This window comes from Crinia signifera, chromosome 2 (assembly GCF_055691185.1).
Source record: "Crinia signifera chromosome 2, ASM5569118v1, whole genome shotgun sequence".
In the NCBI taxonomy this organism is placed as follows: Eukaryota; Metazoa; Chordata; class Amphibia; order Anura; family Myobatrachidae; genus Crinia; species Crinia signifera.
The window spans coordinates 258,342,903-258,470,185 of record NC_139218.1 but is presented as its reverse complement, the minus strand read 5'-3'; the positions used below and the strand labels follow the sequence as shown (position 1 = coordinate 258,470,185).

Genomic DNA, 127,283 nt, shown 5'->3' with positions numbered 1-127,283 from the left:
GGTCCTGGCCCAAACTGACAAGTCAGGGATTAATGCTTTGGTGAGGGAACTTTTATAAAAAAATTTCCTCTGGCTGTGGCATTAGCCGGGGCTGGTTTTCAAAATATGGGAGACTTCTACTCTCTCGGGACCCGATGCCATTTAAAAAAATATATATATATATATTTATTTTTTTACACTTGGAAGCCTGCATGGATCTGAATGATACATGCAGGCAGGGGCTGGCTGGCAACTTTTAGCCTGGGGGGCAAGTCCAGAGCAATGGCCCATAAGCAACAGCACAGCGTTAAATGGAGTTTTTTTGTTTAAAAAATATGTATTAATAAAAGTAGATTAGGCCTGGAGTTTATTATACCATAGATACTTGAGTAAACTCAGCTGTCACTTGCAGCACACCATCCACACACAAGCAAGTTTCACTGACTATGATACGGCTGCCTATGCACGGCAGCACGGCCGTATCAGTTTGCTTTGTAGCTAATTTTGGACCTGCAGGAGGTTGATGAATCACGTGACTATCCGTGGCTGGCTTCCACCCCATGCATCATCGGCTCCTGGAAATCCAATCCCCCCCCCCCCAAAAAAAAAAAGTGGTCAGAGAAAATTCAGTAAGAGGGCAGAGCTAAGATCGTGACCCGTGGTCAGTCAAAACATTTTTTTTTACATTTTGCCCCTTCAGAGGCTGAGGGTTGGGAAAAATCCCTACCCCCCCCCCTATATAATAATAATAACAACAGTAGGACACCACAGGCTGCTCATCCTCTATAATAATAATATTAATAGCAGGGCACCACAGGCTGCTCCCCCTGCATAAAGAGAACAGGACACTACAGGCTGCTCCCCATGCATAAAAAAGAATAGGACACCACAGGCTGCTCTCCCTATATAAAAAAGAATAGGACAACACACTCTGTTCCCCCTGTATAAAAAGAATAGGACACAACAGGCTGCTCCCCTTATATAAAAGGAATAGGACATCACAGGCTGCTCCCCCTGTATAAAAATAACAGGGCACCACAGGCTGCTCCTCCTGCATAATAATAATAATAAAACCAGGACACCAATGTCACCTGAGGTGTGGCATCTCTTAAGCATCTGCCTTTCAAGTTTTCAAGTCTCCAGGTCTGAGCGGCACTGCTGCGGCTCCTGCCTCTCTGCCCTGCTTTCCTGTGCCGCAGCCACACACTCATCCTACATCCTCTGTCCTCTGCCCACCGGCTCTTCCTCCACATCAGGTCAGACGCATGGGTAGGCGGCGGCATTATGATGTCACCCACATGGTGTCAGTCAATGCCGGAAGGCCCTCCCCTATTTATCCCGAACATGTCCTCAAGCAGGAGGATGGCGGCCATGTTCCAGTTGCTGCGGCCATGTAATGAAAGCCGTGTCCGGCGCCGCCTACAGGAGGAGGAGGTGAACAATATGCTGGACCACCGGGCAGCCCACAGCAGTACCTGATAGGTCGGCCCGGGGGGCACATGGCACCCTGCCCCCCGGGCCCAGCCCGCCCCTGCGTGCAGGCTTCAGTCAAATACAAACCAAAAACATGTTTTCTTCGACATTCATATTTACTGAATAGTTAGTTACGCCCCTGCTCCCAGGGCCGGCGCTACCCGCTCAGCAGAGGATGCAAAGCAGGTAGGCGCCGGGCAGGAGAGGTGCTGTCCCTGCTCTGCATCCCCTGCTGTCCTCTGTGGCTGCCGGCTGCTGCTGCGCCTGTCACACTGCATGACAGGTAGCAGCGCCGACACCACAGAGCTCCCTCCAGGGACCTAAACATCAGCCTGGTCACTCAGCTGCAGCTCAGCAGCACGGACCGATAAGAGGCGGGGCTACACGAATGGAGGGGGTCGTGGCTACACGGGACAGAAGGGGTGGAGCTACAAGGAGCCAGACTGGTGGTGACAAAGGGAAACAGGATGATGAGGATGAACTGCAGCCTGCCAGGAGAGTAAACTGTGAGTGCAGTGTACTATTGTCAGCAGAAACTGGTGTGGGCATGTGTATGGGCAGCACTACTACTGTGGGTATGTGTATGGGAAGCACTACTACTGTGGGCATGTGTATGGGAAGCAGTGGCGGAACTACCATGGGTGCAGGGGGTGCAGCTGCTATGGGGCCCGGTGGCTGGGGGGGCCCGATGGACAGCAGGCACTACCCTGCACCATGCTTACAATCTTTATTATTTTATTAAGAGTGCCGCGGCAGCCTGTAGGAAGGATGAGCTGCACGCAGGAGAGTAGGAAGAGCCGGAGGGGAAGTTGGAGGCGGACGCACCCACGCTGTCACTGACACTGGCTGCTATGAGGGAGGAGCCTTCGCTTGTCTGACCTTTGGCATGGCAGTGGGCAGCGCCAGCGAGGGAAGACTCCTGCATGTGACGACATGCGCAGACGCGGTGGTGGCTGGCTGTGTCCAGAGCGGTACAGCCCCCCCCCCCCGCCATCAGCCGCTGATATACCTCTGCCCCCCCCGCTGGCTGCCGCCGCCAATACCCTGCCCCCCCGCTGGCTGCCGCCGTCGATACCCTGCCCCCACGCTGGCTGCCACCGATACCTCCGGCCGCCGCTGATACCCTGCCCCGCCCCCCCCCCCCCCGCTGGCTGCCGCCGCTGATACCAAGCCCCCCCCCCCCCCCGCTGGCTGCCGCCGCCGATACCCAGCTCCCCCCCGCTGGCTGCCGCCGATACCTCCGGCTCCTCCTCCGGCAGCCGCTGATACCCATGCCCCCGCCAACAATATCTCTAGCCCCACCAGGGACAGGGGCAGGAATCCTTTAGTAAAGCAGATCGGGTAATGGTCTGAAAGACAAACTTTTAGAGACAGCATAACTGCATGTTGAATTTGCCGCTGTCTGAACTAATCACAGCTCACAGTCACTCCTGATTGGCTGTGAGCTGTGATTTGCTTCAGGAGAGCGGCAAATTAAAAATGCCGCAGTTCTGTCTCTACAAGTTTGTCTTCCAGCCAAGTCCCCAATCTGCTGGACTCAGAGTCCTAGGAGCAGCAGTAGCAGCAGTCTCCTGCATCTCAGGAGCTTTGTATATGGATCCATGGTCTCCTGCCAAGGCTGTCACTGAGACACCAGTCCAATTTTGTCCACCTCCTGATGGTGGCCCTGCAGCAGCACGCCCGGTGCCCCCTCCCACTCCCTCTATTGTCCCATGATTAAATGGACCCCCCTGCTCCAACATGTACTGCCCAGAAGTAAGGCGATAGTCCAGAGGCCTCACGTAATCCTGCACCTGTGAAGCAGAGAGGAGCCGTGACGCCTGAGGAGCAGCATGGGACAGAAGAAGAAAGAAGGAGGGTAAGTTTGTAATTGCTTTGAGTCAGAAGGAGGTTATAGGGTGTGTCACATAACGTGTAATGGCATTGCGGTGTGCCTCATAATGTGTAATGGTATTGTGGTGTGTCACATAATGTGTAATAGGCTTTGCGGTGTGTTGCATAATGTGTAATGGGCATTGCGGTGTGTCGCGTAATTGGCATTGCGGTGTGTCGCGTAATGTGTAACGGGCATTGTGGTGTGTCGCATAATGTGTAATGGGCATTGCGGTGTGTCGCATAATGTGTAATGGGCATTGCGGTGTGTCGCATAATGTGTAATGGGCATTGCGGTGTGTCGCATAATGTGTAATGGGCATTGCGGTGTGTCGCATAATGTGTAATGGGCATTGCGATGTGCCTCATAATGGCCCTTATTTTGATCGGCACGGTACGGCCCGCGTGCGGCCGTACCGCCGATGTTTTTTGTCTGCACATGCGCAGAGGTCATTCTGCGCATGTGCAGCCCCCTTCGCCGCAGACGGATTTCGTCCGCCGCAAAGGGGGCGTATAGGGGCGTGAGGGGCTTCAGCCCCTCATTTCCCTATGTGTACGCCCCGCGTTTCATGGGCGTTCCCATGAAAACGCGGGGCGTATGCATGGTAATGAGGGCATGACGCCCTCATTACCATGACATGGGGGCGGAAAGCTGACGTCGCCGGATGTCAGCTTTCAGCCCTCTTACAAGCTCCCACACGGACGATTGTCCGTGTGGTCTGAGCTTGCGGGAGCTGCCGCGGCGTGCGGGCCTGCCTTCGATGGTCGTCGACCATCGAAGGCAGGGGGCAGCTCCCACCATGGTGGAGGCGTAGCCTCCACCATTTTTGTGCGGATCGCCAGCCGTCCGTGTATGGACGGCCGTGGCGATCCGTCCGGTGGGCGGCCCTTGGTTTGTGCGGTCGGAGCCCCGTGTGCGGCTCTGACCGCACCAACCAGAATAAGGGCCAATGTGTAATGGGCATTGCGATGTGCCACACAATGTGTAATGGGCACTGCGGTGTGTCACACAATGTGTAATGGGCACTGCGGTGTGTCACACAATGTATAATGGGCATTGCGGTGTGTCACACAATGTGTAATGGGCATTTCCCTTTTTTAGAATGTGCGTTCTTTATTTTTAAAATATCTTTTGGAGGGGCACATTTTTACTGTTCCCAATACTGGTGTGCACTGTTAGAGACCAGAGTTGGGGGGGGGCCCATTATACATTTTTGCTATGGGGCCCACAAAGTTCTAGTTACGCCTCTGATGGGAAGCACTACTACTGTGGGCATGTGTATGGGAAGCACTACTACTGTGGGCATGTGTATGGGAAGCACTACTACTGTCGGCAACTGGTGTGGGCATGTGTATGGGCAGCACTACTACTGTGGGCATGTGTATGGGAAGCACTACTACTGTTGGCAACTGGTGTGGGCATGTGTATGGGCAGCACTACTACGGTCGGCAACTGGTGTCTGCACATGTATAGGCAGCACTAATAATGTTGGCTAATTGCTGTCGGCATATGTATAGGCAGTGCCGCTACTACTGTCGGCAACTGGTGTGAGCATATGCATATGCAGCATTACTAATTTTGGCAACTGGTATGGTCATATGGTTACACAATGCTATTAATGTCGGCAACTGGTGTGGGCATATGGTTACACAATGCTACTAATGTTGGCAACTGGTGTGGGCATATGGTTACACAATGCTACTAATGTCGGCAACTGGTGTGGGCATATGTATTGGCAGCGCTACTACTACCGGCAGCTGGTGTGGGCACGTGTATAGGCAGCACTACTTCTGTCATCACCTAGTGTGGGCCTATGGTTATGCAGTGCTACTAATGGCGGCAACTGATGTGGGCATATAATTACGCAGTGTGACTAATGTCGGCAAATGGTGTGGGCAGTGTATTGGCAGCACTACTAATGTCAGCAACTGGTGTGGGCATATGGTTACGCACTAATGGTGTATTGGCAGCACTACTAATGTCAGCAAATGGTATGGGCATTATGAATAAGCAATGCTACTAATGTGGGCATATGCAGGAGTACTCAGGGCATCATGTGTAGCATAATGTCATTTGGGCATTATAGTGCATGGCATATTGTGTAAGGGGAATTATGGTGTGTGGCATAATGTGTAATGGGCATTATGGTGTGCTGCATATTGTGTAAGGGGCATCATGATGTGTGGCATAACGTATAATGTGCATTATTGTATGTGGTATAATGTGTAATGGGCATTGAATTGTGAAGCATAATGTGTTATGGGGATGACGGTGTTAATGGTAATTTTATGTGACCACGCCCCTTCCCCATGAAGCTACGCTCCTAAATTTTTGCGCACTTTCGCTGTTTTTTTGTTGTTGTGGTGGGGTAGTCACCAATTCCCTTTATGACACATGGCACCAAAATGGCTAGTTACGGCACTAGTGCTGTGTAATGTAAATAAGATTGTGCTACTGTGTGGTTTAATTTGGAGTTGGAGTACTATTGTTTGGCCATGCCCCTCCCTTGTGAGATCACACGTCTTTCTTTCGGTGTGCGCTGTCCCTTTGTAAAGTTTGGGTGGGTGCAAATTTATAGTTTGCAGGAGGGCACCGAACACCCTAGCACCGGCCCTGAGGGCTCCCGAATCCCCGTAAAAATGGCAAACTACTAAACAAGGTCACTGTGACTCACCTGTTTTGTAAGGATATACATCCCAATATTAATGACTATTAATAAGTAAAAGCTTTAAGATCATTTCAGACTTCTACCCTTTGAGACTATTGGAAGGATACACAGCCCAGTATAGGTGTTTGACACATCATTTCCAACCATGTCCAAGCAAACACAATATAAAACAGCTGCTGGAGGACATAAAAGATTGTATACAAAATTCAATGCGTTGATAACATTATATCCGCCAAGTGGATTCATCATTGATTCCTTTTTCATCAGTATATACAGTATTTTTTATATATATATTTTTTGTTATTTTTTCCTTTACAGGTGGCAATTTCTGCGTGTTTATTTGTATGTTTATTCTTTGATATACTTTAGTGAATACATTGATTGTATGATTCATATCTTTTATATTAATAAATTAGCATTTCATTGTAATTTTTGAATATTCTTTTGGACTGACTCAGCCATTATTTATCCCTGTCTTTTAATTAAGAAGCGCAGTGACTTAAATTAGTTAATATTATTTTATAACAAAACACAGGCTCCAGGTATTTCTTCCTGCTCTAGGGGGCACTAAACAACAGGATAAACTCTAGTATGTCACATTTGCATCTCTTATTGTATAATAATGGAACCATTATAATGTCAATGGACAGCTACTAACTGCAGTCATACATGGCAATATAGGGGGTTATTCACACTGCTGCAAATTCGTAGTGCAAGCGATTATCAATAGACTGCGCATGCATTTGCATCGTGCGCATGGTTGTTCTGCGATAGAATCCCGCTAATTTCTTTTAGCCATGACTGTAGGAATGTTGATTGGCAGAAAGCCGCGCTTGTGGGTGGTTACCAGCTGTTTTCCGGGAGTGTCAGGGGAATTTGTGTGATGTCAGCTACAGCCCCAAACCGACTGCTTCTGAATAAGTCCTGGGTTACACACAGACTGCACACACTGGAAAAAATCATTAGATGGTGAGTGAGTTGAAAATAGATTTGCAGTTAATGGCCGATTCAGCTACTTTTAGCAAGCCACAGGCTTGCATTGGGCGGGACTTAGCTCAGACTGAACAGCAGCTGTCTAACTGCAGGGTGACCGCAGGGCGCTGCAGCAATCAGTTCTAAGTAACCCCATTGTTTGAAAGAAAGTATCAAAAATAGTGATAATGAAGGGCATATTAGCATCCCTCCCAAATATCCCGATTCATAGACCTGGAAAGGGGTGCTATTTTAATGAGAGCGTTTGGATTGTTACATATGAGGGTGGACTTCCTTTGTCCCTATTTGAATGCTGAGCACTAGATTATAAATAATATATAAAGAACCTTAACTTCCAGAAATGTGCACAGACATCTTCCATCATTTAGGCCTGCTAAATTAGGACAAAACGCCAACTGAAATGCCCAGAAATGCCCACTTTCCGGATAGTGCTGTACCTGTTGAGAGCTGTGAAAATCCTCTAATGCTGCTTTCCCACTGCAGACCAGTTTAAAGTACTGGTAATCTTAAATGGTATTTAAAACGGTATTAGCATTCCCACTGCAGCAGATTACCGTTTTAAATACCATTTAAGTACCATTCCCATTGCAGTGAACCGTGTAAAATGTAGAGTGCCTAACCCCCCCCAGTGTAAAGAGTGCCTAATCCCTCCCCCCCCAAGTGTAAAGAGTGCCTAACCCCCCGTACCTGCCCTGTGCCCCCACCTCCCCTCCCCTTGTACTTACCTGCACGGGGATGCAGGGCAGTGGGGAGGCAGCGCATATGTACACATGCATTACACATGCACAAAGTGAGAACTACTAGTTCTCATCAGGCACTGGGACTGCCTGGAGGCTAAATAACATTTAAGAGGCAGTCCCACTGCCTCTTAAACGTTATTTTAACGTGTAGGACTCTGCTTTAAAAATGGGTTGAAATACCATTTAACTTTAAACGGTATTTCAACTCTGGCACTTTCCCACTGCAGCCTTAAAATGGTAAATTGCGCTGAAAATCGGCAATTTACCGTTTTTTAGCTGCAGTGGGAAAGGGGCATTTTTGTGCAAAGATCAAAGTACAACAAATAACAATAACAGTACCACTCTACTTACACAAAAATTCTTGCAACTATAGGCTGTATAACGCTAGCTAAAATTACTATAGAGAAACTAAAAGCTAAATACCACAACTAAAATTATTAGAGCACAAATGACAAAAAAATAAGACCAATAAAATTACTTTATAACAAAAAATCAGCTCCAGTTATTGCTTCTTGATCTAGGGGGCACAAACAGGATAAACTATAATAGCAGGATGTTATTACCTTGGCAAGATGCAGCACCTTTTTTTTTTATTTAAGAAGGCCATATCCAAAAATCCAAGCCATTGATAGACACCCTTGCTCTGCCTAGTATTAACTAGAAAAAGGCCAGGAAGGTAGTCCAATGGTGGAGAAGGACAAAGGAAGAGCTCCTGAAGATACAAGACTCCATGCAAGTCCTGAATGGGCGGCGGGCCATGCAAAAGAGCTTAAGGGTCATTAATCCCCAGGTGAAGAACCAAGAAGATGCCATAAGTGGGGCAAAAGAGCATAAAGGTGGTTGACCCCCTGGGTAAAGATGCTGTATTACAACCCCCCCCCCCCTCCTTCCTCTCCCCAAAGTTTTTTTTTATTCTTTTGTGTGTGTGTGTGTGTTTGAGGGGAGGAGGCAAATTTTTCATCTTGACTTGATCAACAAAACCTCTAGTTACACCTATGGTGGGAAGCTCCACAATACATAACTCTGGGGGTGTGCCCAGCATTCCTTGGCGTTCTGGACTACCCACCGAGACTATGGCTGCAGTGCCAGCTCCTAGTCACTGTCAGGAGTTGTGTATTGCACAATAATGTCCCAGTGCAGCACATGGCTCCTTATTACTGCCAGCATTTTGCTTTTGCTGTGCAATCCCCTCCCCCATAATGATTATTTTTGGTATACCAACTTTCTGTAATTAGGAGCATGACATTCAGTGGTGAATTCCAGAGGGTGGGAGGAACAGCAGTTTATGATTCTGTATCAAACCTATTGGTGGGCAAACAGTGCTGGTCATTGAAGGGAATATTGAAGACAAGAGCGTGATTGCATTGATATTGCTAACTGCAGAGCAAGTGGGAAGATCTTGCATACCTGGACAGGGTGAGCAGAAAATAAGAAGTATACATGGAGGAAAGCTAGAGTATGCAATATAAAACTATGAGAAGGGTTGTACTCTGTATCCAAGTGGTAGTTTGCAGCAGTTCACTGCCACCATTGGTATTTGAACCAAGCTGAACCCAGGGGTTGATGCAGCCTACATAAGCTCCCAATTGACCCCACAGACACTTACAATATATCACTATATGATGCTTCAGTGAAGGGAAGCAAGGGGAATAGGTGCTAGAGATGAGGGAGAACGAGATAAAAGGGGTCAGGGGAACAGATTGGATGGAAAATGATGCTCCCTCTAAACCCATACCTGCATTGCAAAAGACACCATAGTGCCTAGCCCACTCCAGGACCACTTATATGAAATATGTTTGAATGAGAAAGGAAGAGAGATGGGTGGAAATGTGGATATATTGTAGAAATGTGGACATATTTTGTGGACACAACAGTTGGCAACCTGGTTGAATACATATCTTTAATAATAGTGTTAGAAATGAAACCTAAAAATCTATTTCTTCTTTAGAGATATTTCTCTTTTTATTGTCACTTAAAAGCCTGTTGCACATATCCATTTTATTCCATTAACATTTTTGCAACCTCCTTTCAAATTGCTTTACTTGTGCCCATGTATCTTTGATGCTGCAAAAATTCTTAGTGGTCCAAGTCCATATTGAAATGGCTAATATACACAATTGAACAAAGACCTCAGAAATATACACAATTGAACAAAGACCTCCGAAAAACATAGTACAGTAATTTTCTGAAAATTATGTTTTTTTCCTTAATTTTGACGTTAATTTGTATTTTCCAGTATTTCTAAGTATCAGTTAAAGGTCATCAACAAAGTAACATTTTCTGTCTCTTAAGTGCTTTTTCATTCTGAATGTACATCTACAGGGATGTTTTGAGGTTCAGCTTAAAGGATTACACTGACTACTTGATGTAAAATCATAATAATGAGATTCTAGCTGACAAATCTTGCTTCCTAAACATATAATAAAGATATGAAATCATTATGTACATGCCTTAGATCATGCACTCCATCAGACATGCAAATTCATCTCCAATATGCTCTCTTTATTTCTGTGTTATGCAAACTCTTGTATGATTTGAAAAGTTCTGATTTAATGAATTGTTTGTAATTGTTATTACTTGTTTGGTGAAGTTGTTCAGTGAAGCATAGTTTAGTGTTGCATTCTGCCTGATGTCTACTCAAACACAGTGCAAATTATCTCCTTTGGCCATTAGTGTTCAGGTGTAGCCTGACCTGAACAGACTCACTATATTCTTAGAATTAGTGACCTGCAGCTTTTCTGAACAGTAAAAAATAAAAACAGACATTGAACAACATCATCAAACAGGTAATTTCAACTTTAGATTTCAATTTTGTACTGTATGAACATGGCTAGGAATAACAGATGCACAGGCAAAATGTTTAAAACTATGTGTGCAAATGCTAGAAGCCTAGGAGACAAAATTCCTGATCTAATAGCAATAATGACAAGGGATGACCTAGACATTGTGGCTATCACAGAGACATGGTGGAATGAGAACCATGGCTGGGACGTAGCTATACCAGGATACAATTTATTTAGGAAGGACAGAATGGGAAGAATCGGAGGAGGGGTAGCAATGTATGTAAAGAAAAACATAAATGCTACTTTAATACAAAATATTGAAGAAAAAACTGAGGCCCTTTGGGTGACCATAGAAATGGGGGAGAAGGACATTATTCGTACTGGGGTCATCTATAGGCCACCAGGCCAGGGGCAGGATTTGGACAGGAGCCTATTGCTTGATGTCACTAAAATGGCTTTAAAGGGAGAAGTCATAATCATGGGAGACTTTAATCTACCTGATGTGAATTGGGAGGAGTCTTTTGCAAGATCATCTACAAGTGGCAAATTTCTAAATTCCCTACAGGGAGCCTCTCTCAAGCAATTGGTGAGGGAGCCTACTCGCAAAGACTCAATATTAGATTTAATACTCACAAATGGTGACAGGATATCAGACATATATGTGGGTGAGAACCTGGGATCCAGTGATCATCAAGCAGTATGGTTTAGTATCAAGTCAGGGTCCAACTCCAGTCACACAAAAACTAAGGTGTTGGATTTTAGGAAGGCTGACTTTGCAAAAATGGGGAGATGTTTAAGCGACTCATTAGCGGATTGGACGAACTTGAAAGGAGTGCAGGAGAGGTGGAGAAAATTAAAAAGTGCAATACTAAAGGCAACGGACCTTTGTATCAAAAGGGTTAAGAAAAGTACCAGGAAAAGGAAGCCAGTGTGGTTTACAAAAGAGGTATCAACTAGTGTAAAAGCAAAAAAGATGGCCTTTAGGATATACAAGCAGACTCAAAATAATAATGACAAAGAAGTGTATCTTGCCAGACGCAAAGAGGCTAAGAAAGTGATCAGGCGTGCCAAGGCACAAGCTGAGGAGAAAATGGCTCAGTCGGTAGATAAAGGAAACAAAACTTTTTTTAAGTATATAAATGAAAGGAGAAAATCAAATGGAGGAATAATAAGACTGCGGACAGACACTGAGAATTTGGTGGAGGGAGACAAGGCAATTGCAGATCAGCTAAATAATTACTTTTGCTCTGTATTCACTATAGAAGGAGAAGGGAAGGGACCACAGTTAAGTTGCAAGGACATTTATAAAAATAAGGTAGATGGAGGTACATTTACTAGGGAGAAAGTCCTAACAGAACTTTCAAGACTGAAAGTGGATAAATCAATGGGGCCAGACGGAGTGCATCCAAGGATACTAAAAGAACTAAAAGAGGTGTTGGTAGCGCCATTAACAGATTTATTCAACCAGTCACTAGATACAGGTGCAGTTCCAGAGGACTGGAGAAAAGCAAATGTAGTTCCACTGCACAAAAGCGGAAGCAAAGAAGAAGCAAGTAACTACAGACCAGTGAGCCTTACATCAGTAGTAGGGAAAATAATGGAAACACTATTAAAAGAAAGAATAGTGGAATATCTTAAATTAAACAACTTACAGGATCCAAAACAGCATGGTTTTACTGCAGGGAGATCATGCCAAACAAGTCTCATTGACTTTTTTGACTCCGTGACCAAAATACTAGATGAAGGGGGGGCTGTAGATGTGGCATATCTAGACTTTAGTAAGGCATTTGACACTGTCCCACATCGCAGGCTGCTAAATAAACTTGAAAGTGTGGGATTGGATTATAAAACAATTAAATGGATAAGAACCTGGTTGCAGGATAGGAAACAGACAGTTGTCGTAAATGGAGTGCATTCTATGGAGGGACATGTTACCAGTGGAGTACCCCAGGGATCTGTACTTGGACCAGTGCTCTTTAATATCTTTGTCAGTGACATTGCAAATGGTATTGAAGGGAAAGTATGCCTTTTTGCAGATGATACAAAGATATGCAACAGAGTAGACACACCAGGAGGGGTAAATCAAATGACTGATGATCTAAGTAAACTTCAGAATTGGTCAAGAGAATGGCAACTACAGTTTAATGCTAAAAAATGCAAAATTATGCACTTGGGACTCAAAAACCCAAAGGCTCAATATAGTATCAAGGGTACTATAATGGAAACTACTGAGGAGGAAAGAGATCTAGGAGTCACTATTTCAAGTGACTTAAAGGCAGGGAGGCAATGTAACAAAGCAATGAGGAAGGCTAGTCAGATGCTTGGTTGCATAGGGAGAGGAATCAGTAGCAGAAAAAAAGACGTAATAATGCCACTTTATAGGTCATTGGTACGACCTCATCTGGAATACTGTGTCCAGTTCTGGAGGCCATATCTTCAGAAGGATATAAATACATTGGAGAGTGTACAAAGAAGGGCAACTAAAATGGTTCATGGCCTACATCACAAAACTTACCTGGATAGACTAAAAGATCTTAACATGTATAGTTTGGAGCAGAGAAGGGAAAGGGGGGACATGATAGAAATCTTCAAATATATCAAGGGTTTTAACATAGTACAGGTGGGAAATTTTCTTCAAAGGAAAACAAGTAATAAAACACGAGGACATGCACTGAAACTGGAGGGAGGTAGGTTCAGGGGAAATGTTAGAAAGAATTACTTCACAGAAAGGGTAGTGGATAAGTGGAATAGCCTCCCATCAGAGGTGGTAGAGGCTAAGACAGTAGAACAATTTAAACATGCTTGGGATAGGCATATGAATATCCTTACAAAGAAATAAGGATTAAAAAGGGTTGAGTTTACCTGAAGGGTAAAAAAGGGGCAGACTAGATGGGCCAAATGGTTCTTATCTGCCGTCAAATTCTATGTTTCTATGTTTCTATGTAAACCTAGCGGGATCTGCTTATTGGATCAAAGGGAATGATGCTAAGTGGAACACATATACATTAAAATATAAAGCTGCTCAAATCTAACACTAAAAACTCACACAATCCATTAATGATCTGAATTTAGAAACTACCAACATGTTAGGTAGCACTGAACTATAAAGAGGCAAATGATTGTAGTAATAACAACTAATGGTAGTCTCTGAATACTACCACTCTTGGAATTTAGGATAAATCATTTTATTATAATTTATTTAATATGATAATATAGGATAAAATATGTTCTTAATACAAATATAAGATATATACTGTATCACCTGCTCAAATAAATCCAAACAGAGCAGAAAAAAGATAGAATGTTATGGTCACTACGACTGGTGTATAATTAATCCATATACAAAAGGAAAATACCTTCTTGTTTACATTATTTATTTTAAATTGGCATGGTCCTTTATTAACGACAATAAATAAGTAAATGTTCAATTAGACAGATGCATGTATTAATCTAAGCAGTTTGATTTATACTTAAAATAGTAAACTTTATATAAAACATAACAAACCGTTAGGTACAATAAAGCAACAATGTATTTGTAATATAGATACACTTTCTATTGCAGTGTCACTTTCTATCTGTGTAACTATGGGGTTTATTCCGCTTTCGCATGGGGGACCGATTTTTTAGCTGCCCGTCTGCTTCCCACACTGGGCGCTCGCAGAGGTAAGACACCAGAGAGGTGTTTTACCTCTGTGAGTGCTGGAGAAATTATTCGATGGTCGGTGACCATCGAGTGATTTCTCCACCGCACCCAAGGCTGCGAATGGATGTTTATGCTAAATTTGCTTATTCGCAGCCGTGCGGGGGATCACGGCGTGCGAGGGGGCAGCGTGCAGTGTCTGGGGGACTCGCAAGGCTATGAAATTCGCAGCCTTGCGAGTCAACCAGAATAATGTCCTTTGTGTTTTCCAGCTAACGAAGCTGTAATTCCAAAATGAAACAATCTCCAAAGAAAAGGATGTTTTGTGGGCAAACCAGTAGAGGGCAAAACTGGACAATGGAATTGTCCTTTCTTAACCGACATCCCAGTATATAAAGAGACAGTAATTTATATCCAATAGGCAATCACTGTGTGCCAATAAGGAATACAGTACAACTAAATGTGGCACATGAATTAGGGAGTAGGTAGTAGTTAGCCACCAATCTGCTGCCGGTAGTGTATACAGCCAATGAATTCACTGTAGTTTGCTCAGAGAAGGGCAACTAAATTGATCAAGGGTTTAGAATCGATAGACTACAAGGATTGGTAAACCAGGCTAGAGAACTGTATCTGTTTACCATGCGGTCTATGCACAGGACATAAGGCCATCCCCTAAGGTTAGAGGAAAGGAGATTTCATACCCAACAATGGAAAGGATTCTTCACAGTCAAAGATTTGGAATTCACGGTCAGGAAAGGTTATAATGGCTAATTCAATTAATATACCGTATTTAAGAAAGGGCTAGACAAATTTTTAGCAGAGAAAAATATCAAGGTATACAGCCATTAATTAGATGTTATATCGGGAGGTCTGGTGAGGCAGTTGGCAACCAAAGAGCATAGGGATTCTGACCAAGTATTGTCTTGGGTTCAAATTGAAAAGATATGTTGAACTCAATGGATTTTTGACTTTTTTCAACATTACAATTCTGTTACTATGTTACCCACAAAGGTACCAGGAGAGACCGCCATCTGGGGTGCAGATTACACTCGGAAGAGTAGGAAATGCCTTGATGAGATGACACATAGGATAATGCAGAGACAGATGGAAATGCACTGGCTTAAGATGCTGCAAGGGGGCGACTCGTTTAAAAATTGAATGTGAATTAGCAAGGACACAAATGCAACAGCTGCAAAAGATGCGGCTGTTCTGCATCCATCACATATTGCAGCACAATAGGCAAATACTGCTCAGAGTGAACCAATAAATAACCTTTATTGACACTCTGAGCTGCATATATCTCAGCTATTCCAAGATTTGTCACCTTGATTTCCATCTAAAATGTCTGGGAGGAATAAGTGATATTTATCATCACTTCTGTGGCATATAAATTCTTATGGGGAACCAACAATCTGATGCTGTCAGATAACTCTTTGCAAGCATCATTTACATTTCCTTCCTGACAATTTAATATGTTGCTGTATGCATTTTATGTTCTATCAAATCATCTTCACATATTTCCCAGGAGAGCATATTCTAAAAATAGTATAGGGCACCAATTTGACTTGCTGCTTACTGTAGACACAGCATCTAGCACTGCGGACACATGGAAGCTTTCATACATTCTGTTCAGTAGCTGTAATTATACAATGTCACCTGGTATAGAAAGAATGTGGCAATAATAATAATAATAACAACATCTGCTGCTAGAACATTAATGTACTGTGCTATATGCACATCGCTTACTATACTTCTTATATCTTCTCCAAGACTATGTAGAAGACCTGCAAAGATGAATCCTAAGCAAAGATTTAATAAGTAGCATGCAGCCTATATTAGGTTCTGTGCTGTTATTTTGGGAACTGTCTACATTTGTTCCCTACACTGATTTTGAGGAATGTGACCCAAAGTGTAGAATATATGTCCTGTGAGAATTATTGGGTGGTATATAGTGATGCAAATAAAAATGATGCAAGAAAGCGGTGTTAGATTTATGCTAGGTCAATGATGCATAACCCTTTGTATTAACGTATTAATGTGTCATTGCCCAGTTGTTCTGGGAGCCCAAGTGACATTAAGTCATTACTTTGAGATGTTCTGTGAATATATTATTTTCAGGGATGTCATGTCAGTATTATAATATTCTAGTAGCAGTATATCATGGTTCCCGGATTTAATGTGTCAGTAGAACATTGTTTTAGGATCCAAACATTGGTGTACCATTGTTCCAAGAGCACAAGTGGCAGTGTGCCATTGTACTGGGATCCAAGTCTCAACGTGCCATTGTTTTAGCACCACACCCATCAGTGTGCCATTGTCCTAGAGCCCAAGTGTTAGTGTACAATTCTTTCAGGACAACAAGTGTTATGGTGTCATTAATTTATGGCACCAAGTGTAAATACAGTATGTCATTGTTCCAGGATCACAAGTCCTGGAGCATTGGTACACTGACACCGATATCCTTGGAACAATAGCACACAGAAACTTGGTTCCCTAGAACAATGGCACACTGACGCTTGTGACCCTGAAACAAATGCACGCTGACACAGATGGGTGCTATTGTTCTAGGCTCCAAGTGATGGTGTACCATTGTTCTAGGGCTCGAAGTGTCACCGTGCCTCTGTAGCAGGGCCAAAAGTGTCTGTGTGCCATTCTTCCAAGACCCCAAATGTCTGTGTGCTACTGTTTTGGGATCCAAGTGTCAGTGTGCCATTGTTCCAGGATCTCAGTTGTCAGTGTGCAAATGCCCTGGGACCCCAAAAGAGTTGATCCTCAATATAATGCCAATACAACAGAAAGCATTTAACCATTAGGGAAACCCAAAACAGATTTTAGTACTGATTGGATGCTAGGCAATATTTTGTACTTTCCTGTATTATTATTTATTATTGTTTATTTATATGGCAGCGCCCGACAATACATAAATGGTCAAAAATAAATAAACAAATAAATAATGAATTGCAGTACAAGGCAAGAATATGGTGAATAAATATAGTTGCATAAGGGGACAGGACACTGAAGAGACTATTAGGGTGGCATATATTCTAAGAAAAGCACATGCAGAAAGAGAGGGCCCTGCTCATGAAAGCTTGCGTTCTGTACACCTCCTCTGCCTTGGCAATGGTGATGCAATGCCAGTGATAGAAGACTTTTGTTCCACCAGATTGTTTATATTTTTAGGTGTATTTGGCCAAGTGGTAAAAAAAAAATCTGCTAATTTTAATTTGAATACATTTACTATATAGACTACCTGTAGAATACAACATTATGGTGAAAGAGATGCAGTGATAAAGGGAGGAAGTAATACTGATAAATTAAGCAAATGCAATTGTTGGTTCTGTAAGAAAAACATGAATGTGCGGCTATCTTTCATATTGCACCCATTATTTTTTGTTTGTTCATATTTCAAGCCTCTAAACTTCAAGCCAATAAAAATAAATTTCATGTAAAAGGTAAACATAAAACCCCAAGAATAATGCTGGAGAAATAAAAAAATAAAATAACACATACTATTACAATTGCCTTTTGTTTATTCCATTTTTTTGTAATTAATCCTTTTGTTATCATATATTTGCATGCACTCCTTGTACTGTAGCTTATATAATCTAACCTGTTTCTGCTTTTTTCCTAGGTGATGCTTGGAGACTGTGGGGGTTATTTTGGTTCACTCTTTCTGACAAGGTCCTTCTTAGATGGACAAAACCATGTGCACTGCAGGGGGGCAAATGTAACTTGTGCAGAGAGAATTAGATTTGGGTGGGGTTGTACTTCAAGTGAGATCTATATTGCAGTGTAAAAGTAAAGCAGTCAGTATTTTCCCTGCACAGAAACAAAATAACACCTAAATCGAATTCTCTCTGCACATTTTACATTTGTGCACATGGTTTTGTCCATCTAAGAAGGAATTTGTCAGAAAGAGTGAACCAAAATAACCCTGTGTCACCTAAAAGTGTGTAGATGAGCTTTGAACTAGTTAGAATATCTGAAGTCTAATTCTAATGTGATATCAATGGCTATGTTCACAATTATAAGTGATAGAGTATGGCTTAAAGAAAAGGGGGTCCCCCTTGACAGGGGGCTCCACACTTAAATGTATTGATCAATGTGGTAATCGAACCCCATTGTTTAGAATGAAGAGTTGGCTTATTACGGGGAGTGCAGAACCTCTGTTATTTTATTCAAAATTGTGGTCACATACCACACGCACTCCTGCTCTAGGAATGGTGAGATCACTGCATTAATGCCTTTTACAAAGTGTTCTTTGGGGGTGATTCAGACCAGCTCGCCGCAGGACGAATTGGCTCTCCTGCCCGATGGTGCAGGTTTACACAAGCATGATTATGTGCATGTGCCAACCCCACTGAACGAGCACTTTCATCCAGTTTCACACTCGCCAGGGCATAATGGAGGAATGGGGGCATTTATGGGCTGGAAGCAGTGGCACACCCAGAATTTTATAGGCGTGCACATAAAAACACTTTACGTACCCCTGCACATGCATGTGTGTCGATGTCTGCTTGGTGTGGGCGGCTGGTGTCACATATCGTCAGCACCCGAACCACATTCAGCCATCTCCGGCCAGGATAAAAGTCAGTTCAGATTTTATCTGCGAAGGGGACAAAAACAAAAATCATTCGATGGTGAGTGACCAACAAATGTTTTTTCACCCATTCGGGCAAAAGGGAAAGTGTAAGCGTACAGATCCCCTCGCATGCAAATGTGGGTATTCGCATGGCAGGGCAGCATTTGCCTGCACACTTGCATGCAGCCTAGCAAACAGGCCTGAATCAGGCCCTTTATTCATTAACAATCTTCAAGTTCCCTTGTTTAGTTTGTTACGGTTAAGATTCCCACACACTAATTATTGAACCAATTCATCAATAATCAGGTGTTCGGCCTCATTTATTGAGCAGTATGTAGGTAAAATTACTTCACACCCCCCCATCAAAAAAGTCAACCCCAGTATTATCAAATCCAACCCCCATTTGGATCCCAATGTCCCAGTCACTACCAGGGTCAATAGGACTCCCCTTCCTATGTGCCATTTCTATGCTTTTTATTTATTATTTTAAGAGCTGCCTTGCGATTGCCATTTTGCAAAGCAGCAGGTGGACGTGAGCGGGTCCCCGTGCCTCTCCCCCTCCTACTGTGCCCGGTCACCTCCTGCTCAGATGGCTGCCGGGTTCCTCCTCCCTGCACCCGGAAGATGTGCAGGGAAGAGGAGGCAAATATCGGGCATGCTGTGATGTCTGCCGCTCGCCCGTGTACCCATAGGAATGCGCAGCGTTTTCATGACGCCAATAAAATGCTGTGCAGTCCCATAGACGACCCCTATTTTCACCCCGTCCGCCACTGGCTCTGCCCATAGCGAGCCACCCAGCGAGTGTTTAACTCGGCAAAGCCGTTCATTGCCAGGGTCTGCACATGCGCAAATAAGTGCTTGCGCATTGATAGACCCCCCCAAACATAAGAACGGGGCTAAATTCACCCAGTTTACAAGTAATTTTGAATCAGGGCCAAAGGGTGAGAAGGGGCTAGAGAGAAGGAATCAGAGAGCCTCAGTTTGAGAATGGGAGGAGCAAGAGATAAAGAGAGAGGGGTGAGACCAGTGTCAGGGTGGGAGGGAGAGAGAGAAAGAGAAGGGAGAAAGTGCGAGAGAGTGTGTCAGGGAGAGAAATAGTGACACAGTGCCAGAGAGAGACTGAATGGGGGTGAGATTCAGAGACAGACATTGGGCCTTATTCTGGTTGTTGCGGCCGGACCGTACGCTCCGGGGTTTTTAATGACCTGCGCATGCATACCATCTCCAATGCGCAGGCGCGAACACTCCACAACGCTTACGGACGGGTCTCTCCGTGCGAAAAAACCTGTACGCGAGAGTACGGGCATTGGGGGCGGCATAGGGGCGTGATGAGGGGAGCGGCCGAAATAATGAGGGAAAATGGGCGTAAATATGGGCGTACACGGGGGTGTGCACCAAAAATGAACGGTGATACTACCGCACGATCGGCTAAAGCACCGTTCATTTCGGACACAAAACAGGCGGCCGCCAACCGCCACCTCAGACCACCCCTACAGATACCGCATGCCAGCGTGCGCCTGGGTTTGCTAATTTACGCTGATTACTACTCAAACACATACACCTGAATGTAATAAGCAATGCTGCAGTCTATTAAGTCCAAACCATGATTTCACTACCTGCAAGCCTACACACAGCACTCAAACACATTGGAAGCTTATCTTTCTATACTTCTCGACATTTAAAGGTTTGTTTAATTTAAGGTAAGAATCTATTTAAGACCTGCTTATATATGCTAAGGTAGGTATTTGTTAAACAGTTATACACATTCACTACGTGCTTTCATAGACTTTACACAGTAGCACACTCAATCTACACAAGTCGACATGTGTCAACGTGTTCACTCTAATACAAACATAGGTTTTGTATTTATGATACAATAACATAAACCACATCTAACACCTACTGTATAAAGGATGTTTCAGCAATGTTTTAAGCCCATGCCCACTATTTTGCACACAATCTTTGTATAGTACCCAAAATACAGACCTGTACCACTATCTGATCTGCTATGAATTGGATTTTACTACACTCTGGATGTAAGATGCCACCAATCACATTATTGCACTCACATCTCTCTAACAAAGGATTCCTACATCTGCTTATGACACTGTAAAATCATATATATGTACAAAGTTAAACATGTTTGTCCACAAGCAATTTTATCATGTTTGGCCGATTCACACATCTTTTTTTAGGGAGGACACATATGCATTCCTACACAAATGTCCCTTTTGACCCTTGTTTGTCTACCTCACCCACTCCATGAGGAAAGCATTGTTCTGGACCTGCTTTTACCTACTAATGTAGGAGCTACCTCACCTGCACACAAACTGCTTTCTCACCTATTAAGTTGCTCTGCACATGTGCTGACACAAACTAATTAGCAGGGAAAAGTTGGATAGGAACATGTGAATGGCCATGGAGAGGGTTACACATGGGAAACTTCTACCACACTTCAACAAATGCTCAAAAATACCCTGGTCAGTAAGTACACATAAATGTAGTATTTTTTTCACACAAGAAATTACACATACAACAATTGTGTTTTAATTGGTAAAATAAATTTATTTGCTGTTCAGCATCACAGCTTATTTGACACTTTAACGTCATAAATCAAATAAACAAATAAAATATACACAAAACTAAAAAAACAGCCAGAACAAGAGGTTGCATATCTCCAAACATGTGTTACCCTGCAAATGCAATGGTGAAAGAAATGGGGACACCAGAATACGTACTGCAACAACCAGGGTGAATACTAAGCAAGATACACACCACAAAAAATGTATCCTGCATTTGTAGAGGTCAAAATAAGAACTTTAATGCCCATGGCACGAAAATGGATCGATGGCCAACTCAGGAAGTGGATGTCCAGTGCAATTTAAACATTTGGGGTCCAACCACAGAGGAAGTGAACCAGGTCTCATTATTTGGGCCCTTTTTTCCCCTTTTTAGATGGGGCCTTGGGGACAGGGGCCTTTGGCTCAGATGGCTTGCGGCGTCTTCCCCTAGTGGACACAGGAGGGTCAGCAGAGGTGGAAGGTTGGGGAGCAGCTTGGGGTGGGCCAGCAGATGGGGGATTGTCCCTTAGGGACCTGATGGTGGTCAGCAGCTCCGCAAGAATTTCATTCTGGCGGCTGAGTTGTTGGGCAATGCTTTGCATGCCAGCCGCCAGAGTGTCATTCGTGCGGTTGAAGGCCTCACACTGCTGCCTGTTTGTGGCCTTCCAATCCGCCAGAAATTCCACAACCTGCTGCTGACGGACCGCAGCATCCACCCCTTGCTTCTCGATCCTCTCCAGCATCACCATCAAGCTGGCATCCCATGTGTCCTGTGGCTGGGGGTGTCGTCTTGGTGGAGGCTGGACCACTTGCTCCACCTGTGGCTCTGCAGAGGAAGATGCTGCCAGTTCATCCTGGGTTTCTGCTTCTTCTAGGATAATAATTGAAAACAATGTCACCATCACATACGCACTAAAAAATATCTTTCAAAATACAATGCATTACTGTGACTTACCATCAAAAGCAGCAGCAAAGACCTCCACCGGGAGCTCACTATCCATATTGGATATCCCCCTGACCTCGGCCACATCAATTACATCCAAGGCCTCCTGCTCCAGGGGGTATATTCCAAGGTGTCTGGCATAGGCCCCCTCCCGGTGGACATGCTGTGGTTGTACCGGTCAGTCATCTTCCTCTTCAGTGTCGTTTTGAAGTCTGTCCACCTACAAGTTTAAAAATACAAATATCACCATGAGATATGTGCACCACTGTGCTAGTGACTACGTTACATTTCCTAGTGTGGGTGATCTTATGTTTTTTAGCCATATGTGTCCCACACACACATTAATGTCTCCATTAGGAGGCATTTCAGTGTCTCATCTCATTCATTAGGCCACTAAATGCACATACATAGATCACTATGCAGAAATGACATCATCCATGGCCAAATTATGCATCTCCACCTGTTATGAAACTACACATTCCACCATAGCTTGACAGTGTGGTTATTATGGAGTCAATTAACTATGGGATTGCATACTGGGATGTGTAGTTTCTCACCAGCTACATGTGCACAGTTTGGTCATTCTTGTTTCAGTAGCATCATATGGAACATGTTACAACAACTCTTTCAAAAACACACTTTCTCTTGTCCCATCACATACTTCACATGAGCAGAACTGTGCCCATAACCTCACATCACACCAATGGTGCATGTTTCATATATAAATGTGGGTTATTAGACATGGTTGTGTTCACATGTGACATTGAAGTGTAGCACTATCTACAAACACACCTTTCTATTATTCTCAAAACATACATGTAACATATGTACACACATATGACATTATCAGGGGGACAAACACACCTGCCTTTTCTTCACCGCTAGCCAATCTCTGACCACTGGTGACACCTGGTTCACTTCCTCTGTGATCTTTTCCCAAAGGTTTCTCCTTGCACTGGCACCCGGCTTCCTGGTTGGCAATTCTATCCATTCGCGTGCCCTGGGCACTAAAATTCTCAATTCTGCCTCTACAAATGCAGGGTTTCTCTTTTTGGTGGTGGTATCCTGCTCAGTCCTCACCCTAGATGTTGCAGCTCGTTTTCTGGTGGCCCCAGTTCTCTCACCATGCACCTGCTGGGTCACACCTGTTTGGAGAGATGCAACCTCTTGTTCTGGCTGGTTGCTTGGCCCTTGTGGAGCTGGTGGAGTTTGAACAGGGCCTGTTAGTGAGGGGCCCGCTTGGTCTTGCAGGCTACTTCTCTCTTGGGCCCTCCTTCTCCGCTCCTGTTCCCTCTTCTGCAAAGCTTCAAGCAGGGATTCTGCTGTAGCTCTCTGCAGAGCGTCCTCAGCTGCGGAATCATCTGAGCTAGACATGTTTGCAGCAATTCTGGCCTGCATCTGACTGAATATTTATATGGTAATCTCCCGCCATGAACAAGGGGGCGTATATTTTTCCCCGCAATGTAGTAGCTAATTTACGCCGATATTTCCCGGGGATAATTCCCGCTTAAATTACGCAGGTCTCAACGCACCTGATCATTCACCTGTATATGCACATACACAGGTTGTGGAGCATTGTGTGCTACATGGTGAAATGTGTGCACCTGTCATTCCAATGATGAGTGTTGTCAGCTGGTATCTGTTGGAGTTCGTGTATGCTTTCTGAGTCACATTTCAAAACATCACGTTATAATGCTTTCCTTACATATGTAATGAGTATGAAATTGTCATACACCAACATGTTGCATTGTACCTTTTTTAGCAGCGTATTTATTAGTAGACGGTTGCGTGTATTATTTTCAGCACACTGTATATACAGTACGTCTCTCTATACATTGAAAGCATGCTGTTGGTTATAGTGTGTGTATATCAGAACGGTCCGCGTAAGTTTCTATTCGCATCCAGTTTGTTAATGTAAGAAGGATTAATAAAGTTAATACTAAAATTTTTTAGACCAATCAGCAAGCACCAAAAGTGATATATGTACCTGCAATTAATAACTGCGCCATTGCCAATATGACTTCAACCAGGGCTAGCGCGTTTTCTACCCAGGAGCTGGTGGCCTTGGTTGAGGTCATGGACCGGTGCCTGGGGCCCAGGGGCCCATATGTGTCCAACATGGACAAGCGGCGGGCATATAATGCTGCCCGCCGGCTAATATACGCCCGGACCGGCGTACAGAGAAGCCTGGCACAAGTCGAGCGGCGCTGGTCTGACCTGCGCCGGCGCCAGCCAGTGATGCTGAGTTCCATTCGCTGCCATATTGCCCGATGTAAGTTTTTATTAACTAGTATGTCTGCGTTTTTTTTCAATGATTTCTGTACTTTTTATAAATATGTTCATGAGTATGTGGGTGTATATGGGTGTATATGGGGTGTATATGGGGTGTATAGGGGGGGTATAAGTAGTCGCTCTGTTTTTGGGTGTAGCATATCAATTAGTTAGCATGATAAATGTCTGAAATATAACAGCAATGATAATTTGTAAGGTTATGAGCATGACTAATGTGAATTTTTCTTTCCCCCATTTTTATGAAACCCAACCTTCGATTTCTATGCCATCAACATGAACATTTCAGCACGAGCAAGGGCACGCATGGAAGCCCGGGAGGAGGCAGCCCGGGAGCAGGCAGCCCAGGAGGAGGAAGAGGAGGAGGAAGAGGAGGAGACTATGGGTCCTGCTGGTGACCACCAAATTTCAACATCCCCTTCCACCAGCCACTCCCCTACCCCCTCCCCCAACCCTACCCCCTCCCCACCCCATTTCCAACCCCCCTACACCTCTCCACCACCCACCCCCAAACCTCTCCAATCCCCACTCCAACCCACTACCTGTATCCCAAGTCCTATCCCATCCCCCTTGCTCCTGACCCCCCCAACCACCAGACACCCAACCAGCGGCGAGCAGGATGGCTCAACTAGCCTTAAGTAAATAATGTGTCTAATGTTTACCTACACATTTCTACACATAAACAATCACAACAACCACATATGTGTATCCAACATCAACATTAGTTGCAACATATCACTGCAGGGCGACCATGAGGTGTGGCCTGTCTTTCTCCAGGAACAAGGGTCCCCTTGGTGGTTTTTTGGAGTGTGGCCATGGCTCACCCCTTGAATAATTGACATAACAGTACATCCAATGAGATATCCGACATTAGTGGTGTTGTAGTTATGTGGGTCCAGGTGTTGGGTAACTCCACTTCCCAGCATGATGTGCAACATTAATTTATAGATTGTTTTGTTCATAGTGTGTGAGGCCATGCGGATGCATGCTTTACAAACATAGCTTTAGGCCTATAATTTGTACAGCAATGTCCTAAATTTAAAATAGTAAGGAGTGCTTAAGCCGCAACAATGTCATAACCCTTAAATAGCACAGCCTAATTGTGAGGTTAGAGGTGAGTCCCCCAAAACCAAACTACCAATTGGGATACAGCATACATTCATCCAATAAGGAGTAATTTTTATATTTTTATGTAATATGTACAGTATGTGTGTGTCAACAGAATAGTATTTTGGACCATGTTTACAGCATACCCATCTTCAATGTAGTGGAAAAATGTATGTGGCCTTCACACTTAACTCACAAATTCATATTATGTTACAATGCAATAAACATTTATGTATATGATATATTAATTATAATGTGTTTTTCCCCTTCACTACAGACACTGAACAGCACCAGGAGGAGGTGGCCCATATAGTAGTGGAAATGTTCCTGACCATCCTCTACCTCAATATACTTTTCGGCCAACTGCAGGCCCTTCTTTAATTTTTTTTTCAGATTGTTATTTTCTATTCTTAATAAAAAAAGTTGATGTTCAGTTAGAAGTTGGCTGTGTTTTTAATCATAAATATGTGAGCGGGTTTGTAAGGGCAGGTACATACAGATGTGTCATGTAAGTTACATTGGTAATTTGAGGTGAGGGGTAATGAATGATGTGTGAATGTGTGTGTTTTGGGGTGAAATAACACATAGTGAAAAGGCATGATTTTTTATTGTTGTTAGATGAAAACATCACACAACATCAGGGTAGGTATACATGTTAAAAAAATCAGATCAAACTAATTAGGGACATAATTTAGTACATACACACAAACACCAACATAAATTCATTTACAAGTAAAAGCAATGTGGGGACACATAGATAGTGATTAAAATGCCACATTAGAACATAACAAATATACATGTAATGAGGGTTAAAATGTTGTTTTATTAGGGTCTTTATTAAGGTAGACAATTGAGTTAATAGAAAACAATAATTGAATAACAATTAGAATAATTAATTGTCAGAATTATAGTTGAAAGGCAAGATTTGCAGGTCCATATATGTGAAGGGTATGCCAGCGTGCACGGACGTACGCTCACTCACGAGCGGTGACATAAGCTGAGTTTTCCATTGAAAGCAATAGGGACCCGTCCGTGCAAGCTGGCGTACGCTCAGATAGCCGCAAGAAGTCGGTGGGAAGACGGACGAGAGACGTCCGTAAACGGTGGCGTACGCTCTGTTGTACGCCAGTTGTCGGAGTCTAAGGGGTGAGCCGTCGGTGTACGTTGGCGTACGCTCAATTGTACGCCACTCCCCTTCGACGTTGTTTCTGGCCGTACGTATGCGGCTGATTTGTGGGTTGGCTTAACCTCAACAGCCGCGTACGGAGAGCGTACGCTAATATGGAACGTACGCACGTTTGGCCGCACCGATCAGAATAACCTCCATTGTCAGGGAGAGAGAAAATGTCAGAGAGCAATAAAGAGAAAAGTGTGCATCAGGGAGAGTGTGAGCTGGAAAGACACTATAGGGACAGGAAATACTGGTTGGGGTGGGCCTTCTAGTTTGGCACTAGACACAGCCTGCCCTAGTAGGACCACTGCATGTGCCTCATTCGCAACCAGGAACTGCTGGACCCTTAACTCGACGCTGCACTACATAATAAATAAAAAAGGGAAAATATTCCAAAGGGTGCAGCTGTAACTATAGAGGATGCAGGGGATTGCCTGCTGACTCCTTGCCGCCACCCCCTCGGGCCCCATAGCAGCTGCATCCCCTGCACTCTCTATAGTTACACCACTGTTCGTTGATCGCTCTTTGCATGTGAATGTGAAGATATTTGAAGCAATTTTACCTGAAAATATATCAGAGCTCTGTAAATTAAGATTAAAACACAATATGCCAGCACTGGCTGAATGATTTAATTCAGACGGTAATATAAAAAAATATTTTATTAACTCTAATTAAGGCAAATGTAAAAAGCATAATTTAATGCATAAAAATAAAATTAAAGGATGGGGGACGTGTCACGTATGTGACCTGAAGTAGTATATTGCAGGATTAAAAAGTCAAATATCAAGAAATTATCCATAGTAGGAATTCATTTCATATTACCAATTTGGGAAATTGCTCCGCTGGATAATGGGGTTGTTGGTAAATACCCTCCAGTCGTTGGTATGCAGCTGAAGTGTTGAAAAGCTCTATATTAGCACCAGCAAACAGGATCCTGATGACGACCACTGGTTCTCTGGTAGGTCTCTCTAGGGAACTGGCTTGGTATCCCAACAGCTTTTGAAACTTGTTCCAGACTCAGGTGGTGCTCTATAGCTTTCAGGAATTGTAAACGACCATCAGTGGTTGCAGGGGGTCTCAGATATTGTGTGCTCAGCACGTTTCCATAGATCAGTAAAATTCCGGCTTCGCTCCTGAGGACAGCACTGGACAAGCATGGTGGATGCTTCACTTACTTGTGCCAGGCTTTTCCAGGATTGACAATTGAGAAGTTGAAAGCTGGTATCTTAGATGGTGCTCAAAAATCCATCAGCTCACCCGAGAACCACAGTCCGAAAACTCTATATGAAAAAAGTGGAACTGGAAGTGTGGAAGGCTTTTGTTCTGGTGGTGAAAAACTTTTCTGGGCAACAAGAAGGCGACAAACTGCGTAGAACTTGTTACCACTCTGCTGACTGCTTTCAGAAACCATGGATGCAACATGAGTATAAAAATGCATTACTTATTCTCACATATAGGATCGGTTTCCTGAGAATCTGGGATCAATGAGTGACTAGCAGGGCGAGATATTCCATCAGGAGATGAAAGAGATGGAGACCAGGTATCGGGGGGGGGGCGCTGGAATGCAGTCATGATGGCAGATTACTATTGGACGTTGATAACCCTGCTGCTGAGCATTCTAGGTGTTCCAGGAAAACGTAAAATCAAGACTTGAATTTTGAACAATGATGGCTTAACATGCAATTGACATGTATGTAGTAACTAATTACCAATCTCTGTTATACAAAGTACACTGTTTTGCTTAAAATGTAAATTAATAAGTTGTGTTTTGTTAGAAAAATATATGGTACTTGTTTCCTAGCACGGCCACAATCGCGGCCATCGGGTGTAATTTTTAGTGGCCTGCGACGCGACCGACGCGATGCCCACGATTTTTCCATTGAAATGCATTGAAAACAGTGAAAATCGCGTCGGTCGGGTCGTATGCGGCCAAAAATGCTTAAATGGTCCACACGCGATGGCCGCGATTTCCCCATAGGGAACAATGTTAAATGGCTAACTTTACCCCCGATGACCGCGATTTCCCATAGGAAACAATGTTAAATGGGTCAATTTACCCAAATCATCATAGGGAACAATGGTAAATGGGCCAGAAACCCCCCAAAACACCTCTGAACATTGACATGTCCCCCCTAAAAGTATTTCACGCCACCCCGCGATCAACGTGAACCCGAAGCGTGGCGAGCGGCGGCGGTACGCATCCTCCGACCTTTTCATACCCCCACTATCCACGTCGGCGTGGAGTTGAGAATAGAATAGTGTGGCGAGCACAGCGAGCCACCGAGCCCGAAGCGTGGCGAGCGCAGCGAGGGGACGCGGATACCTTCACAGGTAAACGCGTCCCTTCGCGGGCTTCACAGGTATCCGCGTGCGCTCGCCACGCTTCGGGCTCGGTGGCTCGCCACACTATTCTATTCTCAACTCCACGTCGACGTGGATAGTGGGGGTATGAAAAGGTCGGAGGATGCGTACCACCGCCCCTCGCGGGCTCGCTGTGCTCGCCACGCTTCGGGTTCACGTTGATCGCGGGGTGGCGTAAACTACTTTTGGGGGGACATTTCAATGTTCAGGGGTGTTTTTGGGCCATTTACCATTGTTCCTATGATAATTTGGTTAAATTGAGCCATTTCACATTGTTTCCTATGGGAAATCGTGGTCATCGCGGGTAAATTGAGGCATTTAACATTGGTCTCTATGGGGAAATCACGGCCATCGCGTCTGGCCCATTGCACCCGATTTTTTAGTGCATGCGATGGCCGCGATGCCCCCGATTTTACACCCGATGACCACGATCATGATCTTTGTGGCCGTGCTAGGAAACAAGTACCAAATATATTTTCCTCTGAAAAAACTAATTTAGAGATGAGAAAAACAATGTAGCTTTCTGGATTAACCTGGCGCTTGATCGCTGCCCTGGGTCACTATTAGATTGTATGTGTCACCCAACATACACAAACAGATTATACAAGAAAAAGGGGGTACCAACAGTATCTCTGGGCGCTGATCCTAAGTGAATTCTTGATGGGCGAGTACCCAAAATATAGAAACAAAAAGAAACACACAATAGTGTATTATCAGAGGGTTAATAAAGTATATTCAGACGATTCCCAGCAAAAGGTTATTGAGGGGACTCGTACCCTGGATGTTGGTCTACTGTTCAGGCAGACCGATCTGAGCTTTGGGGGGGAGCGGTTTTGCACCGTCTGATCTCAATTCATCCAATCCCGATATTCATATGGAGAGAGGAAAAAACTGATATGGTGTGATATCGTTTAGACTCTTAGATACAGGTAAGTATCGATAGATGTGTAAAACCGTACCGTGTTTTTAGGTCTACGGTTTTAAGGCAGACCACTTAGGCTTTGGGGGGAGCGGTTCTCACATCAACCGATATTTCAGAAATTCCATATCCAATTTGCATATATAAAAAAATGAGAAAAGCGGATATAGCATAATACCGCTTTATTCACAACATAAAAAAACAACAACAGTGGGGATCCAAAACAACTGACTCTCACCAAATATATTTGTCCACCCAAGCAGACAAAAAAGGCAGATAGTACTTATCAGGCGTCCCTGCAGCCTTCAAGGTGGTAGTCCAGTGTGATGTCCCCTCCTGCTCCACGGCCAACGCGTTTCTAGACCACAATGGTCTCTTTTTCAAGGCATGTGGAGCATAAGTTCCGTGCACATATTTATACCCCATTCCGGGGGAGCCTAATACCAGACATAGAATTACCTAACATCTAATATGTCCCCTCCCGATTCCAGATTCCGGATTTCACCTCCTTTGTTTACATAGCGCGATTCCTTCACAGCTGATCGTCAGTCCCGGCATTCAGACAAGGCGGATGTGACGTTTCCGTCTCCTGCAGCCAGGCTTCTAGCGGAAGTGATGTAACCTCCGCCAGCTTCCGATGACGCGTGTTTGCGTTCCATTTCATTTTTACTTCCTGGAAGCGCGGCGTCTTGCGTTCCACTGCGCTATATTGCATTCTGTCATTCATTATTACAGAGTTTTCGCTCTGATACAAAGTATTATCATGTCCTCCATGGATTTCCGATAAAACAAAGGAGATATACATATATTAGAACTTATAATTCCAACATTATCAGGCCATGAAGTGACTTTGTGCATTCTGTGCAAATAGCATATTTAAAGTGACAGTGTGCTCATGTTGAGGTGATAAAGGAGTTTATAAAGTGCACTGATACAATAAAAACAAACAATTTTAAAAAGGATTAAAAATATCTAGTTAATAAAATTCAAATCCCATCACATAAACCATTTTAATTCAAAGTCTTTATTAAGACCATTAGGGATGAGAGTTTGAAAATTTAAAATTAAAGTCATTTCATTTTTTGCTAAAATCGTGGCTATATCTCCTCCCCTGATATTGCCGTCAATTTTTCTCAGGATATAGAAATTTTTTATGCAGTTTGGATTGGACTGATGCTGTGTTTTAAAGTGCATTGGCAGTGCATGTGTTTCAAGTCCTTTGCGGATGTTGCGGAGATGTTCGCTCATCCTTACTTTGAAGGGTCTACTTGTCCTTCCTATGTAGAACTTTCCGCACGTGCATTCCACAGCATATATTACGTTTACAGAATGGCATGTGACAAATTCTTTGATTACGTGTTTTTTACCATTTATCTGGATCTCAGTAATTTTTTGACCAAAATTGTTTTTCACAGTTTTACAGCCGGTGCAGGACCCACATCGATAAAAACCAGTAGATGTGATTGTAGCTTTCTTAGGGGAAGTTGGGCATAAGCTCTTTACAAATTTAGATTTAAGATTAGGCGCTCTCCTAAAGATGCACATTGGTTTTGAAGGGATCTCAGCGCCTATCACCGGATCTTTCTTCAATAGACCCCAGTGTTTTTGTATAATTTTCTTAATTTCCCGGTGTTGAGAGGAATAGCCGGTGACAAAGGACCATTTAAATTTTTCATCTTGTTCCAATATTTTGTCCCTTGGTTCAAGCAAGGTGGCCCTTTCTATTTCTTGTGCCTGTGCTAAAGAGTTCTCTACTTTCCCGGGATCATACCCACTGTTTATGAAGCGCTCTTTCATCCCTTGGGCCTGTTCCTGAAAGACAGTAAGATCTGTACAATTCCGTTTTAATCTTTTGAATTGACCAATGGGGATTGATTCAAGCCATCTGTCTTGATGACAGCTATTGCGGTTTATATAGGCCTGAGAATCAGTCGGTTTTGTATAATTTTTTGTTTTAAGCACTTTGTTTTCTACATATATAATTACATCGAGAAAACTTACAGAATCCTGACTGACATTGTATGTTAATTTAATCCCCTTGTCATTGTCATTTAAGTAGCTGCAAAATTTGTCAAGGTCTTCCTTGTCTCCCCTCCAGATGAAGAGGATGTCGTCTATATACCGACGCCATGACACCAGGTTTGCCCCATATGGGTGGTGGGACCAGATGGTGTCGGTCTCCCACTCACCCATAAAGATGTTGGCATAGCTTGGGGCAAACCTGGTGCCCATGGCTGTACCTCTTCTCTGGATGTAAAATTCATCTTTGAATACAAAATAATTATTTTGTAATATGAACTCTATACCTTCTATCAAAAAGTTTTTCAGTTTTTGGTGCATGTCACTGTTTGATAGAGCCCTCTTAACAGCCTCCACACCTTGGTTATGGTTTATAATGGTGTATAACGATGTCACATCTGCCGTCACCAAGAACAGATTTTCTTCCCATTCGATGGTTTCAATAAATTTAAGGACCTCTGTTGTGTCTTTTAAATGGGACTGTTTTTTTGTCACTAAGGGCTGTAAGTGAACATCTATGAACATGGAAAGATTTGAGGTAATAGAGTCCACCCCGGAGATAATGGGTCTTCCGGGGGGATGTACCGGATCTTTATGAATTTTTGGGAGTATGTAAATGGTGGGAATTATTGGACTCTCAATATTTAGGAATTTATATTGGTCGTCTGTCAAAGTGCCACATTTATTGTATTTTTCTGTCAGATTTTTCAGAAGTAATATTATTTTCTGGGTAGGGTTCCCTCTCATTTTCTTATACGTTTCCTGGTCCGAGAGTTGTCTATGGATTTCCTCCTCATAGTCCTTCTTATTTAGAAGGACTATCCCACCCCATTTGTCAGAAGGTTTTATAACCAGGTTTTTATCCTCTTTTAAAGATTTTAAACCCCTCCTTTCTTTGTAGGTTAAATTTTGTCCTATTTTTTTAGGGTCTAGCTTCCTGACATCATCCATCCCAAGTGTATTGAATGAGTCTAGGAAGCATCCCTTTAAATGGGATGGGTAAAAGGTTGACTTTGGTTTGAACACCGGAGCATCGGGATTGTAATTCCCATCATTTTCACGGTCGTGAAAGAATTTTTTTAGGGAAAGTTTTCTCAGAAACTTTTGAACATCTATAAACACTTCAAACTGATTGATGGGTACTGATGGGCAGAACTTGAGGCCCTTTTCTAATAGGGACCGTTCTTCCTGAAGAAGCAAATGATCACTTAAATTAAAAATTTTAATCGTCCCTTTATTCTCAGGAATGGGACCAGAATTTTCATCTAAAGTGGTAGAGTTTTTTGTTTTTCTCTTTTTGCTTTTCTGGGTATTTTTCTTTTTAGTTCCGCCCCTTTTACCTCTAGTGGTTATTTTATGTGGTCGACTTGGTGACGTCTCCCTAAAAAATGCTGGTGGTTTTCCCTCCTTGGTGAATAGTTATTTTCCAGGTTGGAGAAGCGATTGTTTGTGGGAATATTATAACTAGTTCCTTGACTATTTTCATAGTTATAGTTCTTATTTTTTGGAGGATCAGGTTTGTACCTCCAATTTTTGTATGTTCCCTCTTCCCTTCTTCTAGAGTTTTGATATCTGGGGACATAACTCTCATTTGTATCCCTCTCCCGGTTATAACTAAACTTATTATCTGGTTCTCTCTCTCTGAAATCTCTATCAGGTTTTCTCCATCTTGGTTTGGGAGCGAGAGTTTTTGATCCAGTTATTATTTTTGATGGTTTTGGGGTTTTAGGGGTTTTTGGTGTTTTGGGGACTGCCTCTGTTGTATCCTCTGGATCTTTTAGTAGTCCTAGGTCCCTTTGTAATTTTTTTAATTTTCTATTAATCAGTGTGTTTTCAATTTTTTCTATTTTATGACAAATTTTCTCCTCCTTTTCTTTGTAGTCTTTATGGTCTTTAAAGGGGGTTGACAACTTTTTTAATTCCTTTATTTCTTCCTCTATTTTATTCAAATCGCCCTTCCTTTCCTGAATAATAAGGGCCATGAGGTTAAAGGAACATTCAAATAGGGTGTCATCCCATCTTTTTTGGAAATTTTCACTTGGTGAATTAATACTCGCTGTTTTTTCTACTTGCAACCCTTTCGGTATCACTTTTAGTGACACATATTTTTCCAAGGTTGCAATTTCCCAACTAAGATTGGTTTCCTTTACTAAGACCTTTTCCAATTTGTTTAATAGACCTTCTAGACTTTCGTCTGCTAAGATCACTTCTTTAGTTGGATCATTAAAGGCATTTTTCAGCCTACTGATCCTGTCTTCTCTTATTTTAAACATATTTTAGCAGCACAGGTATATCCAGAAAAGTGGTGAACATGTAAGACAGAAAAACAATGTAGCTTTCTGGATTAACCTGGCGCTTGATCGCTGCCCTGGGTCACTATTAGATTGTATGTGTCACCCAACATACACAAACAGATTATACAAGAAAAAGGGGGTACCAACAGTATCTCTGGGCGCTGATCCTAAGTGAATTCTTGATGGGCGAGTACCCAAAATATAGAAACAAAAAGAAACACACAATAGTGTATTATCAGAGGGTTAATAAAGTATATTCAGACGATTCCCAGCAAAAGGTTATTGAGGGGACTCGTACCCTGGATGTTGGTCTACTGTTCAGGCAGACCGATCTGAGCTTTGGGGGGGAGCGGTTTTGCACCGTCTGATCTCAATTCATCCAATCCCGATATTCATATGGAGAGAGGAAAAAACTGATATGGTGTGATATCGTTTAGACTCTTAGATACAGGTAAGTATCGATAGATGTGTAAAACCGTACCGTGTTTTTAGGTCTACGGTTTTAAGGCAGACCACTTAGGCTTTGGGGGGAGCGGTTCTCACATCAACCGATATTTCAGAAATTCCATATCCAATTTGCATATATAAAAAAATGAGAAAAGCGGATATAGCATAATACCGCTTTATTCACAACATAAAAAAACAACAACAGTGGGGATCCAAAACAACTGACTCTCACCAAATATATTTGTCCACCCAAGCAGACAAAAATAGCAGATAGTACTTATCAGGCGTCCCTGCAGCCTTCAAGGTGGTAGTCCAGTGTGATGTCCCCTCCTGCTCCACGGCCAACGCGTTTCTAGACCACAATGGTCTCTTTTTCAAGGCATGTGGAGCATAAGTTCCGTGCACATATTTATACCCCATTCCGGGGGAGCCTAATACCAGACATAGAATTACCTAACATCTAATATGTCCCCTCCCGATTCCAGATTCCGGATTTCACCTCCTTTGTTTACATAGCGCGATTCCTTCACAGCTGATCGTCAGTCCCGGCATTCAGACAAGGCGGATGTGACGTTTCCGTCTCCTGCAGCCAGGCTTCTAGCGGAAGTGATGTAACCTCCGCCAGCTTCCGATGACGCGTGTTTGCGTTCCATTTCATTTTTACTTCCTGGAAGCACGGCGTCTTGCGTTCCACTGCGCTATATTGCATTCTGTCATTCATTATTACAGAGTTTTCGCTCTGATACAAAGTATTATCATGTCCTCCATGGATTTCCGATAAAACAAAGGAGATATACATATATTAGAACTTATAATTCCAACATTATCAGGCCATGAAGTGACTTTGTGCATTCTGTGCAAATAGCATATTTAAAGTGACAGTGTGCTCATGTTGAGGTGATAAAGGAGTTTATAAAGTGCACTGATACAATAAAAACAATTTTAAAAACAATTTTAAAAAGGATTAAAAATATCTAGTTAATAAAATTCAAATCCCATCACATAAACCATTTTAATTCAAAGTCTTTATTAAGACCATTAGGGATGAGAGTTTGAAAATTAAAAATTAAAGTCATTTCATTTTTTGCTAAAATCGTGGCTATATCTCCTCCCCTGATATTGCCGTCAATTTTTCTCAGGATATAGAAATTTTTTATGCAGTTTGGATTGGACTGATGCTGTGTTTTAAAGTGCATTGGCAGTGCATGTGTTTCAAGTCCTTTGCGGATGTTGCGGAGATGTTCGCTCATCCTTACTTTGAAGGGTCTACTTGTCCTTCCTATGTAGAACTTTCCGCACGTGCATTCCACAGCATATATTACGTTTACAGAATGGCATGTGACAAATTCTTTGATTACGTGTTTTTTACCATTTATCTGGATCTCAGTAATTTTTTGACCAAAATTGTTTTTCACAGTTTTACAGCCGGTGCAGGACCCACATCGATAAAAACCAGTAGATGTGATTGTAGCTTTCTTAGGGGAAGTTGGGCATAAGCTCTTTACCAATTTAGATTTAAGATTAGGCGCTCTCCTAAAGATGCACATTGGTTTTGAAGGGATCTCAGCGCCTATCACCGGATCTTTCTTCAATAGACCCCAGTGTTTTTGTATAATTTTCTTAATTTCCCGGTGTTGAGAGGAATAGCCGGTGACAAAGGACCATTTAAATTTTTCATCTTGTTCCAATATTTTGTCCCTTGGTTCAAGCAAGGTGGCCCTTTCTATTTCTTGTGCCTGTGCTAAAGAGTTCTCTACTTTCCCGGGATCATACCCACTGTTTATGAAGCGCTCTTTCATCCCTTGGGCCTGTTCCTGAAAGACAGTAAGATCTGTACAATTCCGTTTTAATCTTTTGAATTGACCAATGGGGATTGATTCAAGCCATCTGTCTTGATGACAGCTATTGCGGTTTATATAGGCCTGAGAATCAGTCGGTTTTGTATAATTTTTTGTTTTAAGCACTTTGTTTTCTACATATATAATTACATCGAGAAAACTTACAGAATCCTGACTGACATTGTATGTTAATTTAATCCCCTTGTCATTGTCATTTAAGTAGCTGCAAAATTTGTCAAGGTCTTCCTTGTCTCCCCTCCAGATGAAGAGGATGTCGTCTATATACCGACGCCATGACACCAGGTTTGCCCCATATGGGTGGTGGGACCAGATGGTGTCGGTCTCCCACTCACCCATAAAGATGTTGGCATAGCTTGGGGCAAACCTGGTGCCCATGGCTGTACCTCTTCTCTGGATGTAAAATTCATCTTTGAATACAAAATAATTATTTTGTAATATGAACTCTATACCTTCTATCAAAAAGTTTTTCAGTTTTTGGTGCATGTCACTGTTTGATAGAGCCCTCTTAACAGCCTCCACACCTTGGTTATGGTTTATAATGGTGTATAACGATGTCACATCTGCCGTCACCAAGAACAGATTAAATAAGAAGGACTATGAGGAGGAAATCCATAGACAACTCTCGGACCAGGAAACGTATAAGAAAATGAGAGGGAACCCTACCCAGAAAATAATATTACTTCTGAAAAATCTGACAGAAAAATACAATAAATGTGGCACTTTGACAGACGACCAATATAAATTCCTAAATATTGAGAGTCCAATAATTCCCACCATTTACATACTCCCAAAAATTCATAAAGATCCGGTACATCCCCCCGGAAGACCCATTATCTCCGGGGTGGACTCTATTACCTCAAATCTTTCCATGTTCATAGATGTTCACTTACAGCCCTTAGTGACAAAAAACCAGTCCCATTTAAAAGACACAACAGAGGTCCTTAAATTTATTGAAACCATCGAATGGGAAGAAAATCTGTTCTTGGTGACGGCAGATGTGACATCGTTATACACCATTATAAACCATAACCAAGGTGTGGAGGCTGTTAAGAGGGCTCTATCAAACAGTGACATGCACCAAAAACTGAAAAACTTTTTGATAGAAGGTATAGAGTTCATATTACAAAATAATTATTTTGTATTCAAAGATGAATTTTACATCCAGAGAAGAGGTACAGCCATGGGCACCAGGTTTGCCCCAAGCTATGCCAACATCTTTATGGGTGAGTGGGAGACCGACACCATCTGGTCCCACCACCCATATGGGGCAAACCTGGTGTCATGGCGTCGGTATATAGACGACATCCTCTTCATCTGGAGGGGAGACAAGGAAGACCTTGACAAATTTTGCAGCTACTTAAATGACAATGACAAGGGGATTAAATTAACATACAATGTCAGTCAGGATTCTGTAAGTTTTCTCGATGTAATTATATATGTAGAAAACAAAGTGCTTAAAACAAAAAATTATACAAAACCGACTGATTCTCAGGCCTATATAAACCGCAATAGCTGTCATCAAGACAGATGGCTTGAATCAATCCCCATTGGTCAATTCAAAAGATTAAAACGGAATTGTACAGATCTTACTGTCTTTCAGGAACAGGCCCAAGGGATGAAAGAGCGCTTCATAAACAGTGGGTATGATCCCGGGAAAGTAGAGAACTCTTTAGCACAGGCACAAGAAATAGAAAGGGCCACCTTGCTTGAACCAAGGGACAAAATATTGGAACAAGATGAAAAATTTAAATGGTCCTTTGTCACCGGCTATTCCTCTCAACACCGGGAAATTAAGAAAATTATACAAAAACACTGGGGTCTATTGAAGAAAGATCCGGTGATAGGCGCTGAGATCCCTTCAAAACCAATGTGCATCTTTAGGAGAGCGCCTAATCTTAAATCTAAATTGGTAAAGAGCTTATGCCCAACTTCCCCTAAGAAAGCTACAATCACATCTACTGGTTTTTATCGATGTGGGTCCTGCACCGGCTGTAAAACTGTGAAAAACAATTTTGGTCAAAAAATTACTGAGATCCAGATAAATGGTAAAAAACACGTAATCAAAGAATTTGTCACATGCCATTCTGTAAACGTAATATATGCTGTGGAATGCACGTGCGGAAAGTTCTACATAGGAAGGACAAGTAGACCCTTCAAAGTAAGGATGAGCGAACATCTCCGCAACATCCGCAAAGGACTTGAAACACATGCACTGCCAATGCACTTTAAAACACAGCATCAGTCCAATCCAAACTGCATAAAAAATTTCTATATCCTGAGAAAAATTGACGGCAATATCAGGGGAGGAGATATAGCCACGATTTTAGCAAAAAATGAAATGACTTTAATTTTTAATTTTCAAACTCTCATCCCTAATGGTCTTAATAAAGACTTTGAATTAAAATGGTTTATGTGATGGGATTTGAATTTTATTAACTAGATATTTTTAATCCTTTTTAAAATTGTTTTTAAAATTGTTTTTATTGTATCAGTGCACTTTATAAACTCCTTTATCACCTCAACATGAGCACACTGTCACTTTAAATATGCTATTTGCACAGAATGCACAAAGTCACTTCATGGCCTGATAATGTTGGAATTATAAGTTCTAATATATGTATATCTCCTTTGTTTTATCGGAAATCCATGGAGGACATGATAATACTTTGTATCAGAGCGAAAACTCTGTAATAATGAATGACAGAATGCAATATAGCGCAGTGGAACGCAAGACGCCGCGCTTCCAGGAAGTAAAAATGAAATGGAACGCAAACACGCGTCATCGGAAGCTGGCGGAGGTTACATCACTTCCGCTAGAAGCCTGGCTGCAGGAGACGGAAACGTCACATCCGCCTTGTCTGAATGCCGGGACTGACGATCAGCTGTGAAGGAATCGCGCTATGTAAACAAAGGAGGTGAAATCCGGAATCTGGAATCGGGAGGGGACATATTAGATGTTAGGTAATTCTATGTCTGGTATTAGGCTCCCCCGGAATGGGGTATAAATATGTGCACGGAACTTATGCTCCACATGCCTTGAAAAAGAGACCATTGTGGTCTAGAAACGCAATGGCCGTGGAGCAGGAGGGGACATCACACTGGACTACCACCTTGAAGGCTGCAGGGACGCCTGATAAGTACTATCTGCTATTTTTGTCTGCTTGGGTGGACAAATATATTTGGTGAGAGTCAGTTGTTTTGGATCCCCACTGTTGTTGTTTTTTTATGTTGTGAATAAAGCGGTATTATGCTATATCCGCTTTTCTCATTTTTTTATATATGCAAATTGGATATGGAATTTCTGAAATATCGGTTGATGTGAGAACCGCTCCCCCCAAAGCCTAAGTGGTCTGCCTTAAAACCGTAGACCTAAAAACACGGTACGGTTTTACACATCTATCGATACTTACCTGTATCTAAGAGTCTAAACGATATCACACCATATCAGTTTTTTCCTCTCTCCATATGAATATCGGGATTGGATGAATTGAGATCAGACGGTGCAAAACCGCTCCCCCCCAAAGCTCAGATCGGTCTGCCTGAACAGTAGACCAACATCCAGGGTACGAGTCCCCTCAATAACCTTTTGCTGGGAATCGTCTGAATATACTTTATTAACCCTCTGATAATACACTATTGTGTGTTTCTTTTTGTTTCTATATTTTGGGTACTCGCCCATCAAGAATTCACTTAGGATCAGCGCCCAGAGATACTGTTGGTACCCCCTTTTTCTTGTATAATCTGTTTGTGTATGTTGGGTGACACATACAATCTAATAGTGACCCAGGGCAGCGATCAAGCGCCAGGTTAATCCAGAAAGCTACATTGTTTTTCTGTCTTACATGTTCACCACTTTTCTGGATATACCTGTGCTGCTAAAATATGTTTAAAATAAGAGAAGACAGGATCAGTAGGCTGAAAAATGCCTTTAATGATCCAACTAAAGAAGTGATCTTAGCAGACAAAAGTCTAGAAGGTCTATTAAACAAATTGGAAAAGGTCTTAGTAAAGGAAACCAATCTTAGTTGGGAAATTGCAACCTTGGAAAAATATGTGTCACTTAAAGTGATACCGAAAGGGTTGCAAGTAGAAAAAACAGCGAGTATTAATTCACCAAGTGAAAATTTCCAAAAAAGATGGGATGACACCCTATTTGAATGTTCCTTTAACCTCATGGCCCTTATTATTCAGGAAAGGAAGGGCGATTTGAATAAAATAGAGGAAGAAATAAAGGAATTAAAAAAGTTGTCAACCCCCTTTAAAGACCATAAAGACTACAAAGAAAAGGAGGAGAAAATTTGTCATAAAATAGAAAAAATTGAAAACACACTGATTAATAGAAAATTAAAAAAATTACAAAGGGACCTAGGACTACTAAAAGATCCAGAGGATACAACAGAGGCAGTCCCCAAAACACCAAAAACCCCTAAAACCCCAAAACCATCAAAAATAATAACTGGATCAAAAACTCTCGCTCCCAAACCAAGATGGAGAAAACCTGATAGAGATTTCAGAGAGAGAGAACCAGATAATAAGTTTAGTTATAACCGGGAGAGGGATACAAATGAGAGTTATGTCCCCAGATATCAAAACTCTAGAAGAAGGGAAGAGGGAACATACAAAAATTGGAGGTACAAACCTGATCCTCCAAAAAATAAGAACTATAACTATGAAAATAGTCAAGGAACTAGTTATAATATTCCCACAAACAATCGCTTCTCCAACCTGGAAAATAACTATTCACCAAAGAGGGAAATCCACCAGCATTTTTTAGGGAGACGTCACCAAGTCGACCACATAAAATAACCACTAGAGGTAAAAGGGGCGGAACTAAAAAGAAAAATACCCAGAAAAGCAAAAAGAGAAAAACAAAAAACTCTACCACTTTAGATGAAAATTCTGGTCCCATTCCTGAGAATAAAGGGACGATTAAAATTTTTAATTTAAGTGATCATTTGCTTCTTCAGGAAGAACAGTCCCTATTAGAAAAGGGCCTCAAGTTCTGCCCATCAGTACCCATCAATCAGTTTGAAGTGTTTATAGATGTTCAAAAGTTTCTGAGAAAACTTTCCCTAAAAAAATTCTTTCACGACCGTGAAAATGATGGGAATTACAATCCCGATGCTCCGGTGTTCAAACCAAAGTCAACCTTTTACCCATCCCATTTAAAGGGATGCTTCCTAGACTCATTCAATACACTTGTGATGGATGATGTCAGGAAGCTAGACCCTAAAAAAATAGGACAAAATTTAACCTACAAAGAAAGGAGGGGTTTAAAATCTTTAAAAGAGGATAAAAACCTGGTTATAAAACCTTCTGACAAAGGGGGTGGGATAGTCCTTCTAAATAGGAAGGACTATGAGGAGGAAATCCATAGACAACTCTCGGACCAGGAAACGTATAAGAAAATGAGAGGGAACCCTACCCAGAAAATAATATTACTTCTGAAAAATCTGACAGAAAAATACAATAAATGTGGCACTTTGACAGACGACCAATATAAATTCCTAAATATTGAGAGTCCAATAATTCCCACCATTTACATACTCCCAAAAATTCATAAAGATCCGGTACATCCCCCCGGAAGACCCATTATCTCCGGGGTGGACTCTATTACCTCAAATCTTTCCATGTTCATAGATGTTCACTTACAGCCCTTAGTGACAAAAAACCAGTCCCATTTAAAAGACACAACAGAGGTCCTTAAATGTATTGAAACCATCGAATGGGAAGAAAATCTGTTCTTGGTGACGGCAGATGTGACATCGTTATACACCATTATAAACCATAACCAAGGTGTGGAGGCTGTTAAGAGGGCTCTATCAAACAGTGACATGCACTAAAAACTGAAAAACTTTTTGATAGAAGGTATAGAGTTCATATTACAAAATAATTATTTTGTATTCAAAGATGAATTTTACATCCAGAGAAGAGGTACAGCCATGGGCACCAGGTTTGCCCCAAGCTATGCCAACATCTTTATGGGTGAGTGGGAGACCGACACCATCTGGTCCCACCACCCATATGGGGCAAACCTGGTGTCATGGCGTCGGTATATAGACGACATCCTCTTCATCTGGAGGGGAGACAAGGAAGACCTTGACAAATTTTGCAGCTACTTAAATGACAATGACAAGGGGATTAAATTAACATACAATGTCAGTCAGGATTCTGTAAGTTTTCTCGATGTAATTATATATGTAGAAAACAAAGTGCTTAAAACAAAAAATTATACAAAACCGACTGATTCTCAGGCCTATATAAACCGCAATAGCTGTCATCAAGACAGATGGCTTGAATCAATCCCCATTGGTCAATTCAAAAGATTAAAACGGAATTGTACAGATCTTACTGTCTTTCAGGAACAGGCCCAAGGGATGAAAGAGCGCTTCATAAACAGTGGGTATGATCCCGGGAAAGTAGAGAACTCTTTAGCACAGGCACAAGAAATAGAAAGGGCCACCTTGCTTGAACCAAGGGACAAAATATTGGAACAAGATGAAAAATTTAAATGGTCCTTTGTCACCGGCTATTCCTCTCAACACCGGGAAATTAAGAAAATTATACAAAAACACTGGGGTCTATTGAAGAAAGATCCGGTGATAGGCGCTGAGATCCCTTCAAAACCAATGTGCATCTTTAGGAGAGCGCCTAATCTTAAATCTAAATTGGTAAAGAGCTTATGCCCAACTTCCCCTAAGAAAGCTACAATCACATCTACTGGTTTTTATCGATGTGGGTCCTGCACCGGCTGTAAAACTGTGAAAAACAATTTTGGTCAAAAAATTACTGAGATCCAGATAAATGGTAAAAAACACGTAATCAAAGAATTTGTCACATGCCATTCTGTAAACGTAATATATGCTGTGGAATGCACGTGCGGAAAGTTCTACATAGGAAGGACAAGTAGACCCTTCAAAGTAAGGATGAGCGAACATCTCCGCAACATCCGCAAAGGACTTGAAACACATGCACTGCCAATGCACTTTAAAACACAGCATCAGTCCAATCCAAACTGCATAAAAAATTTCTATATCCTGAGAAAAATTGACGGCAATATCAGGGGAGGAGATATAGCCACGATTTTAGCAAAAAATGAAATGACTTTAATTTTTAATTTTCAAACTCTCATCCCTAATGGTCTTAATAAAGACTTTGAATTAAAATGGTTTATGTGATGGGATTTGAATTTTATTAACTAGATATTTTTAATCCTTTTTAAAATTGTTTTTATTGTATCAGTGCACTTTATAAACTCCTTTATCACCTCAACATGAGCACACTGTCACTTTAAATATGCTATTTGCACAGAATGCACAGAGTCACTTCATGGCCTGATAATGTTGGAATTATAAGTTCTAATATATGTATATCTCCTTTGTTTTATCGGAAATCCATGGAGGACATGATAATACTTTGTATCAGAGCGAAAACTCTGTAATAATGAATGACAGAATGCAATATAGCGCAGTGGAACGCAAGACGCCGTGCTTCCAGGAAGTAAAAATGAAATGGAACGCAAACACGCGTCATCGGAAGCTGGCGGAGGTTACATCACTTCCGCTAGAAGCCTGGCTGCAGGAGACGGAAACGTCACATCCGCCTTGTCTGAATGCCGGGACTGACGATCAGCTGTGAAGGAATCGCGCTATGTAAACAAAGGAGGTGAAATCCGGAATCTGGAATCGGGAGGGGACATATTAGATGTTAGGTAATTCTATGTCTGGTATTAGGCTCCCCCGGAATGGGGTATAAATATGTGCACGGAACTTATGCTCCACATGCCTTGAAAAAGAGACCATTGTGGTCTAGAAACGCGTTGGCCGTGGAGCAGGAGGGGACATCACACTGGACTACCACCTTGAAGGCTGCAGGGACGCCTGATAAGTACTATCTGCCTTTTTTGTCTGCTTGGGTGGACAAATATATTTGGTGAGAGTCAGTTGTTTTGGATCCCCACTGTTGTTGTTTTTTTATGTTGTGAATAAAGCGGTATTATGCTATATCCGCTTTTCTCATTTTTTTATATATGCAAATTGGATATGGAATTTCTGAAATATCGGTTGATGTGAGAACCGCTCCCCCCAAAGCCTAAGTGGTCTGCCTTAAAACCGTAGACCTAAAAACACGGTACGGTTTTACACATATATCGATACTTACCTGTATCTAAGAGTCTAAACGATATCACACCATATCAGTTTTTTCCTCTCTCCATATGAATATCGGGATTGGATGAATTGAGATCAGACGGTGCAAAACCGCTCCCCCCCAAAGCTCAGATCGGTCTGCCTGAACAGTAGACCAACATCCAGGGTACGAGTCCCCTCAATAACCTTTTGCTGGGAATCGTCTGAATATACTTTATTAACCCTCAGATAATACACTATTGTGTGTTTCTTTTTGTTTCTATATTTTGGGTACTCGCCCATCAAGAATTCACTTAGGATCAGCGCCCAGAGATACTGTTGGTACCCCCTTTTTCTTGTATAATTTAGAGATGAAATATTAACAAACTCCACAGATCATGTCACAAAAATTCAATACATTTAGTTCAAAGATTGCAGTTTTTTTAAACCGACTTCGCACAAAAACCTGACCTGATGAAGAAAAACGGATATCATTTTCTGATTTCGGTGCAAAAATGTTCTGAATCTGGTCCAAAACCTTAAACAATTTAGAAAAATGTTTTTTTTTGGAACCCAGTGTAATTAGTTTTAACTCAACAGTCAAATTTATTAAAATGCGGAACACCACTACAGAATTTTTAACCACAACGGAGTTAAGAGGCCCATACACTGTGACAGAATTCTGCAATTCCCAAAACCCTTGGGCAACATACTGAATTTTCCGATTTGCCAATCCCAGCCAAATATGGTCAGGATCGACAAACTGACTATTTTTAACATGCAGGATAAGACATATGCACTCATTTTGGCATGCATGCCCATGGGCATGTGGAGAGTATTTTTACACTAAACTATATCTATCTATACAGATGTGTCCACATACACCTTTCCTAAAATCTAGCCATATGGCTCAATTTGGCATGTCATTGACACTGCGACTAAGCCACCCCTTATGAATTTTCCTAAAATGTGCTTCTTTGTACAATAAAAAAACAAAAAACTATCCAATTGCTGCTCAAGTTTATACAGCATGTTAGCCGTATTATACTATATTAGCCAAATGAAGCAGAGGAGGAAAGTGTTATTGGACACATCTGTATCATAACAAATATAAATTCAGACACAACTGTCAAATATATTAAAAGGTCTTCTGTAGAAACGGAGAACACACACTATGGAATTTTTTGTCACAATAAAAGTTAAGAGGCCTATACATCTCTGACTGATTGCTGCAATTCCCCCGATCCCTGGGTCAACATTTTGAATTTACCCATGGCCTGTACAATTCATATAAAAAGTACCTCACGTGCCTAGTGGGAAATCCGTCATGGAATGTCAGCAGATTTTAATGCCAATTATGGTTTGTGTCTGTGGTTGGAGTACTCAATCATCACACCAGAAACAGAATCTGGGAAGTGGCTTACCATGATCATATCTGAAATACTATAGCTGGTTACATGGGAATTATGCATCCTTTATGGGCTTGCAACAATCATTTTAAAACCAAACATTTGTAAACGCCCCTCCAGAAATTCTGTGTGCGCCCCTGGCACGGGTTTCTAGAATACTTTAGGAGACACAGAAACTGTAATGCTCCATCTAACTCTTTAGCTAGCACAAATCCACTCCATGGGATTAATGTTAATCCTTTAAAGCAGTGAATAATATAAGAACACATAAGGAATAGGATAGGTCCATACATATCCCTTTATTAGGTGTAAATAGGTTTGCAAACAGCAAAAAGTTGTAACAGAACCAAAATCTTGGAAAGTAGAGAAAAAAATTGAATACCACTGAAATTTATTATTTGTGTCTTGTCTGCAAGTATTTATTCTGCTGATGTCAGATATATTTTATCCTCTTTGGTTTGGTCACACTGGCATGTTTAACCCCTTCCTGACAGAGCCAGTTTTTGCCTTCCTGACAGAGCCATTTTTTTCAAATCTGACATGTATCACTTAAGTGGGGATAACTTTTTTTTGCTTTTACTTATCCCAGTGATTTTGAGATTGTTTTCTCGTGACACATTGTACTTCAAATTAGTGGTAAATTTGGGTCGATACAGTCTGTGTTTTTTTGTGAAAAATACCAAAATGTCGTAAAAAAATGGAAAATTTAGCAATTTGCAAAATGTTAAATTTTCTGCTTGTGAGACAAATAATCATACCACTCAAAATAGTTAATAACTAACATAGACCATATGTCTACTTTATGTTTCCATCATTATTTCAACTTCCTTGTAATTTTTTTGGACACTAGGAGGCTTACAATATGAATAGCAAATTTTCAAATTTTCAAGAAAATTTCAAACACTGATTTTTTTAGGGACCAGTTCAGTTCTGATGTGACTTTGAGGGACTTGTATGTGAGACACCCCCATAAATGATGCCATTTCAAAAACTGCACCCCTCACAGTATTCAAAACAGCATTTTGGAAGTTTGTTAACCCTTTAGGTGTTTCACAGGAATTAAAACAAAGTGTAGGTGAAATTTCAAAATTTCATTTTTTTTGCAGATTTGCAATTTTAATACATTTTTGTAAGGAACACAGTAGATTTTACTAGAGAAATGTGACTAAAAATTGATTCCCCCAATTCTTTTGTTTTCAAAAATATCCTATATGTGGCCCTAGTGTGCACGTTGACCAAACCACAGGCTTCATAATAGAAGGAGCACCTACTTGATTTTGGAGCCTCCTTTTTACGAGATTATTTTTTAGGCACCATGTAGGTTTCTAGGCACCATAAGATGCTAAAATTTAGGAACCCCCCCACAAGTGACCCCATTTTGCAAACTACACCCTTCAGGGAATTCATTTAGGGGTATAGTGTACATTTCAAACCCCCAGGGGTTTGACCAATTTTGATACAACTGGGCTGTGAAAATGAAAAAATTTAATTTTTCATTTTCACAGCCCAGTTGTATCAAAATTGGTGAAACCCCTGGGGGTTTAAAATGTACACTATACCCCCTGATGAATTCCCTGAAGGGTGTAGTTTGCAAAATGGGGTCACATGTGGGGGGGTTCCACTGTATTGGTGCTTCGGGGGTCTTGCTAATGCGACATAGCACCCACCATTCATTCCACCACCAAATATCACTCCTTCCCTTCTGAGTCCTGCCATGCACCCAACTGGTATTTTTTGGTCACATGTGAGGCATTGCCGTACTCGGGAGAAATTGGGGCACAGATTTTGGGGTGCTTTGTCTCCTTCATTCCTTGCGAAAATGAAAAATTTTGAGCCAGATCTGCATTTTTGTGTAAAAAAATGTATTTTTTTACACAAAAATGCAGTTCTGGCTCAAAATTTTTCATTTTCGCAAGGAATGAAGGAGACAAAGCACCCCAAAATCTGTGCCCCAATTTCTCCCGAGTACGGCAATGCCTCATATGTGACCAAAAAATACCAGTTGGGTGCATGGCAGGACTCAGAAGGGAAGGAGTGATATTTGGTGGTGGAATGAATGGTGGGTGCTATGTCGCATTAGCAAGACCCCCGAAGCACCAATACAGTGGAACCCCCCCACATGTGACCCCATTTTGCTCACCAGCTTTGGGAGGGGGGCTGGCGCTGCGGCTGGTGGGGGGGTGGGAGGGGTGCTGGCGCTGGGGCTGGTGGGGGGGTGGGAGGGGTGCTGGCGCTGCGGCAGCCGGGTGGGTGGGAGGGGGGGCTGCCGGGTGGGAGGGCTGGCAATCGGTGGTGATCGGTGCTGTACTTAACAGCACCGATCACTGTGTATATATATATATATATACACACACACACACACACATATATATATACACCCTGATGAAAAATGTTAATTTAAACATTTGAAACGTTGGTCACCTGACACCTGTGTATTTGTCGTGATTTCTGGAGTGCCACCCATGCAGCAACGCTATATATATATATATATATATATATATATATATATATATATATATATATATATATATATATATATATATATATATATATATATATATATATATATATATATATATATATAGTTCATTTTATTTCACTAAAAGTAATTTCATACTGTGCTGCGGCTGGTGGGGGGGTGGGAGGGGGGCTGGCGCTGCGGCTGCTGGCTGGGTGGGAGGTTAGGCTGCCGGGTGGGTGGGAGGACGGGCTGCCGCTCTGTGGTGATCGGTGCTGTACTTAACAGCACCGATCACCACCGATCTCTGTGTTACCGAGCGGCTTAGCCGCCGGTAACACAGAAAACGCTGCAATTGGCTGTTCACTTTTGAACAGCCAATCGCAGCGATCGCCGACCGGGGGGGGGGCATCCCTGCCCCCCCTGGGCGACGAGGGGGGATGTCTGCTGTCAGGGACAGCAGACATCTCCAAACTGTCACCGCGTCTATAGACGCGGTGACAGTTTAAAGCCATGACGTACATGTACGTCAAATGTCGGGAAGTACTTCCCGACCATGACGTACATGTACGTCAAATGTCGGGAAGGGGTTAAAGAGAAGATGGATAACATTTGCGCCCTTATTCATATCTGATTGCAGTACAAATTTGTTCTCAAAATGGGCAAAACCATGTGCACTGCAGGTGGGGCAGATGTAACATGTACAGAGAGAGTTAGCTTTGTGTGAGTTATTTTGTTTCTGTGCAGGGTAAATACCAGCTGCATTATTTTTACACTGCGATTTAGATTTCAGTTTCAACACACCCCACCCAAATTTAACTCTCTCTGCACATGTTACATCTGCCCCACCTGCAGTGCACATGGTTTTGCCCATTTTGATAACAAATTTGTACTGCGATCAGATCTGAATAAGGGCGTTGGTACAAGATGCATATTGGTAATATAAGGCACTTATTGAGCAGTGGCAAAGTCAGATCCTGCAGACAGTTATTCATTTAAAGACAATATCATAGAGAACTTTCAAGATTTTCAATATCAAGCTTTATGCCAGGGCCTGATTCAAGTTAATTCGGTCCCTGGCGTATTTGCACTGGGGACCAATGTTTTGGATCTGCGCATGCGTATGTGCTGATATATGGATGTGCGGGGCCCCTGTGCGGATGCAGGGGGGTGGAAATGGTGGCGTCAGGGGGATGGCGCATGGGAACTCCCCGGGGGGCATCCCCATAAAAAACACTTGTCGTCCCCTAGCAGCTGGGCCGATGGCCCGCCCCGTTCTCAGAGTCACACGCTGCAAATAGAGGTCAGTCAAGACTGACTTATATTTGCAAACAGGGGAAAAACCATTCAATAGTTGGCGACCCATATGCTCCCGTGCGAATGGATGTTTATGCTAAACATTAATTTGCAATACGGCAGGGATGTCCACATGGCGGCGGGGGGCGAGCTTCTGTGAATCAGGCCCAAAGCACACATTTTTAAACATCCATCTTTGTATTTCAGAATAAGTGAGACTAGTGACACTGAAAAAAAATTCAATTAAATATTTTGTTATTCAATAGCAGGAATCTTCAAGACGTACTGCAGACAACAGAATCTAAAATGTGGAACAGTATTTAGGTTTAATGTCATAGCATAGACCACTTTATTTAAATAACATGGCATAATATTTGGCCTAAATGATAACAGTCATATGTTGGAAATGTATAATAACAGTGGCTAAACTTCCATAGAGACATTTTACAGTAAGTAATGTAAATATTATAAAAAAGAAAAAAAACATTCCAAATTCTGGTATACTTCAGAAGAAAAATTAGTACGATTTAAAAAAAACAAAAAAACACATTAAAAGAATTTAGGGCAATTAAAAAAAATAAAAATAAAAATAGATGATTATATTAGTATAATGTACAGTAGCTCATATTTGCATTGTTTTTCGACCTTCCCTCTGGCGTTGTAAAAGTTGTGCCTGATTATACAAATCATCATCATAATCCTGTCCATTTCACAAGAGAGAATATGGGACATACCGTAAATGGAAAGCACAGTAGGTATAATGTGCATAGCACCCAAATATATATATATAAAATCTAGAAATCCATGTACTAACTGCATGCTTGATGGTCTTATTTCTTTAAAAATAACTTCATTAAATACAGTCCAAAGCAGCTTTTATAGAAAAACCCAACTTCAACTCAAGCCATATAATTCTACATAAATTTATGAAAACTATTGTTATTTAACAAATATTGCTTAAAAAAAACTAAAAAACATTTTTCATTCTTAGGTGTTACTGTGACCTGAGGCATTTTTAAGTATAAATATCATTTTCAAATAATATACCAAATTAGGCACATATGAAAAAAATAAAAATAAAAAAGAAGGTCAGCTTTATTGAAAAATCATTAAAAAAATGCAGTAAGGTTAATATTGGTTATACTGCAATACCAGCATGACTCACAAAAGGGAGAAAGGCAGAAATTGTGTGAGAAGATAGAAAAAAAAAAAAACGGTCTAAAATAATATACAGCCCATTGTTATCTTACTTTGTTAAAGGAGCATATAATACAGCCCATACATTTTTCCATATTCAATATGGACACAATTACATAGTTACATAGTAGGTAAGGCTGAAAAAAGACTTGCGTCCATCTAGTTCAACCTGGTATAGATATCCATTGCTGATTTGGTAGGTTCTGGTATTTTACAGACAAATTATATTTCTTATTTGTACCCATGGATGTTTTTCTCCAGTAAATGTTAAAGTTTTTTGGTAGTCTGCGCACTGTCCTCTCTTGTGCGGTGCTAGCTGCTTCACTGCCCGGTTGACCGTTCCGGGTCGGTTAATGACTTGCAAAAAAAAAGGGGGGGGGGTTTTAGTGTAGCGCTCCGCTCCTTGGGTGTGGGGTGTGTGGCTGATCCCGGTTTGAAAGAATATGCAGTGGGTTGGTTTCAAACAATTTTACTTCAAATGGTGCAGTCACATAGACAATTAATTACATATAAAACATTTGTTGTTACAGTTGTTGCAGTTAGTCGATACATACACTGTTACAATAATGTGCAATAAAACAGCAACACAGTGAGTGTTGCGGGAGTGGGGGGGGGAAGGGAAAAGGTATTGGGGGTTTTTTGAGGGTTTTCCCTCTGATGCGGATGGGTTCTGGGGGGGCAGTTGGTTTTATGTACTATAAAACCAACTGCCCCCCCAGAACCCATCCGCATCAGAGGGAAAACCCTCAAAAAACCCCCAATACCTTTTCCCTTCCCCCCCCCACTCCCGCAACACTCACTGTGTTGCTGTTTTATTGCACATTATTGTAACAGTGTATGTATCGACTAACTGCAACAACTGTAACAACAAATGTTTTATATGTAATTAATTGTCTATGTGACTGCACCATTTGAAGTAAAATTGTTTGAAACCAACCCACTGCATATTCTTTCAAACCGGGATCAGCCACACACCCCACACCCAAGGAGCGGAGCGCTACACTAAAACCCCCCCCCCTTTCTCCAGTAAATGTTTGTCCAACTTTGCCTTGAACGCATTTAATGAGCCAGCCGTTACCACCTCTAGGAAGAGAGTTCCAGAGTTTGACTGTTCTGACCGTAAAGAAATTCTTTCTACTAGCTGAATGAAATCTTTTTTCTTCTAATCTATACTCATGCCCTCGCGTCCTAGATTCCTTTCTAGTAGAAAATAGTGTGACAGTTCCTTATATTGGCCCTTGATATACTTGTACATGTTGAGCATGTCCCCCCTTAAACGTCTCTTTTCTAATGTAAATAGTCCCAAATTGCTTAATCTCTCCCCGTAGCTTAAATTCTCCATTCCACTTATAAGCTTTGTTGCTCGCCTTTGGACTTTTTCTAATTCTATGATGTCCTTTTTATAGTGTGGTGCCCAGAACTGTACTCCGTACTCTAGGTGAGGTCTCACCAATGCTTTATATAGTGGCATAATTACCCTTGAGTCCCTAGTTTCCATTCCCCTCTTAATACATGCCAGAATTTTGTTGGCCTTTTTTGTAGCTACATTACAATGGGCACTACATCCTAGATTGCTGTCTATTTGGACTCCTAGATCCTTTTCAAGTATGGAATTACTCAGTTCCTCTCCGCTAAGGTTGTAATTTGCACACTGGTTGTGTCTCCCAAGGTGCATAACCTTACATTTATCTACATTGAACCTCATCTTCCATTTTTTTGCCCACTCATCTAGAATTGCAAGATCATTTTGAAGCATGGTGACATCTTCTGGTGATTTGATGACTTTGCTAAGTTTTGTATCGTCCGCAAAGATGGATACATTGCTGAGTAACCCTATCCCAATATCGTTAATAAAAATGTTAAAACAAAATGGGCCCCAAATTCTACTAAACCTTTTTATTCAGTCCACCCAGTACAGGTGCCGGAACCATTGTTTTACACCTGTAATTGCTGTGCACTTATGTGCTCAAATGAAGACATAGTTTTGAAAGTCAAAAATTGTTCAAAGGCAAAGATTATTGTGCTTAGAAACTCTTCATTTGCAATGAAAGGGAGAATATGTATACTAATGAACGTATGTTACTTGGGATTGGTGACCTCATGAGGTATTGTGACTACAGAGGTGCACATAGCGATTTCTTCATACTGTGGAGGTGGTTCTCTCGGGTTCCGCCGTGGCTCACTGACTCTGACACCCCTCTCTCCAGTGGCTTCCTCATAGGAAGGGGGTGGGTCACAATTTGAAAAGCCAGCTGACAAAGTATCTGAACGAACATCAAAATCAATAAATCCACTCGGTGGTCTAGCCCTTTCAAAAGCATCTTCCACTGTACACAACACATTGGTACGCTGTGGATGGTTTCCTAGTTCATGATCATTCCTTGCTTCGGGAGTGTTCTCTCTCACACCTCTAGGAGCATAAGCAGTCCGACGTCGTGCCTTCTTTTTAAAAACACACTTCCACACAAGTAAGATGACCAAAAGGATAACAAAAAATACTGTGATCAAGGGGAAAGCAATATAAAACGGATACCAACTGCCATCTGCATTTGTGTCCCCGTGTCCTCTGGTATATTCTTTCCAAAACTCTTTCTAGCAAGAAAACAAAATTGTATCAACAAATAATCAAAAAAACTTTAAACATCGAAAATGCTTTTACCAATACAAATACATTTTACTCAAACACAATGCATGCAACTTTTTTTAGGTTAAGTGGGCTATATATTTGAGCCGTGTTTCCCAGTTCTGCCAATGATGACCTTGATCTTTCGTTTATCGAAAAGCAAAATCGTTAAAGGACCACTTGGTTAGAAGTTCTATAGATGTAAACAAAAGACAAAGTGATAGAACTAGAGGGTTCCACCGCTGTGGAAGCTGCCTTATGTGCAAATCTGTAAAATCCTCTGAAAGAAAAATGGTGAATTTTAAAGTTAAAGGCAATGAGTATAAAATTGAAGACTTCATAACATGTCATTCAAAAAATATTATTTATGTCTTGGAATGTGCCTGCGGATTATTTTATGTAGGCAAAACCTCGCGCCAATTAAAGGTCCGCCTAGCGGAACATATCTATAACATTAGAAAAGGTCTTTTGACGCATAGTGTTTCGGCTCATTTTAAGACACATCATAAAAGTAATGAATGTTTTTTAATCAACTTTTGGGGGATCCAAGCTGTAACCCCAAGATGGCGGACCAAAGATATTGATAAAAGATTAGCACAAACAGAGATGCGTTGGATTCACCGCCTTAATACCATTGTACCCAATGGTCTAAATATAGATTTTGAGCTGAAGCATTTTTTAACATGAATAACTTTTAAAATCCACCATTATTTCTTACTCTTTTTTAATACCTTTTTATCCTGTTTTTATAAAATTTATTGTTTGGGTGTTTTTTATATGTGAAATATCTTTCTTACATTTGGTGAATCTTTTTTCTTGTAGACACTATGCACTTTTGTGATAGACAGCGTTTTTTGCACATTAATGCATGGATTTGCACAATAACTATGTGCACTTTAAGATTAGATAATCACCATTATACGGAGAACTAAAAAGCTCTGCAATTATAACCAATTCTGTATGATTATATTTCTCTTCTCTATATCTGCAGGTCGTGTGGCTGGCTCCGATGGTTTGTGGCTATGACTGTGCGTGTCACACAGCGTAATGCTGTGAAACGCACAGCCATTTAAATCTGCCCCCTTCCGCGCTGTGTCAGGGCTGTGTGGAACGCACAGCCATTAGCGATGACACATCGCGCGGTCATGTGACCATGAAACTATACCCATTCTGTCCTACATATGATCTGCAAGCGTCTCCGGCTGCGTGGAACGCACAGCCATGTCGGATGACGCAGGCAGTGCAACCACATGATCGGATTTTACCCTATCAGGTTTATTGTTTATGTGAAAGATCCTTTGACTTCCGGCCACGGAGACCTGGCCAGGAAGTTAACGCTAATTACACACAGATGTACTTTTGCTATATATACACGTTCAGGAGGTTTATCCAGCACACTTCTGATGAAGGAACTGAAGTTCAGAAACGCGTTAAGTGTGCCTCCGTGTTTTATTTGTTGGACTCCTTGGTGACTCTGCTGCTTCCTGGTGATAGCAACCCCTTGGTCCGGACCAAGAACTGCTGCCCTAATTCCATCTGGGACTCACTGGATTGTTGCTGCTTTGCCTTGGAGAAACCTTTGAATGCTTTTTTTATGTCCATGTTTGTAAGTGCAAAATCCCATTAAATTGTTATATGTTTAAGACATGCTGCACTATTTTTGCTCTCTTTTATATTTATAGAGCTATTGGACAAGCAAATATTATTTGAAACTTAATCCCTCAAGGTGGTAACTGTATCACTCTATTTGTATATCACCTTCAGGTGTATCATTTGTTTGGCAAACACCATTCAGCGCTTAGAGCCATATACTTTTTCTCTATCTGTATGCATTTTAAGTGAAAGTGGGAGTTCACTTTATATGTTGCACTGAGCTGCTTATGGTTGTATTTTTTGCGCACTAAACCCTAAGATAATTCTTTGTCTCAATGATGACCTTGATGACTGGTGATCAGTCAGGGAATCAGCAAAAAGTAGCATGTAAAAGATCTCTGATTCACCAATCCCAATAATTTTTAGTATGAATTTGTTAAAGCCAGGATTTCTAACATGCTGGATTGCCCCAATTACCTTACACAGTATCAACAAAACAATAATCATCTGCTGCTCACTCTCCCTCCATTGGCTTCCTGTAGTTAACCAATTTCCATAGAAAATACTTCTATTGACACAATTAACAAAACTGCACCAAAATACATCTTTTATCTCCCAACTCGTCCATCCCCACAAGATCTGCGCATCTCACAGATGCATTACCTGTTCCCAGTCATAATTACAGGACTTTCTTTGTGCAGCATCTACTGTGTGCAATGCCCTCCCAAGACTTTCCTCTCCTCTCCAAACTGTTAAATGTCTCTGACCATTCACCTGATCATATTCAAGAATGACCAACATAACCGACATATTTCCTGTCTACTACCCTATCTACTCTACGGCAGAGCACTGCATTGCGTGCAGCTCTGTACATTTCCTAATGGTCACATAATGAGTGGGGGCAGGCCGGACGAGGAGCGGGCCTGGCTTGGGGCAGAGATGGATTGGGGAAGACCCAATCTTAATTAGGGTTAAGGGATTGTGGAAGACCCAATCTTAATTAGGCCCATAGTTCTCCTCCACACATTTTATCCCTGATGCAACGCTCTCCCCTGCCAAGCACATTTAATCACGGACACAGCTCCTCCCCAGCACATACATTTTATCCATAAAAGAGCTCCCACATATTTTAGCTCTGACACAGCTTCCCCTCTAAAGTACATATCCCTAAGGCAGCTCCCCCCAGCACATACATTTTATCCATAAAAGAGCTCCCACATATTTTAGCTTTGACACAGCTTCCCCTCTCAAGTACATATTATACCTGAGGCAGCTCCGCCCAGCAAATTTTATACCTGACTCCTTATACATTTTCCCTTATTTGGATCCCTCTTTCTTTTGTTCTTTGTGCCATTACCCTTTCACCACATCCCCCCTGTCCCTGATAACCACTAACGGCATCAACGTGGGTCCCGTTGTCTCAGGGCACCAGGTGCTGCTACTATCTACGTGGCAGGAGAGATTAACGTGTGGTGATGGCACAGTGTCATCTCATTCCCGCCTTCATCTAAAAAATGACTGGTGGAGAAAGGCTAAAGAAGACATGGTCTTCTGTTACATCACCTATTAGGAGGCGCAAAGGCAAGTTGCACGGTTTGGGAGCTGCACTGGTATGGAGATTTAGGATTTTGTTATGGTGCATAACGGAAATGAGCTTGAGTTGTGCGCTCACTCTCCAATGTATTTCTGGATCCTCTAACTGAAAATATTTTTTTTTCCAGCTTTCAAGATAAAGGATTTGGGGATAAATCATCCTGGGTTGGCTTATCTATATTACAGAGGAAAAGGTTTATTTTCTACATTCATTCACATCTGACCTGTATACATGTCCAGACATAGCTCCAACTGAAATCACAATAAGCTCATACTTACAGTCCTCTCATCATTTTCCAAGGCTTCTCTTGCCTCTTCATAGCTGCACAGCTCCTCTCTGCATTCCCGCTCTAGGTTTCCCTGCTTTATCTCTTCTAGGAAACTGTTAGCTCTTGGATACCGCTTTAAAATGGAGTTGGCCTGATCTTCAGACAGAAACACTATGAAATAAAAGGCCAAACGGTTAACTCATGAGAAACACAGAGCAAATGGAAAAATTACAACACATTATTAACCTATAAAGGCATCTTCAATAATCCACAGATGCAGCCCCGCGCAGTCTGACATGTGTTTGATGCACTGCAGTCAGCAGTGTACAAAGCCCACCTCCTTCCCTCTCTGAATAGTGGCTGCTCCCTCCAATGGGACCAGCCACTATGAAGTGGTAGGTGGCTTAATCCTTCCTTTGCAAATACTGTAAATGTAACAGATCTCTTCATTTCTACTATCATACAGAATGTTAATCCTTTTAGTGGTGCTGGGCGAACGCCCCCCCCCCCCCCTCTTTTCCCCCTGTAATTGAATAATACATTGGTTTGAATCATAAATTTGTGGAAGCAGCACAGAGGACCTAGGATACAGGTAATGGGATTGGGGGAGGAGCAGAATTGAATAGCCAAGGTTAACGGTGTGACTGCCTAAATTTTTCCTAGAGGATCTAGAAACAGTGTACTGAGTTACTGATATGCTCTCCATGTATAATAGATATTACCTATTCAACACTACCAAAGCAGCCAACTCACTCAGTCAAGGAGTTTTAGTCATTCCTGTCTGTCTGCCCCTCCCCTTTTAGAATGTAAGCTCTCCTGAGCAGGACCCTCTCTCCTCTCAGGGGCAAACGCAGGATTTTCAGAAGGGGGTTTCCAGAGGGGCGGAGCAAAGCATGGAGATGGACACTTAGGTGACCCAGTATATGCTTTGATGTCCCGCGGGTGGTAGGGGGTATTATATCAACCGCTCAGCATGTAGGGCCTGGATCAGTAATTTCCACTAATTATCCTTTACTGCACAGATGGTGGGAGATGAGGTGGGAGCAGGGGGCATTGGGCTGAATGTAGGGGCCCTGATACATAACTTCCGGGGTGGTAGAAGATGTTTAATACGCAGAGGAGGGGTGTATAGTGGAGTGGGCTTATTATTCATAATTTTCTGGTGGGAGGACAACTTGCTTGACTGCAGATATCTCCAGTTCCCGGAAATAGATTTCTTAGATTTTAATGTAATTAAAAACTAGAGAATCCCACCTACCAAATGGCATTGGGGACTAGGGGATCAGAGTTCAGGAGGCAGAGCAATCTGCCAACGAGTATATAAAACTACATACCAGGTGTATGGAGCTGGAGCAGTAACCAGCTGCTGGAAAGCTGATATCTCTGGTTCTGGGCACAGTAGAGACAAGCTACTAGTGTCCTTCAAAGGGGGAGAGTCCCAGCATTTGTAATATACCCTCAGAAAAACTCTAAGCCAGACAGAACCTGAAATATCTCACTGGGAAGAGCAATTAACAGGCTTGGATGGGGACCACTTCTTTGAAGTCAGATATCTCCGGTTCCCAAGGTCCGATTTTAAAATTTCTTGTACTCATGGAAAGAGGGGACCCTCAGCTTTCAAACTCTAGGGCCCTTAGACTCCTGGGGGGGTTTCTGGGTACTCAGAAACCCCCCCTGCGTGCGCTACTGCCTCTCTTTGCCACCCTTGTAATTGTCCTGTACCCGGATGCAACAGTCTTTATTTACCATGTACTGTACTTAACCTAATTTGCCTTGTACTGTAATGTGTTAATTGCTACATGCATTGACTTTTAGTGCTAATCTGGCAGATGGAAGACCAACAGTAGAAACCCAATAAAGTATTTTACGCTACCCTTGATCCTAAACCACCCCTACTGCAGCCTAACCCTAGTTCATATATATACAGTTTGCAGTCACTCTGTTCTAATTCAAGATCAACAGATAAAAGCAAACATGTATTTATCAAATTTTGTTTCAGCAAACATGTTAAAAATTCTGTGCATGCAATTATTTTCCTTACCCTTACAGGGTACATAAACATAGCTGCATCAGCAGATGACACAAATAAGTATCTGTATTAAAACTGGCTTCACCATTATAAGCCCTCCTTTTTAATTTCTTGGAGCACCATATCCACCAGATGAGACCTCGATTTGTGATATGAAGGCATGATGGAATTCCATGCATTTCCTCTATATATAGCTTTTGTGGCAGCCGCAGTAAGCGCAGAACCAGGGTAAACACATCTTTTCCTTGCCCAAGTATCAGGATGGCAGCAAACCATAGGATTTGGTGCCTTCAAAAGATGGATTAAGTAAAAGAAAAAGCACATTAGGGAAGAGGGCCCTGCTCAGGAGAGCTTACATTCCAGTATCACTATTAACTATTGTTCTAAAAGGCCTCCCCTTGCTAGTGTCAAACCCAGATGTTTAACAATGAACTGATCAGCAGATGTAGAACGTCTAGCCAGGAAGATTAGTCTGGCAGCTGCTTTACAAAATGTGTGATCTAATGAGTGCCTGGATTAGAGTTTTTGCAGTGTCTTGTGTAAGGTCCGGAAGAAATTTGGATATGTTTTTTAAATGCATGTAACAGGATTTAGAGACAGATTGAATATGAGGAATAAAGGACAGAGTAAAGTATGACCCACTAGGCAGCGAGCTTGTGGAGTAGGATTGATTGCCTATGTAATCGTATGTCGACATGGACACCGTATATGTACAGATGGAGCCTTCAACTAGCCTTCTCTGGAGAGCCATGGCTCACCAAGGCTTATTATCATCTATTGTTCTCAGCTGCAATACAGTACATAGAACAATACAGTAGGGGATTAGCAAAGGATTAAGTCCAACAGCTCTGGCTCAATTAATCCTATTAAAGGGCTGGATGAGGATGGCTCTATCTGTACCGCTTCTCTCGCCATGCTTCAGGAATGGCGCCTCCCTGCGCTTGGTACACTATTATATTCCAAATCTATGCCCATCTTGGATAGTAAAGTATGAGAGAACTTAAAAAAATCATGTAAAACTCATGTTGACCTTGCCTACGTTGACCATAAACTTGTGTCGACATAAGGTATGTCAGACCCTTTTTAGGTGTCAACCTAGTCACTGTCGACCATTACTGGTTTACCTAGTGACTGTCGACTTAGACATGGTCTATCCACTGACTGCATGGGATGCGGTCAATATGCCGGCGGTCTGAATCCCGACGGACGAAATACAGACGCCGGAATACCGACCGCCGCAATGCCGGCACGCTGTCCCTCTATGGGTGTCCATGACACCCATAGAGGGAGAATAAAATAGTGTGCCTAGCGTAGCGAGGCCCTGGGCCCACTGCATGGTGAGCACGTTTAGCCTGCAAGGGGGGGGGGGCAATCCATGGCCCCCCTGTCGGCATTTCGGCGGTCGGGATTCCGGCATCAGTATTTCGACCGCCGACATTTCATACTGAATCCAACGGCATACCCACATAAAGGCCATGGCAAATACCAAGTTCAGTGTTTAAAAATAGGATACATAGCACATATTCTGCATATTTCTAAAGGATGAGGCTTTAGTAGACAAAAAACATAAATTAATGAATATTAACAGCATATGAAAAGTTCACGTCCCAGAGCCGACACTAATTCCTATTAACAATATCTCCCCGTTCCCAGTCAGTCAGATTGTGCATTCCACTGCAAGGAAGTTCATCACCAGCGGCCCAGCACAAGAGGAAATTCCACAGCTAAAAATAACAGCACTGCATCGGTTATGACATTTCTTGGCAGGAGGCAGAAGTGCACACGTAAGACAATAGAGTCAAATGAGATGACAGTAATCATCTAGCCTAACATTTACCAATACTCTTTCTGGATAGGTAACCCTTAGCACAGCAACTGAACTACAATTGGCAGCATGCTTTGCTGGTAACAAAATTCAAAGGATTAATCAAATAATAGTTTGTCAGAAGCTTGTACTAACCAAATACATTAATAAAACAATAAGTAATATTATTACATTTATTTATGAGCAGTTTCTTATATAGCACAGCAAATTCCTTTGCTTTATAAGGCACATTTTAGAAAGTTTTCTTAACACCATGAGGGGTATTCAATGCCCCTGACGGCCAGCTATGACAGTGAAAAGTGCTGATCGCTTGCCAACAAGTATTCAACTCCCTCCCCCTCACTCGTGGTTTCCACCTTGCTGATTCCCTTTGGCAAATCAGCAAGGTGGAATGGTCATTTAAGCCATTAAAACAGCGGGGATAGCCACAAAATGCAGCAGACTAACTGCATTTGTGGTGAACTTCGCCATTCAAGGAGATCTCACAGCGAGGATTTTTCCCTTACATTGACTACAGTGAGGAATGGCAAAGGGGTTTGACAGCAAGGATGGATTGTTTTCAGTGAGGAAAAGCTATCATTGCCGGCCACAATGAATACTGCCCATTATTGAAATGACTAGTCTAAACTGTGAATTTCGAAGGTGACAAAGTATTAGTTGGCTCTGGATTGACAGTGGCAATTTTTCTTTAAATTTAAAAAAAAAAGTCAAGACACTTTAGTAAAGGCTTTACACCATTTATGTATTTTTTTTTTAAATCTCCACCTTTTCCCACAACCTTTTGTTACTCATCACTGAAACAGTAAGTGCTCATGTTACCGGCCCCATTCACATAGAAAAGCAAAAATTTACCAGGTCAAACTATTCTACCCGGTAATATGCTGATCAACACGGGTCTTTCTTGTGTGAAAGGGTCAACCCATAGATTTACAAGTAAAATCTGGGATTTAGGGGCCATGCTGTCTAAAAGTGGTATTATTTAACCCTTTGAGTGCCAAGTAAATTTGTCAAAATAGGTGTGCAAATTGGCAAGCAAACATTGGTATTCATCATAATAATCTGTAATATTTACCTCATATAGGAAATAATTATTTTTTTTTACACTACAATATCTGACGTACTATAAATATGTTGATTGTGCCCACTTTCAGTTCTCTGCAGCAGTTGCCCGTGTTGGGAGAGCAGAACCCAAAGAAGCAGGCAAAGTTTGAGCAAGGGCTTGGCAGAGTGTTTATTCCAACATATGGACAGGCCAAGCTATGTAAGAATAAATACGATCACTGCATTCTCAGCTTTTAGTCCTTTACATATCATTGTTACTACAAGGCTTTAATTTATGGCACCACAAAAGTTCTGCATCTATTTACAAAGTATGTAAGCATAAGACTGCAAAAAAACAAAATGCAAATAAACTTACAGTAGAAAAAATTGCAAGACATGGGATACAAGATATATAGACATTATTTTATATATAGTCACAAGAAAATATAGAGAGCACAGACTATTGAGGCTAAAGGTTTGATGCCAATGTTGGCAGAAGAGGAGCACAGGATGGAATACAGACCACATTGTGAGAAGTGAGAGTCTACAGACTGTATGACACCAATGTTAGACATCCACAGTTGATATCTAAACATTTAGTTTTAAGGCTATTTTGAGAGAACACTGTCTACATCATAATGTTTACTGTTAGAGAAACGGACAAATGCTGAGGAGCTGCTGCTTCAAGCTTCCAACATGCTGGACTCCACCCACAAAATCACAATCCAAAGACGTTACCAGAATATAGCACATGAGTAGAAGACTACGGTATAGTGCCAAAGTCTTTTGGCATTTCTGTGTCGGAGTGGTTTTTTTTGGTGAACACAAATAATTCAGAATAAAAGTGCGCAATTAAATTAAAGTGCAGCAAGGTCTCGCTAAATCAAAGAGTAAACATCCAATTAAACTCCAATCGTGAACATAGAGAAGCACGTGATAACAGACATAATGCGCTCAATAAAAACAAAAAAATTCAGATATACTGGTTTCAGTAATAAAAAGATGTAATAAAAATGATATCACCAAATAATAGTCCTTTGATATTTCAGTTCAGGTAATGGGATATCAGAAACTAAAAGAAAACAATATACGGAGAGGAACTGAAGGTGAACTCTCTTCTTTTATGTCCATTTTAAACACTAATCAGTTCTCCATTAAATTAAGTTTCACTTATAGTGAAACAACAATTACTTTTATAGATTTAGAAATTGATGTAGAAGAGAGACTAAGCCTTTTAGAAAGGTAACTGACTCAAACAGTTACATAGATGTTACAAGCCAACATCATCAGAATTGGCTTGAAGCCATACCTTATGGGCAATATACCCGTATAAAAAGAAATCGTAGTGACATGAATTCTTGCAACATCCAGTTGAATGAAGTCACTCAACGATTGGCCAGTAAAGGATATTCTGATACCCTCCTTGAAAATTGTAGAGAAAGAATAGATAGAGTAGAGAGAAGTGAACTTCTTAAAGAAAAAGACCCTAAACTCAAAGAAAAGGATATATTTGAGTGGGCTTTCTGCAGCTAATTTAATTCACAGCATCGTCAAATAGAAGAAGTCTTTAAAGACAATTGGAAAATATTGGTAAAAGACCCAATAATTGGAGATTTGGTACAGTCAAAACCTCAATTTATAGAAGGGCACCCACACTAGAATCATCTAGTGAAACGCAGCTCCGAATTAATAACACATCGGAGTGAACGTATTAGTGGCTTTCATAGATGTGATTCTTGTTTGATATGTACGTCAGTTAAATCAAAGGAAGGATATGAACTAATGTTAGTGTTAATGGAAAACATTCCCTATTAAACAATTCATTACATGCCACACTAAATGTAATATATGTTCTGGAATGCAAATGCGGATATGCATATGTGGAAAAAACCAGTAGACAGCTGAAAGTAGTATTATCCGAACATATTTATAACATTAGAAAATCACTTCTGACACATACTTTGTTAGCCCACTTTAAAACAATTCCAATGAGTGTGGTTTGATTAATTTTTGGGGTATCTAATGGTGCGTACACACGGGGGCGATTATAGCAAATATCGCTGGACATATGGTCGCTGAGCAACCATATTGCCAGTGATTGGAGTGTGCACAAGTGATAAATTGCCGGGTGCGCGCTCCTGTTTTCAGCCCCTGAATGGAGGAGCTCCTTCGACCAGCGACTTCCACTGCCTCTTCTCCCGGCAGTGTGACATTTTCATCTGCGACCATCTCTGGTCGCAGATGAAAATGGGACACTGAGTAATATGATTGCTGAGCAATATATAGCCAGCGATCATATTGCCCCGTGTGTACGCACCTTATCAAATAACACCCAGTTGGAGATCCCGTGATGTTGAAATAAAGCAGAGATGAAATGGATTCATCAGTTAGGCACCCTTGTTCCCAAGGGACTAAATGGTGAATTCGAACTCAACCCCTCAACCATTTTTATTAGAAATTTTATAATATGTGGACACAATATCGCCGCTGATTTTCGAGATTGCTTTATCTCTATTGTAATCTTTTCTATTTACCTTGGTTCCTCTTTTTTAATCGTATTATCATGTTTTTAATGTTTATCTTACATACACAATCTGTTTTTAATGAATTTTAAGTGCCGCTTCCTGATCGCGCATTGGAACGCAAAAAATTACGATTTCCGGAGACCGTGGAACACATGGCCATCTTATCCACACATGCGCAGTTGATCTGAAAGCCGAGTTAGCGTGCAATGACCGCCAGGTGTCGGCAACATATGGACCCTATAAATATAGAGTCCTGGACACCTTTACCTCACACTTCTGAAGAGGTACTCGTTCCGATACGCGTTAAGTGTGTATGGACTATTGTTGGACCCCATTTGGAAAGACTCCTACCCTGGATGAGTGGACTTCTACCATCATACCCATTCCGGAGGGGGATCGCCATTCGCCATTTGAGTAGCTGTCTGCCAGTGGAACTATCAATGGTGCCATTTGAATATGTCATTGTTTGTAAGTGCATCTGTCTAATTAAAATCTCCTTTACCATAAGGTAACCTGCACTATCTTCTGTTCTCTCTATCTCACCACATATATATGGGAGAAGGGAGATATTCGATTTGCAGGTTAGGCTGCGATAGTAGCGGCTTTTGCCTTTTGGATTTTACACTCTTACGCTTCATTTTGTGTCTACAGTTTGTAAGTGCAAAGTTTAAATAAATATTTATATTTTAAAGGCAACCTGCACTATCATTTCTTCCATTAAATCCATGAGAGAAGGGAGTGTTTTTTCTTTCAGGCATCTGCACACCACACCCACCAATCTTTGTACAGCATGTGCCTCTATACAGCCAAACTTTCAAGCCCTTAAATCAAGACAATTGGGAGTCATGTAAGTGTAGAAATAAAAACTCAAGGACACATCACTTTTCACCCCAATTTTGACAAGTATCTAACACGACTACACAGTAATAGATTAAAATAACAAGCCTTTATAACCCATTGCATCTGAACTAGGGAAGCCAATCCTGGGTTGTTTTTTCATCCCAGGATTTGGGGATTGAAAAGGTCGCAATTTCAGGATTCCTAGGACTGAGTTGGTAAATTTTTATTCAGTTGGTGATTCATCGCACCCTACGGGCGCTCTTCACAGCGTTTTAAGAGGATCCCTCCCTTAACACGTGAAGACTTATCGTGTGAAATATGCTTACCGCGCACATGTTCCCCGAAGACCTCCTGGTGGATGTGGCTGGCTGCTTATTGTAATGCTGGGCGGGCAGGCAGGGGGGGGGGGGGTTGAGTTTGTGGCAGCTGTTGAGTGCTCTTGACAGAGAGGGGGAGCAGAGGAATCGGGCAGAGAGCACTTTAGGCGGGGCCTGCACCCAGCAGTATCCCTCACGCACCTGTATCCCTACCCTGCTACCTCCCTCACATACCTGTACACAAAAGTATCCCTTACACACCTGTACCCCTACCCTGCACCCAGCTACCTTCCTCACACACCTGTACCCCTGCCCTACAGTATCCCTTACACAACTGTACCCCTACCATGCACCCAGCAGTATCCCTTACGCACCTGTACGCCTATCCTTCACCCAGCCACCTCCCTCATGCACCTGTACCCCTACCCTGCACCCAGCAGTATCCCTTACACAACTGTACACCTACCCTGCACCCAGCCACCTCCCTCATGCACCTGTACCCCTACCCTGCACCCAGCAGTATCCCTTACACAACTGTACCCCTATCCTGCACCCATCCACCTCCCTCACACACTTGTACCCCTGCCCTGCAGTATCCCTTACACAACTGTACACCTACCCTGCACCCAGCCACCTCCCTCATGCACCTGTACTCCTACCCTGCACCCAGCCACCTCCCTCATGCACCTGTACCCCTACCCTGCACCCAGCAGTATCCCTTACACAACTGTACCCCTATCCTGCACTCATCCACCTCCCTCACACACCTGTACCCCTGCCCTGCAGTATCCCTTACACAACTGTACACCTACCCTGCACCCAGCCACCTCCCTCATGCACCTGTACTCCTACCCTGCACCCAGCCACCTCCCTCATGCACCTGTACTCCTACCCTGCACCCAGCCACCTCCCTCACACACCTGTACTCCTACCCTGCACCCAGCCACCTCCCTCATGCACCTGTACTCCTACCCTGCACCCAGCCACCTCCCTCATGCACCTGTACTCCTACCCTGCACCCAGCCACCTCCCTCATGCACCTGTACTCCTACCCTGCACCCAGCCACCTCCCTCATGCACCTGTACTCCTACCCTGCACCCAGCCACCTCCCTCACACACCTGTACCCCTATCCTGCACCCAGCCACCTCCCTCACACATATCCCCCAGCCCTGTACCCAGCCTCATCCCTAACACACATGTTCCCCAGACCTGCACTTTAACAAACATATAGATAAAACCAACCCTGCACCCAGCCATCTCCCTCAAGTACATACAGAATGTCCCAGTCACTTTTTCTGTAGGGATGGCCATCGTTCATCAATGGTTTATGGCCGATGTCTAATAGTTTTGCCATCGATAGGGGAGAACCCGATGGTTCCCACCATCAATGTCAAGCTTAAACAAATAGTTTAGTTTTTGCTTTTTCCCAAGGTGCCGGGACACAGAGCATAGCTCTGCCCCCAGCACCCACAAAGCCTCACCCCTGCATTTTGATTGGCCCACAGATCAATCAATGAAAATGGATGACCATTGATATGTAAAAACATTGATGGTCATCCATTGAATATTTCTACACTATCGGTGGTCAGTTGCACTTTTGCCATCAATGGCAAAGGCAACGATGGCCATCCCTACTTTTCTGTATGTCTGTCTGCTGGCAGGGTCTCTTTGGGAGCTTGTGCTGGAAGGGGGCGGAGCTACCAGCCAATCTCTGAATGAACTGTGAAGAGCAGCAGCAGGAAGCAGAAGTGCAGGGAGTGGGACACAAGCCTCGTGACTGCTGGCTGCTACTGCTAAACACTGCGGTAGCTCCAGCCCTGCCTGTGGTGTGTGCACAGCTTCACAGCTGGTGTGATAAGTGAGGACAGGTGGGATTCTGGAGTGTTGGGATTATTGCTGGCTGATTACTCCTTATCTTCAACTCTATAGCCAGATCTGTCTGTCTGTGTGTGTATATAACACTGGGCAGCGGGGAGGGGGGCGGAGTTCACTCTGTGACTCTGCCCAGTGTTATACACACATTTACAGATTGACAGTTCTGGGCTATTATATAAGCGATTAAAATTAATTACTCTGGCAAGCAGCAGCAGGAATAAGAGGAGAGCATGGTACACTCATCCTGTACCATAAGCGCACTGTTCAGTCAGTCCCAAATCCAAGTAGCCTTCCTGAGTCATGACTACCAGCAGTTATGAGAACTCAGGAGCCCTCCTTGTACTCCTCCTGGGCTGTGACCTGCAGGGCACGCAGCACCGACAAGACTGACACTAGCCTCTGTCTGATACGTTTGGCATTGCAGTCCTCCTTGGCTTAGCTGGTTGATGGAGAAGGCCAGTGTGGGGCTGCTAACAGCCGATGTCTGATGTCTGGGCTCTCCGATGTCATACTGTGCACAGCCGGGAAACATTTGAGCCAAATGCTTCTGGTGGTCACCACTACCCAGCATTAAACCAAAAATGAACAAAGTAACCCAGCAAATCCTGGGATTGGAGACTCCAATCCCAGGATTTAAATCCCAGCAATTTTGAGACAAAATCCTGGCAATTCCAGGACCTAAAACAATCTTTTTGCTTATTCTTTTATTGAGGAAGTGGTTTTAGTTGTTAAATGTACATGTCCTGTTTAACACTCAGTGATGGCTAACCTTAACACTCCAGCTGTTATTGAACTACACATCCCAGGATGCCATGCTACAGTTATACTTTTTGGTCATGCTAACAACAGCTGGAGTGTCAAGGTTAGCCATCACTGTCTTATGGGCCCTACACACATTGCGATGTGTGCAGGGCTACCTAGCTATGCTAGGTCGGGCTGTGCTGCGCCGCTATCGCCTAGCACACAGAGCTGACAGCCCACACACAGAGCGAGCTGTCAGCTCTGTGTGCTAAGCGAGCAGACATCGCCAGTGTTCTCCGGTGGGAGAACACTGCCGATGCCGAGATTGATGGACACTGTCCATCAATCTCGGCCAGCGATAAAGACGCGCGGGGACGCGCATGGATGCCGATATAGCCCCCACACATACACCGATGTGAGGGCATTTGCTAAGTGACTTTGCCAAACTAAGCAAAATTGCTTAGAAAATGCCTTAATATCGGCATGTGTGTAGGCCGTATTAGACAGTATTTTGGCAAGACTAATATGACTGGTCTGCTAAATCAGGAAATCTTAAGGGTATATTCAAAGGACACATATCCATCTAAACTACTAAAAACTACTAAAGTATTATTCCTCCTTATTGGATAGGATTGTTCTTATTTTTAGGTGGTTACTTTCATAAAATTATATGGAGAATTTTAAAGACCTCACTGCGTGACACTTGTGAGCCGGATGCACTAGAGGACACATGAACATTTTGTTAGGATTAGGAATCGGTTCTAACCCAATCCCTTATATATTCTAAGGGAGGTGGATTTTTTCACCAAGACGGTAATTACCCCCTCTTCAATTGTGTTCTTTTACTATTATTTCTATACAGAACATGAGGTCTTTAAAATTCTCCATATAAAATTGTATGAAGGTAATCACCTAAAAATAAGGAATACTCCTCCATACAACAGTTATATATTTTCTCGTTGGAAATTACCAACATAGAATTCTATCACATCGGTTTAACCCTTGAGGATAACATTAATCCAGACCTCTATAAAACTCTTAAGAGATCTATTTACCCCTGATGAAGTCTCTTGTAGAGATGAAACGCATTGGGTACATATATCACAGACTTGCAAGTTATAAAGCAGTGAAGTTTACTGCACCATCAACATTTGATGATGATGATGATGCAACCCCTTCATTTGTGACATTACCCACATGCAGCAGAGAGGATTGGGGTAGAGGGTGGGTTGACTTATTAACAATGCGTGGAAGCATGCATCACTAACAATATTCAGTGTACACACTAAGCAATATTATAAATGGTATCGCTCAGAAGTGATCTAGTTAGCACACATCACTGGCTAGATCGCCCAGCACACATAGCGATATATGCTGAACGATCTGTCAACTACAGTTTCTTGATCTAACTAGATCTTGACTGCAAGTTCTCAATATCTGAGTGGGCAATGGCGGCGTGTTGTACCACGCATCGGCATCACTTAGGGGCATACACACAGAGCAATCCATGCTTAATTTAAAGTGATCTTGGTGAATCACTTAGAAAATGGGATAAAATCTCTCCGTGTGTATGGTTGACAATGTCAACAGTCACTAGGTTGACCACTAATGGTCGACAGTGAATAGGTTAACACCTTGAAATGGTTGACATACCCAAGGTCAGCATTGACATAGGCTTATGGTTGATGTGAATAAAGTAAAGATGAATTTTTCACGGTTTTTGGGCGTCTACGTCTTTACACTTATAAGGTGTCTATGTCGACATAGACACACAAAACCCGTGGAAACGTGTTAACCTTTTTCAGATTAACCATTAGCTTGTGTCAACATTTTGTCAATGCTTATCTTGGGTATGTCAACCACTTCAAGATGTCAACCTAGTCAGTGTCGACCTTAAGTGGTCGACCTAGTAACTGTGAACCTAAAAAAAACGTTGAGGGATAACTATCGCTGTATCAGAACTTTCTCCAGCTTATTTTTAATATAAGAGGGTGTTTATTATTATTATTATTATACATCAGTTTGTGGTTTTTGTAAAATTAACACACCATAAGTAATCGCCTCTTTACCCACACAGCAATCTAAAACTTGGTGACCTTTGAGACGAGCTTGATCAGACCCAGTCCAGAGACAATTGGCAGCTGACTGATGCAAGTGGGCCTACTGATCTCCTGAGGGATCTAAAAGAACCCTTTTGATGAGCATTTACCACCATATTAGTAGGAAAAAAGGATGAACAGTGCACTAGTGATGAGAATCGATTGACAAATTTATTTAAAACAATGCATGAAAAGTAATGAACAACAATTAATAAAAATACATGAGTTTAAAAAGCGGGGTAGAAATATTGTGCACACTTGATAGCGGGTAAATGAATAATAAGGGGGTCCCCCTACAGTTGGACAAAATGCTGGAGAGTCCGTTCCTATATTCCCCTGGACAAATCTGTTGATGTCATATTTACCACCCTTGATGTTAAAGGGATGTCCTCGTCCAAGTGTCCACGGGTCGGCCAAAGATGGCACAAATTACCGACAGTGGATGGGTGGCAAGATGCTCGGATGCTCCCAGAAGGAGGAATGATGGACGGTGAATTATTGGATGTTATCCTTCAGGTTTAAAGCACGAGGAAACCTCCTCCCACCTTTGATAAAGCCACCAAGAGTGGCGAAACGCATCAGAGCGCTACTGGGGAACCCCCCCTCTCTTTTATTTATCATCAAAATCTCTGGATTGCAGCCCGAACCATCCCCTGGATATACAATTCTTACACCCTGGGACATTGTTTCCTCGGGCTTCAAACCTGAAGGATAACATCCGGTAATTCACCGTGCTTCAAACCTGAAGGATAACATCCGGTAATTCACCCCTTATTATTCATTTACCCGCTATCAAGTGTGCACTATTTCTACCCCGCTTTTTAAACTCATGTATTTTTATTAATTGTTGTTCATTACTTTTCATGCATTGTTTTAAATAAATTTGTCAATCGATTCTCATCACTAGTGCGCTGTTCATCCTTTTTTCCTACTCTTGTTTCCCTACGGGACTAACTATCCCGTCCACTGAACAGCTGCAGGTTAAGCAACACGTGACATTGCGCCCCCAAGTTCTGACCCCTAGGGGACAGTCCTATTTTTTTCCCGTATTTACCACCATATTTTGATACAGAATTAATTTATTTCAACCCAAACTATGCCTAAATATTACACCAGAGGGTGCTGTTTCTCACTGTTTTTTTTAGCTCATTATCCATGGGTCAACACTGCAACAGTCTTTGGGGGTTATTCTGGTTGATTCGCACGGCACGTACATTCGCATGGCATGCATATGGATGATTAACATAGACATCTACTCGCATGTCAGTGGGAACCTTCCACATCTTTCGATGGTTGCTGATCATTGAAAGATGTGGTGCGTACACACATATATAGAGGGACTCTCAGGTCGCTTTTATATGTGTGTACGTTCTTGCAGAAATGGGAGGGCAGCTGACATTCAGGTATATCACCTGCCCGCCCCCAGCGCCCACGTCACTGGTCAATTTCCATGGGTATGCCCATGCCATGCTGGGTGTTCCCATGGGTACCTCTGCCCACCGTCCCCGTCCCCCCCCCCCTTCCCCAACTGCCGCAAGATTGGGTGCGTGCATCCGGCAAACAAACAATCCGTTCGCCACGGCGGCATGCACAGAAATGTGCACTGAAAAACATCATCCCCATGCGAACGAATGTGCCACTGCGAATGGACCCGAATAAGGTCCTTTAAGGTGACAATTAGCTGGCACCAAACAGATGGGGAGTGCTAATCATTTTAACAAACCTTCTGGAGGACAGATTATTTAAGACACAGTTCAGTATATTTTGCCTGACAGGTGTCTACATCTTGCGAGTGGTTCTTTGGAACAGAAACGACAACCAAATGATAGGATGAAGCTTGGATAATGAAGCATTAAAGACGTTGGGCGGTATTCAATGTGCACCGTCACTGCTTCGCATGGCGATAATGAAATGTTATCGGTTGTTTCGCATTGCGTTAATGTATCGCTTAATACCTTTTTCCCCGCTATTCAAAATTTGTGTGACGCGTAAGGCGTAATTGCGATAAAACACCTATGAGGCGAACGGTGGGTGTTGCTATTTCGCTTTCCCGCCATCGATAAAAGGTATATATTGGCATGCATGTGCGGATTTTAGAAGACCTACAAAAAACGAATTCCAATACCAGCAGACTGCCAATGCTGTTTACTCCCTGAAGTCTCAGATAGGAGTGATTTGATCATGAAAGAGATATGAATCATGGGTAAAAAAGATCACATGATGCACCCGAGCAGCATGGGTAAAAGTTAATGTAGAAATATATTACCGAATAAATTAAATATATATTTATTTACAAGTGTTACAGCTTTAAAAATGATTTATATAACATTCGAAGAAAAAAAGCATTATTTCAGTTATGTTATTATTTATAAAATAGTTATTTTACTTTCATTGCGCATGTAAATAAAATCGATAAGAGGTGGCGAGAATTACACCGTGAAATGGACAGAAGGTTGCATAAAGTAAACATCGAATAGGTGATAAATTAACGAGCTCTTTCTAAGGCGATAAATAAAAGATGTCACTTGAACAATGTGAATTTATCACTGAAAACTAAGCGAAACAAACGAACATTAAAAAACTAGCGAAAACGTATCGACATTCCATAATTCCAACTTTGAATAGGTGAAAAGTATTGAACATAGAAAAAGAGCGAAAAAATAAGAAACTGCGAAAAAAAAAAAAAAAACTATCGGAGAACATTGAATACCGCCCGTTATCTTTTTCAGTGAATGTGCTCATGTCAGGTCTCTTAGGATTTGTTTCATACCTACAGAAAATCGATCGCAAAATGTTTATCTCAATTCTGCCACACAGATATGAACACATAATGAAAAAAATAATGATTCAATCTAATGCCACAGAACAAAAGCAGTTTAAAAAAAAAAAAAAAAAAAAAACATTCCGTTACACTCAGAATTGAAAAGGGTAACGGATGCCACACGCCAGAAAAGTCACAGAGGTGCTCACAACAACACTACCATTCACTGCCGGCACGTGTTTTTCCCAAGCCTTTCAGCTCATGCATTGAAATTTCTCTGGGAGGCAGATCCCCCGGGCTTATCACATCACATCTGCAGAGAGCGATACAGCAGTCTGAGTGCCAGCATTCACAGCCAGCACAGAAGCCTATTTACAGGAAGCTATTGTCAGGAGGGGTTATTTAGCGGTTCATTTTCTAGATGATCCCACTGCCCCGTGCAATAGGACACTCGCTAATGTCATTGTATGCTACACAGGTAAGAGAAATCTATAAATAAAAGAGTTCTAGAGCTATTATTTATAATATATATATATATATATATATATATATATATATATATATATATATATATATATATATATATATATATATATATATATATATATATATATATATATATATATATATATATATAGGAGAGAAGCGAGGCGGCACTCAGCAGACTTGAAATAATGAGGTCCTTTAATCCAACAGTTTCGGGGTTACCCCCCGTCGTCAGGGACAGACAGCATACAGTTCACAGGGAAATACAAACACTGAAACATATTTATACAAGAGCAGTGCCCATTGGCCAAGGTCCAACAGGACTATGACCAGAAGAGAGTGTACGACTGGTTAAACCCTCAACGGTCACAAGGTAGACCCAGGCCCTATAGGAAACGGACCCAGCGTCCAGGCCCCAGGGAGTTTGAAGATTCTAGCACATCCCAGAGTGAGCAAGAGTCTGGTACCTCAGCCGGAAGCAGTGGTAGTCGCCCTTTAGGGACCAAGACCAGGGCAATGCTGCTCAAAGAGCCCATAACAAGCACAGGAGGAGGACGAGGCGCTCAGGCCAAAATCACCGGCAAGAGAGGTGCCAAAAGTCAAAAGGGCAAAAGGACTTAGTCTTTAATTTATCGTCAGCAGCCCTATCAGATGTGGAATTACAATTATTGGCCAAGGGTTTGTCTTTCATTCCATCCAAGCGAATGGATCCCTTTCAATGGAGAGTAGATACGTTTAGATTAAACCGCTCTCTCAGGTTGAAGGAATTCTTTGGAAAGAACCCCCCAACTAATCTGCCATTTTCCGCCACACCTGATTATCCCTCCTAAGCTGAAAAAAATAGCCCCCAGATCCAAATTTGATCCAATTTCCATCAATCCAGCGGTTAAGTCTTTCACCCGATTGATGGAACAAGAAGGAGAGAGACAACACCAAGCGATATTGGGGAACCGCACCCACTATAACTTAACTCCACCAGAGAGAGCAGCCTTAACATCACTGTCTACCCGCAAAGACATCATCATTCGCGGGGCAGACAAAGGTGGTGCTGTGGTGGTCCTCGATGTACAAGATTATCGACGTGAGTGTGAACGCTTATTAAGTGATGACACCACTTATGGCCTTTTGGACAAAGACCCCACATGGGGCTTTAAAGTGGAACTGGATTCTATTCTTTCGCAGGCAGTCCGTGATGGACACATTTCCACAGACCTGAAACACGCCCTTACAGTGGATTATCCTAGGGTTCCACTGTTTTATTCGATACCTAAAATACATAAGGGTCTTAGGGATCCCCCTGGCCGCCCTATCATCTCGGCCAGGGGGTCCCTTTTTCATCCTATTTCTGTGTTTCTGGACTCTTTATTAAATCCATGTGTTCAGGCTCTGCCTGCTTACCTAAAGGACACTTCCTCGCTGCTGGTGATACTGAGGGACCTACACCTCACTTGTGATGTGTCTATGATAACCTGTCTATGCACTGCGGATGTCGCCAGCCTCTACACCTGTATCCCACATGATGCAGGTGTGGAGGCGGTGAGATCCTTGTTGAGCAATAACCCACTATACCTTGGTCCACCTATTGAGCTGTTTGTGAAATTGTTAGTTCTTGTTTTAACGAGAAATTATTTCCTACACGATGGGAAATTCTATCTACAGCGGTCGGGCGTGGCCATGGGGTCTGCTGTGGCCCCGGCCTACGCAAACACATTTATGTACCAGGTGGAACAATCACTATTTTTCCAAGGTGCCAACTTGTTGGACGGAGTATTCATGTACTACCGTTATATTGACGATTTGCTCATATTTTGGTCTAAAGATCCTGTGGACTTGGCTAAACTCTTAAAGGGACATAATGATTCAGGTAGTGTGATCCAATTAACCTCCAATATGGATGAGCGACGAGTGCAATTTTTAGATGTGGATATCTCTCTCCAGTCGGGTAAAATAGTTACTGCCCTGTTTACAAAAAGTACTGACAGGAACACCCTGCTATTACATAACAGCTCCCACCCATCATCTGTTCGCAGAGGTTTACCGTACTCACAAATGTTACGGGTACGACGTATAACCTCGGAGGAAGCAGCTGTGCCAGCGGCACTTGACTCCATGGTGGACAAGTTTGTCCAGAGGGGGTACCCTCGCCCCACATTATTGCCCATTAGAAACAAGGTGTTGAGTTTGGACAGGGACCAAACCCTAGTTCCCAAACTTACAGTAGATACACCGGAATCTAAAAATAAATTCCCTTGGGTTAATAAATATTCCATGGACAGTAAAACCACCAACAGACAGGCAAAAAAGTGGTGGCCCATTGTCTCTACCGACAGGGATCTTCCTCTTCTTTTTAACACTCAGTTGATGCCCAGCTACTCCAGGCAGGCCAACCTAAAGGACCGCCTGGTGAAGCTGGACATCACGGGTTGGGATAAATCAGCACCCTCTCATTTTTTAACAAGAAAAAATGGGTGCTTCCGATGTTTAGGGTGTACCACCTGTAAAACTATGTTGGTGGGCGAAAATTTCATGCATCCTCACACTAAAAAATTGGTTCCCATCAGGTACCCTTTGACCTGTAGTTCCACGTATGTGGTTTATCTTTTAACATGCCCGTGTGGGCTGTCCTATGTGGGGAAAACTCAACGGCAGTTTAAAGAACGCATGGCCCTACATAGGACAGCAATAAACCAAGCCATACAGTCGGGTCATTCGGACCAACCTTTTGCCAGGCATTGCCTGTCTTTTCAACACTCTGTGAGTCACATACGCTCTATCATCATAGATCAAGTACCCAAATCCCTTAGGGGGGGCAACCGCAATAAGCTATTGCTACAGAGAGAGAGTAGATGGATCTACCAGCTGGGGACCCTGGCCCCGAATGGTCTTAATGAGACTTTGGGGCTTCAGTGTTACCTATGAGCTGGGGATCCACTATTTCTTCCTACGTTTTGTTTTGCAACCCGCTTTTCTGACTTGCCTCTAGTTTATCCTTTTACACATTTATTTCTTTCTCCGTTAGTATAGCCCACCTCTATTATATTTCAAATAGGTTAGGGCCTCTATATTTGACTACGGTTGTTCTAAGTACGTAAAAAGTTATGGGGGTTATATAACCTCTATCACCATCCTGTACTGCATGTTTGAAAAATTTTCAATCGTGCAGTTTTCTATTTAATCTTCCCTTTTGGTAATTATACCTCTGTCCATCTATGTTCTGTACTATTGTTCTTGTTTTTATGTATTGTGTATGATTCCCATGTTTGTTGTGACATCTGTATAATGTTTATGTCTATACCTGATATTTTACAGGTTTGTTGCTATGGTGCGTCTGTTGTCATGGTGGTTGCTATGCAGGTGATTCGTGGTAGTGAGGGGAACACCCGCTCCAGAATCTCATGTAATAGTAAGCCACTTATTGTTACATACACACCAGCGCTATTGGGCATGTTTTGCCTTTATCGTGAGGATTTTACTACACTGTTTGTTTATATATTGCAATTCTTTTTCTGTTCAGCAGTTATTGGGTCACGTATTGTGCTCCGTCCGGGGAAGCAGGTATCTGGCCGCACTTCCGGGTGTGGTTGGCCGGCCGCGGATTTTGTGGTTGGCGGAAGTATGACAGCGTGTATGTGCTGTCCTCCGCCTCTCTTGACACTTCCGGCTGGCGGCTGACCGCTTGGTTAGCGATAACGGAACCTTGCTTCCCTGGCTGTTGGGCGTGGGGGACACGTGCAGCTGGAGGGCTTCCGGGCCCAGACGGCTTGTGCAGCTGATCCCATGAGCCCGACAGGTGGGCGCAATTGGTGAGTAATTGGGTGAGGGGCGGGCACTGCTCTTGTATAAATATGTTTCAGTGTTTGTATTTCCCTGTGAACTGTATGCTGTCTGTCCCTGACGACGGGGGGTAACCCCGAAACTGTTGGATTAAAGGACCTCATTATTTCAAGTCTGCTGAGTGCCGCCTCGCTTCTCTCCTACATCATTGGGTGGATCTTTTTGGACCTCCTTAGGAAGGCACCACAGCCATTGTACTTTAATCATTATTTCCATTGGGATATATCTGAGTGCCGGGCCTCTGCAAGCTACATTGGACTTTTTGGTTTTCCCTACGGGATCTATAAAGTACCTGCCAAGGCACCTGATGCGTGAGTAAGACTGTTACATCAGTAATACCAGAACTGTGTTTGCCCCCTGCTTTGCAGGAATTACATCTGCCATATTTAAAGCACCTGTGTTTATTGTCACAATGTCTGCTTCCCAAGAGATGGAGCAGGCACTGGAATTTATCCAGATGGATGTAAGGGAAACCTTAAGCCTATCAGATCATGATGTGGACACCATCCTTAATAAACAAAGTATGCTTGACGATATCACCACCTGTGTGCCTGAAGCCTTGTTTAAACAACTGCTCCGATTAAGACAGAAAGAATGTGATTTCAAATACCACAGTATAAGTCTTTCTGACTATTACAGAAGCAAGTTAATACCACGCGGTTTTCGCGTTAAAAACATGCCAACCATCGGTCGTCAGAATGCCGCCTTCTGCCGCCGTTGGTTGGCTGTGTTAAATAAATGTTCCATGGACTTGCTTCTGCTAGTAGTGGAGGAATCCACTCGTGAACAGACAGTTTACCAACAAAAAATCGAGCAGTTTGAGAAGGTGCATCTCCAGGTGCTTATGGCAGATTCCGATAACAACTGGATAGAAAAGCTACAAACACAGATGGACACTTATAAGGCTAATCTCATTGCCTTTAAACGAGAGAAATTGGCCAAGGTCCAACAGGACTATGACCAGAAGAGAGTGTACGACTGGTTAAACCCTCAACGGTCACAAGGTAGACCCAGGCCCTATAGGAAACGGACCCAGCGTCCAGGCCCCAGGGAGTTTGAAGATTCTAGCACATCCCAGAGTGAGCAAGAGTCTGGTACCTCAGCCGGAAGCAGTGGTAGTCGCCCTTTAGGGACCAAGACCAGGGCAATGCTGCTCAAAGAGCCCATAACAAGCACAGGAGGAGGACGAGGCGCTCAGGCCAAAATCACCGGCAAGAGAGGTGCCAAAAGTCAAAAGGGCAAAAGGACTTAGTCTTTAATTTATCGTCAGCAGCCCTATCAGATGTGGAATTACAATTATTGGCCAAGGGTTTGTCTTTCATTCCATCCAAGCGAATGGATCCCTTTCAATGGAGAGTAGATACGTTTAGATTAAACCGCTCTCTCAGGTTGAAGGAATTCTTTGGAAAGAACCCCCCAACTAATCTGCCATTTTCCGCCACACCTGATATCCCTCCTAAGCTGAAAAAAATAGCCCCCAGATCCAAATTTGATCCAATTTCCATCAATCCAGCGGTTAAGTCTTTCACCCGATTGATGGAACAAGAAGGAGAGAGACAACACCAAGCGATATTGGGGAACCGCACCCACTATAACTTAACTCCACCAGAGAGAGCAGCCTTAACATCACTGTCTACCCGCAAAGACATCATCATTCGCGGGGCAGACAAAGGTGGTGCTGTGGTGGTCCTCGATGTACAAGATTATCGACGTGAGTGTGAACGCTTATTAAGTGATGACACCACTTATGGCCTTTTGGACAAAGACCCCACATGGGGCTTTAAAGTGGAACTGGATTCTATTCTTTCGCAGGCAGTCCGTGATGGACACATTTCCACAGACCTGAAACACGCCCTTACAGTGGATTATCCTAGGGTTCCACTGTTTTATTCGATACCTAAAATACATAAGGGTCTTAGGGATCCCCCTGGCCGCCCTATCATCTCGGCCAGGGGGTCCCTTTTTCATCCTATTTCTGTGTTTCTGGACTCTTTATTAAATCCATGTGTTCAGGCTCTGCCTGCTTACCTAAAGGACACTTCCTCGCTGCTGGTGATACTGAGGGACCTACACCTCACTTGTGATGTGTCTATGATAACCTGTCTATGCACTGCGGATGTCGCCAGCCTCTACACCTGTATCCCACATGATGCAGGTGTGGAGGCGGTGAGATCCTTGTTGAGCAATAACCCACTATACCTTGGTCCACCTATTGAGCTGTTTGTGAAATTGTTAGTTCTTGTTTTAACGAGAAATTATTTCCTACACGATGGGAAATTCTATCTACAGCGGTCGGGCGTGGCCATGGGGTCTGCTGTGGCCCCGGCCTACGCAAACACATTTATGTACCAGGTGGAACAATCACTATTTTTCCAAGGTGCCAACTTGTTGGACGGAGTAGTCATGTACTACCGTTATATTGACGATTTGCTCATATTTTGGTCTAAAGATCCTGTGGACTTGGCTAAACTCTTAAAGGGACATAATGATTCAGGTAGTGTGATCCAATTAACCTCCAATATGGATGAGCGACGAGTGCAATTTTTAGATGTGGATATCTCTCTCCAGTCGGGTAAAATAGTTACTGCCCTGTTTACAAAAAGTACTGACAGGAACACCCTGCTATTACATAACAGCTCCCACCCATCATCTGTTCGCAGAGGTTTACCGTACTCACAAATGTTACGGGTACGACGTATAACCTCGGAGGAAGCAGCTGTGCCAGCGGCACTTGACTCCATGGTGGACAAGTTTGTCCAGAGGGGGTACCCTCGCCCCACATTATTGCCCATTAGAAACAAGGTGTTGAGTTTGGACAGGGACCAAACCCTAGTTCCCAAACTTACAGTAGATACACCGGAATCTAAAAATAAATTCCCTTGGGTTAATAAATATTCCATGGACAGTAAAACCACCAACAGACAGGCAAAAAAGTGGTGGCCCATTGTCTCTACCGACAGGGATCTTCCTCTTCTTTTTAACACTCAGTTGATGCCCAGCTACTCCAGGCAGGCCAACCTAAAGGACCGCCTGGTGAAGCTGGACATCACGGGTTGGGATAAATCAGCACCCTCTCATTTTTTAACAAGAAAAAATGGGTGCTTCCGATGTTTAGGGTGTACCACCTGTAAAACTATGTTGGTGGGCGAAAATTTCATGCATCCTCACACTAAAAAATTGGTTCCCATCAGGTACCCTTTGACCTGTAGTTCCACGTATGTGGTTTATCTTTTAACATGCCCGTGTGGGCTGTCCTATGTGGGGAAAACTCAACGGCAGTTTAAAGAACGCATGGCCCTACATAGGACAGCAATAAACCAAGCCATACAGTCGGGTCATTCGGACCAACCTTTTGCCAGGCATTGCCTGTCTTTTCAACACTCTGTGAGTCACATACGCTCTATCATCATAGATCAAGTACCCAAATCCCTTAGGGGGGGCAACCGCAATAAGCTATTGCTACAGAGAGAGAGTAGATGGATCTACCAGCTAGGGACCCTGGCCCCGAATGGTCTTAATGAGACTTTGGGGCTTCAGTGTTACCTATGAGCTGGGGATCCACTATTTCTTCCTACGTTTTGTTTTGCAACCCGCTTTTCTGACTTGCCTCTAGTTTATCCTTTTACACATTTATTTCTTTCTCCGTTAGTATAGCCCACCTCTATTATATTTCAAATAGGTTAGGGCCTCTATATTTGACTACGGTTGTTCTAAGTACGTAAAAAGTTATGGGGGTTATATAACCTCTATCACCATCCTGTACTGCATGTTTGAAAAATTTTCAATCGTGCAGTTTTCTATTTAATCTTCCCTTTTGGTAATTATACCTCTGTCCATCTATGTTCTGTACTATTGTTCTTGTTTTTATGTATTGTGTATGATTCCCATGTTTGTTGTGACATCTGTATAATGTTTATGTCTATACCTGATATTTTACAGGTTTGTTGCTATGGTGCGTCTGTTGTCATGGTGGTTGCTATGCAGGTGATTCGTGGTAGTGAGGGGAACACCCGCTCCAGAATCTCATGTAATAGTAAGCCACTTATTGTTACATACACACCAGCGCTATTGGGCATGTTTTGCCTTTATCGTGAGGATTTTACTACACTGTTTGTTTATATATTGCAATTCTTTTTCTGTTCAGCAGTTATTGGGTCACGTATTGTGCTCCGTCCGGGGAAGCAGGTATCTGGCCGCACTTCCGGGTGTGGTTGGCCGGCCGCGGATTGTGTGGTTGGCGGAAGTATGACAGCGTGTATGTGCTGTCCTCCGCCTCTCTTGACACTTCCGGCTGGCGGCTGACCGCTTGGTTAGCGATAACGGAACCTTGCTTCCCTGGCTGTTGGGCGTGGGGGACACGTGCAGCTGGAGGGCTTCCGGGCCCAGACGGCTTGTGCAGCTGATCCCATGAGCCCGACAGGTGGGCGCAATTGGTGAGTAATTGGGTGAGGGGCGGGCACTGCTCTTGTATAAATATGTTTCAGTGTTTGTATTTCCCTGTGAACTGTATGCTGTCTGTCCCTGACGACGGGGGGTAACCCCGAAACTGTTGGATTAAAGGACCTCATTATTTCAAGTCTGCTGAGTGCCGCCTCGCTTCTCTCCTACATCATTGGGTGGATCTTTTTGGACCTCCTTAGGAAGGCACCACAGCCATTGTACTTTAATCATTATTTCCATTGGGATATATCTGAGTGCCGGGCCTCTGCAAGCTATATATATATATATATATATATATATATATATATATATATATATATATATATATATATATATATATATATATATATATATATATATATATAAATAAATGGGGTGATTAAGTATGAGCAAAAAAATTTGAATTATATCTTGTAAGGACGTTGCCCAGATCATGTTAGAGACAGTTGTATAATGGAGCTGTGAGGTAATACTTTTAAGCGTACTACAGTGGAATATTAATGTGTTATTTTCTATAGCTTTGACATTGAGGTCATATCAAAGTTTCAAAACCAATCCCTCAAACGACCAACATTTGTTTTTCTATAGAATTAAAAGAAAAGTAATTCTGTCCTGTGAAGAGATATCCACAAGAGTGTAGATGCCCCTCCTCAATAATTGTATAATCATACTTGCCTACTCTCCCGGATCCTGCGGGAGAAACCCAGCTTTGGTGTACTCCCCAGCAGCCCTGGAAGAGTAGGCAACCCTTCCGCATTATGGACACTTTATAGTGAAGTGGGCAGAGTGAAGAAATATTTAATGGAAATCTGCGGCCCTGTGGAGGGGGCAGGGCCTCACGACCCAATTCTGTGCTAATCCCGTCATTTTAGCATTGCCTCTTTAAGCCAACTGCTGTAGTTCCTCGCGAAAGTGCAGAGCCTAATGGTGTTTTAAGAGTGGACCACACCCACCTGCCTTCAAAAAAAATGTAGACAGGTATGTGTAGAATTCAAGTGTATTCCATTTCATGCCTCTAATTACGCATACTAACAGTAGGACAGACACGTTACAACAAGTAGTATTGAACCCATTAAATCAGGGCATCACTGGAGTACAATTCCATGACAAACCCTCCCCAACTAAAATCTAACACTAAGCAGGCGAGCTATAAGAATTCTGACATTTGCCATTTCTCCTTCATTGTTTTTTTTTTTACATAACATGCTGACATCAAACCTCCCAACATTGTCACTTTAGAAATTGGGATGCTCACCCAGAAAAGGGTGTAGCCTATGTCATAGGGACATGGCCTAGCCTATCCCAAGACTGCAGGCCATGGCCGCATTTTCTGTCACTATGGAGGCATGGCCAGCTCTGTGTAAGATGCTGGCCTTGCCCCCAGCCCCTCTGAATAGATGCTGTGCTCATACGAGGGTGCTGCCCTCACACAGGTCGCCCACAGGTCTGAGACACCCAAGGCTGTGAATGGATTATTATGCAAATCATCAATTTGCATGCCTGTGGGGGTTCGGGGGTGTTTGTGCAGGCGACCGTGCGGGCGGTGCATGGGGGACCGTGCAGGGAGAGTCAACCAGAATAAGGACATTAATTGGGTAGGGTAGCTTATGGAAGGTAATGCGGATGGTTCCAGAATTTGATCTTGTCAGTTTTTTTAAGGGAATGCTTAAAAAAGGTGTGTAAACAAGAAGATAGTCCTGTACCCATGAATGGAAGCAGGTAATATGTGTGACTGAGATGCAGGTGTTATGCAGAGTGGAGAGGATGGATTGGGAGATACTTTGACATAAACAAAGAGATTTATGTTGGTGTAGTTTGGTTAATAGCCTTATGGGCAAATACAATTTGTTAATAATGAGTTTGGAAGATCAACCTTGCCTAAGAGTTTTGCAGTGTCATATGTAAAAGGTATGGTTGTATTCCAGATGCATGTAACAGGAGTATGAAACAGAATAAATGTGGTGACCACAGGACAGTTCAGTTTTAAGAAAGACAGGCAGTGAGCTGGTCAATGGCTGAGGAATGGTTTTTATCAATCATGTCCTTAAAATAGGAAGCAGCACATAGCACTCACATTGAACATAATGTGCAGCAATAGAAGGGTCACATACAAAAAAAAAAAAAAAAAATTACATTTCATGGCATCTTGGCCTTATAACCCGACATCACCCAAGTGCCCAGCTCCTATATAAGGTTTTCTATCTAATGGTCAAAGTAAACTGGAATCAAAAATTCTGTCAAGCAGATAAATATTACAAACGGACATTAAAAGTTCACAAGTATATTTAACAAGAGTCGGAGAACATGCAAAATTAAAAGTGGATAGGGAACTAAACTTGGCCCAGAAGTGGCTTCACATGAGCAGCATCACAGGTGTAACGTATAGTAACAGAAATATAGTCTAGAAAAGCTTTTGGTTTAAAATATTAGACAAATGCTAATCTGTTTAGTAAAACAGAAGGGACTTAGTGTAACTAGATATGAACACACACACACACACACACACAATAATGGAAATCAGCCATAATAACAGGACCAAATAAAATGTATTTATATCACACAAGCCTTCTCTCTGGGCCTGAGGAAACTAAGCTTGAAAGGTTATAAAATGGAGAGTGATAAACCACAAGCCAATCAGCTCCTACCTGTCATTTTTCAAACATCTGTGACATGGCAGGTAGGAGCTGATTGGCTGGCTGGCGGTTTATCATTCTCCAATTGATCACTTTTGAAGCTTAGTACATCTGGCCCTCTGGGAGCCTGAGCAGCCCCAGTAATTGTATTTCCACTATCCATGTCTGTGCATGGCGTTTCTCAGTCATATGGTGGTGGGGGTAACAGAGGAATATTTGAACACAAACAATTTAAAAAGTTGTCTCTTATGACTCACATTAATTGAAAAATGATATAAATTATGCAGTTTATGCAAGTAGAGACAAAGTAGATTTTTTTTTTTTTTACAAACACCATAAGAAGCACGGACTCCTAGGGGATATACAAGGGCAATACTGTTAAAATAAAATAAGAGAATATTTATCCCAAAAGGATAACTAGCAACTACATACTAAACACATTTCTTAGAATAGGTCCATAGCTTATAAAAAAAAACAAAAAAAGCCAATTTTTGTTTAACCCTTCGAGTGATGTGCAAAATATCTGCTAAAAGTGCATACGTTGCTCACATTTGTTATATAAATTCAAGATTATATTTCCATGTATGCTAGGCAATTTTTATGAATTCACTTGGCACTCAAAGGGTTAAGAACACTTTTCCCTTTTACTGTACCTTGCAAAAATGACAGAACAAAACTGCTCCCTTCGCTTTTTGGGTGGATTGTTTTATGCACTATAGCTATAGATATATTTGTACATTACTTACCACTATCCATGATTCTGCTGATTCAGCAAAGAAATAATCAAGAGCCTGTAAAATAAAAGTATAAAAAAAAAAAAAATGATATGACATTTTGTAGAAACAAAACTCAAATAAACTTCAACATAATATTCCTAAAACTCCCATTCACATGGCAATCACTTGCAGGGTACTTAGAAATAAGTCAAGTCTATAAGTAATAAGATGGCCAAATAAAAAAAATCAAAAAAAAATAAAAAAAATAAAAAAACACAACTTCCCTGAATTCATCCCCACTTCCTTCAATTATAACATTCAACAAGCGATCACAATGTGTTGCTCAGAGTGCATGTCCTCATCAGCAGCACTCATACTGCTAGAGGTATCACATGGTACGGACCTCCCTTCTCACAATAAAGGAGTGCTCTGTAGGGACGGCTCAAATTCACATAAGTAGATTACTAGCAGTTACTTGGTCTTTACTTTTTAAAGGAACAGTGTCCATCAATATCGGCAGGGTTCTCTCACCGGAGAACACTGGCGCTGTCCGCTCGCTCAGCACACAGAGCTGACATCTCGCTCTGTGTGTGGGCTGTCAGCTCTGTGTGCTGAGCGACAGAGGAGCATAACAGCTCGACATAGCACAGCTGGGTCGCCCTATACACATCGGCATGTGTGTAGGGCCCTTAAGTCTGCAACCACTTGTTAATAGACTAGACTAATCAGACAATGATGTATGCAAACATATTCAGGACAAAATCATTTAACTTGTTTCAGACTGCATTATGTTTTAACCGAATTAGTAAAACAAATAAATGCTATATTTAGCTGCATAAGAAATACAGATAGAATCCATTTGCTTAACAGTCAACAGATGAAAGTTTCAAAACTATGCTGAAACTATTCCTCTTACTTCAGACTTGGATGAAAGATTTTTGTTTCTTAAACTATCTATATAGGCTGTCTTAAGCTTCGTACACACTAGACGACCCGCAGCACTTCCTATATCAGTAACGATATTAGCGGTTCCACAGGTGGGCAATATAGGGCATACACACTGAACGATATCCTTAATGATATCGCTCAGTGATGTCACTGGGACTGCGCTGAACATGCAGGCCATTGGCTACATAGCCAAAATCAATCTGCATGTTACATAACAGGGAAGGTGGGGTCATTAACGACACACCAGAGCATCGATAAGGATATTAAGAATACACACTTTCGGAGCCCTGTCCCTGTGCTTCTGGGATGATACGTACCAGCGCTAATATGGCATTTTACAATGCGATCCTGGGCGGTAATATTCTGCCCACATGGCATTTTAAATGTGATAATTGATAAATGGACCCCTAAAAGTATTATGGTTAGGGCACCTTCCAAATGATATGGGGCCTAGAGTGTTCTGGCTGTGCCTCTGCTTATCATTAAAGTCTATGTAACCGATGTACTCATTTTGGCAAAAGAATTCAACACATTTCATGGTACAAATGACCAAAGGAGTAATCCAAATGTAATTTAATTAGATGCATTTTATCCAACAGACTCCTACCACACATAAATCAGCCAGTCAGCTCCTGAGTCTAATGGGCCATACACACTGTGCAATTTTTGCCTCTTTTTATTTAAGGATTGGTCTAGATTGCTTAGAAATGAAGCACAAACCGCTCCATGTGTACACTTGTGTGCATGCAGGCAAAATCTAGTTTGATCACCAAGCAACTGCATACAAAAACACTGCGTTTGCACAGATCGATCGGCACACATCACAACGTGTGTGTGTGTGTGTCTAATTATATCTATCTATCTATCTATCTCAGGTGATCTAGACACCTGGAAGTTCAAGGGAAATCGCATACCCTAGATCGAACATAAAGAGCATAGAACATAAAGTTAGCAAACATCTCAACGTGCCCTTTTAGAGGTCTTCCCTCTGGTTGCTACATAAACCAAATTACCCAGAACCAGACCTAATGCAGGTGAAGACGACAATCAGCTACATGATAGCCCTAATAGAAAATTGTAAACATCCTAACTGATTTTATCAAAAAGATTGAAGATTACATCAACAATGTAGAGCGATATAATGCAGCCTAGTATCTCTGCTTACAATAGATATATTAAAAAAATGTCAATATTTACCCAGCCTTGCCTTTTGGACTTTAGAAAGTGTGTCCTTTGCAACACATCCATTAGTTACTAGGTAGATAATCTGCTAGCTGATACCTGTGTAATGTTATAAGCTCTGCCTTGCATATAGTCCAAGTAGCAATCATATCACAATGACTGATAATTATTATATACTACAGCAAGGGTGGCCAACCGGTCAGAGGTAAAGAGCCGAAAAATATCGGTAGTCAAGCTAAACAGCCGACATCATGCACGCGCCGAAGGCGCATGCGCCAAAAAAAGGGGCGTAGTCTATTTTGACCCCTTGGGTGGGTGTGATACAAATATGCCTCCAATAGTGCAGTGCCATCTATACATTGCCCCCAGAGTGCCAAAAAGCTGGTATGCCCCCAGAGTGCCAAAAAGCTGGTATGCCCCCAGAGTGCCAAAAACTGCTATGCCCCCAGAGTGCCAAAAACTGCTATGCCCCCAGAGTGCCAAAAACTGCTATGCCCCCACAGTGCCCCAAACTGCTATGCCCCCACAGTGCCCCAAACTGCTATGCCCCCACAGTGCCCCAAACTGCTATGCCCCCACAGTGCCCCAAACTGCTATGCCCCCACAGTGCCCCAAACTGCTATGCCCCCACAGTGCCCCAAACTGCTATGCCCCCACAGTGCCACAAACTGCTATGCCCCCACAGTGCCACAAACTGCTATGCCCCCACAGTGCCACAAACTGCTATGCCCCCACAGTGCCACAAACTGCTATGCCCCCACAGTGCCACAGACTGCTATGCCCCCACAGTGCCACAAACTGCTATGCCCCCACAGTGCCACAGACTGCTATGCCCCCACAGTGCCACAAACTGCTATGCCCCCACAGTGCCACAGACTGCTATGCCCCCACAGTGCCACAGACTGCTATGCCCCCACAGTGCCACAGACTGCTATGCCCCCACAGTGCCACAAACTGCTATGCCCCCACAGTGCCACAAACTGCTATGCCCCCACAGTGCCACAACTGCTATGCCCCCACAGTGCCACAACTGCTATGCCCCCACAGTGCAAATTTCCCAGCAGCAGCACTGACCGTTGTTGCTGCTGCTGCCGGGCGGGGAGAGGACAGTCTGGTGTCCACCTGCAGTCCTCCTGTCATGTCACCGATGGGAGGAGAGCACAGCACACCGCGCGTCTCCTTCCCCCTCACTTCCCTGTGACTGGGCCGTCCACCAATCAAAGCTCGCTGGCCGGTTCCTGATTGGCTGCTGGCCCGCGAGCTCTGATTGGCGGACAGCCCAGTTACAAGGATGCACAGTAAGGGGTAGGAGAGATGCGCGATGCGCACTCTCCTCCCCTCAGAAGGAGAAGGGATTCAGGGAACCGGCAGCAGGGGGGACTGGGACGGACGGTGGGCGGCGGGTAGCAGGAGCAGCACTTTATAAGGGGGAGAGCCGCATGAGGCTCAAGAGCCAGGGGTTGACCACCACTGTACTACAGGTATTAATGTCACGTAACACAATGAATTGTGGCAAATTAAAAAAGAGCTCAAACATATTTACAGAAACATAACTAGAATTATATCTAGAGGGAATACACAGCACAGATATCACACCATTAACAGCAACTATACTAATTATTGCTCACATTTAAAAAAAAAAAAAAAAAAAAAAAGGTAATTACAGTCTGAAGTCCTGTAAACCATTGCTAAAGCTCTAAACCTATTTTATAACAGGAAGCTACCATAAAGTCATATACACATTCCATATTACAAGCTATAGTATCACGAGAATATAAAACTTTAAGCTGGAGAGTTATAATTCTTAGTGATCTAATTATATGAAGTCTATAAATATCACATTGGTAGGGTTTGTAACTTCTCATTTCATTCTTCTCACTAGGAGCACATAAAATGGGATATTAATGAGCTTTTCCATCCGTCTTTCCACAGGGTTGTTAATGCACACATACATGCGATATGGTTCATTGAAGATTTTTTTTTTTTTTTTTTATTGCAAATAAACAGGCTATACAAAAACTGCATTGCAAGCAGTACTGCATACACAGCCCTAGTCTGTGTCAGGTTCATCTACTCAGCAGTGGTGTCAAACTCATGGCCCTCCGTCTGTTGTGGAACTACACATCCCAGCATGCCTTGCCACATATTTTATATAATGGATTGCTAAAACTGTGGTACGGCCTGCTGGGATGCGTAGTTCCACAACAGATGAAGGGCCATGAGTTTGACACCATTGATCTACTGAATAGGGATGGCCATCGACCATTGATTTGAAACATCAATGGTCCATGGCTGATGTTGAATACTTTTGCCATCGATGGGGGAGAACCAGATAGTTTCCCTACATCGATGGCACAGCATGAAAAATGTGTTTTTTTTTCTTTAAGGTGCCAGGACACGGAGGATAGCTCTGCCCCCAATACCCAGGAAGCCCCGCCTCAACATTCAGTCAAAGAGAATGGTTGGCCATCCATAGCTAAAACTATCGATGGTAGTCCATCACTTAGTTTGTAACTATCAATGGCTGGTTGCAAAATAGCCATCGATGGCCATCCCTACTACTGAATAGAGCAAGAAATAGCAACTCCCCTAACCATTTCTACTGTGAAAGGATTCCGTTAAGGCAGGGGATCTCAAACTCGGTCCTCAGGACATGATTTCCAGGTCACCCAGTAGGTGCATTCATTACTCATTGACACATTTTAAAAGATCCACAGGTGGAGCTGATTATTTCACTTTTGATTCTGTGAGGATATATATGTCTAGTGAAGACCTCGCAATATGTCCAAAACCCTTCATAAGAGGCTTGCCATCTAAGGATTTTTCCACTGCGCACCACTCACAGCAAGCTCAAGTAGCCAGAGACAATGTATAGCATGCAGTAACTCGCATGCATAACTCACCCGGCAGCTGCCGGGCGACAGGATCGCATATGATGCATTGTATACAGTCATTTTGCATCCAATGTATTGTATGCAATCCCAGCAAGGGCTACAGGCTGACATGAATCTTCATGGCAGCCCGTAGGATCTGCAATGTGAGGTGTATGGGAATGTGACTTGCATCTCGATCGCAGAATTACAGTGCGATCCGTCACAGAATTACATCGGAATTGCATAATCCATTTGGCACTAGTGGATGGCAGCGTTTACTATGTGGCTAAGATGAATACAGACATATCTGTCCTGTTGCTGATGTCACACACCCTCTCCTACAACACTTGGGCATGCTTGCGGTTTCCTGGACACTCTCAGCTAGCTGAATAATACCCCTTTTACACCGCCAAAAAATCCGGGTCAGCGGCGGGTCAGACCCGGATCTTTGGCGGTGTAAATCCCTAACGCTGTGTCCCTTTACACAGGACTTCTACCCAGGTCCTGACCTGGGTAGAACACGGCTAGGACCTGGGTAGAGGGTGGTGTAATGTTACATGAATTTGGAACGTCCAACCTGCGGACCGCAGCGTCCGCAGGTTGGACGGATTGTCAGTCTATCACTGACATGCTATACTCTGCAGACAGCAGCGGGGGAGGGAGGTGAACGGATGCCTGTGTGCGGCATCCATTCACCTCCTGTCCAATGGCGGGGGGTGCGCGCGGGGACTGGGGGCAGCCTAGCAGCTTACCTTAGTGCTGGGCTGCCCCCAGCAGCATTCCGGGTACAGCGGCGGTGATCGGCGCTTGAAGATGACATCGCGCTGTCATCTTCAAGCGCCGGAAAGGGGCGGGAGGGGGGTGCGGGCGTTTAAGCCCGTCCGGTGTAAATGCCCCTAAACAACCAGGGTCCAAAAAGCCGGGTGCGACCCGGCGTTTTGGTCTAAAAGGGGTATAAGAAACTCACCATGTACACATGGTGAGATTCCTTTGCTATTCGACTTGAGATTTGCTAACTCTGTGCTATTTACATACAATTCATGCTATCTACATTCGATTTGCGATATATAATCATTGCTGCACTGTCTATTTGGCTTTTCGATTTCAGCTGAACGGGAGCACCAATTAACTTTGGCGTCGTTCATTTTGTGGTTATTTTGAGACCTAAACTATTCTTAAACTAGTTTTGTAATATGGTAAGCCCATTTAATAAACTGCAAAGAATTTTTTTTTTCTTGATGACATTATGAAATGGAGAATGAGAAAAAGTTGGAGTAATTTTTTTTTTTATTTTAAGAATCATTTAAATCACAATAGACACGCAGTTAAAAAATTAGTGCTCCCAGATTTATAAGATAATGTACCAGAGGAAGTTACAATATTAGACTTTTAAGTCTCAAAAAAGCTATACCAGAATTGAAAAATAAAAAACTATCACAGCCATTAGAAGACGGGTCACATTATCATACAGATTTGTAACATTACTTGTACAGACAACTAAACGTGTTTCAATAAACCCGTTGAATCTGAACATTATAGTGTACAGTGCTTCATAAAGTAGCAATAAAAAGGGAGTTGTTTATTTTAGAAGGAGCACAGACTACAAAACAGGAATGGCAGACATCTATAGTAATTCTTATACAGCTATTTAAAGCAAACGCATCATAGAAGTGTAATGCAATACACAGTATGTGTACCAAACAAGGGGATGTTACAGGCATATCTGAGATACTACCAGATTGTACCATCAAGTAAATGGCAGTAACGTCCAGCTATGGCATAACACTGTATCCACCCAACTGTGTCATCACATCCCAACACTTCCCAGGGATAAATATGCAATGGATGCAGCAATAATAATAATAATGCATCATCATATTATAGGCGGAGACGTTCCCACTGGAACTTTCTGAATTGCTGGATAGGGGGAGGAAGCTCCCACCCGCCGGCCCCGATGTTGTTTTGCTATATGTCTGTATGTATATATGGGTGGGAGGTACACATATATATAGGTACTGTATATGGGTGGGAGTGGGTCTGCCATACGGTGTCAGTAATGCTTTGGCACTACAGGAAACAGTCCAGACAGAGCAGCTGGCCGTGCCAGCAGCAGGACATGTATAGCAGGATTGTACTGTAGTAACGGAAGGATGTGCCGGTCACACACTGCACAGTGTAATCCGCCTCTGTATGGGGACCACCCCGAGCATCAATAATATCTATGCCGGGAGCACGGTACCTGAGCGCGGCCCCGATATGCTGGCCAGCAGCGGTCACACGGCAACTCCGGCGGCGGTAGTGTGTGCTCCCCTCACTGGTGCGGCTCCGTCCATGGGCAGCAGCAGCAGAATCATTCCCAGTATAGTCCGGGATCACACACAGCTGGGAAAAGGGAGGGGGAAACTACAACTCCCAAAACACCCCGCGGTCGCCGCCAGCCTGCTACAGCCCGTCCATTCTTTATTGCACACTGACACTCGCCCTGTGCCTCTGTCTACAGTGCACTAACAATAGTCATGAGGCTTATACCACTCTGTCCCTTTAAACTGGAACGCGCATGAATTACACAGGTTCCGTGGCTTGCTGCCTTCCAGCCTGCATATCCCCTGATTTTACTCAGCCACAGAACCTGTGTAATCCATGAGTGTACCGGTATAATGTTTATGGCGGAGTAAAGGTGCATACACACGGGGCAATATATTGCACAGCAATCATATTGCTCAGTGTCCCGTTTTCATCTGAGACCATAGATGGTCGCTGATGAAAATGACACACTACCGGGAGAAGAGCCAGGGGAAGTCGCTGGTCGGAGGAGCAAGACCATTAGGGGGCTTTTTCGCCGGTGCACACTCCAATCGCTGGCAATATGGTCGCTCAGCGACAAGTGTACTGTGTGTACACCATACTTGCCGACTTTGGCATACTCCTTTCCGGGAGAAGCCCGGAGAGGAGTGAAAGGGGGCGGGTAGAGGCTTCGTTTTGGGGGCTGGGCACGGGTGATGTCATCAAGCCCCGCCCCCATGACGGGCTGAAGCCTCAATTTGCGGGTCCGTGGGTGGGGGGAGGGGCTAAAAATTACACGAAATGCCGCGAATTGCGTCATTTCTCTGACCACTGTATGTGTATGTTGACATGTCCCCACTTTATTTTTCAGCAGCACGAGTGCGCCGCGCTTCCACAGCCGTCCCCTCACCATGGCATACCTCCCAACTGTCCCGATTTCCGCGGGAAAGTCCCGATATTCGGGGACGTTCCCGCGTCCCGCCCGGGGCCGCCATTGTCCCGCGGTGGGGGGGGGGACAGTTGGGAGCCCCCCCAGCCTGCCAAGAATAGACGCTGTGCGCATGCGCACAGCGTCTATTCAGCGCCGACGAGCAGCGAAAATGGGGGCGTGGCCTCGCGGCAGTGCCGCGATTATAGACCACGCCCCTTCCCGATAGGCCACGCCCCCGAAAAATCACCTCGCGGGGCTCGCTGCGCTCGCCACGCTTCGGGCACGGTGGCTATTCTCTATTCTATTCTCACTCCACGCCCTAGTGGATAGTAGGGCATGAAAAGGTCGGAGGACGCGTACCGCCGCCCCTCGCGGGCTCGCTGCGCTCGCCACGCTTCGGATTGGCGTCAATAGCGGGGTGGCGTTAACGGAGGTGGGGGGCCATGAAACATTTTTTTAAAAAACATATTGGCCAATTTCACATGGTCATTTTATTTTAACATTGCTGTCTATGGGAAATCGGGTCCATCGCGTCTTTTAACATTACTGTCTATGGGAAATCGGGTCCATCGTGTCTTTTAACATTACTGTCTATGGGAAATCGCGGGCATCGCGTCGCGGCCCCTTATAACGGCCACGACCGACGCGATGCCCCCGATTTGGGGCTAAATCGCGGGCATCGCGTCGGTCGGGTGTCCTTAAGTTAACCAAACTTAAGGACAAAATCGGCAGCCCGGATAACTCACAAGTACCCACTTTCTTTGCTAAAGTCCATTATTCCCTTTTACACAATAAAATTGCTATCAGAGAAAATGATCTGAAAATGTTCTCCACTTTTCTTCGTTGTGCACAGAGTCCTATTTATTAGGACGGAAGCAATTGTATTAAATTGTTCCCATTTTTTTAGATGATAATTTTTGCTTTTCTTTTCTTTAGTTATCTAGGGGAAACCCACTGAGGTCGCCTGTACTGCTAAAGGATCTATCACAGAATAGATTTTATTATATTCTCAAATTAGATACTGTAGAGAATTACATTTACCCAATGATTTTTTTATTATTGTAAAAATGTAGCTTTTAATGTAAAATAACTGCTAAACAGGGCAGCCATCGGGGGGGGGGGGGGGGGGGCGGGGTCTGTGGGATCTCCAGTCTCGGGCCCAGACAGAAAAGGGACCCAGTACTGGAGTCTATCAAATATAATAACGTTCGCATTTCCCTTGAAGCAATGTAGAGTAGAGTAGTGTCGCCAGTGCTGCACCAGGCAATTCTAGGTGTTCTAGAAAGGAAAGGGGGCCCTGCATATTTTGTCAGTCCCTGGGCCCACAGTTTCTGATGGCAGCCCTGCTGCTAAATACTGGAAGAGGTAACTCCCTATTAGAATCTCCGGTACTTGTGACTTATCTGGGCGCCCGATTTTCTTCATCACACCTAAAAATCGCGTCAAAACGCATCGCATACAATCAGATTGCATGCAATGCGATTTGCCGCGATTTTTGAAGGCACCAAGATACCTGTTTCATATGTGAAATGGCCCCCCAGACCCCATTTTTAATTGTATACCCACCCTGATGGCTAAATGCCCCCCATTGTTAACGCCACCCCACTATCAACGCCAACCCGAAGCGTGGCGAGCGCAGCGAGCCCGCGAGGGGTGGCTGTACGCGTCCTCCGACCTTTTCATACCCCCACTATCCACGTCGGCGTGGAGTTGATTCTATATAGTGTGGCGAGCGCAACGAGCCACCGAGCCCGAAGTGTGGCGAGCGCAGCGAGCCCCGCAAGGGGACACGGATACCTGTGAAGCCCGGATACCTGTGAAGCCCTCGCGGGCTCGCTGCGCTTGCCACGCTTCGGGTTGGCGTTGATAGTGGGGTGGCTTTAACAATGGGGGTCATTTAGCCATCAGGGTGGGTATACAATTAAAAATGGGGTCTGGGGGGCCATTTCACATATGAAACAGGCATCTGGGTGCCTGTACATATTAAAATCGCATCAAATCGCATCGCATGCAATACAATAGCATACAATGCAACGCGATTTTCTCTTCAAGGGAATTTCAAGGGAAATCGCGTCAAATCGCATCAAATCGCACGCTTAAGGCCCCCATACACTAGGGCGACTTGTCCTTAGGACAAGTCGCCCCCGACTTCCCCCTGAGCTTCCCCGGCTGCTCCCCGGGGGAGCTTGATTAGATTGGCACTTGATGTGCCATTTTTTACATGTGATAAATCGTCTCGATTTATCACATGTAAAAAACCCGGGGAGCAGGGGGGGGGGGGCTACAGAGCAGGGCTGCTGGTGGGAGCAGGGGGGGCTGGGGACGCTGCGGGGGACATAGGCGGCATAGAGCCGGGAGCTATCAGTGCTAGAAAAAAAAAGCCTATACAATGAATGGGCAGCCTGTGATTGACTGAGCGCTCTCTCAGCCAATTGCTGACTGGCTGAGAGAGCGCTCAGCCAATCACAGGCCGCCCATTCATTGTATGGGCTTTTTTTTTTTCAGTACTGACAGCTCCCGCCGGCTCCCCCTGCCCGGCTCTATGCCGCCTGTGTCCCCCGCAGCGTCCCCCCCCTGCTCCCTCCACCGCCGCGCCACCCCACTAGGTCCCAAGTCGGGTGGTCGGACGTGCAGCAGGTCCGACCACCCGACGCAGATCCGATGCGCACGGGACCGCGCATCGGATCTGAGGGGACATCAAAACTAGCCGATTTTGGTCCGATTTCGGCCAGATCCGACTGATCTGGCTGAAATCTGACCAAAATCGGCTAGTGTATGGGGGCCTTTAGGGTACTGGCATACAATTTCAATATCGGGCGCCCAGATAAGTCACAAGTACCGAATCTCCCTATAATATTGTTATTAAATGCTCTAATGATCATTGCAATCTATTAGAAACAAGTGAAACATAATGGGCCTCAACAGGTGTAATTGCTGGAACAGACCCAACCGATTTAGCAGAGAGCTTTCCATCCAGCAACCTGTTGCACTTATTTTAATGTACCAGGTGAGAGATACCAATATGTGCAGGTGGGGCCGAAAATAGGAAGCTTTCTATAACAGTGGTACATGCCAAATCATTCCTTACCTTGCTTTAATAAAGTAAGCAGAATGGCACAGCTCTCCCAGAAGATGGAGGAAGAACGCATAGTGTGATCTCCGATGAGCTGCGTGACCTACCTGCAGTTGATGGAACAGGTCATGTGATGTAGAAGCTGCTGCAGCTGCTTAGGGCAAGTATAAGATCAATTTCAGTTGTATTTTTTATTTTTTTTTATTTTACCTTTGTGTTAGAAATTCAAGTACTGTACTCGGATATCAGGTATCTCCAGAAATACATTGCTTTTATTTATAAGGCAGCAGAACATATATTACAGGCATATTGTTACTATGAAAGCTCCTATTATGTTCTGAAATCAATTCCTTGCTAACCAGCCCTGCTATACAACTATTTTAGGCTTTTTACATAGGATTGGGGATCCAGATTGGCCAGCAAAGCACTGTCATACTGCTGCCAGTCTGAGCCCAAGGAGCAGAGTAATGATATTTCCTAAAAAATGGTATCAATAATCGATATTTTATTGCTGTGATACACATCAATAGAAAATCAGCCTTATTACTGTCAGTTCCTAAATAAACTCTTCCATGAATACATAATAATGGTAATTTCAGGGGGGGGGGACACATTTATTTTATTAGGCACCTTTATGTATAGATTTATCTGTATTGAACTCTAATTACTTTTATCTGTACATTTCTTAATTAATCTTAAAATGACAATTCTAAACTCTTGGAGGTAAATTTGACAGGGTGCGAGAGGAGTTTGCAGAAAAATGGGCAGATTTTTAAATTGGCAATTATTTACAAGGCACCAGGTTGGTTTTGCCCTGTAAATGATTGCTGCTTAAAAAATGTGGCCCCTCTTGGACAAGCTACAGTACCTCCTGCTTCTTGCACCTATTAGATTTAGACCCTTAACTCTGAAACTGATAAAAACTATTATCATAATAGAGAAAACAAGTATAATAAAGTGATACAGCAAATAATTGATAGAATTCAAACCTACACCAATAGTAAGCAACAGACAGCCCAGACCCCATCTCACTTATTTGCTGCTTTGTTATAAAACAAACAATAACAGTTCAGTCCAATTAGCCATAATGTCATCATGGTTGCGAGAACAGCACAGCAATAGCTCACTTTATGGCAGCCCAAATTCACTGAAAACTGCTTGCCAGCCTTGGGCTGGGAGAGGGGTGCTGTGTATTGATGGTGTTTTAATGCCACAGCAACTTGCACCTTTTGTAGCTAATTTTATTGTCTCCTAAGATTGAAAGAGAAAAGTTAGCTTCCATGTCATGTGACCTTGTCTTCTTAATGCAGGACAGTCATGCATCACACCAGTAAGTGGAGTGTGTTCTCCCTCATTCCTCTGTAGGTTGGAATAAGAGCAGTGGTTAGTAGAACTAGCAGTACAAATAAGTGAAAGATGTAGTATAAATGCTATCTGAGGAAATGTGGGATTATTTTGGAGCAGTCAGGAATCCTGAATGAGATGCGATGGAGAAGAGTGGTCAGAGGGTGCTAACAGCATACTTGCCTACTTTTGAAAATAAGTTTCAGGGAGATTTTTAGATGCTATCAAAATGCACCACACTGCGGGCGTGTCATGATTCATCCAAAGGGTGTGTCTGGTGACACCTATGGGCATATCTATTTCCACCCAGAGGTGTGTCCTGCAATGGCTGGTGAAAAAAAAAAACTACGAAAAGCAGCATACAGTACCACCAGAGAAAGTTTGTGTATGCTCTCTCAGGGAAGCACACTATTCTTTATTCTAAGGGGTGACAAATAGCCCTTTCTGGCCAGGATCAGTAGTCAGCCAGTGGATTATTGGCCCAAATTGATATATCAGGTGCTAATCTAAAACACTATAAACAATGTTCACAATTTATTGTTAAATGTATATTATCCAGAATCCTGCACTCACGTCATACCTATGGCAACAGCTTTCTTGCACTCCTAATGGTTCACATAAGTGGTCCATCACATATACAAAGTACAAATGAAAATACCCCAAACGAAGGCACTCACCAATGAATCCCTCCCAAAATACAGGTTAACGTTTCGGTTCAGGCGAACCTTTTTCAAGATAGGGCTTGTAGAAATAATAGCAATAACGAGGTGTTAACCCACGTACATGTCAGCTACACAGAGGACTAAGGGGGTGATCCTGATGGACTCCCTAAGCAGTGAAAATAGACTAGATAGGCCAATTGGTTCTTATCTGCCGTCAAATTCTGTTTCTATGATGATGATGACAATGTATAAACCATGCATGTGGATACGTAAAACTGTACATTCAAGCGTATATACAGCATCACACAATGTTATTCAACTCAACTTATTGCAGAACCCCATGTGAGAATATCAAAGCAGGAACAAAAGGTATTAGATTACTCACTAAAGAAAAATAGATGACTTCTTTAAGTGACATAAATCGCACAAGAAATGTAGTAAGAAATTCCTGTTTATTCAGCCAGTCAGACCACTACACAACACTGCTTGGGACTGACTGGAGTTTTCTGTGTTTTGTTTATTTGTGTCTCAATGCCATCTTTTGTGTTTGCAGTGTCATTCTGAATGCTAATCAGTGTCCGACTCCTACTACTACCACATCTGACAGCAATGCTGGAACTGTTTCTATGAATAAAGAACAACGCATTGCATGCTGTTGTTATAGCTGCAATCCCATGAGGACATTTTTAATTTTCAATATTAATCACTTCTCTTCTCTGTAACAAATTTCCAGTGTTTTTTTTACCTTCTTTCTTTTCTTCAACTAAATATTAATGATTTCACGGTTGCTAAGTGTTATGTTACTGCAATAGCAAGTATCTTGTACTCATGCTCATCCAGAGCACAGGCAGCCATAATTTCCATTATGTGGTCTCTCTCTTCTGGAACAAGCTTAAGTGATGATCAGGGGAGTAGTATGGTGGGTGGTGTCTCATGCCCCTTTTAGACCGCACTTTTAAAACGGTAAATTGCCGTTTTTTTACCGTTTTAAAACGGCAATGTGTGCGGTCTGAAAGGTCCAGTCCCACTTAACCGGTTAGAAAATGCCGTTTTTTCTAACCGGTTAAAATGCAGGGTCCTACCCGTTTCTGAACCGGTATTTTAGCGCAAAAATCGGCTCAGAAACGGTATTTAGGACCCAGCCAATGAGCTGGGTCCTAAATTCAGCACAGTGAATACTTAATGAGCGCTCATTAAGTATTCACAGCACTGGAGCCCCCCCCCCGCGCGTGTCGACACCCCCCGCGCGCGTGTCGACGCCCCCCGCGCGTGTCGACGGCCCCCCGCGTGTCGACCCCCCCCGCGCGTGTCGGCGCCCCCCCGTGTCGACTTACCCCGTGCCGGTATCTCCGTTGTGGTTCCCGGCACTGCAGCTCAGTATGCTCGGAAAGCACTTATGAAAAAAGTGTCTTTCAGAAAATGGCTGCCCCCCATACGGAAGACAGTTTTTTTAAACAGGGTTTCGGGCAGCCATTTTCTGGAAGACACTTTTTTCATAAGTGCTTTCCGAGCATACTGAGCTGCAGTCCACAACGGAGGTACCGGCACGGGGTAAGTCGACACGGGGGGGGGGGTGCCGACACGCGGGGTGGGGTGGGCGTCGACACGCGCGGGGGGCGTCGACATGCGCGGGGGGCGTCGACATTCGCGGGGGGCGTCGACATGCTCTCGGTCGACACGCGAGGGGGGGGGGGAGCTGCACGGAGGGGAGGGCTGAAGGCTGCACTGGCTTTGACCCTGTATTTGGAAAGTTTCCAAAAACGGGTCTGCCAGTGTCAAAAAATCGGCACTTAAACGATAATATACCGTTTAAGTGCTGCGGTGTGAAAGGGGTTTTATCTGGCAGACCCGTTTTTGGAAACGTTTCCAAATACAGGGTCAAAGCCAGTTATGCGGTCTGAAAGCAGCATAAGACTACAGCATGCCCCGGTGCCCTCCATCCACCCCAATACTATAATAAAGATAACCGAAACAGCAGGGCAGTGTCAAGCTGTAGCATGAAGAGCACACTGAGAATATGCATTGATACCTATAAAAATAGACTGGAAACAGAGGTGCAAATGTGAAACAGTGAGGTGCTGCTTCAGGGGCATGGCTAATCTCTCTCTCTCTCTCTCTCTCTCTCTCTCTGGTCCGGAAGTACTAAGCTATAATATATGATAAAACGGAGAGTGATAAACAACCAACCAATCAGCACATACCTGCCATGTCACAGACTGACAAAAATGACAAGTAGGAGCTGATTGGTTGGAGGTTTATAACTCTCCATTTTATCACTTTCCAAGGCTTAGTACATATCGGTCTCTCTCTCCAGACCAAGTAAGACATGCAGGGAGACAACATGGTTTAAGACTTGACCTCAGAGTTTGGGTGGAGAACACATATCACATGGTGCAATGTTGTCTTCAACATTTTTATCCAAAAAATATTGAAACACTTAACTGAAAAGAAAGATAATTTAAAAAAGGAACATTAAACATTATACATTAAATTATAAAGTTAGTAAAAATGGCATATAGGAGCAGCAGATACTAGTGTGTGTTGTGTACTGTAAAGCTGTGTACACATAGGATGATTCTTCTAAGCTATTTTGACTAAATTGTCGAAATCGCTTAGAAGGCTTGCCTGAATCGCCCCGCATGTACACAGCAGACGATAGCAATGCCGGCCCAGCAGCATTGCTATTGACCAGCCGATTAGACAGTCATTGACTAGGTACTGCAGTGGCCATTTGGCTGTACACGTGAGATGCTGCTGGGGATGGCCGCCAGCTTATCCCTTGCAGCGACATAGCGATTTTGACTAGGCAAAATCATTTAATCAAAATCACCCAGCCTCCAGCCCATGTGTACAAAATGCAAGAGAGAATTCAAAAATGCTTTTTCTGATATACTCTATGGTACTACTTCATACAGGTGGACACTCCAGTTTTAATTAATGAATGGTATGCTTAATCACAATTAGCAACAGGCACACTCCTGGTTGTTCCAGATGTAATATTCATGACATGATTTGGAAGCTCTGACTTCAGCTACTGTATGGAGACTACACTGAAACACCAATTTTATAGGGATCCATAAACTGTGATAACATAAATGGTTCCGCTATAATGGTACAAATATTAGATATCAGCAGGGCTGCCCTGGGGATGGGGGGTGAAGAGCTGTGGGGACTAGAGTCCCGGGCCCCGACAGAGAAGAGCCTGGGTGACAGCATTTTGAAATACAGGAGACAGATACACTCACTACCTATTTGGTCAGTCCCGGGCCCCACAATTTCTAGTATAAGTTTATACAAAAAATATCATTAGCTAAATAGAATACTATTTTTTATCATATCATATTCTCCAAAACACTGGTACTAATTTGTAACATTACAATTATGTGATCTCTTCAATGGAGTAAATATAGTATATGTTGACAGGAACAAATACCTGGATCCATGAAACCAAATTTTGAAATTGTACAAAATATTTTATTATTAGTACATATATTATTAAATATATTATGACCCCACCCATGTTTGTGTTGACCCTGCCTACAGTTGATTTGGCCCCACTTAAGTGAGGCCAGGTCAATATTTTTTCAAGGGCCACTTTGAGTTCCCAATTTCCGCCAGTGTGCCATTACCACTCTCATCACTACACAAGCACAAGGTGAAAAATACAAAGAAAGCAACTTCATTTAACACTTCCATCTAATAATTTCTACTCTTTATTTTGTGATTAAAATATTTACTCTGAAGGCACAGTGATTACAGATTTTATGTTATTCTATGATCCTATAATTTATGATAACATTATATAACTAGAGAATTTAGAAAAAGAGTCTCTTTCTCATGTTCCACGTACTGATACAGTGGGCAGTATTCAATGAGGCCAATTCGCCATGTTTCATGGCGAATTTGTGCTATTTTCACTTTGGAAGGTGATTTTTGTGTCAGAAAGTGAATCACCCTATTCAATGTGCACTTTTTACCGTCTGCGAATAGTGAATGACGGTCAATTCGCCATCTGATACTCTCCGCAATTCGCTGTGTTTTTTCAATGGGTTTTTCAATGTGATTCGCCGTGAGTGTATTCAATGAGAAGAGGAATGTGAACTTTTAAAATAATAATCATATATTCACTGCTCCCGATCTTTACATATACACGATCAAAAGCAGTGATAGCGGCTCCTACCAGGCCCCCTGCTAGCTCTCCCGGGGGGCAGCTTGTGCTGCCTGGGTCCCGGGGAGCTCTCCTACCCCCCACATACATTCTGGGGCAGGCAGGCTCCCTGCTTAACATTCGCCGTCAGGGGCAGCGAGCCCCTGCGGCATTGTGTCAGCGAGGGCTGGCAGCGCAGGCTCCAGCCCTCTGGAACACGGCGACTGTGCCGTGAATCCTGAACAGGATTCGCTGCACATCGCAATTATACTCTGTGAATACTGCCCAGTATATAGACCAGGGCTGGAGAACACCGGCCCTCCAGATGTTAATGAACTACACATCCAAGGATGCATTGCATTAGTTTTGCTATGTGGCCATGCTGAAACTGATGCAAGGCATGCTGGGATGTGTAGTTGAACAACATCTGGAGGGCCGGTGTTGCCCAGCCCTGATATAGACCATAGAATTGTTGCATATGTTGAAAATTTATTTTACTGCTTATTATTATATTTCAGCACAAATCCCTAAGTTTGACCCTACTAAGGGTGAAATGTAATAGGATGAGAGATTCAGAAAGTGAGAGATCGCCATTTTTTGTAAAAAGCGGCAATCATTTATACTGCAAAACCAGTTTGATTTTGAAGTGTAAATGATTGCCGCTTTAAAAAAACCCTGAAGATTTCTTACCAAATCTCTCACTTTCTTAATCTCTCATCCTATTAAATTTCACCCTAGGTTCTTAAGGTTAATTACAAATCAGTAATCTAATATAATATTAGTAGTTGTAATGAAGGTCTGGGGAAGACTGATGGTCAGGTTAATAATATACACTTCTTTGTTGTGGATTAATTTGATATCTGTTATGGTAAATGCTCTCTCAGGTTATAAAAAACACTGTGCAGGAAAACTCATTTTTCCTTATCCATTGTCACTGCCTTTAGAAATAACTCACAAATGTTTATCACTATATTCAATTATTATATCTTGCTTTATTAAGAGCAATATAAAACAATGTTGCGAGATCAGCCCCGCCCCATGATCTTGGGACTGCAAATGCACTATTATGCGCATGTGCAGACCCCCTTTGCGAATGGCTTGGTGACTTGCATAGTCGCCAAGCTATTTGCATTCAGTGGAGCGGAGGTGCACCAAAAATGGTGTGCCCATGCGAAAAAGCAGGCAGGCCGAAGCCTTCCGGGGGCGGGCGGCTGACATCACATGACATCAGCGCCGCCCCGTTATCGGAGTTGCATGCCGCAAATATAGGTCAGTATATAGGTCAGTCAAGACTGACTTATATTTGCAAACGGAAAAAATCATTAGTCGGCTAAATATCTATTCGCAGTGCGGCGGGGATGTTTGCAAAGTGGTGGTGGCATTCGCTCACTTGGTGGAAGACGTTAGAGGGCTCGCTAAGCAGCTGCTTAGCGAGCTTGAATGAATTAGGGACTTTGTTACTTAAGCGTAAATCTGTACCAAGATAACAAGGTAATTATAAGTAATTTAGATTAGAGCGGCTGAGATCTGTAGATCGGGAGTGCTGATAACATTGGAATGCTTTTCGCTCTCAGCAAGTCTCAGCAGATAACTGATGACCATGTCTTTGGCTTTGTTGGTCTCCATATTTTGCTCTCGGGATATCTGGACACTGATCTGTTGGACATTGTTCATGATGAGCTCTGAGTTCATGATGTGAGCAGAAGATGCACTGCAGCTAATGTCCATCATGTACTGCTTGTAGAGCTCTATGACCTTCCTCTCCAAGTAATCATTGAGTATTGAATTAGACAGTGGTTGCTCAGGATTGACGATGCTCTTATCTTTCATACTGGCTACTTTCCAAGAATCCCGTTTGCTAAGTTTTTTAGGCTGGTCGTTGGTTGTGACGCATAAAGAATCCATAGTAGGAGGAATCTGAGAAGACTGTAGGAAAGGGCCTTCACAAAAGTCCAAGCTACTATTGCATGTGAAATCACTCAGGCCCGAGTATATAGCCATCACCTGGTCACCAGCTATATGCAAATCGTTATAGTCTCTGCAGATATTTTTACATGATGGTGGAACCAAATAGGTTTCTTTATTGGAGTGTGAGTTTCCATTTATACTTGCAGAGGGGGATTTTACACTTTCACACCTCAAGCCTTCAGCTTCCTCCTGCCCTATGTGAGTTTGCATGATGCCCTGTGTGTTCCCTTGTGGCTGGCTCTCAGACTTGCGCTTATCAAATGAGCCAAATTTCCTGAAAAATCTCCTGCTCCGAGTCTCATGTGCAGAGACATAATTTCGTGTACATACTCCAGCCAGTTCTTTTGATCCTTCGCTCAACTTCTGTTGCTGCAACATGCTAATGTCATCCTCATACCAGAGATGGATTTTATATAGATATCCCTCTGACAGCATATCTAGAATGAAGGAAAATATTATCATTGTATTAGTAGAAGTTTGTACAGTGGGTGTAAATGTATATAGTATTGGCACATGTAAGTGTGTATGTAGGTATATATATATATATATATATATATATATATATATATATATTAACCTACATACACACACACACACACAGAAAGATCAGCTGTACTGAAAACATCATCCTTATTATACATAATTGTATTTGACAAGACCATTCGCTAATTATTTTTTCCATTGCAACAGGATACAATTAGCTACAGTACAGTATTTAGCTATATACATGGAATGAAGGCATGTCAACTTTCATAATGTTAAAACTGTTGAAACCACAGTGAGGACAGTTATGATGTCGACAATGTTGAAATGATATGTTGACAATGGACATGTCTGCAGCTGCAAAATGCACAGGCCTGCAGTGAAGAGATAGAATGAGGGGGAAGGATTAGGGTTAGGCACTAGGGGAAGGGTTATATGTTAGAGTCAGTCAGAAACAACCCATGATCCGCTAAAAGTCATACTGACGTCACAACAGGCCTAGGAAGATACACCTGGTAGTGCCGTGGCTCCCTGGGGTGCCGAAGGACACTTGCAGGGGTTCCACGGATTGGTGGTCCAGGACCAATTCAAATTATTTATGATCAATTATTTAGTGCTGGTGGCTGCCAATTATAAAATATGTGTACAATCAGAAGCAAATCCTGCCCTTTACCACATAACTGAACCTAAGATCACATATAAACACAATCTACTTAATTATATACTGTATATATATATATATATTTGGGCCTAGGGGTGCCAAGGAAAAATTCTTATAATTTAGGGTGCCATGATTCAAAAAAGATTGGGAACCCCTGGTCTCAAGTGCATGCACAGTATCGTACTTCTGAGGGTCATTATCGACCCCCTCTTTCATCTGTACATGCACTAAAATCCTTACTATGGGTCTAATTCTCCAGGTGCTAGCATGCAGGGGCCACTCAGAACAGGACCCACATGCTGGATCCCTCCGTAGTATGCACTTGCAAAATATTGCAATCTCATTGGTAATAGGCGAGTGCATTGCTATACAGCCATTTTTTGTACCAGCTACATGTGATGCCAAGCAGCCTCCCCGAGCCACCATGAAAATTGTCTGGACACTATAGCATTGTTCAGACCACTCTCCTTAATGCCGCATAGATACCCCTGCAGCACCGTGTCACCTACTGTCATCGTCCCCCTCCCCAGCAGCCTTTAGACTGCGGTCACACTTTTCCTGTATGTTATCACAGTTTAAAGGGTTGCACATGCTCAGATTTTGGAAAATTGGCTAACAGCGATTTACAGCAATCAGCGTATATACTGTAGCTTAATTGGCCCCTATATAGTCAATAAAATCTATACTCCCGGATGTGGCCAATTAATGATGTCTGGAGAACAGACAATTCAAGGAAAAATCATTGACCACATTGCATTGTTTGCGGTGTCATCTAGTAATGTGTACCAGGCTTTAGGTTCTTAATTACCTTATTAATAGTAGCAGTGGCGGTTTTTACCTATGGGCTGCAGCCCCCTCCCAGGTAAAATCCGCCACTGTCTCTGCCTAAAGTGAAGCCAGGTGCAGTCTGTGAGACTGCTCTGGCTTCAATGTGACTTGGCAGTGACTTCCTATTGGAAGTCCGACCTGACAGTCACTCAAGGCAGTCCCATTGGGAGGTGTTACCTCCCTCCAGGATGCCTCTCTGTGTGCAAATGCACAGCAGCCCCCAAAACGAGTTCCGCGCATGCGCAGTACCGCGCACCATACTGCGCATGCGCCAGACCCGGGAACCTGATTAAGCCTCCGGGGGCTGCTGCAAAGGCAGCCCATGGAGGCTTGGGCCAGCTCATGCAGAGGTGGGGGAACTCATTTCTCTATGCCACCTATTTACCCACCCTCCCCTCCCTCATTTAGGCAGAAACAGGGCAGTGGTAGGGTTTTTAGCATCCCCCCTGCAAACTAGAATGCTTTTCTGTAAGAATTACTGTACAGGGCCAATGTGGAGGTTAAAATGTTCCACCTCACCATTAGAGGTGGTGGAACTCAGTTCCACCCGTCCCCCCTAACTTTAACCCCTGGAAGTATGTATGAAGTTAATGCGCATGCGCTGGCCCCGTGTAGGGGACCAGCGGCCAGAACCGGAAAGGCGTGGCAGCGTGGGGGGGTTTGGTGATTGTTGCATTGCGGCAGCCCCCCTCCTCCAAAACAGTAAGAGCCGCCACTGAATAGTAGTGAGTGACAGCAGTATGTACTGTATAATGATAAGTGGATTTGAAATGACTGTTTTAAGATATTTTAGCTAATCATTTTTCCTGAGTGATTAAGTGGTTACTGAGGGGGGTATTCAATGTCAGGGGTATGGCTGTCGAACAAGCTCGACAGCCGTGCCCCTGTCCCGTTCTCGCTTTGTTCGACTTGAGCTCGGCAGTTGGGATTCAATGTCCCGGCCGCCGAGTGGCGACAAAGGGGCGTGGCCGCGAGCTGAGGATGGAAATAGACGAACTCCGGCCAGGAGCTCGCTGATTTCTGGCTTTTCTCGGCAAAACGAGCCCGACAGCTTGTCAATCAAATACTTTAAAATCTGATCATATCTTACCTTAAACAAAATGTTACTGGATGGTTGTGGTTAGAATTAACCAAATTAATAATTAATAAGATTATAATAAGAAAGTATGCCATAACAAACTGATAATTCCATACCTCCCAACTTTTCTTCCCAGTAAGGAGGGACAGCTGGCCCTGCCCGAGGCCACGCCCCATTTCTGTCGCTCTGGGGGCCTGACCAGCGGCTCTGTAAGCTGCTGGCCAGCCCCCAGCCTTGGGGTATTCTCTGGATTACAGGGGGGACTCCCAACTGCCCCCCTGCCGCAGGACACTTCCGGCCCTGGAAGAGATGCGGTACCATCCCCAAAAACTGGGACATTCCCGCAGTATGCAGGACTGCATAATGGCCCTTATTCTGGTTGGTGCGGCCGGAGCCGCACACGGTGCTCCGGCCGCACAAACCAATCCCCGCCCACGAGACGGATCGCCACGGCCGTCCGTACACGGACGGCTGGCGATCCGCATAAAAATGGTGGGGTGTACGCCTCCACCATGGTGGGAGCTGCCCCCTGCATTCGATGGTCGTCGACCATCGAAGGCAGGGCCGCACGCCACAGCAGCTCCCGCAAGCTGAGACCACACGGACAATCGTCCGTGTGATAGCTTGTATGGGGGCTGAGAGCTGACATCCGGCGACGTCAGCTTTCCGCCCCCATCAGTGGCGTCATACCCTGATTAGCATGCATACGCCCCGCGTTTGCATGGGAACGCCCATGAAACGCGGGGCGTATACATAGGGAAATGAGGGTATGAAGCCCCTCACGCCCCTATACGCCCCCTTTGCGGCGGACGAAATACGTCTGCGGCGAATGGGGCTGCACATGCGCAGATTGACCTCTGCGCATGTGCAGACTAAAAACATCGGCGGTACGGCCGCACGCGGGCCGTACCGTCCGATTCAGAATAAGGGCCAATGTAATGTAATCCAATGAAGGGTATTGCTAAAGTTTACCTATAGGGGGCATGATTAAGATGTGGTTGGAGTTGCTATCTCTGTTGCTCAGAGGCAGAACTACCGGTGGTGCAGCCGGGGCCTGTGGCAATGGAAGGGCCCACAGCAGAGTTGACTACCATCTCATGTGCTGCCAGAGTCTACCACTGTCGAGGGCCCCAGGGAATTGAGGTGGTTGGCTCTGTGCTCCGTTGCACTGAATGACATTGCTGTGGGTGGCTGCCATAGTTAAACCTCTCTGATCGCGCAGTGCTTCCTCGAACAGTAGCTTCTGCACATGAGCATAAACACTGTATGCAGCCACAATAAAATAGCCGAGCGGGAGCTGCTGCACATGACTACCCTCCCACCCCCAGCAGCAGCACCCTGCGGCTTCGAGTCCAGTTAGCAGCATGCCCTGGCCCTGTTTCGGAGGAGGTAATAGATGGCTCAGGGCAGGCTGGGTCGGCTATAGAAAAAAATTAAAAGCACAGTTACATATACTATACACTGGACCCAAGGAGGGTCAAACAGGCAATGGATATAAGTAATGAGGGCAGTCAGGAGACACTGCAGACAGGGCAGAGTGGGGGAAGATGGGGTACACAAGAGAAGGTGGGCTTCAGAATTTGGAAAACCACAATAACAGTAGAGAATGGGGAAGGTGTGTGTGTGTGTGTGTGTGTGTGTGTGTGTGTGTGTGTGTGGGGGGGTGTCATTATTGATATGTGTCAAAATGTTTCACGTTGGAATGTACAAAAGGGGTTGGCTTATATTTTTAACTGGGTTCCATGGACCTTTCACAACACTGCTGCTTCAGTTTCAGCTGGTCCCCAGACAGTCACGCTGCAGATACACAGGTCAGATAGTGCAGGAGAGATACCAGATGAAGGCATATCATAGCTGGTCATATCTGAGCTGGTAACTAAATACTTTGTAAACTGTTATGTACCATCTTACCCCCCCCCCCCCAACACACACACATTTCCCTGTACTCACCTACCTGCCACTGGTTACTCAACTCCCCCTTCTTCCTCCCTTCCTGGGTACTCATCTCCCTCCTATCTTATTGGTGCTCCCCTTTTTCCCCTCTTTCTGCTACTGGTACTCACTTGCCCCCATCTTTACCTATAGACACCTGCTAAGATACCAATTGTCATTTGGTGCATTCTCCTGCCTCCCACTATTCTTCCTCTCTCCTGCCTCCCACTATTCTTCCTCTCTCCTGTCTCCCACTATTCTTCCTCTCTCCTGCCTCCCACTATTCTTCCTCTCTCCTGTCTCCCACTATTCTTCCTCTCTCCTGCCTCCCACTATTCTTCCTCTCTCCTGTCTCCCACTATTCTTCCTCTCTCCTGCCTCCCACTATTCTTCCTCTCTCCTGTCTCCCACTATTCTTCCTCTCTCCTGCCTCCCACTATTCTTCCTCTCTCCTGTCTCCCACTATTCTTCCTCTCTCCTGCCTCCCACTATTCTTCCTCTCTCCTGCCTCCCACTATTCTTCCTCTCTCCTGTCTCCCACTATTCTTCCTCTCTCCTGCCTCCCACTATTCTTCCTCTCTCCTGCCTCCCACTATTCTTCCTCTCTCCTGTCTCCCACTATTCTTCCTCTCTCCTGCCTCCCACTATTCTTCCTCTCTCCTGCCTCCCACTATTCTTCCTCTCTCCTGACTCCCACTATTCTTCCTCTCTCCTGCCTCCCACTATTCTTCCTCTCTCCTGCCTCCCACTATTCTTCCTCTCTCCTGCCTCCCACTATTCTTCCTCTCTCCTGCCTCCCACTATTCTTCCTCTCTCCTGCCTCCCACTATTCTTCCTCTCTCCTGTCTCCCACTATTCTTCCTCTCTCCTGCCTCCCACTATTCTTCCTCTCTCCTGCCTCACACTATTCTTCCTCTCTCCTGTCTCCCACTATTCTTCCTCTCTCCTGCCTCCCACTATTCTTCCTCTCTCCTGCCTCCCACTATTCTTCCTCTCTCCTGCCTCCCACTATTCTTCCTCTCTCCTGCCTCCCACTATTCTTCCTCTCTCCTGTCTCCCACTATTCTTCCTCTCTCCTGCCTCCCACTATTCTTCCTCTCTCCTGCCTCCCACTATTCTTCCTCTCTCCTGTCTCCCACTATTCTTCCTCTCTCCTGCCTCCCACTATTCTTCCTCTCTCCTGCCTCCCACTATTCTTCCTCTCTCCTGCCTCCCACTATTCTTCCTCTCTCCTGCCTCCCACTATTCTTCCTCTCTCCTGCCTCCCACTATTCTTCCTCTCTCCTGTCTCCCACTATTCTTCCTCTCTCCTGCCTCCCACTATTCTTCCTCTCTCCTGCCTCCCACTATTCTTCCTCTCTCCTGCCTCCCACTATTCTTCCTCTCTCCTGCCTCCCACTATTCTTCCTCTCTCCTGCCTCCCACTATTCTTCCTCTCTCCTGTCTCCCACTATTCTTCCTCTCTCCTGCCTCCCACTATTCTTCCTCTCTCCTGCCTCCCACTATTCTTCCTCTCTCCTGTCTCCCACTATTCTTCCTCTCTCCTGTCTCCCACTATTCATCCTCTCCCCTGCCTCCCACTATTCTTCCTCTCTCCTGCCTCACACTATTCTTCCTCTCTCCTGCCTCACACTATTCTTCCTCTCTCCTGCCTCCCACTATTCTTCCTCTCTCCTGCCTCCCACTATTCTTCCTCTCTCCTGTCTCCCACTATTCTTCCTCTTTCCTGCCTCCCACTATTCTTCCTCTCTCCTGCCTCCCACTATTCTTCCTCTCTCCTGCCTCCCACTATTCTTCCTCTCTCCTGCCTCCCACTATTCTTCCTCTCTCCTGCCTCCCACTATTCTTCCTCTCTCCTGCCTCCCACTATTCTTCCTCTCTCCTGCCTCCCACTATTCTTCCTCTCTCCTGCCTCCCACTATTCTTCCTCTCTCCTGCCTCCCACTATTCTTCCTCTCTCCTGCCTCCCACTATTCTTCCTCTCTCCTGCCTCCCACTATTCTTCCTCTCTCCTGCCTCCCACTATTCTTCCTCTCTCCTGCCTCCCACTATTCTTCCTCTCTCCTGCCTCCCACTATTCTTCCTCTCTCCTGTCTCCCACTATTCTTCCTCTCTCCTGCCTCCCACTATTCTTCCTCTCTCCTGCCTCCCACTATTCTTCCTCTCTCCTGCCTCCCACTATTCTTCCTCTCTCCTGCCTCCCACTATTCTTCCTCTCTCCTGCCTCCCACTATTCTTCCTCTCTCCTGCCTCCCACTATTCTTCCTCTCTCCTGTCTCCCACTATTCTTCCTCTCTCCTGCCTCCCACTATTCTTCCTCTCTCCTGCCTCCCACTATTCTTCCTCTCTCCTGCCTCCCACTATTCTTCCTCTCTCCTGCCTCCCACTATTCTTCCTCTCTCCTGCCTCCCACTATTCTTCCTCTCTCCTGCCTCCCACTATTCTTCCTCTCTCCTGCCTCCCACTATTCTTCCTCTCTCCTGTCTCCCACTATTCTTCCTCTCTCCTGCCTCCCACTATTCTTCCTCTCTCCTGCCTCCCACTATTCTTCCTCTCTCCTGCCTCCCACTATTCTTCCTCTCTCCTGTCTCCCACTATTCTTCCTCTCTCCTGCCTCCCACTATTCTTCCTCTCTCCTGCCTCCCACTATTCTTCCTCTCTCCTGCCTCCCACTATTCTTCCTCTCTCCTGTCTCCCACTATTCTTCCTCTCTCCTGTCTCCCACTATTCTTCCTCTCTCCTGTCTCCCACTATTCATCCTCTCCCATTATTCCTTCTCTCTCCCTTCTCCGAGATAGAAACATTTATGTTGAATCATCAGCACCATTCTCAGCAATTTACCAAGTATAGTAGCTCTTACTAACTGATTTGGGTCTCATCTACATTCAAGATATTAATTATGACTGGCATATCGACAGTGTCATGATAGTATTATAATACTCAACAGTATATTTCCATTATTTATTATGCATACATTTGCAATAACATGTATATGTTGATTAGCAGGTACATTAAGACTTGACTTACTTAGCCATTACTGTATGAATAAATAACATGTTTGCAGTTGACGTCTGCATTTTTAGATGCAATTAGAATACATTTATGAGCCAAACATATTTGCACATTAATGTTGCTAAATGTGTCAGGTTGCTTTTTAGTGTTCTATTTGAATGAATGCAGAATTGTTAATGGAGCATACTTGGTAGTGTTTCATTTATTCAAAAAAGGGAAATTTGAGTCTGCTTATGGCACCAAGGCTATATATAAGTATATGAAACGGGAAATGAGCTACAAGCATTGTGCAACAGAGACATGAAAGATTCACTCGAGGGACTGTATACACACAAAGAAACACATAAACCTTTAGAAAGAGATACAGTGAAATGAACATACAGTATAAACTGTGTATGCATATTGTAGCTGGGAGATTTAAATAGATACCTTTCAAATGGCTTCCAATATACCTAAATATACTTTGTTGTACATGTAAAATAAGCTGTATGTGATGTGAATGGATCTTTGATTTCTACTGAATCAGAACTTTATCAAAAATAAAATAAGAAATATAGCTATTTTTCCTATATGGCCACAGCATTTGTAAAATGAACACAGAGTAGTTCTCTACACATTTGTTCTAAAAAGGCAGACTGCTTCCTAGGAAGCTCCGCCCATGCTCCTTGGCAGGTTGTCAACCCCGATTAGGAAGGGTAAAGGGGACAGGCACAGGGGACTTGCTTACACAAATGGAATAATGGGGAAGCATATTTCACAATTTTCTATTTGAGTTATTTTTATGTAATATTGTCCATACAAATTTGGGGGCATTGTAAGCACAATTTTTCAGTAGTTTTGAGCGTTGTCACATTTATTCATTTTTCCAATCTGTAGGATAGGGAGACAAAGTGACTTGGCCAAGGTCACAGGGAGGGGTCTAAAGGGCCCCACACACAGCACAATTTCCAGGCATTTTACTAAATCACTCAGAAAATGCCTGAAAATGCATGTAAATCGCTGTGTGTATAGCCCACACAGCGATTTGCATGCGCGCCCCCGCCGTTCTGAATCTGCACAAGATTCAGAACGGACCTGCCCGTCAATCAAGAGCAGTCGCTCAGAAGCTCCTGCTCATATGTGGCCTCGGATGTGAGCAGGAGCTTCTGAGCGATGCTGAACGCCGCCCTGATGTCCCCTGCTCACCGCCCCCTTGACACGCCGGACGCCGCCTCCCCCTGCTCGCCGCACGAAGATGCTGCAAAGACCCGCCGCCCCACCGCCGCCCCCTGCTCCCTCCCCCCTCCCCCTGCTCGCCGCACGGAGACGGAGCAGGGGGAAAAAGCCACTCACCCACTTGCCGGCAAATCTGCTGCCTACCCGCAGCAGCTCCCGGAATGGCAGCATTATCCTGCATTATGCACTATGTCCTAAAACCGCTGGATCCTGAAAACTTGCAATGCAGACGTCCGGGGCCTGCGACCCAACCTGCAGCGTTTATACATTGCTGACCTGGCGTGAAGAGACTGCTGTAAGGAGTCAGGTGTGGACAGAATGGGATGAGACCGTTATGCATTTGTTACGTTCTGTGTTCATTCAGCACAAACAGCTCGGAAGCTATTTATTCACAAACATCTCCCAGGCTTTATGTGTGTCCTGTGTACACAAACAGTGTCATTATCTCATCACTGAAATAACAAACAGCTGGGACTGTGCGGCACCGACTGTAAATTATATTACCTGCCTCAACCAAGCAAGCGTTTCCACCCATTACCGGCCTCCTCCTCACTCTATCATGGTCTGGAGAATTATATGTACAAATAACAGCCCTCCTTACATGCACACTAATGCCCCTTACTGCTAAATAAACAGCCATCACACAGTGTGTACAACCCAAAGGTCACCCAGTACCGGCCTCGAATATATATATAGCGTCACAGGATTTCGCACACCCGGCGGGCAGAGAATCAGCACGGCACTGCAGCAATTTTCAAATACTTTATTTCCCTCAAGGGAAATAAAGTATTTGAAAATTGCTGCAGTGCCGTGCAGGGAAATAAAGTATTTGAAAATTGCTGCAGTGCCGTGCTGATTCTCTGCCCGCCGGGTGTGTGAAATCCTGTGACGCTATTACATTGTGCAGGGGCACGCAGCTCATCATCCCTATCGGAGAGTGCCGGGCCGTGAGCTGAATATATATATATATATATATGTGTGTGTGTGTGTGTGTGTATATATATATATATATATATATATAGTGCAGTTTGATGGCATGTGCGGCTGTGACAGTCGTGACAGATTTGAAATCTCCCGTGCTGAATCTCCCATTATGAATCTCTGACACAAATCTCTCTGTATGTGGCTCATTGTCTGAAATGAGCCACAAGAGTGAAATCTCTTGTGCTGAATCTCCTGTTATGTATCTCTGGCACACATCTCTGCGTATGTAGGGCCCATAAGATTTTGGCAAGAGATTTTTACTAGATAGTCTCCCAGTGTTTCTCCTGCTTAGTCAATATTGTCTAGTATAGTGTAGATACTGTAGATTACTTAGCATAAATTGACTGTGCGGACAAGGCAATTTTGACTAGAACATAGACTACAGGGGTGAAATGTAATAGGATGAGAGATTCAGAAAGTGAGAGATTTGGTAAGAAATCTCCAGTTTTTTTAAAGTGGCAATCATTGACACAGCAAAATCACACTGGTTTTGCTGTGTAAATGATTGCCACTTTAAAAAAACTGGAGATTTCTTACCAAATCTCTCACTTTCTGAATCTCTCATCCTATTACATTTCACCCCAGGTATCAATCATTACTTACAATATCGCTTAGTCAAAATCTCTGGTGCATCTATCCAAAATGTCTTGTGCATCTAGTCAAATTTGCTTAGTCAAAATTGTCCATTAGCCAATATCTCACCGTGTGTACAGGGCAGTTTTAAGAAGCAGAAAGAGAATGTTGGAAGCAAATTTGGAGACAAAGGGGGGTATTCAATGTGGTATTCCGACTGTCTGAACCCAATTCAATGTTCCACCTGTCGAGTGGCGAAATGTGGGTGTTTGGATGAAAACGGCAATGTATTGTTGAAAAACGGCAGTGAATTTGACAATCCACAGCCGTCACGACAAAACAGATCCCACTTGTTTTAAAGTCGGATCTGATACTTTTACTATTTGCAAGCCGTTCACAAGGTGATTGACATGAAGTAGGATTATGGGGGTGGTGACTGTCCATTTAATGGGGGTCTTAAGCAAACCGCTATATGTGCCCAAAAAAATGCAGGGAGTGTCACGGAAAAAGCCTGTCAAATAACATAATCAAGTTGTAATCCCTACAGTATATTGATTTAAAAAACTGAGGAAAATCTAAAATATACACAAATAAACAAAAAACCCCAATAATGTTACTTTTTGATTGAAAAGAACATTTAATGATGATCCGTACTATTCTGATTCATCTTAATGGCAGTGACACAGATAGTAATCAAATCATTACTGAATGAGATGGCCAAAAGCTAATTTGGCTAATTGAAGAAACAGATTATAGACATGACCGAATAACTAATTACATTGCAAAATGTTTACTTAATAGTTGCTTCAGATCCTCTGCTAGACATTATTTACTTAAGGCCCCTGTACATTAGGCCAACTTGTCCTAAGGACAAGTGGGCCCGACTTCCCCTGAGCTCCCCCGGCAGCTCCCGGGAGAGCTTGATAAGATTTGGCACTTGATAAACCCGGGGAAGCTGCAGCAGAGCAGGGTCCGGGGAAGCTGCAGGAGAGGTAGCGGGCAGGGTCCGTTGTAGAGGCAGGCAGGGAGCAGGACTGGAGAGCAGGGTCCGGTCCGGGGGGAGCGGCAGGAGAGGTAGCGGCAGACAGGCAGTGGGGATTGCAGAGCAGAGTCCTGGGGAGCGGCGAAAATCCTATTCAAAAGACTGGGTGGCCGGTCTCTGATCTGTGGTACCCGCTCCCATCCTGCCACTACCTCTCCTGACGCTCCCCCGGACCAGACCCTGCTCTGTCTCCGGTCACCGCTATCCCAGATGGCTGTACATAAGATTTATATTGTTATATATGTGCAGACCGTCTGACCTCTGGATCTGATCCGATGCACATGGGACGGCGCATCGGATCAGATTGAATGTCATACCCTACGCAATTTCACCTGATTTCTCAGCCCAATCCAGAATCGGGTGAAATCGGGCCCAAATCGCGTAGTCTATGGGGGCCTTTACTGGTGAAAGCTATTTTGAACACACATGGGGGGTTATTCTAGTTCACTCTTTCTGACAAATTCCTTCTTAGATGGACAAAACCATGTGAACTGCAGGGGGGCAGATGCAACTTGTGCAGATATAATTAGATTTAGGTGGGGTTTTACTTCAAAGTGAGATCTATTTTGCAGTGTAAAAATAAAGCAGTCAATATTTACCCTGCACAGAATCAAAATAACTCACCCAAATCTAATTCTCTCTGCACATGTTACATTTGCCCCCCTGCAGTGCACATGGTTTTGTCCATCTAAGAAGGATTTTGTCAGAACGACTGAACTAGAATAAGGCCCATGATACAATGCGGAGATGTACAGTATTAAGCCTGGTAAAGAGGTAAAGTAGAAGGTGATAATGCACCAGCCCCTCAGCTCTGTTTTAAAAATTAGAGTTAGGAGTTTATTGGCTGGTGCATTATCATCTTCCTCTTTATCTCTTCACCAGGATTTATACTTCTGCCCCAATATCTTTTGTTTGGCAAGTATTTTTAAGAAATTTGTAAAAAGTATTAATTTTGTGTTTACTGGTTTGAAATAGTATTGTATAGATTAGTGTTAATTATGTTTGCAATTTGTAAATACTGTAGGCAGGGCCAGCACTACCATTAGGCAGTTTTAGGCACCTGCCTAGAGCACTGGCCACTGGAGGGCACTCTTCCTTCAGCGGGACCCAATTTTTATTGGTTTCCGCCCGTGCCCATCACCGCCAACAGCAGCCGTCTGCTTAGGGGGGCCCCAAAGCAAGCAATTTACTGCAACAGCACCACTAAGCCTTTTCTTAATATAATTGCCACCGGCGATCAGGGGCGGAATGGGACGCCGGGCCTGATCCATTGTCCCTTCAATGGCTGGACGAGTCACTCCTCTCACATCCGGCTGCTGCGTTCGGGCAGCGTACAGATGCAGTACACCTGCCCTGCAGAAAAAATGCCTGACGGGGGAGGCGCGGCACATCCCCGCAGGCTGGAGCAGCTCAGGCACTGCTGACAGCTCCTCCCTCAGCCCAACCATGCCTAGCAAGTATATCGCTGCCGAGGACGCCAGTAGTAGTCCTCATACCTACCCCACAGCTCCTGCACTGCTGTTCTTTACTGACTTACCTGCCTACATTCCTACTATCTACTCATCTACCATCTATTTACATACTACATGCTGATATATTCCTATCTATTGCCTACTTTCCACATACCTATCTAAAATGTCCATATATATACACATATATATATATATATGTAACAAGAAAAAGAAGGAGCGCACACATGAGCAAAGTAATGACCAGTATTTACTGAAGAAGTGTAGGCTCACATACAATTCAATATACTGTAGTCGGCATGTGTAGTATTCACCGCTAGCTGAGCAGCCTGTAGCACGGGAACCAGAGGACATCCAGCAGAACCGGCAGAGATGGATCGGCGGCAGCGGCGGCGTTATCAACACTCAGACCACAGACGGACTGGAAGCAAAGAAGCAAGGATCCGATACGTCAGGTGACCACGCCCCAACGCGTTTCGTCACACGACTTCGTCAGGAGTCGCGTGACGAAACACGTTGGGGCGTGGTCACCTGACATTGAGGCCGTGACAAAGCCTCTTGGAAGTGAGCAGCACTGCATCCTAAAAGACGGATTTATATATATATGAAATTGTGACGTTGCGCAGATCCTCATCCTGTATGTGTGTATATATATATATATATATAGACAGTTGGGTTCTCAGGTTGGCACTCTGGTTAAAGATAAAACTGTTCCGGTGCCAGGCACATAATGTGGTTAATAGAAAGCACTTACCCCCTCGCAGAAAGGATTGGAGCCGGCACACGGTAGTAGGTGAAGAAAAAAAGGGTTTATTGCAATTACATCATTGCACAAAGAGACAGCTGCCGACCTGACAGCCGTTTCAACTGCATGTGACCTCTGATGAAAACTGCTCACATGCAGTTGAAACGGCTGTCAGGTCGGCAGCTGTCTCTTTGTGCAATGATGTAATTGCAATAAACCCTTTTTTTCTTCACCTACTACCGTGTGCCGGCTCCAATCCTTTCTGCGAGGGGGTAAGTGCTTTCTATATATATATATATATATATATATATTCTAGGATGGAGGTAGGCGGCACTCTCGGATTTTCAGTGATTTTCAGTGAAACAAAAAACTTTTATTGTGACTCCAACATGTTCGAGACAGGTTAAGTCCTTTTGTGAAGAAGATCATTATTATAATAAGTTAAAGCTGACCTGTCCCATACCTGCTGTGCCATTTTAAATGTATGTTATATGTGCTATAACCTTTTACACCTTTTATTGCACAGCTGCAAAAAATTGGAGCAAGTATATGATGCCAGATAGGTGTCTCTCAAATTGACCTTTACAGGTCTCTTATTTCACGTTTTTAATACACTGTTTTATGCGAGTTTTGTTTTTGTTTTACAGAAGCGCTCTGTTGCCTAGACAACACATCCCTAAAGCGGCACCCAGAACGAGGCTTGGACTCCCTGTGCGTCTCACAGCGCGAGGCGAAGGCTGATGACATCAGAGGGAGAAGCCGGAAGCCTGAGAGGCGACGGAGCTCCAATTATGGTGTCTGAGCCAGCAAAGCGTGGTGATGGGGGTCGGGTGAGACAGTCTGCAGGGGAGCCCACAGGTGAGTGTTGTAAGGGGCTAATGAGGCGGGGGCGGGTTTTCCTGTACAGCGTTTGGTATTTATTTGATCACATTACACTGTGTGAATTGTTCCCTGAGGACGGGCTATGCCTGAAACATGTTGGAGTCACAATAAAAGTTTTTTGTTTCACTGAAAATCCGAGAGTGCCGCCTACCTCCATCCTAGAATCTACAAGGACCCACCAAGTCCACGAGGAGGGCACCGGGTCAGAAGAAGTGACATCCGCAGGAGTGCCGGGCATTTGAGAATACTATATATATATATATATATATATATATATGGAAACTTGGGGGATAGGCACTCATTACTAGTATCCACGGGGATGGGTGCAGGATCCTATGGTTAATGATATAGAAACTTCCTATCCAGAGGATAAGTGAGGCAGCACTCCTTGTTTTAGATGAAAAAAAAAGTCACATTTATTCCATTGATTAGAGGTTATATGCTGCACTGGGGTGCAACTGATGGCAATAACAGCATATGAACATGGGTTCAGAGTCTAATACAATTTCATAGTCACCAAGTGAATGATATGGCATGTGATATATATATATATATATATACATATATACACACATACACACATACATATGTATGGGGGGGGGGGTTCAGAAGTTTTGCCTAGGATGCCAAGAAACCTAGCACTGGCCCTGACTGTAGTAGAACTTACTGGAGATACACTAACATATCCAACAGGTATGCAGTGTAAAATATTTGCTCAGTAGAATTAAGGTACAATTTAAAATTGGAACAATTCTGATATCTACGTGCAACAACAGCAATACTAAACTGGTAGCTCCTGCACAGAAAGCAGATCCACTGGGAAGTTAATGGTTCCACAAAACAGTACTTCCTCCAAGATTGAGCCCTCTGTCCCCTTAGAGATGATAAAAAGTGTATTGGAAAAAGTTTCAGAGTTATACAGTTTTAAATGGGACATAATTATTCACTATTGGGACTGAGAGTCAATCATTTTAATAATTTCTTAATCATCACTATTCGCAGAAATAAGAAACTATTTGACTGAATACATTAAAATAGTACACCCGTAGGCAGTGCTGTAAAGAGATCTGCTGGGCCCGGGCAATATTTTGGGGGGTGACCTACTCATGGGAGGCGTGGTCACATACTTGAAAAAACGGGGAAAAAGGTGTATTTGTTTTACCTGCTCTTAGCCATAGGCGAATTTAGGAGTCTGGCCGCCCCTAGGTACAACATTATTAGCCCACCCCCCAAAAAACTAGTAATTTTTAGTCTTTGTGCCCCTATATAACTGAATGTGCCTCTTTGTAGTATACTTTATATTAGAGTATAATGTGCTTCCCCGTCCCTGCAGTATAGAATATAATGAGACTCCACCTCCTTTAGGGGTAAAAGAATGAAGCAGTGATAAGGGAGGAGAATTGGTAATGTTCCTGGTTCTTTATTACCAGCAAATCAGCTCCTGACTGTTCAATTACAGGCTGGGTTTAAAATGGAGCTGATTGGCCGGTGATAAAGTACCAGGCACTTTATCACTTCTCCTCTCTTATCACTGCTTCATACATCTGCCCCTTAGTGAGAATTGGAACCCCACCCATGCATTGACCTATTCCAGCTGCCTTTCTCCCTGCATCATGTTCCCCAGCAGGTGCCGTCCTTATGCACGTGCTTACAGTAGTGGGAAATCCGTTACTGCTATTAGTGTCCCTGTGGTGTGTAAGTACTGTACCTAAGGTGGTTATTGTGGTTATAGGTGGTCAAATTCAATAGTTTTATGCAGAGTTGTTTAGTGTGAAAAGTGAATATTTGTGCTGCATTTTCCCATCAAACATAGGACCTACTTAAGGGGATTTTTGTTAATCTACGCATGCGCACACTTGGTAGCGCACATGCCTGGCTGTGAAACTGCACATTCAGAAAAATGAGACAGCAGTCTAAGGGCTGATAGGGGGCCGGCAACATGGCATTGCAGGGTCCAGACTGCTTGCCGGGGCAGGCTGCAGTAGCCAATTACATCACACAACCTGCTGCTACCCAAAAGATGATGGCCCAGCGACTGGCTTTGCAGCTCAGCTGTGCAACCAGGGGGCTACCCTTAATGTGCGAGCACGTCACTGTATAGTGAAGCCCTCACATAATAGCAATGCATTTGCAAGCTTTTTGTAATTGCATCACTGGCAGTGACCCGGAATGCGGGGAGACCTTGCCCTGTGCAAAACTGTGACAACCTGAATTAGGCCCATTACTTAATGATGTGTGTACCCAGCAACATTGTGTGTGACAGGGACCCGGTGGGGGACCAGGGGCCATGCCACAAAATTTGTATCATCGCACACCTGCCCCCTGCTTCACAATTTTGAGAGTACAGGCATTGTGAGCCAGGGGTTCCGGCGACAATGACACGATTCACCATGAATCGCATCATCAAAGTAGCCAACTGCAGAAAGGACGTACGGAAGGAGCGGAGGGGCCTTCCAATTTTCGGTATGATATTAAGCAATAACAATCATAAATTCATATGGTAAAGAAAAAATACAAAGCAGCCTCTCTAGAACATGTGACAGGAACTAGAAACAGATTCAGGCTTTTTTACATTTTATCATCCTAAACTGAAATAAATGTCAAATGACAATGAACCAAATAACTGTAACAGATAAGAAAAGAAAAACCATTGCTACTGTCTCATACTTGTACAGGTGCCAACAGTCACGTTAGGGGCATATCTGCATGTCATGAGGGTTGTTACATACACCCACTTCTCCAGCAAATATTTTTCATCTGCATGTACGTCTGCATGTCTTATGGTGTGTACTCACAGAACAATCCAGCATGAGATTTTTACTATATAGTCAAAATCTCATCTGGACCGCATGCAGATCGCACAGGTTATTGCCCTGCGAGCCCGATGCGCGCTTCCGGGACAGCACAAATCATAACCCAGATAGACAGGGCAGCAATGACTGTATAGTGGAAAGCTAATGCAGATATCATGAATTGTATGTAAATAGCACATGATTGCAAAGATTGCATAGCAAGTCAAATAGCAAAGGAATCTCACTGTGTGTACACACCATAACTGTTAACCATAAACACTCTGTGGTTAAGCATCTCACTCAGCATGGAGCCTACGGGGCCTAACTCTGCCCATTTAACATTTGCCCCACCTGCAGTGCAACATGGTTTTGTCCGTTAGAGAAAAAAATTGCAACTTTAATGTAGCACAGTTGGGCAGCCATCAGGAGGGGGGACTGCAGGGAATCCAGTCCTGGGCCCATAAGGAAAGGGGGCCCAGGACTGGAGTTTATAAAGTATAATTTGACATACTGTAAACAAAGTTCACATTTCCTTGTAGCAATGTAGAGGTTGCGTAGTGCTGCCAGTGCTACAGACACAGGTCTCACCTGGCATTCCAGGTGTTCAAGAAAGGGAAGTGGCGCCCTGCCTATTTTGTCAGTCCCGGGACCCACAATGTCTGATGGCAGCCCTGATGCACAGAAGAAGAAAATGGCTAAACTATGCTTGACTTGGATTTTGCACCAGATTCAGAATTAGCCCTTTACCTGATATTGGATCAGAATCAGTTTATTGCCAGGTGTATCAATACAACATGCATAATACACAGGAATTTGTTTCTTATAACTACCGCTCATTGTGACAAACAGAACAATACATATAGTACATTACAGTATATACTTTGCACAAAATGGGGATGGAGCACTTATAATTAGATGTGCACAGTGGCGTAACTAGATACATGTGGGCCCCATAGCAAAAGTTTGTAAGGGCCCCGATTCATCAGCTAATGCTAAAAAATGTATATAGCACATAGTACTTTGACAGGCAAAGTGGGCCCCTCTCAGCTCTGGGCCCCATAGCAGCTGCACCCCCTGCACGTATGGTAGTTACGCCCTTGGATGTGCACTAAAATGTATTCATTCAGAATGCTAAAAGTTTCTATTTTTCTTTTATATCACCATATTGCTTCTTAGATTTTGCTTCTTACCTGGAGATTTCAGGTTAATGTTCCCAGAAAGATACCAGAAACGAATGACCCAAATGCAGAGACAAATGTTGTAAGCAGCTGCTGAGTTCTCTCTCTGTCCCCTTCTCTTGTTCTCTCTTTCATATCATGTAGGGAAATTTTTGCGGAACATGCTTTAACAACAATTGTCTGTAATGTGGTTTTCTACTTCCTCTTTTTCTCAAGGGCTTATAGCCAGCAAATCTGTTTCTATAAAATACATTAATGGACAAGTACGAAAACATGACAAAGACACTGTAATCTGTAGCACCCAAGCAATGTAAATGATTTGTTAGGTAGAAGAGAAAAGCACTCTCAAAACTAGTTTCAGGGAGATTATAGATGGTAGTAGAATTTTGCACAGCGCCCCATTGAGGGGGCGTGTCATGCTCCTCCTAAAGGGTGTGTCTAGTTCCATAAATGGAGAGATTGTGAAAAGAGATTGTGAAAAGAGATTGTGAACGTGGCACCTAGAAGCGTGGGTGTGTACTGCTACATCTGAGAGGAATCTTTCAAAATGACTTGTATCCAAATGTAGATGAGCCCCAAAGCAGTTAGTAAGAGCAACTATACTTGCTAAAGTGCTGGGAAATGGTGCTGATGATTCAATGTTAATGTATCTATCTCTCATTCCTTTTTTTTTTTAAATTCAATAGTTTTTAACATTCCTGCTGTATTACTGTTGCTATTACTGTTATAATAAGGTTTCTATATATTCAACATGCATTGTAATATAATAAAACTTGGCTGCAATTCCATGTATAATAAAGGTGTTGTACTAGTCATTATGGTCACATTTTGTACTGTCCCATTAATTTAATTTTATTTCCCCCCCTGTCCCATCGGACCCGGGGGCGCAAGCAGGCACACACTTGGGCCCTTGATGAATTTGTGCACTGAGTGTAATCCACTACATGTTTATGCTATTCTATGTGGCCATGTCGATCAGCCCCTCTCGTGTGCTCGACCGGTAAAGGGTGAGCAGGACTCGGTCTATCTACGTTCTAACATAACGGGGGGAAGATAACCATCTGTCCCAGAGTCTCATATATTTGGGCTCGGAGCGCCTAGACATGTATACAAATCTCTCATGGCATGCCGTTTTATTGGTAAGTGTCACCCATAACTCAAAGAAAGGGCCATTAGGTGCCAGCCATGCCCACGTTATGCAGGCCTTGGCCAGCGTACATAGGATATTTATGTAGCCCAGGGTGTCTTTGTCCAGTGCATCATCCCCAATTGCGGCCAGGAGACATGCCATGGGTGTGAATGCATCCATGGGCACCCCAGTGGATGCTATAGCATGAAGAACCTGTTGCCAGAAGTCTTTTACCACCGGGCAGGTCCAGACCAAGTGCCAATAATTAGCCTCCAAATGCACACACTTGGGGCATCTGGCGTCGGTCCTCCCTCCCATCCTGAAGAGGCGAGTCGGGGTAAAGTATACTCTATGTAGGATGTATAGTTGGATTTGTTGGTATCGTGCGCAGGAGGTCGCAACTCGTGGGCTGGCCGGAGCCAGCTCCCAGGCCTCAGTGGGTAAAGGGCCTAAATCTTCCTCACAGCGTGCCCACAGGTTCGGGAGTTCAGTGTTGTGATGTGAGGTGAGTAGTGAGGTGTATATATTAGATATTAATCGTGAGTCTCCCAGGGTTTGTAGTAGGTACTTAATAGGGGCCACACATATGTTAGGTTGGCCTTGGGGGAGCTGTGCACTGCAGGCATGCCTCAATTGCAGATACCGAAAGAAGCATGTGTTGGGTATTTCGTGAGCTATCTGTAGCTGCTGGAAGGAATTAAATACATCATTGGTATACAATTGCCCTATGGATGTTATTTCATATCGCCCCCAGACCTTTCTAAGTTGTTTTCCATTCAATTCTTTAAAGCCCGTTGTATCATCTATTGGGGTGTCAGGGTCCCAACTCGCTGCTCCCATGACATTATTTGCCCTTTTCCAGACCAGAATGGCTTGTTTGACCAGGGGTAGCTTAACCAGTGCACTGTTACTTGAGAGAAGGAGTTGCAGCGGAGTGAGTCCCGGAACTATGGTGGATATTATTTGTGTGGGCAAGGACTCCGCTGCCGTCTCTCCCATCCAGGAGTGTATGTGGGAGAGCTGAGACGCCAGGTAATAAAAAGGAAAGTTTGGCACCGCCATGCCCCCCATGTCTCTTGTACGGGTAAGTGTGTTGAGACTGATCTTAACCCTCTTCGAGGACCATATTATGGATGATAGGATTCCGTAAATTTTTTTAAAGATGTACTGTGGGATATAGATTGGGGAGTGTTGTAGGGCATATAGCATTTTAGGCTGTGCGATCATTTTGATGAGACCAATCCTGCCTGTGACTGTAAGGAGTAGTTTTCCCCATACTGCTATCCTAGATTGTAAATAATCCAATTGGGGCTGAATGTTGTGTGGTATGTAGTTGGAGGGGTTGTTGGATATCCATATCCCCAAGTATTTGAATTTATGTACCCACTTAAGCGGGAGGGGGATGAGCGTGTCAACCGGGCATGGGCCCGTATGGGGCATGATGCATGATTTGTCCCAGTTTATTAGTAGGCCTGAATAATAACCGAATGTGTCCACAATGTCCAATATGATGGGCATAGTAATTGTATAGTCCGAGACGAATAATGGTATGTCGTCCGCGTACATCGCTATTTTAACTGTCCGGGAGCCCGTTTCAAAACCTCTTACTGCCCGGCTGTGCCTCAGGAGGCAAGCCAGTGGCTCCACCACCAAGGCGAACAGGGCAGGAGAGAGGGGGCATCCCTGCCTGGTGCCTCTATATAGCGGGAACGATGTGGATATATATACGTTGGCCGATACCCTAGCGCTTGGTGAGGAGTATAGTAGTTGTACCCACTTGATGAACCCCAGCCCAATGCCAAGCCTAGACATAGTTCCCCCTAGGAACGCCCACTCCACCAAGTCAAATGCTTTTGCAGCATCAAGAGATACCACAATGGATGTCGGGGCATCCCCACGGGGAAGTTGCAGGAGAGTGAACAGCCTACACAGATTTATGAGTGTAGATTTACCCGGCATAAATCTGGTTTGGTCACTATGCATAAGCTGGCCTATGACCACATTGAGCCTCATTGCCAGGACTTAATGTCCAATATCTTAATGTCCGTGGTGAGAAGGGAGATGGGCCTGTATGATTCAACTTTTCGAGGGAATTTTATCGGGCTTCAAAAGTACTATAATGAGTGCCTCCGACATGGAGCGTGGGAGGGAACCCGACTCAAATATCCCGTTGAAGGTTTCAAGTAATTTTGGCGTAAAGAAGGTAATATATTTTTTGTATAGTTCCAAGGGGATGCCGCCTAAGCCTGGGGCTTTATTACTCGGGACTGACTTTACCGCCACTTCTATTTCATCCGCCCTGAGGGGGGAGTCAAGAGCGTTTCTCGCCTCAGGTGACAGTGTGGGCATGGGTATGCAGGCCAGGTATTCCTCAATTTCTCTATCTGTGTGTTGTAATTTGGTGTCGTATAGTTGCTTATAATATATCTGGAATTGTTGT

The 127,283-nt window shown here is 43.5% G+C and overlaps 2 protein-coding genes across 2 annotated transcripts; both read right to left on the bottom strand.

Moving 5' to 3' along the window:
• Nucleotides 1-52,146: 52,146 nt before the first annotated feature.
• PRRG1 (proline rich and Gla domain 1) lies at nt 52,147-92,915 on the bottom strand. The gene is made up of 4 exons (XM_083174356.1): nt 92,672-92,915; nt 85,460-85,504; nt 57,276-57,436; nt 52,147-53,779 (listed from the first exon to the last, which is right to left on the bottom strand). Exons 2-4 carry the CDS (start codon nt 85,467-85,469, stop codon nt 53,267-53,269), a joined length of 684 nt encoding a protein of 227 aa, XP_083030482.1. The 5' UTR covers nt 85,470-85,504; nt 92,672-92,915; the 3' UTR covers nt 52,147-53,266.
• Nucleotides 92,916-104,043: 11,128 nt separating this feature from the next.
• Nucleotides 104,044-123,959, bottom strand: TASL (TLR adaptor interacting with endolysosomal SLC15A4). Its single transcript, XM_083171184.1, has 2 exons — nt 123,727-123,959; nt 104,044-105,277 (listed from the first exon to the last, which is right to left on the bottom strand). Exon 2 carries the CDS (start codon nt 105,273-105,275, stop codon nt 104,379-104,381), a length of 897 nt encoding a protein of 298 aa, XP_083027310.1. The 5' UTR covers nt 105,276-105,277; nt 123,727-123,959; the 3' UTR covers nt 104,044-104,378.
• Nucleotides 123,960-127,283: the final 3,324 nt, after the last annotated feature.

Coding starts and splice junctions, on each gene's coding strand:
- PRRG1 (XM_083174356.1), bottom strand. Junction 53,780..57,275: donor TGGAAAATGATGAGAGGACT/GTAAGTATGAGC, acceptor TTTTCTTGCTAG/AAAGAGTTTTGGAAAGAATA.
- TASL (XM_083171184.1), bottom strand. CDS start 105,275: ATGCTGTCAGAGGGATATCTATATAAAATCCATCTCTGGTATGAGGAT.